Source organism: Lithobates pipiens, unplaced genomic scaffold (assembly GCF_037356315.1).
Source record: "Lithobates pipiens isolate NorthernLeopardFrog02 unplaced genomic scaffold, aLitPip1_a1.2 Scaffold_1, whole genome shotgun sequence".
In the NCBI taxonomy this organism is placed as follows: domain Eukaryota; kingdom Metazoa; phylum Chordata; class Amphibia; order Anura; family Ranidae; genus Lithobates; species Lithobates pipiens.
In genome coordinates, this window is record NW_027507685.1 from 194,138,212 (window position 1) to 194,282,390 (window position 144,179).

The window sequence follows — 144,179 nt, forward strand, 5'->3', positions numbered from 1 at the left end:
ATAAGAATAGAGGAGGAAACTTTCTAGTGAGGACACTAGTTTTAGGATTCCCTCAATTCCTGTTGTGACTATGGGACAGGAAGTGAAGGCAAATCTCCCTGCATGGTAAATAAAATAAAAAAATTAAAGGGATTATAAACCTCCCCCACTCTTAAAAAAAAAAAAAAAAAATGCCCCTTTATCATGAGTTGGCCTGCAGTTTCCTGCTCGTGTATTCTTACCTCCTTGCTGCAGTGTCTCTCTGCCCAGATTCCTTTCACATGTGTGGTCTATCTGTACTCACCTATGGGCGTCGGCTGCCATTCTGTGGACTTTTATTTCCTTCCCTTCCATCACTTCCTGCCCTGCCTCCTAGTTTGCTTGTCTATATAAGACATGCTCAGCATAAGCCACATGGCCTGACCAATAGCATAGTTGGCTGAGTTTGGAGAAGGTGTGGGTGAATGACTTGTGTACTGATCCTAGCGGTGGGATTCCCACCTGTGCTTGTTTGCAGCCTGCCCTGATCTTGGTGTCTTGGCCGTGTGCACATGCAAGTGGTTGCCTATTGTCAGCTGGGTGTACCTGGAAACTTGCTGCAAATCCATCCCCACCATGGCCATACACTTATAGATTATCTACAGATTTTCTATGGTCAGATGGAAAAAGTGGAACAGATTCCTCCATCTATGCTGCACTGTGTGGGTGGACGAATCTCCCACCGGCCCAAGCTTCCATATCTTGCTAGTTGGCCCTTCTGGCTCTCAAAATACCTGAACATTCTGATTGGGTGCAGGTATTGTTTAGGTTGCAAGCCAACGGGGCCGACTGGCAAGATACTGAAGCTTGGCGCAGTGGGAGATTCCTCCATCCACAAAGTTTAGCCTACGTGAAGAAATCTATTGCACTTTTTCCATCTAACTACAGAAAATCTGCAGGTAATCTATAGGTGTATGGCCAGCTTTAGACTGTGCACTAGGGCTGCCACTTCATCCCTTTAAACCCCGAATGCATATAAATTACACAGGTTCTGAGGCTAATTTATTGCAGATAAGGCACCAAGTGAGTTTAAAGTGGTTGTAAACCCTTACAAACCACTTTGACCTACAGGTAAGCCTAGATTAAGGCTTACCCGTAGGTCCAAGAAATCTCTCGTAAACCTACACGGTTTAGGAGATATTTACAAAAAGACAGGCACCGCTGTCTACGGCGCATGCACCATAGACAGTGGCGCGCAGGCACACTATCACGTTAGCTGGCTCCTGTGTCACATAATGGGCTACTATGGGATGCACAGTAGCCCATTATGCTTTACATTTGCAGGGAGACAAAGAAGTAAACCCATCAGGGTTTACTTCCTCTTTAATTACCACCTTAATCAGCCACAGAACCTGTGTAAATGGTATGTGTCTAGTTTTAAAGGGATAAGGTGGCAATTCTACTCTGCACCCTGGAGAACTACAAGGGCTCACTACTACAGACTTCTGATATCCTTGCTAAGGATATAAAAAAAAAAAAAAAAAAAAGTTTCCATTGCAGGATTTGAATAAAGTAAGGGTGGATAATAACCCTGGTCTGTTTTTTATTTTGCCATTGGGGAGAATTCCTTTCACTTCCTTTTCACTTTTCACTTGAGATTAAGAGGGGCCACACTGAGCGTAGGAGGGACCACTGAGTGTAAAAGTGGCCACACTAAGTGTAGGAGGGACCACTGAGTTTAGAAGGGGCCACTGAGAGTAAGAGGGGCCACACTGAGCGTAGGAGGGACCACTGAGTGTAAAAGTGGCCACACTAAGTGTAGGAGGGACCACTGAGTTTAGAAGGGGCCACTGAGAGTAAGAGGGGCCACGCTGAGCGTAGGAGGGACCACTGAGTGTAGGAGGGACCACACTGAGCGTAGGAGAGGCCAAGTGTAGGAGGGGCCACTGAGAGTAAGAGGGGCTACACTGAGCGTAGGAGGGACCACTGAGTGTAGGAAGGGCCACACAGCATAGGAGGGGCCACTGAGTGTTGGAGGGGCAACTGAGAGCAAGAGGGGCCACACTGAGCGTAGGAGGGACCACTGAGTGTAGGAGGGCCCGCTGAGTGTAAGAGGGGCCACATTGAGCGTAGGAGGGACCACTGAGTGTAGGAGGGGCTGAGTGTAGGAGGGGCCACTGAGAGTAAGAGGGGCTACACTGAGCGTAGGAGGGACCACTGAGTGTAGGAAGGGCCACACTGAGCGTAGGAGGGGCCACTGAGAGTAAGAGGGGCCATACTGAGCGTAGTAGGGCCCGCTGAGTGTAAGATGGGCCACACCGAGCATAGGAGGGGGCACTGAGTGTAGGAGGGCCACTGAGAGTAAGAAGCGCCACACTGAGCGTAGGAGGGACCACTGAGTGTAGGAGGGACCACACTGAGCGTAGGAGGGACCAGATTGTAGGAGGGGCCACACTGAGCATAGGAGAGACCAGAGGGTAGGAGTAGCCACACTGAGCGTAGGAGGGACCACAACTCCCTGCATTGCAGCAGGAAATCACGCTGAGCATTATTTAATAGACTGAGGACATCTAGTGGTAGAAAGGGCACTGCTGGTGGCATCCCCAGTGAAGAGCTCAGAATTGCAGCCTAAATTTTTTAATTTACACAGACTGAGAACACTAAAAATAAAAAAGTTTCCCCCTATATGTACTAAACCGCCTGACTACAGGAAATCAGCAGAAGACAGGACTGAATCTGATTTCATGATATGAGCAGTAATGCTGGTGAGCAGAAAACTGCATATGCGCATTAAAACCTTCGATCAGTGGGAAAGCGGTGTGAGCGTTGTACGTGGTTTCCATAGATATGCGGACGCTCAAGCCCTGACGTATTACTGGCGCGCCAGGAGCGGAAGCAGGTTACCTCGTCGCGGAGCGGTGACGCCTTGAGCTCAGACTCCACGTCACAACAATCCACAGAGGAACCGGAGACATGGCGGAGAGCGAAGAAAACCGGGAGGAGAGCGGGACGCGGCTGGTGAGAGTTCTGTGCACTGTGTACACCTTGTAGGTCATGTGATCCTCGACTGTGCTGCATGACAGCTGTGCATGCGCCATTAAAGGGACCCTGTCACGTGTACAGGGACAGATGACAGGCTCTCTTTAGAGGGACACTGCCGCCTGGACTATGCAGCTTTTAAGATATCATGTGGGAAGGGGTCCAGGTCCTGGCAGGTCAGAGTGTGGTCACATGACCATGGGTGACATCACCATCACTCCTTTCGGGTCACCTTTATGACTGGGGGACCCTGCTTGAACAGACAACAAAATCTCTTTTGACTCCCCTCCCCCAACCCAACCATACTCCCATCCCGTCCCCAACCCAATCCTACTCTACTCTCGTCCCCTCCCCAACCCAACCATACTCCCATCCCGTCCCCAACCCAATCCTACTCTACTCTCGCCCCCTCCCCAAACCCAACCTAACCCAACCCTAATCCCGTCCCAAACCCAACCCAACCCAACCCTACTCCAGTCCCAAACCCAACCCAACCCTACTCTCGTCCCCTCCCCAAACCCAACCCAACCCTACTCCCAACCCAACCCTACTCTCGTCCCCTCCCCAAACCCAACCCAACCCTACTCCCAACCCAACCCAACCCTACTCCAGTCCCAAACCCAACCCAACCCAACCCTACCCAACCCTACTCCAGTCCCAAACCCAACCCAACCCAACCCTACTCCAGTCCCAAACCCAACCCAACCCTACTCCAGTCCCAAACCCAACCCAACCCAACCCTACTCCAGTCCCAAACCCAACCCAACCCAACCCTACTCCCGTCCCAAACCCAACCCAACCCTACTCCCGTCCCAAACCCAACCCAACCCAACCCAACCCTACTCCCGTCCCAAACCCAACCGTACTCCCATCCCCATCCATACTCCACAACCCAACCATACTCCCCTCCCCTAACGCAGCTAAACCCAACCATACTCCCCTCCCCCAAACGCTACCATACTCCTCTCCCCAATCATCCTCCACAACCCAACCATACTCCCCTCCCCAAATCCAACCCAATCATTCTCCCCTATCCGCCATACTCCCATTCTTCCAAACCAACCATACTCCCCTCCCCAAACCAACCATACTCCCCTCCCCAAACCAACCATACTCCCCTCAACCATACTCCCCTCCCCAAACCAACCATACTCTACTCCCCAAACTCAACCCAACCATACCCCCCAACCCATCCATTCTCCCCTCCCCCAAACCCAGCCATACTCCCCTCCCTACCATATTACCCAACCCAAATCCAACCCCACCATACTCCCCTCCCTGAAAGTACTCTAACTCAATCATACGCCCAGGGGTCAAGTCCCGGGGGAAAAAAGTGTGGGAACTCCCAACCAAGATCCACTCCCCCACAGTCCCCTAAACCATACCAACGCAACCATACTCCCCTCACCAACCCAACCATACTCCCCTCCCAAACGCAACGCAACGCAACACAACCCAACCCAACCCAACCAGACTCCCAAACGCAACACAACCCAACCATACTCCTCACCTCAAACCCAATCCAAATATTCCCCAAACCCAATCCGACCCAACCATACCCACCTCCCCAAACCCAATCCGACCCAACCATACCCACCTCCCCAAACCCAATCCGACCCAACCATACCCACCTCCCCAAATCCAATCCGACCCAACCATACCCACCTCCTCAAACCCAATCCGACCCAACCATACCCACCTCCCCAAACCCAATCCGACCCAACCATACCCACCTCCCCAAACCCAATCCGACCCAACCATACTCCCCGCCTCAAACCCAATCCAAATATTCTCCCAACCCAACCATACTCCACCCCCCACACCAACCCAACCATACTCCACCCCCCACACCAACCCAACCATACTCCACCCCCCACACCAATCCAACCATACTCCACCCCCCACACCAATCCAACCATACTCCCCTCTCCAAACGCAACTCAACCCAACCATACTCCCCTCCCCCAGTCATAACCATACTTCCGTCCCCGAACGCAACCCAGCCATACTTCCGTCCCCGAACGCAACCCAGCCATACTTCCGTCCCCGAACGCAACCCAGCCATACTTCCGTCCCCGAACGCAACCCAGCCATACTTCCGTCCCCGAACGCAACCCAGCCATACTTCCGTCCCCGAACGCAACCCAGCCATACTTCCGTCCCCGAACGCAACCCAGCCATACTTCCGTCCCCGAACGCAACCCAGCCATACTTCCGTCCCCGAACGCAACCCAGCCATACTTCCGTCCCCGAACGCAACCCAGCCATACTTCCGTCCCCGAACGCAACCCAGCCATACTTCCGTCCCCGAACGCAACCCAGCCATACTTCCGTCCCCGAACGCAACCCAGCCATACTGCCCTCCCCGAACGCAACCCAGCCATACTGCCCTCCCCGAACGCAACCCAGCCATACTGCCCTCCCCGAACGCAACCCAGCCATACTGCCCTCCCCGAACGCAACCCAGCCATACTGCCCTCCCCGAACGCAACCCAGCCATACTGCCCTCCCCGAACGCAACCCAGCCATACTGCCCTCCCCGAACGCAACCCAGCCATACTGCCCTCCCCGAACGCAACCCAGCCATACTGCCCTCCCCGAACGCAACCCAGCCATACTGCCCTCCCCGAACGCAACCCAGCCATACTGCCCTCCCCGAAACCAACCCAGCCATACTCCTCTCCCCATAAGCACCCCAGCCCAACCATACTCCCCTCCCCAAACCCAACCATACTCCCCTCCTCAAACCCAATCCCAACCCAACCATACTCGCCTTCTCAAACCCAATCCAAATATTCCCCCTCTCCAAATTAAACCCAATGATACTAATTTCCCCAAACCCAATCCAACCCAACCATACCCCCCTCCCCAAACCCAATCCAAATATTCTCCCCTCCCCAAACTCAACCATACCCCCTGCCCCAAACCCAACAGACTCCCCCATCCCCCCCCCCCCAGTCTTCACGAGACTACCATAACCATACTCCCCTCCCTACCATACAACTCAACCATACTCCCCTCCCCAAACCCACCATACTCCCCTACCCAACCTTACTCCCCTCCCCAAAAGCACCCAAACCCAACACAACCATACTCCCCTCCCTACCATGCTGCCCAACCCAATCATACTCCCCTCTCCAAACCCAACCCAACCATACTCCACTCCCCAACCCAAAAGCAACCCAACAATCCTCCCCTGCCCAACATACTCCACAACCCAACCATACTCCCCTCCCCAAACTCAACCCCACCATACTCTCAAACCCAACAATCCTACCCCAAACTCAACCCTACCATACTCCCCTCCACATCATACTCTCTTCCCCAATCCCCACCATACTCCCCAACCATACTGCCTTCCCCCAACCCAACCATACTACCCTCCCCAAAAGCAACAGAACAATCCTCCCCTCCCCAATCCTAAACAACTATATTCCCCTCCCCAAAAGCAACCATACACCCCTCCCCAAAAGCGACCCAACAGTCCTCCCCCCCCCCCCAATCCCAACCAACTATACTCACCTCCCCAAAAGCAACACAACCCAACCATACACCCCTCCACATAATTCTACCCAACCCATCCATACTCCCTTACCCAAACCCCATTTTACGCCCTAATTCAACCATACTCCCCTTCCCAAACCCGACCCACTCATACTCCCCTCCCAGTCATACTCCACTCCCCAAACCCAACCCAATCCAACCATACTCCCCTTCCCAAACCCAACCCACCCATACTCCCCTCTCAGTCATATTCCACTCCCCAAACCCAACCTAGCCCAACCCAATCGTACTCCCCAAACCCAACTCAACATTACTCCCACCCCAACTATACTCCCCCCCCCCCCCTCTTCCTAACCCCTCTATACCCCCAAACCAACTTTACCATACTCCGCTCCCCAAACCTTACCCATCCATACTCCCCAATCCCAACCCAACACTACTCCCACTCCAACCCAATTATACTCCCCTCCCCAAACTCAACCCCACCATACTCCCCAACCCAACAATCCTACCCCAACCCTACCATACTCCCCTCCACATCATACTCCCCTCCCCAAAATCAACCATACTTCCCTCCCAACCATACACCCCTCCCCAAAAGCAACCCAACCCAACCCAACCCAACAATCCTCCCCTCCCCAATCCCAACCAACTATACTCCCTTCCCCAAAAGCAACAATATTTCCCTCCCAACCATACTCCCCTCCCCAAAAGCAACCCAACCATAATTCCCTCCCCACCACACTCCCCAACCCATCCATACTCCCCTTCCCAAACCCGACCCAGTCATAGTCCACTCCCCAAACCCAACCCATCCATACTCCCCTCCCCAAACCCAACCGACCCAACCCACCCATACTCCCCTCTGTCATATTCCACTCCCCAAACCCAACCTAGCCCAACCCAGTCGTACTCCCCAAACTCAACACTACTCCCACCCCAACTATACTCCCCTCCGCCTAACCCCTCTATACCCCCAAACCAACTTTACCATACTCCGCACCCCAAACCTTACCCATCCATGCTCCCCCGACACTACTCCCACTCCAACCCTATTATACTCTCCTTCTCCCTTCTTAGCCCATCCATACCCCCCAACCCAACTTCACCATACTCCCCTACCTAAACCCAATCCAAATCAGCCATACTCGCCATACGTAACAACCCCTCCCAACTATACTCAACTGAACCATACCAGTTAAGGTAACGTAGTGCTGAATAGCAAAAAATGGCCTGGTCATGAAGGATATAAAACCCTCCGGAGCTGAAGTGGTTAAGATAAAAAAAATGTGCTGCCAGAATATACAATTTTAATTTAAGTTTCATGAGCTAGGATTAATGACTGTGTGTTCTCCTTCAGTTTGCAGGACTGTCTGATGTCTCTATATCCGGAGATATTCCCGTGGAGGGAGAGATCACAGTGCCGATTGCCTCTCAATCACAGGATGATGATTTCTCCACATTGGACGAGCCCGTCAAAGACACCATTGTACGTGAGACAACCGAAGCTGAAAAAAAAATCTGACAACTAAAAATAGGAACTCTATACCCAAACCTAAATGAATTTATATGTTTAACTCTTTCATTGCTGGACCCACTTTATTTAGCTTAATTTTTTTTTTTTTTTTTTTTACGTAAAAAAATAAAATAATTTTTATTTAAAATCCCAAAACGTCCATTTTCTGAAAGCAGAGGATCTATAGAATAAAACAATGGTAGCTGCCATTATTCGCCCTTGCACAGCTTTTCCAAATTCCTGATCACTTTCGTATAAAAGGGCAGAGCCAGTCACTCGTCAGTTCTGCTTTAAGCCCCTGTACGCATGGTCGGAAATTCCGACGGAAAAGGTCCGATTGGATTATATTGTTGGAAAATCTGATCGTGTGTGGGCTCTATCGGAAAAATTTGAGAGTGGGACCTCAAATTTTCCAACAACAAAATCCGATTGGACTTTTTCCGATCGTTTTTAGAGATTTCCGATCGGACAAAGTGCCACACATGCTCAGATCAAAGACCAAAGCTATTGGCTACTAGCCACAACGTAGTCCCATCGCAACGAACGAACGTCATCACGTTCCGAACGATCGGATTTTCCGCCAACTTTGTCCGACCGTGTGTATGCAGCACCAGTTTCGGACAAAATCCGTTGAAAAAAAATCAGACGGATTTTGTTGAAGGAATGTCTGACCGTGTGTACAGGGGCTAAGACTGTTACATATCATACCCATACTTAGGATGTAACGAGGTGCCAAGTAGACCCCCAACCCCCAAAATGCCCCCTTTCTCTAACAATGTGCAGGCGTTCTCCTTCCACCAGAGTTGCTGTCAGATTTTAAATTGTCAGGGCTCGGCCTGTACCGCCACATCATTCATTCACCAGGAAGAAGTAAAGTACAAGTCCCATCTGCCACTGAGGCAGACAGACTTGTAGTTTTCAGTAATAGTTCATTGACAGTTCCTGTAATTCACCAACTGAAAACCTAAACCTTGGTATGGAGCTAGACTAGTCTAGAGGAAGAGTCTGCAGGAGCATGGCATTGCACCCACCATTTCACATATTACAGTTGCACTTCTTTGCAAGCTCATTTACGTGTGTGTGTGTGTGTGTGTGTGTGTGTGTGTGTGTATATATATATATATATATATATATATATATATATATATATATATATATATATATATATATATATATATATATATATATATATATATATTATAGTTATTTGACCGCCTCAAAGGAGCAGCGGTTTTTACGAAGCTTGATTTGAGAGAGCATAAAATCTCATGAGGATTCAGGTGGGTGACAGGGGAAAACTTTTAATACCAGAACAGGCCATTATGAGTACCTCCTAATGTCTGGAGAGCCACCACACAGATGTTTGCTTCAGAAACTATGAGAGAACAATCTGTATTGTAAATTGGAGAAGTGTGAATTCCATCGTGAACAGGTTAATTTCCTGGGACATGTAATTTCCACTGCTGTTTTTTTTTTTTTTTTTTTGATGGACCCAGAGAAACTTTCAGCAGTCCTACAGTGGCGCTGGTAAGTCTGGAGTCACGGCAGTATGGAGACTCTCTGGGACAAAGAAGTGTTCACAAGGTTTCTCAGGCGGAGCATGGATCTAGGGCTGAAACAACTAATCGATTATGAAATTAATCGATTACTATTTTCATAATCGATTAATCGGCCAGTAACACAATGGGGTTAAAAAACTAAAATGAGCCCTTGATAGTACAAAAAGAGCAAATGATCACTACTGTAAATATTACTTTCACAGTTCTACAGTAAAAACAAAATTAACCCCATAAAGTAGTGATTATCTGCTTTTTTTTTTTTTTTATACTATAAATAAAGAACTAGTTTTAGTCTTTTTAATCCCATTATGTATTTACATGGTTTCCTATGGGACACGTTCATATCTGTGCTTTTTTTCAGCCCCTGCGTATTTGGAAAGGGTCAGGGACTTTTAAACGCAAAACGGTGCTTCTTTGGTTCAATATACTTCAATGGAGAAGCTGCAGAAAAGCATGTAATGCATTTTTGAAGCAATTTGTGTTTTCTCAAATCGCCTTTCAGGACAACCCCGGAGAGAGTAGCTCCACCTTGCAATCAGGAAACACATGCCCACTTTAAAAACACCTCCTCTTCCTCCATGGCTTCAGTTATTGTGTTTCCTCCTTGGAGGAAGCATGTGCCTGAACCAGGGAGAGCTACACTCTCTGCAGGGGAGTAAGGCTTACCTTTTGTTGCAGGTTGTTTCTCTTTGACCCCCAGCAGCATCTCCACGGGGAGAGGACTCCTGGAGCTCCTGGTCCCGCCATCTCACGGGAGTAAGGACCCTCGGAGTGCCGGCGTCGGGTGCCCGGTGTCCGCTTGTTAGCGCAGGGAGGGCCCTGTTGCTGGCGGAGGCCGCTGCAGGTCAGCGGCATGGCTCCGTTTTCGGCGCCGGGTCCCGGGCGGCGACGGCGTCGTTCACGGTGACGCGCGGGCGCTCTGAGGGGGCGTGGCGCCGTGGTTCAGCGCCTGGAACGCAGGGGTCATGGGGCGGGTCAGGTGACCGTGTGCTTCCGCTTCCGGCCGGCCTTGATGACGCGGCGGCCGGGAAAATTTAAAATGAGAGCTGTTTGTAAAATAGCTGCCTCACTCAAACGATGGAAGAGTGCAAGCCAGCTATGGCGGAGACAGGCGCCCCCAGCACCGGTCCAGCCCAGGTACGTAAGGTGCACTGGCACCCTCTGCTTTACTGTGGGTATGTCTTTGTTTGTTCCCCCCTCTTGGGGGCCTGTCGCTGCAGGTCAGAGGTGGACTTCGCTCTGACCTTTTGCAGCCTAGTTCTGGGGTCTCACTAGTAGGTCTGTTTGGTGGTGGGTCTCTGCACTGGCTTGGTGTTAAGCAACTGGTTGTTGAGAGCTTTTAGTGAATTAAACCTGTATGTCGTTTCAGGAAAAATCACTAGGAAAAGCTAGACCAGGTCAGAGAAAATGTCCTTCCTGCAAAACCCCCCTCAGAGATTCATGGCAGAAGGCAATGTGCAGAAATTGTATCAGAGAATTGGTGGAAGAGGAAACATCCCAGCAATATAAGGATTTGTTTTCTTCGGTTAAAGAGCTGACAAACTCTTTGAGTTCAGTCAAGTCCATCCTGATACAAAACCCTCCCGCACAGACCGAGCCTCAGAACTTACCGCCCAGCCCTAGGGCGTCGTCATCCAGACAGGTGGAAACTGAAGAGTCTGGAGACGAAGGGGGTAGTACTCTCATCTCCTTCAGGGATTCTGAGGAGGAGGAAGAGGAAGAAGATAGCAGGGGCTCCAAATTCAAGCTATCACTAGAGGAAGTAGATGATATTTTAAAAGCAATCTACACTACTCTAGAAATTCAGGAAGAAAGAGTACAACTGTCAGTTCATGACAAAATGTACCAGGGGTTGGACGAAACAAAACGGCGAGTTTTTCCTGTCCACAGGGTCCTCTCAGACTCAGTGAGAAAGGAGTGGAAGGACCCAGAAAAAGCCCCTTTCTTCTCTAAAGCTCTCAAAAGAAGGTTTCCCTTCGAAGATAAGGACTCAGAGGTTTGGAACAAGAAACCCAGAGTCGATGCAGCTTTCTCGCAGGTATCCAGACGAACGGATCTAGCCTTTGAAGATATGGGGATCCTTAAAGACCCAATGGACAAAAAAGCTGACTCCATCCTTAAAAAAGCTTGGGATGCTGCGTCAGTCAGTCTAAAACCAGCAATGGCAGCTACGGTGGTGGCCAGGAATCTGGAATGTTGGGTAGAGAAGCTGAAGAGCCATATTGAGGCGGGGACACCCCGCAAGGATCTCTTAGAGTCCTTTCCACTGATCCTGAATGCAGTCAAATACATGGCGGATGCATCAGCAGAATCAGTTAAACTGGCCGCTAGGTCTTCGGCTCTTGTAAATTCAGCCAGGAGAGCAGTTTGGCTGAAAACATGGTCTGGGGACACTGCCTCTAAGGTCAAGCTGTGTGGTCTTCCCTTCTCGGGTGACTTGCTCTTTGGTCCTGATTTAGAGTCTGTGCTGGATAGAACAGCCGATAAAAAGAAGGCTTTTCCAGTTAAGAAAAAGCAGATTGCTAAAAAGAATTTTCGTGCTTTTCAGCAGTCCCATAAAAAAGACCAGGAGCACAAGAGCAGATGGGGTTCACAGAAGGGCAAAGGCAGGGGTGGAGTCCTCTTTAGATCTCCCCCAGAGCAGTCCCCTAAGAACAAGTGACAATATCTCCCCAGTGGGGGGGAGACTGTCAGCTTTTCGCGAACAATGGGACAGGCTGTCTCCAAATCTGTTCGTGAAGAGCGTTGTCGATCAGGGGTACAGGTTGGAGTTTTCAGAACTACCCCCGAGCAGGTTTTATGTGACAACATTGCCAAGGGATCAGGAGAAGGCCTCTGCAATGAAGCTGTTGTTACAGGAGCTGATACAGCAAGAGGTTCTGATTCAAGTCCCAGTAAGCCAGCAGGGCGGGGGTTTTTATTCACATATTTTTCTGGTGAAAAAACCCTCAGGGAAGTACCGTCTAATCCTGAATCTGAAATTCCTGAACAGGTTCATTCGGTACAAACATTTCAGGATGGATACAATTTTCTCCATCACAAAGCTGTTGACCCCAGAATGCTTCATGGCATCCCTGGACCTAAGGGATGCCTACCTTCATATACCAATTCATCAGGCATCGCAGCAGTTCCTGCGCCTGGCATTGAAGGTAGGGAGTTCGGTATGGCACCTCCAATTCAGGGCTCTGCCGTTCGGACTCTCGTCCTCTCCCAGGGTCTTTACGAAGATTATGGCAGAGGCTTTGGAACCCCTGAAATTGAAGGGGATTCCAGTTGTTCCTTATCTGGACGACCTTTTGTTTTTTGCAGACTCCAGGGAGCAGGTCCTAGTCAATCTCCAGAGGGCCCAGTCTCACCTCGAGGGCCTGGGATGGCTTCTAAACCTAGAGAAGTCAATCCTGACCCCCTCACAGGAAATGAAATTTCTGGGGTATACATTAAATTCGATTCTCCAGAAAGTTTTCCTGCCGTTGGAAAAACAGGAAAAGTTACAGCTAGCTGTACAGCGGATACAGAGCAACCAGACAGTCTCAGTCAGGATGGCTATGGCAGTTCTGGGCCTGCTTACGGCAGCAATCCCGGCTGTTCAGTGGGCCAGGTTCCATTCCAGACCCCTTCAGAGGGAGGTTCTGTCAAGCTGGTCCCATCAGGATCCTTTGGAAAAACAGCTAAAAATTTCGTCAAAGACGAAAAGGGCTCTTTGGTGGTGGAGAGACCAGGCAAACCTCTCAAGGGGCCTGGTGTGGACCTTTCCTGTGGACAAGCGCCTTACTACAGACGCAAGTGCCTGGGGCTGGGGAGCCCATCTGGATGGTCAGACATCTCAGGGGGTCTGGTCCAAACAGGAAGCTCAAAGATCATCCAACTGGAGGGAGTTGAAGGCGATCTTTCTGGGTTTAGTGGCATTTCAGCAGAGTTTGAGAGGCCACCATGTTCAGGTGTTGTCAGACAACACAACAGCGGTTACCTACATTATGAAGCAAGGGGGAACCAGAAGCAGGAGCTTGATGGAGCTGGCCAATCTGTTGTTAGCCTGGGCAGAACAGAACACAGCCTCACTATCGGCAGTGCATCTGAAGGGCTCTCAGAATTTGTTTGCGGACCTCCTAAGCAGGCGCAAATTGCTAGAGGCAGAATGGAGTCTGAATCAGGAAGTGTTCCTGATGATCTCCGAGGCCTGGGGGGTTCCTCAGGTAGACCTTTTTGCCAGCCAGCAGAACTCAAAGGTGGACAGATTCTTTTCTCTTCACCGAGGAGATGCAGCAATAGGGTTGGATGCATTCGCTCACCCCTGGCATTACCAGCTGTGCTATGCCTTTCCCCCCTTTCCTCTAATTCCACTAGTACTGAGGAAATTCAGGGAAGAAAGGACAGACTTAATACTAGTCACTCCTTTTTGGCCAAAAAGACCCTGGTTCGTGGGTCTTCGAAACCTAGCCTCGAAGCCCCCATGGAGGTTACCACTCAGAAAAGATCTGTTATCCCAGGGGACAGTAAGTCATCCAGAAGTGGAACTCCTGCAGCTAACCGCCTGGTTTCTGAGGAGGACCTGTTAAAGGCTAAAGGTCTCTCAGATAAAGTAGTAAAGACCCTGCTGTCTAGTAGGAAGGCAGTTACACAGGCAATTTACATGAAGGTCTGGAAAAAGTTCAACTCCTGGTGCAGTTCTAGAGAACTCAAGGTCAAGAGCACGGTGTCAGTCTTGGAGTTTCTCCATGAAGGAATGGAGAAGGGTCTCGCAGCCAGTACCCTGAAGACTCAGGTGGCTGCCTTATCAGTTTTCTTTGAAAAGACTTTATCTAAAGAAACTTTAATTTCTAGATTTTTTAGGGCTCTTGCTCGAAATAGACCAGTAGCCCTTAAAGACTTTCCCAGTTGGGATTTGTCTACAGTTTTACAGGGTCTCTCGGGAGCACCGTTTGAACCCTTACAGGAAGCTTCTTTGCAGAAGGTGGTTTTAAAAACAATCTTTTTGGTGGCCATCACCTCGGCCAGGAGAGTCAGCGAGCTCCAAGCTCTAGCTATTACAGAACCCTTCCTTAGAATTTATCAGGACAGGGTGGTACTGAGGACGGATCCAGCATTCCTACCGAAAGTATCCTCAACTTTCCATCGATCACAGGAAATAGTGTTACCTACATTCTCTGCAACCCCAGCGAATGCAGGAGAGGAGGTTTTTCACACATTGGATGTGAGAAGATGTCTTTTACAGTTTCTGAAAGTTACTAAAGAATTTAGAAAATCAAACGCCCTCTTTGTGATATTTTCTGGATCACGCAAGGGGGAGAAAGCTTCTAAAAGTACGCTGGGTAGGTGGCTTAAGTTGGCTATAACAGAAGCCTATAAAGCAAAAGGAGAAATACCTCCCTCAGGTATTGCTGCCCACTCTACTAGATCCACGGCAGTTTCCTGGGCTGAAAGGGCCGGTGCCACGCCTGAACAAATCTGCAAGGCTGCCACTTGGTCCAGTTATTCGACATTTCTCCGGCATTACCGGTTAGATCTACTGTCTGCAGCAGATCAGGCCTTCGGCAGGAAGGTACTGCAGGCAGTAGTCCCGCCCTAGGGTAAGTTTCTCGGTTATCCTCTCCGGGGTTGTCCTGAAAGGCGATTTGAGAAAGACTCAGTTAGACTTACCGGTGACGGTATTTCTAAGAGCCTTTCAGGACAACCGTTACTTCCCTCCCTAGGTTATGCTTAGTAAATGTATTAAGTTCTACCATGGTGTTGTGCTTTCTGTGCTTTGTTTTCCAGCGTCGGAAGGCCACAATAACTGAAGCCATGGAGGAAGAGGAGGTGTTTTTAAAGTGGGCATGTGTTTCCTGATTGCAAGGTGGAGCTACTCTCTCCGGGGTTGTCCTGAAAGGCTCTTAGAAATACCGTCACCGGTAAGTCTAACTGAGTCTTTTTAATCTACCCAAAAAAAATGCAAATTTCAGTAAAATCACGTGCGCAGAAATCAAAAAACGTACAGCAAAAAGCACTGCGGAAACAGATCAAACAAAAACGGCATAGGTGTGTACCGAGCCTTATGCTGGCCACACGGATCAATTTTCAGATGAGAATATTTAGCCAAAAAATCTTTCTACATTCGCTGAATGAAAGAATTTTGTTTGAAATTTTCACTTGTTTTTAACATTCTGTTTTTAAAATTTAATGTAATTTCTGAATGAAAACCACATACACTGTCTGAAATTCCTTTGACCAAGCAGTTTTCAATTTTTTTTTAGGTTATTAACCGATTAATCGAAACAATAATCGGCCAACTAATCGATTATGAAAAAAAGGATTTTTGTACTCACCGTAAAATCCTTTTCTCTGTAATTCACCGACTGACACAGCTCCTCTCTGTAACAAAATGGGTTGTTAGCCCTATCACCGGAGATTACTAGGCAAAGTTGTAATACAACATTTTAGAGCTTTTAGTTCTGCCCAGGGGGCGGTCCCTAGGCTGCAATCCCCACAGTCTGCCCTAGCAGCCTCAGTACATCAACAAGCAGTATAACGTAAAGAGAAAAAAAGGAGAGGCGGGTGCTGTGTCGGTCGGTCAATTACAGAGAAAGGGCTTTTATGGTGAGTACAAAAATCCAGTGGTCCCAACTCCCAGGGCAACACAGTTATCCTTATGGTGGTTGACAGGTTCTCAAAAAATGTCCCATTGTATTCCACTTAAGAAGTTGCCCACTTCTAAGGAACTGGCTTCCATTTTATGCTCAGGAGATCTTTCGCTTACATGAGCTACTCAGGTGATTGTCGAGGACAGGGGTAGTCAGTTTGCGTTCCGGTTCTGGCGAGCCTTTTGTGCACAGTTGGGAATTCAGCTTACTTTCTCCTCTGCGTATCACCCACAGTCTAATGTGGCCGCAGAACGAGCCAATCAGTCCTTGGAGCAATTCCTACTATATTTCTGACCAGCATAACAACTGGTCAGACCTTATCGTGGGTGGAGTTTGCTCACAATAGTGCCTGGAATTCTGATTCCCGATTGTCTCCGTTTATGGCGAACTATGGTTTCCAACCTTCCATGTTGCCTGACTCATTTGTTCCACAGAGTATTCCTGCATTAGAGGAGCATCTCTGTGGTCTTCGTTCCACTTGGGCACAAGTGCAGGAGGCTTTGTGACATGCAAATGATAGATACAGACTCCATGCTGACAGCAGACACCTGCCTGCTCCTTCCTACAAGGTTAGGGACAGGGTCTGGCTGTCATCTTGCAACCTTCGACTTCGTGTTCCCTCACTGAAGTTCGCACCTCGGTTTATTGGGCCTTTCCATGTTTTTCTCAGGATTAACCCAGTGGCTTACGCATTAGACCTTCCTTCTAATATGTGCATTTTGAATGTATTTCATGTCTCCTTATTAAAACCTTTTTGTTCTGCAACTGCTTTACCACCTCTGTGGCTCGTCCTCACCCTGTACAGGTTGAGAACCATGAGGAGTATGAAGTACAGTCCATTGTTGACTCCTGTAGGTTCTGTGGGCGCATACAGTACCTGGTGCATTGGAAAGGGTACGGTCCAGAGGAACGCTCTTTGGTCTCATCCTCGGACATACATGCCCCTGTCCATGATTTCCATAGATGTTTTCCCCTCAAGCCGGATGGTCCTCCGAGGGGGAGGGGTCATCGAGGAGGGAGTACTGTCAGGGCTGGGCTCAGCCCTTGCTTCTCAATGCTGGCCGCTCGGCTAATTGCCAGCTCCTATCTCTCCTCAGTGACTCACCTGTTGATATCCTGCCTACTTAAGCCGTCCAGTCTAGATGATCTCTGCCTTTGCCTTGGTCACATCTCTAGAGACGCTCTCCTGTGTCCCTGTTAAATGCTTGGATGACATTCCCTCTGGCTCCAGATCCTTCTTGCTGTTCTACTACGCTCATCTCTGGCTCCCTGATGTTTTGACTTTCTGTTCCGGTTCCTGAACTCTGGCTATGTTTTGACTATGTTTACTCTGTTTACCTTTTTGTTGTTATTATTATTAAACAAGTGTGATTTAACTGTACTTCTGTCTCAGTCTGGTTCATGGTTTCTGACAATATTCCATGGTCAACTGTTATTGGTTTAATGACAAAGTGGAAGCAAATGGGATAAACAGCAACTCGTACACGAAGTGGTAGGCCACATAAAATGACAGAGCGGGGTCAGCTCCATGCTGAAGCTCACAGTGCGCAAAAGTCGCCAACTGTCTGAGGAGTCAAGAGCTACAGACCTCCAAACTTCATGTGGCCTTCAAATTAGCACAACAGTGCGTAGAGAGCTATATGGAATGGGTTTTCATGACTGAGCAGCTGATTCCAAACCTTACATCACCAAGTGCAATGCAAAGCTTCGGATTCAGTGGTGTAATGTACTCTGCCACTGGACTCTAGAGCCACGGAGACGTGTTCCCTGGAGTGAATCACGCTTCTCCGTCTGCCAATCCAATGGACGTGTCTGGGTTTGGTGGTTGTCAGGAGAACGGTACTTGCCTGACTGCATTGTGCTAAGTGTGATGTTTGTTGGACGGGGCGTTATGGTGTGAGGTTGTTTTTCAGTATTTGGGCTTTGCCCCTTGGTTCCAGTGAAGGGAACTCCTAAAGGAGTTGTAAAGGCAGAAGGTTTTTTTATTTTAATGCATTCTATGCATTAAAATAAAAAACCTTCTGTGTGTAGCAGCCTCTCCAGCATCCATCAATTACCTACCTGAGCTTCTTCTCTCTCCAACGACGTCTACGATCCCCTCAGCCATCCAGTACGCTTCTCCTGATTGGCTGAGACAGATCAGCAGCGCTATTGGGTCCCGTGGCTGTCAGTCAGTCAGCCATTCGGGGGATAGAGGGGTCGGAGCTCCCTGTTTGGATACACGGAGCTCTGACTTGGTTTGGTTGACCCCTGTAGCAAGCTGCTGGCTGAGGGCAACTCAAAGGAGGGAGCAAAGAGGGACCCGGGAAGAGGAGGATCCAGGCTGCTCTGTGTAAAACCAACTACACAGAGTAGGTAAGTATAACATGTTTATCATTTAAAAAAAAAAAAAAATTACCTTTTACAATCATTTTAAGGCTTCTGCATATCAAGACTTTTTGGACAATTTCATGCTCCCAGCTTTGTGGGTGATGGCCAACGACTGTGCACAAAGCAAGATCCATAAATACATGGATGAGAGAGTTTGGGTCTGGCCAGCACAGAGTCCTGACCTCAACCCGATAGAACACCTTTGGGATGAATTAGAGCGGAGACTGTGAGCCAGGCCTTCTCGTCCAACATCCATGCCTGACCTCAGAAATGCGCTTCTGCGAGAGTGGTCAAACATTCCCATAGACACGCTGCTAAACCTTGTGGACAGCCTTCCCAGAGAAGTTGAAGCTGTTATAGATGCAAAGGGTGGGCCAACAACAATATTGAACCCTACGGACTGAGACTGGGATGCCATTAAAGTTTGTGTGTGTAAAGGCAGGCGTCACAATACTTTTGGAAATATAGTGTGTGTGTGTGTGTGTATAATGTATAATATATTTATGTATATATTCCAAAAGAGAGCGGCACTCACACAAATCTTGAAAGGTGAATGCACAACGCATAATAAAGGTTTTGTTTCGACGAGGCACTAACTTGTCTTCCTCAGGACGATGTCCCGAGGAAGAGGAGCTTGTGCCTCGTCGAAATGTCAAAATAAAACCTTTGTGTGCTCACCTTTCACGACCCTTGAGTGCCGCTGTCTCTTTTGGATTATTATGCAGCATATGTCTTTGCTGAGCACCCAGGCCTATTTTCTATTTCTGATATGAGTGCAGTCGCAACCATTGGATTTTTTATATATATATAATATATTACATATTACACACACACACCTGTTCTGCAAATGTATATGCTTTCTTTTGCAAAAAAAAAAAAAAAAGATGAACTTCAGGCTGTCCTGGATCTACGTGTAAACTGCTTATACAGCCCTCTTAGTAATATACAGATCAAAAATTTTCTGTTCATCGGCACCTTCCTTATCTTTTTTTTTTTTTTTTTTTTTCAGATGCGGGACCTGAAAGCTGTGGGGAAGAAGTTTTTCCATGTTATGTACCCTAAAAAAAGCACAGCCCTTCTCAGAGACTGTGAGTATACTGGAACAGTGGGGGAGATTTACTAAAACTGGTGCACTCAGAATCTGGTCTAGCTGTGCATAGTAGCCAATCGGCTTCTAACTTCAGCTTGTTAAATTAAGCTATGACAATGAATCCTGGAGGCTGATTGGTTTCTATACAGAGCTGCACCAGATTTTTCACTTTGCAGTTTTAGTAAACTTCCCCCAGTATGTGGAATCAAAAGGGGGGTTTAGCTGGTACACTATGGATAGTAATGGCTGCAAAGTGGATAATGGATTTACCTGACCTGTGACATGTTTGTGTATACTGTACAGGTAAACCCCACTCGTAAGTACACAATGGAGTTTATTTACTGAAGCTGGAAAGTGCAAAATCAGGCTCACTTCTGCATAGAAACCAATGAGCTTCTAACCTCGGCTTGTTCAAATAAGCTTTGGTAATAAAACCTGGAAGCTCATTGGTTTCTATGCAGAAGTGAGCCCGATTTTGCTATTTCTAACTTTAGTAAATAAACCCCATTGTGTACTTAAAAGTGGGGTATGCCTGTATACAGTACGGGTGCCTTAAATCTTATGAAAGTTGTTAATCTGGAACACTGAGGACATCTAGTGGCGAAAATGAAATACTACAGGGACAGCATCAAAATGCACCAGGCCAGAACTATAATTTTGTTTGTTTTTTTAAACACCTGCTATGAGGCTATTTAAAAAAAAAATTGCCTTGAGTTCAAGTTTTACTTTAATGTTTAAAACATTTTAAAAGGTTAACTTGTTTTTTTTATAAAATTTACCCTAGATTGGGTGTTTGTGAGTGTAGATTTGTGTTGGAAGACATGTCCATGTTTAATGCAGTGTACTTTGTTCTCTTTCAGGGGATTTATGGGGCCCTCTTGTGCTCTGTGTCTCACTTGCATTGTGAGTATTTTATTTTCCCCCAAATGTATGCTGTGTGTGTGTGCGTGCTTTTACCATTTTATTGTTTGTTTTTAAGGATTTTTTTTTTTTGACTAATGAGGACTTCACTAATACAGTTTTTCTGGCTAATTCTTTATTCTACTGAAAGTAAGCCAATATTTGTATGTTTTCTGCAAAAATGAAAGCCTGACTTTGGGCACAAGAAAAGAATACCTTTGCAGTGGTGCCCATCCTATTCTGCAATAGGTTAAATGGTCATTAAGTCTAGAGGTAGAGTAATAAGGAGTAATACTTACCTTTTAATTACTTGCTTCAGCAGACAGGCATCTGTTTGGTGGGTCCCCTGCAGCCTCCGCTCCAAGGCACTTCTAGCCTGCAGTCACACTTTTACCTCCTCACATACAATGCAGGACTAATAGTCTTACATTGTACGTGATGATGCCAAGGGACCACCCAGAGTCTGCAGAAAACATCATTTCCTCTACCCCTTGAAGTGATTCTAAAGGTTTTAATAAAAAAAACAAAAAAAAAACATGTTATACTTACCTACTCTGTGTAGTGATTTTGAACAGGGCAACCTAGATCCTCTTCTTGGGTCCACTACCATCAGCCCTGGCTCCTCTCCCCTGCCAAGTGCCGCCAATAGCAAGCCTCTTGCTGACGGTCACTTGAGCAGGCTCGCTTTCAAGCCGTGATGTTTGTCCATTCACACACAGAGCGTGGCTTGGCTCTGCCCCCCCCCCCCCCCACCCTCTACTCATTGGCTCACTGCCTGTGATTGACAGCATCAGGAGCCGATGTCACCCACCACTGTGTGTGCCAATGAGGAGAGCGAGACCCAAGAGAGCTGCTGATCTCATGCAAAATGCTGGATGGAGCTCAGATAAGAGGTCTGCACCCAGAAGAGATGCATAGAATGCATCAAAGTGATTGTAAAGGTACTTTTTTTTTTTTTTTTTTTTTTATCACAAACATACTTGCCTCCACTGTGCAGCTCGTTTTGCACAGAGTGGCCCCGAACCTCGTCTTCTTGGGTCCGCTGGCGGCTCTTTCAGCTCCTCCCCACATTAGATAACCCCATCGGAGAAGCGCTTCCCCGAGTCCAGCATTCGCCATCCATAGAGGCTGTGTGCAGGACTCACCCGCCCCCCCCCCCCCCGGCACCCATGTCATTGAATTTGATTGACAACAGCGGGAGCCAATGGCTGCCAGTATCTGTAAAAGTGAAGAATATAGCTTTTGCTGTCCCCCATGGACACTCCACTCTAACCTCTCGCTGCTGCTCCTCTTCTGGGTTGCATGACACCGACCATCATAGAGTCCACTTCATGCAATCCTGGGCTGTCATGGATCCACCTCCTGGGCTCAGCATCATCATTACTTAGGCTAGGCCTACAGGAGAATGCTGCATAGACCGGCACTCTTGTTGCAGTGTGAGCACAGTTTTTTATGCAGCATTGAGGACACCAGAGAAGAGGATGAAAGATCATGTTGATCATGTGACCAGTTGGAAGAAATGTCAAGGTAAGGTAAGTATGCTTGAAATTTTTTTTGTGCTTGTTTTTGTTGGGTAAAAATTGGGGGTAGAGGGGGTGATTGGTTCACATGTGCCAAACTAAAGCTGGACACACACTATACAACTTTTGTTGTTCGGTTTCCTTTAGATTTACCTTCAAATATGTAGTCCAAGGTATGAAAATGGGAAATTGGGAGGAAGGTCTCAATGAGAGATCCTCCTTTAGTAGACCATATAAGTCTGGTAATTCATCCTAATCAATGATATACAAAATTTGGACCCTAACAAAGTAAATATAAGGACTATAATGGTACCCAATTTTTGTAAAACGGATCAAAAAATCTTTATCGTATAATAAAAATTGCACCTGTATACATATCAAAAAACATACAAAACACACAAAAACTGCACATAAAACATAAAACAAAACCATCTAGTACTCCTTAAATACAGGTTCTCCACCATAGGGGAGCCACCAAGAACCTGTATTCAAGGTGTACTAGATGTTTTTTTTTTTTTTTTAATGTTTTATGTGCATTTTTTTTGTGTGTTTTGTATGTTTTTTGATATGTATACAGGTGCAATTTTTATTATACGATATTTTTTGATACTTTTTTCAAACATTGGGTACCGTTCTAGTCCTTAAATTTACTTTTAGTGTCCATATTTTGTATATGTAGTGCAAGGACCTGGCTAATTGAAAAAATTTAAGTGTTTAGGTCTGACCTCATAATATATGGTTTTGGTAAATCTAAAGGACAAAATCGAAATCAAATTGTATAGTGTGTATCCAGCTTAAGTAATTTATCAGACTGGTAAGCTATTAAAATTTGTTCTTTGTTTTTCTTCTTCCATAAGAATGCTACAAGGTGGTCATGCCAACAGCAAAGAAGACGGAGGACCCCAGTTTGCGGAAGTTTTTGTAATCATCTGGTTTGGAGCTGTGGTCATCACACTGAACTCCAAGCTTCTCGGGGGAACCATGTAAGACCTTCCTGCCTATTGGTCATGAAACGCATATTGCTATTACACCATGTACGCTCGCCAGCTACTTTATTAGGTACACCTGTTCAATTGCTTGGTAAAACAAATTGCTAGTCAGCCAATCGCATAGCTGCAACTCAATGCATTTAGGAATCTAGATGTGGTGAAGATAACTTGCTGAAGTTCAAACCGAGCATCTAAATGGGGAAGAAAAGGGATTCAAGTGACTTTGAACATGGCGTGGTTGTTGGTGCCAGATGGTCTGGTCTGAGTATTTCAAAAACTGCTGATCTGCTGGAATTTTCACACACAACCATCTCTCGGGTTTACAGTGAGGGCCGGTTCACACTTGTGCGATGGCAGACATCGCATGTAATTCGCCGGAGCACTGCTGTTGACATTACATGCGATGTCTGTGCGGGTGTGCTGTCAGCCATACAGATAGTATGGCGTATATTGCACCGCATTCGGTCCAAACACGCACAGGACCCTTTTTTATGTTCAGACCAGAATCGGATCGCATGTGTGTTCACACATATGCGATCCGATTCATGTCCGAACTGTCATTTTGCAGCGCGATACGTAAGTTGAAGTGGGGGTGTCTTTAACATATAATGACACTCCCCAGCAGTTTGCATATGGCAGTGTGAACTGCTGTGCGTGTCTGGTGCCATGCGGGAACCCGCAGTGGATTCGCAGGGTTCTCACATTGCACAAGTGTGAACCGGCCCATAATGGTCTAAAAAAGAGAAAATAAATATCCAGTGAGTGGCAGTTGTGTGGAGGAAAATGCCTTGTTGATGTCAGAGGAGTATGGGCAGACTGGTTCAAGATGATAGAAAGGCAACAGTAACTCAAATAACCTCTGGTTACACCGAAGGTATGCAGAATACCATCTCTGAATGCAAAACGCATCAAACCTCGAAGCAGATGAGCTACAGCAGCAGAAGATCACTCTGGGCGTTATTCCTGTCAGCTAAGAACAGGAAACTGAAGCTACAATTCGCACAGGCTTATCAAAATTGGACAATTAGAAGATTGGAAAAACAAAAATTGTCTGGTGTGATGAGTCTTGATTTCAGCTGCAACGTTCAGATGATAACCGCTTGCTGACAAGCTGCCATCATTCTACTGTGGCAGGTCGGCTTGATCCCGCAAATCGCTGTAGCTGTACGTCCGTCCCTTTAACAGCTATAGCAGGTGTGCATGGCGGGGGAGCTGATGCAATTGGCTGGTGGCCGCAATGTCCACTGGCATTCTGCAATCGCTCCACAGAGAACCAGAACGGGGATCTGTCAGTGTAAGCAAAGCAGATCCCTGTTCTGTCAGGGGCGTACTGAGTGATCGCCTGTCTGTTAGTGATTAGGGACACCGATCTCTCTGCTCCCAGTCAGTCCCCTCCCCCCACAGTTAGAAATACCTCCCTAGGAAACACATTTAACCCCTTGATCACCACTGTGTTAACCCCTTTATAGCGCAAAAAATAAAAACCGCAGAGGCGATCAAATACTACCAAAAGAAAGCTCTATTTGTGGGGAAAAAAAGGACGTTAATTTTGTTTGGGTACAACATCGCATGATCGCACATTTGTCAGTTAAAGCCACGCAGTGCCGTATTGTAAAAAATGGCCTGGTCATTAAGGGGGTAAATCTTCTGGGCCTGAAGTGGTTAATTTCTCGTTTCTATTGGACCATTTCTGATGTTATTTCCCATATAGACCAGTTGTGTGTTTTTTTTTTTTTGTCTCTTTGCAGCTCCTTCTTCCAGAGTCTGTGTGTGTTGGGGTATTGTATTCTGCCCCTCACCGTGGCAATGCTGGTCTGCAGATTATTGCTTCTAGCAAGTGTAAGCGTAGTGACGTTCGTCTTGCGGCTGGTCGTGGTCGTTATTATGTTCGCTTGGTCTACATTTGGTAAGTACTGCAGTTTCATTTTATATAACTCCAAACACTGAATTTTTGATAAAAAGCTTTGAACAGCATCAAGGGTTTTAGGGTGTTCACCTTTTTTCATTTTATTTCCTGAAAAGGCAAACTTAAATTTCTCTTATATTCACCGACCGACACAGCTCCTCTTAGACCATTGGGTTGTATACCTTTCCCTTTAGGACACTAGGCAAAGTTGTAACACAACATTCAGAACTTTCAGTTCCACCCAGGGGGCAGTCCCCTAGGTATCAACCCTCCACCCTGCCTTGCAGTAATTGGTTTTATTTTGCCTAGTGAAGGAGACAGACCTAAGAACCCTGCAGGCCCATAGGTCCATGTTTTTATTTTTTTGTTTTTTTTTTATGCAGAAGCTTTGCTTTTTGCGCAAGATGAGTGATCCTGTGATCTTCTATCAACAGCCAGCTGGGTGACAGCCTGGTTCACTTATCCTTGTAGTCTCCCCAGTCCAGCCATCGAGCGTGTGCAGGTCGCAGCTACGGCTCGGCAGGCCACGACATACCTCAGCTCCAGAGGTGGTTGGTGAGCTGCTTTTATGCTCCGGGGCATACATATGACTGGGCTACTGATGTCGGCGTCACAGTATGCCGAGGCCAGTAGCTACCCTGTACCGATCAGGAGTAGATCTACAATGGAATGTCTCCCAGCTCTTCAGGACTGGTACGTACAGCTCTCCCTGTTCTGATGGGGCTGAGCAGCTGAGTATTCCCTGGGAGGTCGATCCGGGGGCCCCCTCCTCTCCCTATCTTTTCTCTCTCCCCCTTCGGGGGGGAATGCTGCATGTGGCTGCTGAGCAGTGTGTGTGTGTGCCTATATAGGGGCTCTCTGTGGGCTCTCACCTGACATGGGGGGGGCTGGCTGAATGGCGGTGGTCCTGGGACCTGTATGGTGTGCCCCTGGAAGGTGCCTGTGAGGGTCTTCTGGGAATGGTGCAGCGCTGTGGCTTTGCAGGTTTTTTTTTTATATCTATCTCATGGCGATGTTTGGTGGCCATTTTAGGTGTGGGCAGAGCAGGCTGACTGTCTGGGCTTCAGCGGCAATTTTCTATGTGATTCCTATTCAAGGCATTGGCGGCCATTTTCTGGAAGCCTGAACATATTTCAGTGCTCCCTGACAGCAGCATGGCTCATGTGCTCTCACAGCCTTTTTTCCCTGTGTTTCCTGTCTGTGTACTGGATGCTGAGCAGCCAATTTATGGAAGCCTGTTCATTTTTCTGATCGTTTTAGAGATCATTCCAGCAGTTATCACCAACTCAGTTTTTGGTTTCCTCTGCACCTGGGCGCACTAAGGGACTACAGGCATCACTTGTGGACAGCGCAGAACTCCCCAGGGTGGTGAGTCCAGTGGGAATGAGCCCCTCAGTTAGCGGCAGCAGAGAGGGTGGGACTGTAACTGTCCTAAGTCCCCTTCAGGTGGCAGACAGGATGGGGTCAGCATGGCTCGGAACTAGTATTTCTTCCCCCATAGTCCAGGCAATGGCAACTGGGTCACCTGCAGACTCTGCAGTGCCCATGAACACCCTGATGGCGATCCTCAACTCATCCATTGCTAGATGGAGGCGGTGCGTGGGAATATGGGTGCAATAATCTTCTGGCCCCCCGTCTCAATCGCCAAGATTCGTGTCCAGGATAAGAGATCCGTGGACAGGCGCGTCAGGCGCACTGGTGTTTCCGTGGGATCAGTACCAGCTGATCTATACATTTCCTCCACTGAAGCTGTTACCACATCTGATTCACAGAGGGGAAGCCGAGGGGATCCCAGTAATACTGGTGGTCTCAGATTGGACTCAGCGTCCCTGGTACGCAGACCTGGTGTGTCTGGTGGTAGATGCTCTTTGGCGACTTCTCAAGGTACAATTCTCCATCCTGCTTTACCATCGTCGGCTTTAACGGCACGGCTATTGAGAGCCAGGTGTTGAGGAACCGGGGTCTGTCAAGTATGTTGAGAGCACGGAAGCTTTTCTTCTCGGAAGATATTTCATCGTTCCTGGGCGGCCTACATCTCCATGTGTGCGGAGAAAGGTTGGCATCCGCGCTTTTTTTTTTTTCCATATCCAGGATTCTGCTGTTTTCAGCAAGGAGTAGACCAGAAAATGGCATTAAGCTCTATTAAGGGGCAAAAATTTCAGCTTTGGCTGTCGTTTTTTCAGCGACCCCTGGTGTCTCACTCATAGTGAGTACCTTTTGTTCAGGGGGTTCATCATGTAGTCCCTTCGGTGCGTCCACCGTTACCCCCATGGGATTTGAACCTGGTGTTATTGCCGCTTCAAGACCCGCTGCTTGAAAATATCAGGGAGTTTCCCCTGTTGACTCTTTCCCAGAAAGTGGTCTTTCTAGTGGCCATCACCTCGGCCAGGAGGGTTTCGGAACTGGCGGCCTTGTCTTGCAAGTCGCCTTATCTGGTTATCCATAAGGATAAGGTGGTGTTGCGTTCGCAACCGTCCTTTCTACCGAAGGTGGTCTCGGCTTTTCACATTAATGAGGACCTTGTGTTATCATCTCACTGTCCTAGGCCGAAACACCCTAAGGAGGTGGACCTTCACGCTCTGAACGTGGTTCAGGCTCTGAAAGTGTATTTGTCTACCACTGCTCCCTTTCGGAAGTCAGACTCGATGTTTGTCTCGGTTGCTGGTCCCAAGAAAAGCATGGTGGTCTCATCAGCCACCATTTCCAGGTGGATCAGACAGATTGTAGTACAAGCCTACGCCTTAAAGGGGCATGTGCCCCTCTTTCCGGTTACGGCCCATTCCACAAGGGCAATCTGAGTGTCTTGGGTCTTCTGACACCAAGCGCCTGACGCTCAGGTGTGTAAGACAGCGACCTGGTCGTCTGTCCACACGTTTACCAAGTTCTACAAGGTAGACGTCAGTGCATCAGCTGATGCCTGTTTGGCCATAAAGTTTTTGCAGGCGGCTGTATAGTTGCAATTGAATATGCAATATTTTTTTCGTTTTTTCGATTAAAAACACAGTACCTTTTTTAAGAATGCACTGTTGCATTACTTCCGCAGGTGTTTTTTTTTGTTTTTGTTTGTGCGGTTGTGGGTAGTCACTCCTGTTAAGGGGTACCCTGATTCTGTGGTGGAGGTTTCCACACACTTGTTTTGTGGGTACAGTTTTACTAGTTCCCAATTGCCATGGTGGATGAGGTTTTTATGCTGTTTTTTTTCCCACCCCTCGTTTGGCACTGCTTGGGGACGTCCCAATGGTCTAAGAGAGGAGATGTGTCGGTCGGTGAATATAAGAGAAATAGGATTTTTTTTTTTTTTTGTACTCACCGTAAAATTCTTTTCTCTGTAATTCATGACCAACACCCGCCCCTCCTTTTATCTTTATGTTATACTGCTTGTTGACGTGCTGATTACTTCAAGGCAGGGGCGGAACTGAAAGTTCTGAGTGTTGTGTTACAAGTTTGCCTAGTGTCTCCTAAAGGGAAAGGTATACAACCCAATGGGCTAATGGAGCTGTGTCGGTCGGGGAATTACAGAGAAAAGGATTTTACGGTGAGTACAAAAAAATCCTGTTTTTAACCACTTGCTGACCGGCCCATATTAAAAATACATTGTGATTTTTGACATTAAATAGCAGTGCTATGGCAGAAGCTAGCTATCATAACCCCGGTATCGTTTCTTACTATGGGTGATTCTGCATCAGATAAAAGTGGTCCTGTGGGCGCATTCACCATGGGATTTTAGAGGCAGCGGGAGAGGTGCTACCCCCTCTGAGCCATCGGTAAAGCCCAGGAGCGATCTGATGCGGCCGTTTGCTGGACAGGAATTCGAGTGAGGGCAAGATGGCCCCCTTTTTGCCCTTGGAAGACCGGAGTGATCTCTTACATCACTTCCGGTTCTTGGGCCAAAACAAATGCAAAAAACATTTTAATTTTTTTTTATTTTTGCTTTCAAAGGTAAATGAGAGATATGAGGTCTCATTGACCCCAGATCTCTCAATAAAGAGGACCTGTCATCCTTATTTCTATTACAAGAGATGTTTACATTCCTTGTAATTGGACCGCCCCATTCAACCCTATGGAGCGGGGCAGATGTGTCCGCTGACACCCACTGCTATCCAATCTGATCCTGTCTGCCAAATCCAGATGGATGGTGGTCCTATTTTCCATCCTTCTAGGTGGATCGGATGAAAAGAGACAGGCAAAGTGAGCGGAGATGGACCTGTCATCCTGCCTGCTCAGATCCACCCCATGTGAAAGGGATCTTAAGCATAAAGCCAAAATGTAGACGGCTTAGTAAGAGGCATGGCGAGTTTTTTAAAGTTGGAAAACAAAGTAATGTAAAAATGTGGTGTGTGTGTGTGTGTGTGTTTTTTTTTTTTTTTTTTTTGTACGTGTTGTCACCAGTGCAGTACAGCGTCATAATGTAGCAGTTATGTAGACTGGTGACAGTATGTTAACCACTTGCCAACCAGCCGCCGCAGTTATAATTGGACGGTGTTACTTCGCTTCGCCCTGTGGCCACTAGGGGCACCCGCTGCTTGCCCCCGGACCCAATGCGAGTTCCCGACGATCACCGCTGGGCTCCTGGGATCTCTGTGTGTGTAAACACAGTTTCCGGTTCTCTGAGGGGAGATGACAGATCGCTATTCATACTCTGTACAGAGTATGAAAAGCGATCTGTCATCTCCCCTGCACAGTTCCCTCCTCCCTTCAGTTAGAACACACACTAGGGAACACAACCTCTTGATTGCCCCCTAGTGTTGACCCCTTCCCTGCCATTGAAATTTTTACAGTAATCAATGCATTTTTATAGCACTGATCAGTGTATAAATGCCAATGGACCCAAAAATGTGTCAAAATTGTCTGATGTAAACAAAAAAGTGCTAATGCGCTCCACCCAACCAGTAATCCTACTGACTATCTATTAATATGGAAGCTGCCAACATAAATGGTGATCTCTGCACCAATAAACATAGAATAAAAATAAGAAAATATGTATACATTTCTTATTTTTAAAATTGTCTGATGTGTCGGCCATAATGTCGTAGTCCCAATTAAAAATCACAGATCGCCGCCATTACTAGTAAAAAATAAATAAATAATAATAAAAATGACATAAATACTAATAATAAAAGCTATCCCTTATTTTGTAGACGCTATAATTTTTGCGCAAACCAATCAATATACACTTATTGTGATTTATCTATTTATTTTTTACCAAAAATATGTAGAAGAATATATATTGGCCCAAACTAAGGAAAAAAAAATATTTTTTTAACGTATTTTTAGGGGGTATTTATTATAGCAAAAAATAATGCGTTTTTTTTTTTTCAAAATTGACAAATGTTTTTTTGTTTATAGAGCAACAAAAACGCAGAGCTGGTTAAATACCACCAAAAAGCTCGATTTGTGGGGAAAAGGGACATTAATTTTTTTTTGGGTGCAATGTCGCACAGCCACGCAATTGACAGTTAAAGCGATGCAATGCCGTATCACAAAACGCGCTCTGGTCATGAAGGGGGTAAAATCTTCCGGGGCTGAAGCTGTTAAAATAGCACAAAAAAAAATCAGAAGTACAGCAATGTCCCCTCTGCACCCCCAGCCTGCTGACTGGACAGTGAAAAAACAGCAGCATACTGATTAGGTCATCTCTCTGCTTTCCCCTCCTATCCGTGCGCTCCCGGTCAGCACATGCATGCAACACACCTGATTGGGTCCCAGTCTTGCCACGACCTCTCCTAGTTCTGAGCTCTGCTGTACAGTCTATATATAAACTACTTATCTTTCCTTTTTTTTATATGAAGCCTTTATGTGTATTTTGTTTTCATAAAAAGTGTAAAAACTGCGTTTTAAGTCGCTTATCCCTAAAAAATAAATGAACAATAATCAGAAGTTCTTTTGTGTAACAGTCACAAGCAATAAAGCAAATAAGCAGTCGCGTTGCATAATAAATGTAAAGTCCAAAAGTGGATTCGTATGGATTATATTCATCTGTGTGAAGTTAACCACAAATAATGTGATAATGAATCAGTAGCAGTGTCCATCGTCCATCGTCCATCACCAAAAAAATGCAGTGAATCCTCCACCAGCTGTAGAAACTGCCTACCAGCTCCTGTGGCCCCCTTATTATAGGAGTTTGAGGTACACCTGTGGCCTAAAACCCAGCCGGGGCCTTTCTCTTCATCTCAGGGCTTCTCTGCACTTCCGATGTCACTTGGTAAGTTGGTTAATAGTTGGACACCAAAAAGAGATTAAAGGCTCCACATAGTGTAAAATCCTTGGTGGGTTTATTGAATATAAAAATAACACTCACGGTAATGAGTAAAATTAAGCACCTTAAGTTTGGTGTGTCAGCCGGCACACAGCCAAATATACTTGTCCGACACAACACCAAAGAGATGGTGACATCAGCACGTTGCTCCATCCGCGTTTTCGTCACAAATGAAGTTGTCTTGGGGTATGGGTGGCGCACTGCTTTACCATCTTAAATACATTATGGAATTGTCAGAAACCATTAAATCAGACTGAGACAGAAGTACAGTTAGATAGTAGGTGAGGTTGAAAAAAGACACAAGTCCATCAAGTCCAATCTATGCGTGTGATTATATATCAGTATTGCATTGTATATCTCTGTATGTTGCGGTCGTTTGGGTGCTTATCTAATAGTTTCTTGAAACTATTGATGCTCCCCGATGAGACCACCGCCTGTGGAAGGGAAATCCGTGTCCTCACCGCTCTTACAGTGAAGAACCCTCTACGTAGTTTAAGGTTAAACCTCTTTTTCTTCTAATTTTAATGAGTGGCAATAAGTCTTGTTAAACTCCCTTCTGCAAAAGTTTTATCCCTATTGTGGGGTCACCAGTACGGTATTTGTATATTGAAATCTTATCCCCTCTCAGGGGTCTCTTCTCCAGAGAGAATAAGTTCAGTGCTCACAACCTTTCCTCATAACTAATATCCTCCAGACCCTTTATTAGCTTTGTTGTCCTTCTTTGTACTTGCTCCATTTCCAGTACATCCTTCCTGGGGACTGGTGCCCAGAACTGGACAGCATATTCCTTGTGCAGCCGGACCAGAGTCTTGTAGAGCAGGATAATTGTTTTATCTCTGGAGTTGATCCCCTTTTTAATGCCAATATTCTGTTTGCTTTGTTAGCAGCAGCTTGCATGTCATTGCTGAGCCCATCTACTAGGACCCCCAGGTCCTTTTCCATACTAGATTCCCCCCGGTTCTCCCCCAGTGTATAGATTGCATTCATATTTTTGCCACCCAAATGCATTATTTTACATTTTTCTACATAAAACCTAATTTTCCATGTAGTTACCCACCCCATTAATTTGTTCAGATCTTCTTGCAAGGTTTCCACATCCTGCGGAGAAGTTATTGCCCTGATTAGCTTAGTATCGTCCGCAAATACAGAGATTGAACTGTGTACCCCATCCTCTAGGTTGTTTATGAACAATTTAAATAGGACTGGTCCCAGCACAGAACCCTGGGGGACCCCACTACCAACCTCTAATCATTCCATGTACTCCCCATTTATCACCACCCTCTGATCTCACCCTTGTAGCCAGTTTTCAATCCATGTATTCACCCTATGGTCCATGCCAACGGACCTTATTTTGTACAGTAAACGTTTATAGGGAACTGGGTCAAATGCTTTTGCAAAATCCAGATATGCCACGTCTACAGCCCTTCCTTTATCTAGATGGCAACCCGCCTCCTCATCTAGTGGAGAAAGAGAATATATAGCGTTTCCACCTGTCAAAGGAGTAGTCAACAGGGGGAACCTTTAGTATAAATAAGCTACTAAAACTGGTTAAATCTCCAACTTCTCTTCAAATTCTTTATTTAGAAAAGGCATAGGGTTGTACAGAGATCACAACATTGTTTGTTTATACTGTAGTTCACCTCGATGGGTCAGACCACATGTACAGACGTCATGATACAACAGGTAATATAAACATATGCATGTAAACTAGGTAGCAGACTTCGGGGTCGAATCTCCAACTTCTCAACAATTTGCAAACAGAGCACAAAAACACCAATATAAAAAGAGGATTAAACTAAAGAGATCCCAAAAAATATTTACACAGCAAGGAAAAGCTGATGTTTTATGAAGGTTGTCATTGTATTTTATTTTGTTTTTGTTTTTCAGCCTCAACTGCCTTTTTAGCGGACAGTCAGCCACCAAACCGCAGAGCCCTGGCCGTCTACCCCATCTTCCTCTTCTACTTTGTGATCAGCTGGATGATTCTGACCTTCAACTCTTCTAAGTAGTTTCGGGGATTGGGGGGGGATTCTATTTTCTAATTGGATGGACTCGAATAAGCTTGGAGGACGAGCTGTGAAGGACCACCTATGAACAGGTGTCTAACTGACCAAAGTCACCAGTGCTGAATGGAGCTGCCCAGACACCGGGCCTGTGCTTGCTATGTGGCGTTTAGTACTTTGTATATAACCCCCGCATATAGTTACTGATTCCTATTTTCTGCAGCTACAGATGCTGTAGGTGGGTGTAAACTCTTCATTCAAGAACTGCCGGGGCCAGGGATTTGTCCCGAATCCAGGTTAGGCAACCTGGGGCCCTCCAGCTGTTGCAGAACTACAAGTCCCATCATGCCTCTGGGAGTAATTATAACTGCCAGCCTTGCAATGCCTCATGGGAAATGAGTTCCACAACAGCTGGAGGGCCCCATGTTGCATACCCCTGCCATAATTAGTCTACTATATGTTTACATCAACTCATGCAATGTAAGCGTAATTCACTACTGATAGCACTTGGCATCCTTTTTACATTTAAGCATTTTTTCCCCCCTGTTTGAAAAGGATTTGAAAAAAGATGCCGTTTGAAAAGGATTCCATCATGTCCTAGTATAGCGGAAGGGGTACGTTTGTAGATACCCAATGTAGCTCTAATTAAACCTTGCACAAAAAATGTCACTAATTACACTTAACTCCCGCTGTCCCTTTACAAATGGCTACTTGATACTTGTTAAGTCTTGTTCACATCTACTTTGATCTCTTAAAGTGGTTGTAAACCCTTACAAGCCACTTTGACCTACAGGTAAGCCTAGATTAAGGCTTACCTGTAGGTCCAAGAAATATCTCCTAAACCTATACGGTTTAGAAGATATTTGCCCGAAGACAGGCACCGCTGTCTACGGCGCATGCGCCGTAGACAGCGGCGCGCAGGCGCACTGAGCACGGCATTTCCAACAATGGAGCTGCCGCGCGTGTCGGCTCCAGTGCGCATGCGCGGGAGTGACGTCATCGCGACTTCGCCCGAATGACAGCGGCGGAGCTGCGAGACCCCACCGAGAAGATGGATGCGCTGGACTACAGGGGACAACGGTGACTTCGCTGGCTCCTGTGTCAGGTAAGTGACACATAATGGGCTACTATGCGATGCGTAGTAGTCCATTATGCTTTGCCATTGCAGGGAATGAAAGAGGAAGTAAACTCATCAGGGTTTTTTTTAGAAAATCTAAATAATTGATGACACAATCGTATGAGCTATTTTAGTTTTTCAATCAACATAACTTTAGTTTTGCTACTCATCTTTAGCCTACTAAAGTTGCATGACTTTGGAATGCAACTTTGATGCAACTTTGGCCAAGGATAATGGATAACTATTGCACAACTGTCACATGTATAACATTTCAGGTGAAACTTTCGTGTGACTTTTGAGGTTTTTACGAAAGACATCTGGCAACTCCATAATCCTCAAGTATTTATTAAGCCATAAGAGTGAGTATGCAGATGGTTGCAGACGCGTTTCAGCGATAAGCTTTGTTCACAGCACAACAGAGGTTTTACATTGCAGTACATGGCACTTAAGTCACATGAAATTCAGCTCAAAGTAGTACAGAAATATTTTTTTTAAGTTGCGTATATTTGAATTGTCGCTGAAAAACACAGGGTGACACTTGTCAAAGTCGCATTACAAGTTACAGAAGCGTAAATAGAGTCCTAAGGGCAGATCCAGTTTGCCCAGCAGGGGATCTGTCTGTTGATCCCCTAGTGAGCAGTGCAAAGCGGGTGGGTGACAGGTCTGTTTCCGCTCAGTTTATGCAGAGCTGACACAGACCAAGCTAGGGGCGGCCAGGAGTAAACGGACCAGATGTCCAGATACACCGACTGCCCTCCGATCTGCCGAAATAGAGGGAGATGGTTCCCCTTTTGTTTGTTTTTAGCAGATCAAATTGGAGATCTGGCACTTAAACCTGCCGGTCCATAGAGAGGAATGGACCATCTGATCAGGTCCACCTGAAAAACTGACAGGCGTACCTGATAGGAATGGCTGTGTGAAAGGGGCAGTGGTTGGGGAGACGGAGCAATAAAAACGCAGCTCATCTGTGGATTTTTACAGCCCCCTCAACCACTAATGTGAATGATCCTGAAAATAAAAAAATATGTTTTGTTATGCCACATTTCTGGATTGGAGAAGGCGACATCACTATCGTTACGGCAAGATCCTGGGATGGTTAATCCAAATCTCGCCAGCTGCAACACATTGCAAGAATGTCTTTTCTCAAGATTTGGGAACCTTGGCGTCCCAAGATCGCACTAGAAAGATTGTAATGTCACTTTCTCCTGGTGTATATTTTCACACATTTTTATTTATATATATATATATATATATATATATATATATATATATATATATATATATAAAATATTTTTTATTTAAAGAAGAAACTTGTAAAATTATAAATATATACATTAACAAAAAAATTGAGGGGAAAAAAAAATTATATATTACAGATTTCAAGTAGCAAATTCTAAAGGGATAGGGGGACCTGATGTAATAAGTGAACCCTTCCCTGTAAGTGGAAGATGTACTTTAAAAGGCATTCCAGTGCACATTTTATACATCGATGGCTTGCTCTGCCCACATAGCTGTATTGACACATTCTAAGACTTAAAGTGGAACTCCATGCTAAAACTAAAATCCCAGCATCTATAGACACCACCGATCTAACACCTCTCTATCCCTGTAAAGAATAAGTGAGTATACATACCTTTTTGGAAGACGATCTGACCCGATCTCCAGCGGGTGGAAGCTGTGCAGAGGACACGCCCGACGATGGCTGTGAAATGAATGGGAAGTAACGTCACCCATAGAATTACTATGGGGATTTCGTTGTCCTCCGTCTCCTCTGCACCCACCTCTACAGTGAAGCCACGGCTGACATCAGCACGGGATCCAGTTGGAGCGGATCAGATTGGCTTCCAAAAAGGTATATATACTACTCCATTTTTTTTCTTTACAGGGATAGAGAGGTTAGTGTTAGATCTCTGGTGTCTATAGATGCCAGGATTTTAGTTTTTGCCTGGAGTTCCACTTTAACAGTTAAAGTGCTGCCAACAAATGGAGAATAATACTGGGTAATTGGGGTGTTTAAAGTGTAAATCCAGGCAAAAGTATTGGATAATGTGGGGAAAGAATTCAAACCCCTGTCAGATTTTAGCTACTATATAGGGGTCCTCTTGAAGGATCTCTCCTCCCTGACCGTCCCGGTGACAACAGTTTGACAAGACAGGGAAAAAATGTAACCGGGATGCAGTCAGCAAAAAAAAATTAATAAATAAAGGATAAAGATCTGGACAGAAATATAAATCCAGTTACCAACAGATTAGCACACAACAATATTGTTATTTTTGCAAATATGCACAGATATATAAAAAGCAATTGCACACGCTATAAAAAAGGTTTTGGACTCCTGAACTATTTAAAGTTTAACAACACATCATATGTTGCCCGCAATCTTCTAAGCTGTTTGTATTGCCTGTTCTAAACCAGTGATGGTGAACCTTGGCACTCCAGGTGTTTTGGAACTACATGCCCTATGATGCTCATGTACTCTGAAGTGTAGTTGAGCATCATGGGAAATGTAGTTCCAAAACATCTGGGGTGCCAAGGTTCACCATCACTGCCCTAAACGTATGGTATCAATCTCCAGAAACCAAATAGGGCTCATTGGCACCAGTGGAGCACACATTATGATGTGCACGCAAAGATGCATTGAGGTTGATTTATTAATACTGGAGAGTGCAAAATCTGGTGCAGCTCTGCATAGAAACCAATTTACTTCTAGCTTTTTTTTTTTTTTTTTTTGTCAAAGCTTAATTGAACAAGCTGAAGTTAGAAACTGGCTACCATGCAGAGCTGCATCGGACTTTGCACTCCAGTTTTAGTAAATCAATCCCATTGTGTCCTGGCATCTCTGTGCAACCAACAGCTGCTGTCAGATTTCTTCTCTGTACATATCAATAGCAAGCGCTTCTGCTGTTTGCATATTCAGCTGCAAGCAAATAGAGCCTCTGACCAACCCTGGACACAGCCAGTGTGCATCCAGGGTCACTGTTTCTGTAGAGTTTTGGCTGCAAGTAATCAGCTAGTTTGTTTGCGGCCATAGCACAGAGTGTTGCCGCCATCTAGAGGTGGTGTTGGGCAGTATTCATGCATCTATAGCAATATACCAGATAGAGTTGCCACCTCATCCCTTTAAAACCGAACACATATTAATTACACAGGTTCTGTGGCTGATTAAGGTTGTAATTAAACTGACGTTTTGCTTTATCTGTATTTAATTAGCCTGTGAACCTTTATAATTCATGTGTGTTCAGGTTTAAAGGGATGAGGTGGCAACCCTAATACCAGAGGTCTGCTGGTCGGTGGCCTGTTGTGGGCCTGGCTGCACCGCTTGCTGGCTAATGGGCAAGTAAGCAAAGCTTGATTTGTATTTATGGCCACTACTGTTGCCACCTGGGTTCCCGCCAGCTCCCAACGATATATTGCCCACTAAACAGGCCGTGTCCCTATCCTACCAGGAAGAGGGTGTCAGTTGGCTCTTGCCATCTGCTCTGCCTCTGCCAGGAATTGTAGTCTGAGAACCTGAAGAAAGACTGAGACCAGCCCTGCGCCGGACTACAGATCCCAAAATCCCCCTGTGCCAGGCCAGATCAGTTGATCTAAATCAACCAATAAGCTTGACGTTCTTGAGATTAGAAACCAGTGGGGTATGGTTAGGTTAGTGATGTGGAAGATGGAAGGAAGGTTGGGACAGCTTCACACATTTCTGGGGCGGCTGTAGAGCAAATTGCACAAGGGTCTTGTGCGTGTCTGGCTTCGTTTTAGGTCCTTATTCAGGCAAATATTTGGGCCTGATTCATCCCTGAAACGGAGAACAGGGACTCGCCGGATCCCTGCTGTGAGCAGAACCCAAATTCATTGTGAACCCAGCATTAGAACCAGATCTTCTCAGCCCTGATGAAGGGATTTTGTTTGCTCCTGAAAGCCTTTGGGTTTCTTATGTTGACTGCTACACCTAATAATGACCATTCTGGACATTTACTAGTAGGTCGGCTCTTCTGTCATTTCTCATCTTTGGAGCAGTAGAAATCTGACAGGTGTTCTAGCGTTTTGTGACAATAGATGCTTAAGAAGTACAATGGTGTCAGTAGCTATATAGAACATAGCGCACCTCCTGTGTGCGCTGGGGGAAGGTTGTCAGTTTTTTCAGCTACTGCTTGTCTATATTACTAGCCAGCTATGTAACTGTTGTGCATTTCTGGAAAAATTTCAGAAACTTGAGATAAACGCAATGGGGATCGAGGGTCTTGTAGAAACTCATTTTTAAGTGTGGAATGTGACAAAATGACTGCCAACTGGCCCTGCAGCAAATTTGTAAATCTAGCAGGCCATGTTGAGGTGGAGAATCAGAAGTTCTTCCCACAAGTGGCTTTCACATGCGCAAGGTCAAATTAAGGGAAATCTTGCTGTTCAGGCCATGGAAGAAGGAATTGGTGGTGGGGTGGGGGGAGGGGGGGCATGCCATTGTTAAATCTGAACTGCAGGCAAAATGGTTAAATGAGGGAGCTGTTTGGCCTGCTGATACATTTGTATTTCTGTCTATCCAGTCCTGAAGTTTACGTAGCTCTGCCAGGAGGACACCACCTACAGTTAGGCCCCATTCACACTTGTGCAAAGTGGAAACGCCACACAGTACGGTCAGGAAGATGACCACTGAACTGCAGGAAAATGGCTAAATGACGGAGGTGTCTGACCTGCCGATACATTTTGTATTTCTGTCTATCCAGTCCTGAGGTTTACTTAGATCTGCCAAGAGGACACCACCTACAGTTAGGCCCTGTTCACACTTGGGCATGGAAGATGACCACTTGCTTGGTTACAGCTAAGAAATACAGTGGTTTCATCTCCTAGCATGTGATTGGACAGAGAAAGAGTAGCAAAAGACTGTCAAGGTCACTATTCTCATGCGTCTCTCTTCTCCAGTTGGCATGTTCATTGTCAGCACATTTGTATTCAGCATACCTAATAGGCTCCCAGTCATATTCCTCTTCCCTCAGTCTGAGTGCTGCTGTAAAAGGGATTTTAAGAGGCTAATATGACAAGTTCAGGTGCCTACGCCATTTGAATAAAAAAAATATATACCGGTATATATACATTTTAATGATGTATTCATGAGTAGAGAACGACATAAAAAATAATAATAATAATGTATCTGCCTGGAGTTCAGATTTAAGGTAAAAAATTGGTATATATAAAAGGTGGTTGTGCTTCTACCAGGCTGGCGCTTGGCATACGCTGTTCAAGTGCTACAGATGGGGCTGTGTATTGCTTTTCCCCATGTAGGTGTAATGTCAAATGACTACTGTGCAGCTTTCTTTGATGAGGTGATAGAACATTGGGAAGGGGCATATGAGAATTTCTTTAGGTCTTTGATTGTTTAAAAATGAAAAACTAATATGCAATCTATATTTTTTAATTTATTAAAGTTTGTTTTTATTTAAAATGACTGTCTCCTTTATTGTGACATTGATATTATGTTATCGTACATCCAAAAACTTTTGTTAAGCTAGGTTTTTATTCATGGTGGTTGGGTACAGAGGGGTAGTGTAGTGGGTGCCTGTGAAACAAGTTTGCATGGCAGGAAAAGTGATTGATGGGCTATACACTATATTACCAAAGGTATTGGAACACTTGCCTTTACATGCACATGAAATTTAATGGCATCCCAGTCTTAAACCCCAAACACACTATACAACTTTTGTTGTCTGATTTACCAAAACCATGTAGTGCAAGAGGCCTGCCTGATTGCATACACATTTCAACTCGTAAAGTTTGACCTCATATTATATGTTTTTGGTAAATCTGAGTATTGTGTAGCCAGATTTAGTCTGTAGGGTTCAATATTGAGTTGGCCCACCTTTTGCAGCTGTAACAGCTTCAACTCTTCTGGGAAGGCTGTCCACAAGGTTTAGGATTGAGTCTATGGGAGTGTTTTACCATTCTTCCAGAAGCGCATTTGTGAGGCCAGGCACTGATGTTGGACGAGAAGGCATGGCTCGCAGTCTCCACTCTAATTCATCCCAAAGGTGTTCTATCGGGTTGAGGTCAGGACTCTGTGCAGGCCAGTCAAGCTCATCCACCCCAAACTCAATCATCCATGTCTTTTATGGACCTTGCTTTGTGCACTGGTGCGCAGTCATGTTGGAACAGGTAGGGACCATCCCCAAACTGTTCCCACAAAGTCAGGAGCATGATTGTCCAAAAATGTCTTGGTATGCCGACACCTTAAGAGTTCCCTTCACTGGAACTAAGGGGCCAAGCCCAACCACTGAAAAACAACCCAACACCATAATCCTTCCTCCACCAAATGATTTGGATCGGTGCACAAAGCAAGGTCCATAAAGACATGGATGAGCGAGTTTGGGGTGAAGGAACTTTACTGGCCTACACAGAGTCCTGACCTCAACCCGATAGAACACCTTTTGGATGAATTAGTGTGGAGACTGCGAGCCAGGCCTTCTCATCCTCATCCACATCAATGCCTGACCTCACAAAGAATGGGAAGGCCTTCAGCCTTCCCAGAAGAGTTGAAGCTGTTATAGCTGCAAAGGGTGGGCCAACTCAATATTGAACCCTACGGATTAAGACTGACCATTAAAGTTCATGTGCATGTAAAAGCAGGTGTCCCAGTACTTTTGGTAATGCAGTGTATGTTCCTCCACGGATTCTTATATTTGCAATATAAGGTAAAGCCAGCAAAGATTTCATAGTAAAGAAAGATAGTTCTTTACCCTGTATTAGTAAAGTTCGTTCCGGGTCTGGTTTTACTGGGAGTCTGATCGTGCTCTTGGTGGGACAGACTCCTAATTCCGTGGACCGGAGTTTGATGTCTTCTCCCTAGGTCTTGATTAAGGCAGCTTGTCCTAGCTCTCACAGAGTGTGGTTGTGTCTCCATGTGAGGAGATGACCAGGACCATGGCTGTTTGTAACTGAACTTGGATGCTTTATAAAGGACACTTGCCTTTAACCAAGGACTTTGTCGGACTGCGGACACAGTAAGGCACAGTAGAGAACAAGTTTAATTTACTTTCTTATGATTTATGGAAAAAGGCTTTTTCCTTCTGTTTGTGAATATCTTTTGGATTAAATATGACATTTTTGTTTAGGAAACTGTGTGTTGGTCCCTACCTTAAGTCTGATCCCCTACAGTAGGTTAATGGTGGTGGGTGGTTGGAGAACAGAGGGATATGTTTATAGGTGGGTAGTTGGAGACCTGTCATTAAAAAACAAACATGTAATACTTTCCTCCTCTATGCAGTGGTTTTACACAGAGCAGCAAAGATCCTCCTCTTCTTGGGTCCATTTTTGGTGCTCGTGGCCCCTTCCTCCTGTTGAGTACCCCCAGAGCAAGTAGCTTGCTATAGGTGCACCTGAGCTAAGCTACAGCTCTGTGTGTCCATTCAGCCACGGAGCTTACGTTCGGCCCTCTCTCTCTCTCCTGATTGGCTAACTGACTTTAACAGCTGCGGGAGCCAATGGCGCCGCTGCTGTGTCTCAGCCAATTGGAAGGGAGAGTCCCGGACTTGTGGACAGAAATGGCACTCAGGTAAGTAATTAAGGGGTGCTGGGGAAGCTGCAAACACAGAAGGCTTTTTATCTTAATGCATAGAATATATTAAGATAAAAAACTTCTGCTTTTACAACTCCTTTTACAAAACACTCTATTAATCCAAAAGGGAAATTGGGAAATTATTACTAAAGAATGATTTTAGGGACTTGGGAGCTAAATTTAGGAAAAGGATCTCCAAGGTAGTATTCTCAGGAATACTACCGGTACATCAAGCCACACTAGAAAGGAAGAGGGAGATTAGGGAAGTAAACAAGTGGCTCAAGAGCTGGTGTAGTAAGGAGGGGTTTGGGTTCCTGGAGGACTGGGATGACTTCTCAGTCGATAACCGGTACTATAGAAGGGATGGACTGCACCTAAATGAGGGGGGTGCAGATCAGCTGGGATTAAGGATGGCCAAAAAGTTAGAGGGGTTTTTAAACTAGGCAATGGGGGGGTGGGGGGGGAGGGAGGGAGGGTCCAGAGATAGTCAGCGTGCAGCATATTCCAGAGGGTAATATTAGGTGCATTAGTGGTAGGGTAACCAAAGCACATAAACCCAAGGTAAATTTAGTAGCAAGTCCTAGTTGTAATCTTGGAACACCCAAGAGGATAGTATGTGACTGGTCAAAATATATTAATGCATTAAAATGTTTGTTTGCCAATGCCAGAATTCTGCCAAGCAAAATAGGTGAGTTGGAAGCTCTGGTGCATCAGGAGAGCTATGATGTAATCGGTATTGCTGAAACTTTGCTTCATTCCTCACACGACTGGGCTATTAATATTCCTGGCTATGCACTCTTTCGGAAAGACAGAGTAAAAAGGAAAGGTGGAGGGGTCTGTCTGTATGTGAGAAGTGATCTCAAAGCGAGTGAGAAAGAGGACCTGGTGGATGGAGAGTGTGATGAGTCTGAAGCATTATGGGTGGAACTGCATACTGATGTGCATGGTTCAAAGTTAATAATTGGAGTTTGTTATAGACCACCCAATGTTAATGAGGAGGTGGAGACTCAGCTCCTTGCGCAGATAGAAAGGGCTGGGCCAGTGATAATAATGGGGGATTTTAACTACCCAGAAATTTACTGGGGTAATGCCACTGCTAGGACAGTTAAAGGGCAAAAATTTATAAACCTATTACAGGACAATTTTATGGTCCAGTTGATTGTGGCCCCAACTAGGACTGATGCTCTGTTGGACCTGGTAATCTCAAACCATGCAGAACGTATTACTAATGTTCAGATAAAGGAACACCTGGGTAGCAGTGACCATAACATGAATTCATTTGATGTTAGCTGTAAGCAAAAATCACATACGGGAAAGATAAAAACACTTAATTTCAAGAGAGCAAATTTTCCAAGGATGAGGGCTGCTCTCCAGGACCTAGACTGGGAGAGAATATTGGCATCAATGGACACACAGAACAGAAATGGGAATTCTTCAAAAAGACTGTTTGTGATCTCACGGCAAAGTATATTCCCATGGGCAATAAGTTTAAAAGGCTAAAAATAAAACCGATGTGGCTCACAGCCAAAGTTAAAAAAAAGCTATAAACTATAAAAAAATATATATATATATAAATGAAGGAACGCTAGTGTCATTTAAATGTTACAAAGAATATAACAGAATATGTAAAAAGGAAATCAAGGATGCAAAAATTCAAAATGAAGGACACATTGCAAAAGATAGTAGAACAAACCCCCAAAAAATCTTCAAATATATTAATAGTAAAAAGGTCAAGTCTGAACATGTAGGCCCTTTACAAAATAATCTGGAGTGGGTAACTGGGGACAAAGAGAAGGATAACTTATTAAATACTTTCTTTAGCTCTGTGTATACAAAGCATGGGGGAGCTCATATCCATAATGGGGGTGGTAGTGACGCAGGACCAAATCCACAATGGCTCAAAAGTGATATGGTCCATAAATATTTGGACAGAATAAAGGTGGCTAAAGCACCTGGACCTGATGGCATCCACCCATGGATCCTAAAAGAATTGAGCCCTGTAATTTCAAAGCCATTGTATCTAATTTTTAGGGACTCATTAATGACAGGAATAGTACCACTGTCTTGGTGCAGGGCTAATGTGGTTCCTATATTTAAAAAGGGAACAAAGTCTTTACCAAGTAACTATAGACCTGTTAGTTTAACTTCTATAGTTGGGAAGATACTGGAGGGATTATTAAAAGATTACATAGACAAGTTCTTGCAGGAAAAAAATGTTTTAAGCAACAGACAGCATGGATTCATGAAAGACAGAAGTTGTCAGACAAACCTGATTTCTTTTTATGAGGTGGTAAGTAAAACCTTGGACAGAGGGGTGGCGGTGGACGTGGTATACTTGGATTTTGCGAAAGCGTTCGATACAGTTCCGCACACACAGATCATGTGTAAGGTAAAGTCTACAGGTTTGGAAATATCAGTTTGTAAATGGATAGAAAACTGGCTAAAAGACAGAATTCAGAGAGTAGTGGTTAATGATTCTTACTCTGAATAGTCTAAGGTTATCAGTGGTGTACCCCAAGGTTCAGTGCTGGGACCCTTACTTTTTAATATCTTTATAAATGATATTGGGTCGGGATCAAAAGTAACATTTCTGTCTTTGCAGATGACACCAAGCTATGCAGTGGAATAACGTCCTTACAGGATGTCTTCAATTTACAAGCCAACCTCAATGCTCTTTGTAATTGGGCGACTATGTGGCAGATGAGGTTTAATGTTGAGAAATGTAAAGTTATGCACTTGGGGGCTAAGAATATGCATGCATCATACATGGTAGGGGGAGTACAACCAGGGGAATACATAGTGGAGAAGGATCTGGGGGTTTGGGAGATCATAAGCTCAATAATAGCATGCAATGCCAAGCTGCGGTTTCCAAAGTGAGCAAAGTCCTTTCCTGTATTGAGAGGTATGGACTCCAGAGAGAGAGATATCATTTTGCCCCTGTTCAAATCATTAGTAAGAACTCATCTGGAATATGCAGTTCAGTTTTGGGCACCAGTTCTCGAAAAGGATATCGGGGAACTGGAGAAAGTGCAGAGAAGGGCAACCAAACTGATAAGAGGCATGGAGGAACTCGGCTATGAGGAAAGATTAGAGGAACTGAATTTATTCACTCTTGATAAGAGGAGATTAAAGGCCCATACACACGATCAGACTTTTTGCCAACAAACATGCAAATTAGCTGTTTTGGAGCAACATCCGACAAACTTTTTTGGTTTTCATCGGACTTTTGTTGGCTGTGCGAACGGACAAACTTTCTGGCAGCAAAAGTCAGATGGAGCAAAGTCTGATCGTGTGTACAGAAAACCATAGGACTTTTGTACAAAGTACAAACAGGCATGCTCAGAACCAATGCAAAAGATCAGACAACAATACAGAAGTTGACCAAAGGTGGCGGTAAAGAGCAGAAAAACCACGTGATTTGGTGAAAGTTGGTTGAAAAAGTCCTGCTGTGTGTATGCAATACAAGTTTTCGGTCGATGCCCTTTGCACAAAAATCCAAGGGAAAGTTTGTACAAAGTCCTATAGTGTGTATGAGGCTTTAGGGGGGATATGATCAGCATGTACAAATATATAAGGGGTCCATATAGTGAACTTGGTGTTGAGTTATTCACTTTACAGTCAACAAAGAGGACAAGGGGGCACTCTTTACGTCTAGAGGAAAAGAGATTTCATCTCCAAATACGGAAAGGTTTCTTCACAGTAAGAGCTGTGAAAATGTGGAATAGACTCCCTGCAGAGGTGATTCTGGCCAGCTCAGTGGATTGCTTTAAGAAGGGCCTGGATTATTTCCTAAGTGTACAGAATATAACGGGATACTAACATTTATAGGTAAAGTTGATCCGGGGAAAATCCGATTGCCTCTCGGGGAATCAGGATGGAATTTTTTCCCCCTGCTTTAGCAAATTGGATCATGCTCTGCTGTTTTTTTTTTGCCTTCCTCTGGATCAACTGTGGGTATAGAATTGGGTATATGGGATTGTATGATATTATTATTATTTTTTTTTTTTGGTGGTTGAACTTGATGGACATGTGTCTTTTTTCAACCTGACTAACTATGTAACTATGTAACCTTAGAAGGCCAGCTTATGATGTTCTTAATCTTCTTGACCATTTGAGACCATGGGATAGAGCTAGGACTTGCCTCCACATAAGTCCTAATACTGTCACCCTTTGTGTGGGCAACTCTACAGTATTCTCTTGAACGTCTAAAATGTCATTATTATAATGAGATTAATTGGCCTTCCCTCTAAATCAGGGTTTGCCGGGACCTGGAGGATGTTGAGCCATCTGCATCTGTTGTCCACATAAGGAACCTGAAGCCCTTGCTTCTGCAAGACGGCCACTACTGGAAGCAATGTTCTGGAAAATGTGGAAAGATCAATGGTTGCTGAATGAGCCCGCAGTGAAATTCTCAGAAGCCTGGGTGTAGCAGAGTGCACATGTACCCATGAGCTAGATCTAGAAAAACTGCAGCTGTTTTATATGATAGTTTGAGTGATTGTTCTCAATGACTCCATATGACGTTTTGGATCTTGATCCTTTGTTACACATCTTGCCTGAATCTGCTTTCTGACTGACCACAATGGACCGATTGTTCCCGTTGGACAAAATTTGGTAACATTTGCTTAAAGCCTTGATTGCTCTAAAGAACCATAGTGGGAATTAGAGGAATTGAAAGACTGGGAAGAAATTCCATTGACTTCATTACTGCACAAAGTGCAACTTGCCAGCACACCTGGAATCTTCTGTTGTCCCAAGATTTTGTTGCAGACAGTTCACAACATAAAGACATGTGCTGCACAGGTTCCACTGATCCCGAGTCTCCTGCCCAAATTTGCGTTAAATTTCTGCAATATAACACCTACTGGGCACATTTGAGTGAAAAATAACTTTACTGCTAATTGAGAGGAGCAGACTTGAGCTTAGGCGATTAAAGACGATCATGGATCTTCCAATGTTTTCTCTAGCTCTTCTCAGGCCCTGTAACCAACTCTTTGTTCTGGGCCTAGGTGACTAGCCTAAGGGATTAGTCTCCGATTCCATCTTAAACCATATTCCAATCGACTTAGAAGAGGTATATGCCATCAGTGGGATACAACATAGGGCAGTGATGGCGAACCTTGGCACCCCAGATGTTTTGGAACTACATTTCCCAAGATGCTCAGCTACACTGCAGAGTGCATGAGCATTATGGGAAATGTAGTTCCAAAACATCTGGGGTGCCAAGGTTCGCCATCACTGACATAGGGCTTTACTAACCCCACAGATTAGTAGGATGAACAACCTGCTGCCTCCATAGTGGTTACACTGCCTCACTGGTCACTCATGGACCAAACACAACAGAGGCGTATTACTGGCAAGTTTTCCCTCGATTTGTCTGCTGAAAACCAAATAGCATTGGCTACTGAAGTGCACTCCAACATAGGCCATACCATAATCCTTAATGGTAGTATAAATCTTCTTTCCCATTACTGTTTCCATGTTTTTGCGAAGGCTATCGCATCATCTGCTGGCAGACTGGCACTTCTGGCTGGTCTGATGAAGATTACTTGGCTTGGCCAACTGCCTCTGCAGTAAGAGTTGGGCATTACAGAGGGGATCTTGCCTCCTCTGCTAGCATAAAGACACATCTAGCCAATTTGTTGAACTCTCTTTGGTCTGCTGCTTTTTTGAGGCAGGAGGTACCCTTAAAACAGACTCAGCTGTTTGATTAGCTTAGTACCTGAGCCTTAGCGACTAGACCAGGGCCATCTTTAATATTGATTGGACCCAGGGCAAACATTTTCTTGGAGTGCCCCCTCCCCCCCATGCAATTTCGCTCTCCACCTTCTCTGAGACATACGAAAAATAGCAACTAGACTTAAAATCAGTTTACTGTATCAGATAACGATTGCGATTGGTTGCCAGAGGTTACGGCACATGATTTATGTTTGTTGATTGGCTGCTAGAGATTACTGTACAGTAATACTGCTCACTGGTTGCTATAGGTTACAGCACATCTTCTCACTGCAGGGGGGGCATGATATACGTATGAATGACACCTTTATTTACATATCAATGTCGCTGGCCTTAGCTATTTACATATGCATGTCGCTGCTATTTACATATGAATGATGTGCTGTACACAACAATAGGGCAGAGCTGGGCAGCATTAGTAGCAGCACTTCACACTGAGATATCAGGACACAGCAAGGGACTAAAACTTCAACGGAAGAGGGAATTTAAACTGGGATAGTTGGCAAGTATGAGGCAGCTGCTTTGGGCTCCACAACAATGACAGGGCTCAGGGCAGCTGCCCCTTTTGCCCTGCCTTAAAGACGGCCCTGGACTAGACATCCACCCAGTCAGTTTTCACCTGTCGTTGTGTTTTACTGCCGCCTGATATGCAACTTGGCATAGGATCTTGGCGGGCACATCAGCTAACCACACTCCCTATTCTGCCCAGGATGGTCCTTATGATTTATTTTAGCCTGCCCCTTCTGGCAGCACTTTGAATGTATAACAGTTTTAGAGCCAAACAGGACCTGTCACTGTTGGAAGAACACTTTTCCTTTGGGAAGTGGTGCTGGTATTTAAGGGCTGGAGAGTTATACAATCCATACTGCCCATGCACTCTTTTTTTGTATATGAAAGCACACCTACCTGACCCTCACCTTATTGATCGCGGCTGTTCTCTAGGTAAGGTTATGGCTCAAGATATGAGCTGCAGGTTTGTGGTCATAATAAAATACCTGGAAGTATACCTGGGAGCAAACACTCAACTCCCTGAACAAGGCATTACTACAATCGTCAGACTCAGTAGCCCCAAAACGCAGGACTCTCATCAGGAAAAAAAAAACTCGGGGTGGTTTAATGGCTCCCTCTCTCTACTAAAGCAAGAACGCAGAAGAGCTGAAAGAACTTGGAGAAGAAATCCCACCGAGGAAAACCACTCAAACTACAAAGGACTCACGGAGAATTATCACAAAGCAATCTTCAAAGCTAAAAAGGATAATTTCTCATATACAATTTACTGCAACAAACTGTCTGACTTTTTTATAGATAAAATCGAAACCATCAGGAAAACTATTTTTCAGAAGATAACAGCCAACCTCAGTCATCAAAAACAAAAAGATGATATCTAAACCAACATCCCACAACCACTAAAGTTTTCGCTGACCCCAATTACCGCGGACACCACTAAAGAAATCATCAATAAACTCTGTGACAGTACATCACCAATTGACATCATCCCCACAAAACTACTGAAAGAACGTTCCGACATTGTTTCTCCCACTATAACGCACCTCATAAACCAATCATTCCAAGAAGGGATTGTTCCTGGTGCCTTCAAACAAGGCATCGTCAAACCCCTGCTAAAGAAACCTAACCACAACCCTCAGGACCCAAACAACAGTAGGCCAATTACAAGCCTTAACACTATTTCCAAGATCATGGAGAAGGCTGTAGTACAACAGTTACAACTCCACCTGGATACAGACAAACTCCCGGACCCGCTGCAATCAGGCTTCCGCCCAGGCCATGGAACAGAAACAGCTCTCCTCAAGATATGGGACGACGCCCTCGAAGCAGCGGATAACGGAGAGTCATGTCTCCTCGTACTGTTAGACCTCAGCGCAGCGTTTGATACAGTAGACCACAATACTCTACTCGTCCGCCTCACAGAAGTGGCAGGAGTCAAAGGCTCAGATCTCCAATGGCTCACGTCCTTCCTAGGAAATCGTTCACAGATAGTGAAACTAGGAGAATTCTTCTCTGAAACCCGGGCACTTGCTTGCGGAGTCCCTCAAGGATTGCCCTTGTCAACAGTCCTCTTCAACATTTACATCTGCCCACTCCTCCAAATCATCAGATGTTCAGACCTCTGCTTCCACTCGTACGCTGACGACACACAACTTTATTTCCGTATCACCGGACAAAGAGATCACCACCAACAACTAGAAAATTGCCTCAATTTAAATAGAAGACTGGATGACCACCAACTCCCTAAAACTCAACGAATCAAAGACAGAGCTTCTTATCCTACACCCAAACCATAATTCCGTAACCAAAACCTCCTGGACACCACCCGCCATCTTTGGGCAGACTATCTCCCCAAAGACCAAGGTCAAGAGTCTCTGGGTCATTTTGGACTCACAAATGTCAATGGATGCACAAATAGGAGCAGTAGTCAGTGGTTCTCACCATCTGCTATGCCTGCTACACAGACTCATCCCTTTTATCCCAAAGAAAGACAAAGCAGTGGTAGTTGGAACAGTCATTAATTCACGACTAGACTACGCAAACTCACTTTACATAGGATTACCGCAATATCAATTTGCGCGATTACAACTTATCCAAAACACGACGGCAAGGCTGATAACAGGAAAAAAAACCTGGGAATCAATCTCCCCTTCCCTGAGGAACCTACATTGGCTAACCATAAAGAATCGGATCACATTCAAGACCCTCTGCCTCACCCACAAATGTGTGCATAGAGACACTCCTCAATACCCAATTGAGAAAATAAATCATTACACACCAAACCGCAGTCTTCGATCAGCTAACAAAAACCTCCTCCTCATGCCCAAATCCCGGTACAAATCAAAGGGGATCGGAGATTTTCTGTTCAAGGACCTCGGTTATGGAACTCTCTACCAACCAACATCCGCCTGGAAGAAAACCACCTGGCCTTTAGGAAAAAACTCAAGACCTTCCTCTTCTAGATGATGGACAACTAAGCTCTTCCCAGCGCCTTGAGGCGATTCAGTTTGCGTTGTGCGCTATACAAATATTTCATTCATTCCTTTATTACTGGCTAGGACATAGCCTTAATATAATATCAGTGGCCATCCACACACCCACTTGCAGACATTGAAGCAGCAAATGGATCTATATGCTGTGAGCAAGGGTTAAACCCTTTGACAGAAGCAATTACAGATAGTAGTGTACTAAACCAACTACTTAAAGCACTGTAACCTAAGCAGAACACTGAATTATTATTATTTTTTTTAACGCTTAGACATAACAAATAGGTTAATGCATAGCAATCATTAAACACATTGCACCTAAATGCAGACCTTACAATGCATAGCAGCAACACAATCAGGGCCGTCTTTAGCGCAGGGCAAACGGGGCACCTGCCCTGGGCCCAATGTTTGTAGGGGGGCCCGCACTGCTACCCGCGAATTGGGGCCCTAATGAAGGTTTTGCAGAGTGCGCAGAGGACATGGGACGGGAGGCTGTATTCCCGTGCTAGCCAGCTGAGAGGGGGCGGGGCCGGGAGCTCCACTGACGCTCTGACCCCGCCCCCGTGCAGCCTGTATGCTCGGAACAGAGCGGCTGTAGTGAGAGCCAGTGATCGGAGTGGGAGCGTCAGTTGAGCTCCCGCCCCCGGACCTCTGTATTCCCCAGCCAGTATAGAGGGGGCGGGGCCGGGAGCTCCACTGACGCTCCCACTCCGATCACTGGCTCTCACTACAGCCGCTCTGTTCCGAGCATACAGGCTGCACGGGGGCAGGATCAGAGTGTCAGAGGAGCTCCTGGCCCTGCCCCCTCTCAGCTGGCTAGCGCGGGAATACAGCCTCCCGTGCCCTCTGTGCACTCTGCAAAACCTTCATTGGGGCCCCAATTCACGGGTAATGGGGCCCCCCTACAAAGCATGAGTGGAGCTCCCGGCTGTTGTAGTGAGATCAGAGAATGGAAGCCCCGCCCACATACCTCTAAATGTATGTAGTTAGTTTGGCTGCCCAGGTACAGTGGTGTGAAAAAGTGTTTGCCCCCTTCCTCATTTCCTGTTCCTTTGCATGTTTGTCACACTTAAGTGTTTCGGAACATCAAACCAATTTAAACAATAGTCAAGGACAACACAAGTAAACACAAAATGCAATTTGTAAATTAAGGTGTTTATTATTAAAGGTGAAAAAAAATCCAAACCATCATGGCCCTGTGTGAAAAAGTGATTGCCCCCCTTGTTTAAACATACTATAACTGTGGTTGTCCACACCTGAGTTCAATTTCTATAGCCACACCCAGGCCTGATTATTGCCACACCTGTTCACAATCAAGGCATCACTTAAATAGGAGCTGCTTGACACAGTAAGGTCCACCAGAAGATCCTTCAAAGCTACACATAATGCCGAGACCCAAAGAAATTCAGGAACAATTGAGAAAGAAAGTAATTGAGATCTATCAGTCTGGAAAGGGTTATAAAGCCATTTCCAAAGCTTTGGGAATCCAGCGAACCACAGTGAGAGCCATTATCCACAAATGGCGAAGACATGGAACAGTGGTGAACCTTCCCAGGAGTGGCCGGCCGCCCAAAATTACCCCAAGAGCGCAGCGACGACTCATCCAAGAGGTCACAAAAGACCCCACAACAACGTCCAAGGAACTGCAGGCCTCACTTGCCTCAGTTAAGGTCAGTGTTCATGCCTCCACCATCAGGAAAAGACTGCACAAAAATGGCCTGCATGGCAGAGTTCCAAGGAGAAAACCACTGCTGAGCAAAAAGAACATCAAAGCTCGTCTCAATTTCTCCACAACACATCTTGATGATCCCCAAGACTTTTGGGACAACATTCTGTGGACCGATGAGACAAAAGTGGAACTCTTTGGAAGGTGTGTGTCCAAGTATATCTGGCGTAGAAGGAACACTGCTTTTCATAAAAAGAACATTATACCAACAGTAAAATATGGTGGTGGTAGTGTGATGGTCTGGGGCTGTTTTGCTGTTTCAGGACCTGGAAGACTTGCCGTGATAAAAGGAACTATGAATTCTGCTGTCTACCAAGAGATCCTGAAGGAGAATGTCCGACCATCTGTTCGTGTACTTAAGCTGAAACGAACTTGGGTTCTGCAGCAGGACAATGATCCTAAACACACCAGCAAGTCCACCACCGAATGGCTGAAGAAAAACAAAATGAAGACTTTGGAGTGGCCTAGCCAAAGTCCTGACCTGAATCCTATTGAGATGTTGTGGTATGACCTTAAAAAGGCCGTTCATGCTCGAAAACCCTCTAATGTAACTGAATTAGGACAATTCTGCAAAAATGAGTGGGCCAAAATTCCTCCCAGATGCTGTAAAAGCCTCATTGCACGTTATCACAAACGCTTGGTTGCAGTTGTTGCTGCTAAGGGTGGCCTAACCAGTTATTAGGTTTAGGGGGCAATCACTTTTTCACACAGGGTCATGATGGTTTGGATTTTTTTTCACCTTTAATAATAAACACCTTCATTTACAAATTGCATTTTGTGTTTACTTGTGTTGTCCTTGACTATTGTTTAAATTGGTTTGATGTTCCGAAACACTTAAGTGTGACAAACATGCAAAGGAACAGGAAATGAGGAAGGGGGCAAACACTTTTTCACACCACTGTATGTCCTTGCACCCATAAAATGCCTGACTGCTTAAACCCTGAGCTGTGTTATTCAACTGTCAAGCTGTGCATTGCTGAAAGTTCTCTGACCATCACCTGCAGTATGTCTGCAGTCTTTGATTGTCTCCTGCAGTATGTCCGCAGTCTCTGATTGTCTCCTGCAGTATGTCCACAGTCTCTGATTGTCTCCTGCAGTATGTCCGCAGTCTCTGTCTCCTGCAGTATGTCCGCAGTCTCTGTCTCCTGCAGTATGTCCGCAGTCTCTTATTGTCTCCTGCAGTATGTCCACAGTTTCTTATTATCTCCTGCAGTATGTCCGCAGTCTTTGATTGTCTCCTGCAGTATGCCCGCAGTCTCTGATTGTCTCCTGCAATATGTCCGCAGTCTCTTATTGTCTCCTGCAGTATTGTCGCAGTCTCTGATTGTCTCCTGCAGTATTGTCGCAGTCTCTGATTGTCTCCTGCAGTATGTCCGCAGTCTCTTATTGTCTCCTGCAGTATGTCCGCAGTCTTTGATTGTCTCCTGCAGTATGTCCGCAGTCTCTGATTGTCTCCTGCAGTATGTTCCCAGTCTCTGATCGTCTCCTGCAGTATGTCCGCAGTCTCTTATTGTCTCCTGCAGTATGTCCGCAGTCTCTGATTGTCTCCTGCAGTATGTCCGCAGTCTCTGATTGTCTCCTGCAGTATGTCCGCAGTCTCTGATTGTCTCCTGCAGTATGTCCGCAGTCTCTGTCTCCTGCAGTATGTCCGCAGTCTCTGTCTCCTGCAGTATGTCCGCAGTCTCTTATTGTCTCCTGCAGTATGTCCACAGTTTCTTATTATCTCCTGCAGTATGTCCGCAGTCTTTGATTGTCTCCTGCAGTATGTCTGCAGTCTTTGATTGTCTCCTGCAGTATGTCCGCAGTCTCTGATTGTCTCCTGCAGTATGTCCGCAGTCTCTGATTGTCTCCTGCAGTATGTCCGCAGTCTCTTATTGTCTCCTGCAGTATGTCCGCAGTCTCTGATTGTCTCCTGCAGTATGCCCGCAGTCTCTGATTGTCTCCTGCAGTATGTCCGCAGTCTCTTATTGTCTCCTGCAGTATTGTCGCAGTCTCTGATTGTCTCCTGCAGTATTGTCGCAGTCTCTGATTGTCTCCTGCAGTATGTCCGCAGTCTCTTATTGTCTCCTGCAGTATGTCCGCAGTCTTTGATTGTCTCCTGCAGTATGTCCGCAGTCTCTGATTGTCTCCTGCAGTATGCCCGCAGTCTCTGATTGTCTCCTGCAGTATGTCCGCAGTCTCTTATTGTCTCCTGCAGTATTGTCGCAGTCTCTGATTGTCTCCTGCAGTATTGTCGCAGTCTCTGATTGTCTCCTGCAGTATGTCCGCAGTCTCTTATTGTCTCCTGCAGTATGTCTGCAGTCTCTTATTGTCTCCTGCAGTATGTCCGCAGTCTCTGATCGTCTCCTGCAGTATGTCCACAGTCTCTGATCGTCTCCTGCAGTATGTCCGCAGTCTCTTATTGTCTCCTGCAGTATATCCGCAGTCTTTGATTGTCTCCTGCAGTATGTCCGCAGTCTTTGATTGTCTCCTGCAGTATGTCCGCAGTCTCTGATCGTCTCCTGCAGTATGTCCGCAGTCTCTTATTGTCTCCTGCAGTATGTCCGCAGTCTCTGATTGTCTCCTGCAGTATGTCCGCAGTCTCTGATTGTCTCCTGCAGTATGTCCGCAGTCTCTGATCGTCTCCTGCAGTATGTCCGCAGTCTCTGATCGTCTCCTGCAGTATGTCCGCAGTCTCTGATCGTCTCCTGCAGTATGTCCGCAGTCTCTGATTGTCTCCTGCAGTATGTCCGCAGTCTCTTATTGTCTCCTGCAGTATGTCCGCAGTCTCTGATTGTCTCCTGCAGTATTGTCATAGTCTCTGATTGTCTCCTGCAGTATGTCCGCAGTCTCTTATTGTCTCCTGCAGTATGTCCGCAGTCTTTGATTGTCTCCTGCAGTATGTCCGCAGTCTCTGTCTCCTGCAGTATTGTCGCAGTCTCTGTCTCCTGCAGTATGTCCGCAGTCTTTGATTGTCTCCTGCAGTATGTCCCCAGTCTCTTATTGTCTCCTGCAGTATGTCCACAGTCTTTGATTGTATCCTGCAGTATGTCCGCAGTCTCTGATTGTCTCCTGCAGTATGCCCGCAGTCTCTGATTGTCTCCTGCAGTATGTCCGCAGTCTCTTATTGTCTCCTGCAGTATTGTCGCAGTCTCTGATTGTCTCCTGCAGTATTGTCGCAGTCTCTGATTGTCTCCTGCAGTATGTCCGCAGTCTCTTATTGTCTCCTGCAGTATGTCCGCAGTCTTTGATTGTCTCCTGCAGTATGTCCGCAGTCTCTGATTGTCTCCTGCAGTATGCCCGCAGTCTCTGATTGTCTCCTGCAGTATGTCCGCAGTCTCTTATTGTCTCCTGCAGTATTGTCGCAGTCTCTGATTGTCTCCTGCAGTATTGTCGCAGTCTCTGATTGTCTCCTGCAGTATGTCCGCAGTCTCTTATTGTCTCCTGCAGTATGTCTGCAGTCTCTTATTGTCTCCTGCAGTATGTCCGCAGTCTCTGATCGTCTCCTGCAGTATGTCCACAGTCTCTGATCGTCTCCTGCAGTATGTCCGCAGTCTCTTATTGTCTCCTGCAGTATATCCGCAGTCTTTGATTGTCTCCTGCAGTATGTCCGCAGTCTTTGATTGTCTCCTGCAGTATGTCCGCAGTCTCTGATTGTCTCCTGCAGTATGTTCCCAGTCTCTGATCGTCTCCTGCAGTATGTCCGCAGTCTCTTATTGTCTCCTGCAGTATGTCCGCAGTCTCTGATTGTCTCCTGCAGTATGTCCGCAGTCTCTGATTGTCTCCTGCAGTATGTCCGCAGTCTCTGATCGTCTCCTGCAGTATGTCCGCAGTCTCTGATCGTCTCCTGCAGTATGTCCGCAGTCTCTGATCGTCTCCTGCAGTATGTCCGCAGTCTCTGATCGTCTCCTGCAGTATGTCCGCAGTCTCTTATTGTCTCCTGCAATATGTCCGCAGTCTCTGATTGTCTCCTGCAGTATTGTCATAGTCTCTGATTGTCTCCTGCAGTATGTCCGCAGTCTCTTATTGTCTCCTGCAGTATGTCCGCAGTCTTTGATTGTCTCCTGCAGTATGTCCGCAGTCTCTGTCTCCTGCAGTATTGTCGCAGTCTCTGTCTCCTGCAGTATGTCCGCAGTCTTTGATTGTCTCCTGCAGTATGTCCCCAGTCTCTTATTGTCTCCTGCAGTATGTCCACAGTCTTTGATTGTATCCTGCAGTATGTCCGCAGTCTCTGAACCTCTCCTGTAGTATGTCTGCACTCTCTGACACTCTCCTGTTGTATGTGTATTAATGTGCCCCTTTACTTGCTCAATTATTTAGGATTGCTCCACTGCTCAGTGAAAGGTAATGGTGTGCATTAACCTGTAGCAACCAATCAGCGAACAGTAGTGATCTGCTTTAATCTCTAGCAGCCAATCAGTAAGTGGTAATGATGTGCATTAACCTTTAGCAACCAATCGGCAAGCAGAAATTATGTGTTGTAACCTCTAGCAACCAGCCAGCGAGCAGTAAGGATAGGCTGTAATCTCTGGCAAACAATTACAATCACTGCGTGATCTGCTGCAGTAAACTGATTTTGAGTCTACCTGCTATTTTTTGTATGTCTCAGAATGGAGGGGGGCCCCCAAGAAAATGTTTGCCCAGGGCCCAATGAAAATGAAAGATGGCCCTGAACACAATGCATAGCAGTGGCATCCATACTGAAGCATCATTTTGTCTTCATAAGCAGTGCAATGAAGGGTTAATATATCTGGCAAAATCACCTACACTATGCAACTGCCCTTTAACCACTTGAGATCCGCGCTATAGTCAATTGATGGCTACAGCGCGGATCTCCTTTTCCGGGACTACGTCTATTGACGTAGTCCCGTGCACGAGCGGCCTGCGCGCCCCTGAGGGGCGCGCGCGGCGCGCTCTGTGATCGGCGAGTCTACGGGACTCGCCTGATCACCGATCCGTGCAAGGGGTCGATCCCGACCCCTTATCACGTGATCAGCTGTCAGCCAATGACAGCTGATCATGTGATATAACGGAGCCGGTAATCGGCTATTTTTCCTCCTCGCGCTGTCAGCGCGAGGAGAAAAAAAAAGCCGATCACCGGCGGCCGTGATCGGGACATCAGTCCCGATCATGGCCAGCACTGCTAGTGCCCACCTGCAACCCTGTCAGTGCCCACCTGCCCCCTGCCAGTGCAACAATAAAAAAAGTAAGTGCCCCCGTCAGTGCCACCCAGCAGTGCCCACAGTGCCACCCAGCAGTGCCACCCAGCAGTGCCACCCAGCAGTGCCCACGATCTGCCTTAACAAAGGTGCTGCACCCGTGCCACATATCCGTGCCCATCAGTGTCATCTACCAGTGCCCAGCAGTGCCACCTATCAGAGCCACCTATCAGTGCCACCTATCAGTGCCCATCAGTCCCATCTATCAGTGGTACCTATAAGTGCCCATCCATGCCACCCATCTGTGCCACCCATCCGTGCCATCTTATGTGCCCATCTTTGCCCATCAGTGCCGCCTTATCTGTGCCCATCGGTGCTGCCTTATCTGTGCCTATTTGTGCCGCCTTAACTATGCCTATCAGTGCCCACCAGTGCAGCCTATCAGTGCCCACCAATGCAGCCCATCAGTGCCCACCAATGCAGCCCATCAGTGCCCACCAGTGCAGCCTATCAGTGCCGCCTTATCAGCGCACTTCAATGAAGGAGAAAAATGACCCGTTTGCAAAATTTTATAACAAACTTTTAAACATGATTTTTTTTTTTTTTTGCATCTTTTTTTGTTTGTTTAGCAAAAAATAAAACTCCGAGCTGTAATTAAATACCACCAAAAGAAAGCTCTATTTGTGGGAAAAAAATGATAAAAATTTCATTTGGGTACAGTGTTGTATGCCCGCGCAATTATCATTCAAAGTGCATCAGCGCTGAAAGCTGAAAATTGCTCTGGGACTGAGGGGGGTTTAAGTGCCCAGTAAGCAAGTGGTTAAAGGTTAAAAACAGCAAATCTAAGCATTAGAGCATTGATCCAGTGATCCAAAACCTGCAAAGCCAGGCATTGCTGAGTTAATAGAAAGACTCAAATTTGCAGCAACACATTAGTAGTCCTACAGACAAACAAAACCTGTGAAGCAAATGTAACAGACAGAACTATACACAGCAGTTTAACCTACTTTGGCAGCTTGTATATTAACCACTTAAGGACCGCCGTATTGCCATTGTACGTCATCACAATGGCACAGGCAGGCACAAGCACGTACATGTACGTGCCTGCCTTCCAGCAGGTGGGGGGTCCGAACGGACCCCCTCCCGCTGGATACGGCGGTCCGGTTCACTGCAGGAGCGATCCGTGATGAGGGGATGGCCGTTGGTTTCTGGCCATCTCCTCTCGATCGCTCCTGGCCAATGACAAGCTTCCTCCCCTGTGAAAATGTAAACACAGGAAGGAGGAAGTGATGTCACACTCCTCGTGGCGGTCTTTTTGACCGGACAGCGCGGAGTGAAGACATACAAGTAAGTGCACCAACAGTCCACTGACACATAGGTACACATAGGCACACATTTCACCCCAGTCACCCCCCGATCGGCCCCCGCCCCCCCCCCCCCCAGTCACAGTGTCACTAATTGCAGTGTTCATTTATTTACTGATCACTGCATTTAGTGTCAGTTGTGACTGTAAAAAGTGTCAGGGCAGCTAGTGTTAGGCCCCTTTAGGTCCAGGGTAGCCCCCTACCCCCCCTAATAAAGGTTTAACCCCTTGATTGCCCTCCCAGTTAACCCTTTCACCCCCTTTTACCATTGTCACTAAGCGATCGTTTTTCTGATCGCTGCATTAGTGTCACTGGTCCCGCTAGGAAGCTAGTTTTTTTTTTTAGGTTCAACGCCAGGTTTTTATAGCGTTAGGTACCCCAATATATAACCTAATAAAGGTTTTAACCCCTTGATTGCCGCTAGAGTTAACCCTTTCACCAGTGATCGCTGTATAAGTGTCACTGGTGACGCTGGTTAGCCAGTTCGTTATTTAGGTTCCCCGTCAGGTTTTTATAAAGCTTCAGGTACCCCCATATAAATACCCAATAAAGGTTTTAACCCCCTGATTGCCCTTAGTTAACCCTTTCACCAGTGATCACCGTATAAGTGTTACGGGTGACGCTGGTTAGGTAGTTCGCTTTTTATAGCATCAGGGCACCCGCCATTTATTACCTAATAAAGGTTTAACCCCCTGATCACCCGGCGGGTGATATAAATTTGGTTTTAGGGTCAGAAAGGGTCTGCGTCGCCCCAGGCAGTGCTAGGTTAGTGCCAGTACCGCTAACACCCACACGCAAAGCATAAACCTCCCTTAGTGGTATAGTATCCGAACAGATCAATATCTAATCTGATCAGATCTATACTAGCGTGCCCAGCAGTTTAGGGTTCTAAAAAAACGCATTGTTAGCAGGATCAATCCAGATACCTGCTAGCACCTGCGTTTTGCCCCTCCGCCCAGCCCACCTAAGTGCAGTATCGATCGATCACTGTCACTTACAAAACACAACACACATAACTGCAGCGTTCGCAGAGTCAGGCCTGATCCCTGCGATCGCTAACAGTTTTTTTTGTAGCGTTTTATACAGTCGCTGACAGGCTAGGTGCTTTTTTACCTGTGAGTCTCACTAGTGTACCCCTAAATTTAGAGCCCAAAATGGCAAAGCGAAGGTACACTAGTGAAGAGGCCTACACGTTTCTGAGCATGACAGATAGTGAAGAGGAAGCCACTGATCTGTCAGATTCAGGCTCAGAATACGAACCTGTAGAGGACAGCGCCTCCATGTCAGATAGCTCTGACGACGAAGAAGAGGTCCCTGCTAACGTCAGGCGTACCCGACCCAGATCTTCTGATGTTGTTGAGGTGCAGGAACCGCAAGTCCCTCGTATGGAATATAGAGCCAGTACTAGCGCCGCTCATCCTTTTGGTGAACTGGCAAGCACCAGCGGCCTAGTACACCCTGGACGTACATCCAGCACTGCAGTATCACGTGGTGACGTGGCGAGTCCCATAAGTGCAGTTCAAGCTGGCGAGGTGGCAAGCACAAGTAGTGTCCCGCTGCCACCAAGAAGAAGATGAAGACAGGCCTGTCGTTCCCATAGTGCCCTTCCTGCAGAATTCGCCAATCCTGATTGGGTGCCCACCACTTCTGCAGCACCAGTACTTCCCCCATTCACTGCCCAACCCGGTATTCAGGTGGATACAGATGGTTTTACGCCACTTGATTTTTATTCTCTGTATTTCACGGAAGATCTCTATAGATCTATTGTGGACCAAACCAATTTATATGCTGTTCAACACATCGCCGCTAATCCCCAGTTGCCGTCCCTTGCCAGAGATTGGAAACCAGTTACGGTTTCCGAATTTAAGACCTTTCTGGGCCTTTCCCTCAACATGGGCACACATAAATTCATGACGTTGCGGGCTTATTGGTCCACGCATCCGACTGACCACATGCCGTGTTCTCTAACTCCATGTCCAGGAAACCACACGAGCAGATCTTGCGGTTCATGCACTTCAGTGACAATGAACTTTGTCGTCATCGTGGAGACCCTGAATACGATCGGCTCTACAAAATTCGGCCCCTCATAAACCACTTTAACCAACGTTTTGCAGACTTGTTTACTCCCCAAAAAGTTGTCTGCATTGATGAGTCCCTGATTAAGTTTACTGGTCGCTTGTCATTCAAACAGTACATTCCCAACAAGCGTACCAGATATGGGGTCAAGCTCTATAAGTGCTGTGACAGGGCCACGGGCTATGCATGGAGCTTTATGGTTTATGAGGGTAAAGATAGTTACGTAGAGAACTGCCCTGACTACATAGGAAGCGCTGGCAAGATAGTGTGGAAATTGGTGTCACCCTTATTCGGAAAGGGGTACCACTTTTACGTGGACAATTATTACACCAGCGTGCCACTGTTTAGTCACTTGTTTGATAATCAGATTGGAGCATGTGGCACCGTGCGACCTAATCGCCGGGGCTTTCCCCAGCGGCTTGTAGATTCCCGTCTTAGGCTGGGGGAGAGAGCCTGCTATCGGTGTAATAATTTGCTCGCTATGAAGTGGAGGGATAATAAGAATGTTTTCGTTCTTACCTCCCTTCATGCAGACACGACTGTCCAAATTTCTACGGCGACTGGTATTGTGGAGAAACCCCTCTGTGTCCACGTATTTAACAAAAATATGGGAGGGGTGGACCTCAATGACCAGTTGTTGGTGCCGTATCTAGCTTCCCGTAAGGCCAGACGCTGGTACAAAAAAAGTGTCTGCTTACTTATTTCAATTGGCTTTGCTGAATGCTTTTGTGCTATACAAAACTTCAGGCGGGACTTTAACCTTTCTTTTCTTCCAAAGAGAGGTTGTCACAGAGCTTCTGTATCCAGACGGTTCTGCACCTCACCATTCCCAACCAAATGCAGTAAGCCGGCTGCATGAGAGGCATTATTCTTATGCCATCCCGAGTACCCCTACCCAACAAGCCCCCCAAAAAAGATGTTGTGTCTGTACCAAGCGCGGATATAGTCGTGACACCCGTTGTTATTGTCAACGCTGTCCTGGCAATCCTGGTCTTTGCCTTGGTGAGTGTTTTGAACGCTACCACACACTAGTGAAGTATTAGCATAGGGTACAGCATTTCACAGGCTAGGCACACTAACACAGAGTCTCCCAAGATGCCATCGCATTTTGAGAGACCCGAAATGTTACAGTTGTTACAGTTTACAGTTCAAAAAAAAGTGTATAAAAAAAAAAAAGTAAAATAAAAAAACCAAAAAAATATAAAATATAAAAACCAAAAATAGTTGTCGTTTTATTGTTCTCTCTCTCTCTCTCTCTCTCTCTCTCTCACTTCTCTCAAATTTTTTATACTTTACTGTTTACTGTGTTTTATTGTTAACCATTTTTCATGTTTTCAGGTACGCCATTCAGCTGCAGCGTGGATTTATTTATCTTGACAGCAACAGCGTTTGCTCCCACAATACATAAAGCCGCGACTCCAATGCTGTAGGAGGTGATTTCACCATTACAGTTAAAAAAAAAAGAGCATATATGCCGAAGCATGGGGGCATAAGGGGTGGAGGAGCGATTTTGCTCCTAATGCCGCGTACATACGGTCAAAATTCCGACAGAGGGCTTGCCCGTGGAAAAGTTTGAACGTATGTACGCGGCATAACTTTTTTGCGGGAGGATGCCCCCATGCTTCGGCATATATATATTTTAGGCACAGGTTGTGTTAAAAAATGTTTTATTTTTTACTGTTTTTTTTTGGCATTTGCTTTGCAGGTATGGTATGGTAAGGTTTTACTGTTATACTGTGATGTTACTTTTTTTTAACATTAACCATAATTTGCTTAGCAGGTACGCCATTCAGCTGCAGCGCGGATTTATTTATCTTGACAGCAACAGCGTTTGCTCCCACGATACATAAAGCCGCGACTCCAATGCTGTAGGAGGTGATTTCACCATTACAGTTAAAAAAAAAGAGCATATATGCCGAAGCATGGGGGCATAAGGGGTGGAGGAGCGATTTTGCTCCTAATGCCGCGTACATACGGTCGAAATTCCAATGCATGCTTGCCCGTGGAAAAGTTTGACCATGTGTACGCGGCATAACTTTTTTGCGGGAGGATGCCCCCATGCTTCGGCATATATAAATGGTGCATGTATGTCCATCATTAGAAGTGGGTGGATGAAGGGAGGTATTCTAATGGTGGGCATACCCACCGATCAACCTCTTTTTTTTCGTTCAGACAACATGACTCTCAGCAAATAGCTTGGGGTGTCTACTTTCCAAAATGGGGTAATTTGGGGGGGTTTTGTGCTATTTTGGCATTTTATGGCCTTCAAAACTGTAATAGGTAGTGAGGAGTGAAATCTAAAATTTGCGCCCTTAGAAATCCAGAAGGTGGCGATTGGTTTTTGGGGTCCCGTACGCAGCTAGGCTCCCAAAAAGTCCCACACATGTGGTATCCCCGTGCTCAGGAGAAGCAGCAAAATGTATTTTGAGGTGTAATTCCACATATAACCATGGCATGTGTGAGCAATATTTAATTTAGTGACAACTTTTTGTAAAAAAAAAAAAATATTTTTATTTTTTGTCATTATTCAATCCCTTGGAACCAAAAAAAAAAATATTCAATGGTCTCAACATGCCCCTCAGCAAATAGCTTGGGGTGTCTACTTTCCAAAATGGGGTCATTTGGGGGGGTTTTGTGCCATCTTGGCATTTTATGGCCTTCAAAACTGTGATAGGTAGTGAGGAGTGAAATAAAAAATTAATGCCCTTAGAAATCCTTAAGGCGGTGCTTAGATTTCGGGGTCCCGTACGCGGCTAGGCTCCCAAAAAGTCCCACACATGTGGTATCCCTGTACTCAGGAGAAGCAGCAGAATGTATTTTGGGGTGTCATTTCACATATGCCCATAGCATGTGTGAGCAATATATCATTTAGTGACAACTTTGAGCAAAAAAAAAAAAGTTTGTACTATTCCCGCAACTTGTGGCAAAATATAAAATATTCCATGGACTCAACATGCCTCTCAGTAAATAGCTTGGGGTGTCTACTTTCCAAAATGGGGTCATTTGTAGGGGTTTTGTGCTATTTTGGCATTTTATGGCCTTCGAAACTGTGATAGGTAGTGAGGAGTGAAATCAAAAATTTGCACCCTTAGAAATCCTGAAGGCGGTGATTGGTTTTCGGGGCCCCGTGTGCAGCTAGGCTCCCAAAAAGTCCCACACATGTGGTATCCCCGTACTCAGGAGAAGCAGCAAAATGTATTTCGGGGTGCAATTCCACATATAACCATGGCATGTGTGAGCAATATATAATTTAGTGACAACTTTTTGTAAAAAAAAATTTTATTTTTATTTTTTGTCATTATTCAATCCCTTGGGACAAAAAAAAAATATTCAATAGTCTCAACATGGCCCTCAGCAAATAGCTTGGGGTGTCTACTTTCCAAAATGGGGTCATTTGGGGGGGGGGGGGTTTGTGCCATCTTGGCATTTTATGGCCTTCAAAACTGTGATAGGTAGTGATAGGTTGTGAGGAGTAAAATAAAAAATTTATGCCCTTAGAAATCCTGAAGGCGGTGCTTGGATTTCGGGGTCCCGTACGCGACTAGGCTCCCAAAAAGTCCCACACATGTGGTATCCCTGTACTCAGGAGAAGCAGCAGAATGTATTTTGGGGTGTCATTTCACATATGCCCATAGCATGTGTGAGCAATATATGATTTAGTGACAACTGTGTGCAAAAAAAAAAAAGTTTGTAATATTCCCGCAACTTGTGGCAAAATATAAAATATTCCATGGACTCAAAATGCCTCTCAGTAAATAGCTTGGGGTGTCTACTTTCCAAAAATGGGGTCATTTTTGGGGGGTTGGTGCTATTTTGGCATTTTATGGCCTTCGAAACTGTGATAGGTAGTGAGGAGTGAAATCAAAAATTTGCACCCTTAGAAATCCTGAAGGTGGTGATTGGTTTTCGGGGTGCCGTGCACGAATAGACTCCCAAAAAGTCCCACACATGTGGTATCCCCATACTCGGGAGAAGTAGCGGAATATATTTTGGGGTGCAATTCCACATATAACCATGGCATGTGTGAGCAATATATCATTTAGTGACAACTTTTTGTAAATTTTTTTTTTTTTTGTCATTATTCAATCCCTTAGGACAAAAAAAATAAATATTCAATAGGCTCAACATACCCATCAGCAATTTCCTTGGGGCGTATACTTTCTAAAATAGGGTCATTTGGGGGGTTTGTACTGCCCTGCCATTTTAGCACCTCAAGAAATGAGATAGGCAGTCATAAATTAAAAGCTGTGTAAATTCCAGAAAATGTACTCTAGTTTGTAGACGCTATAACTTTTGCGCAAACCAAAAAATATACGCTTATTGACATTTTTTTTACTAAAGACATGTGGCTGAATAAATTTTGCCTTCAATGTATGACTAAAATTTAGTTTATTTGATTTTTCTTATAACAAAAAGAAGAAAATATCATTTTTTTTTCAAAATTTTCGCTCTTTTTCCATTTATATCGCAAAAAATAAAAATCACAGAGGCAATCAAATACCATCAAAAGAAAACTCTATTTGTGGGAAGAAAAGGACGCAAATTTCTTTTGGGTGCAATATTGCATGACCGCGCAATTACCAGTTAAAGCAGCGCAGTGCGAAATTGTAAAAAGACCTCTGGTCCTTAAGGTGTTTATTGGTCCGGGGCTGTAGTGGTTAACAGCATAATGATTTAGACACACCATGACAGCCCATGGAAAGATTACCTGTTCTGTGCAACACCCTTCCCTGACTGGCCATAAGGGGGAATGGGAGAGGCTCCATACCTCTGCCTGGAGCTTCCGGCTACTGCTATATTGGGCCAGAAGTTACCCCAATATCATCTCACTGCTCCCTGCTGACTGAAAGCTGCATCCAGCCACAGGAAACAGACAAGGAGCCATCTTGGAAGGGGCAGCCCTGACCACAAAAAAAAAAAAACTTCCAGCATCTTTGTAAGGGAAACCAACATATCCAAAGCCAAGCTAACAACTAAATGTGTGCGTGGGGCCACAACTCACCAGGGAGGAGACTGGATCCGTCTCAACTAACCACAAGGCAGAACTGATTTACTTGCATCCAGAGACCAGTATCCCAGCCCCCCAGTATCTGGACCTGGGTGGTGGGTCTCCCTCATATGGAAGATTTACAACCGAACATAGGGGCTTCGTTACAGGAACGAGGCTGAATCAATGCGGCTGGCCAGATGAATCCGGCAGGTGAGAGCAAAAAATAAAAATCTTCATTAATTCACAGTTATAACCAGTTGAGCGTTTGAGGGGAAAAAAAAGAATATCGCCTAGGGGAGGCGACTTATTTAAATATAGTATAACCAGTCCTGATTGGGCGAGAGGCGGAGCCTATCCCATTCATGTATGCTGTCATGCTTTGTGTCAGGAAACAGAATTTATGATCTGAGAGAACCTAAAATAAGACACTTAAATAAGACACCTTAAACCTTCTTGTGAGGGTTTATTAGTTTAAAAGACAATGAACTTAAGTTAACTGCTTTAGAAAAAAAAATATAGAAGCAAGATAGGTTCGAAGTTGTTCATAGAATATATATATGAAAAATATATGATATGTAGAGGCCTTAGGAATTAATTCTTTTTAACCCCAATAGTTCTGACGGTGTCATTGTATTGGTCTAATCTTCATTTCAGATATCTTGTAAGAATAATTGTGACCTTTTCCAGTGTACCAGGTGATACCGTCGGCGAAGGACTCGTGAGGTCCTAGCAGGTAAAGCCCATTGAGGTTTGCTTGGTGGCAGCTATTGTACCACCATCCTCCTTTAAATCGAATGGGACATGTAGTTGCAGTAAAGTCCTTGTCCTTTGTGGAGAACGGCATGTTCTCATGAACATTCATGGAGTCACCTTAAAAAAAACAACACTACATTAACATAAATTAAAGGTGTGGTACTGTTAAAAATATGCAGCCAGCTATAGTGGATGTGTACCATTTTCCTTGCAATCAGATGTTGGTTTTTATGGGCAGTTACTGGCAAACATCTGGGTGCTGCCTAAGTTTCTCCCCCAGGAGAACTGCCAGAACTTTGAACAGGCTGCATTAGGCTTAATTCACTAAATTGCAAGGACCAGTATTTACAACACTGATTCATCAATGAAAAAGTAAAAACAAATAGTGATTGCATATATACAGTATAAGCAACATACATGCAGCTTAAATAGAGAAAAAAAGTAACAACATTTTTAAAATATAAATATAAATAATGAATATACTTAAAGCGGGAGTCCGCGTTTTTTTTTTCTTAAAAGCCAGCAGCTACAAATACTGCAGCTGCTGACTTTTAAAATAGTGACACTTACCTGTCCAGCGCGCCCGCGATGTCGGCACCCGAAGCCGATCTCTCGATCGTCTCTCGGGTGCTGCCGCCGCCATCTTGGGTATGGGAATCAGGAAGTGGAGCCTTTCGGCTTCATTTCCTGGTTCCCTACTGCGCATGCGCGAGTCGCGCTGCGCAATAAGGATGGACCCGCTGCCTCTGGGATCTGTGTGTTTCCCAGCATGCAGCGGGGGACTTTCGGAAAGGGGCGTAATCTACGCCCCTTTCCGCAGAGAGCTATCCCGGAAGTGGGTGCAGATACCTGTACTGTACAGGTACCTGCACCCCTCTCCCCCCTGAAAGGTGCCAATTGTGGCGCCGGAGGGGGGGAGGAATCCAATGAGCGGAAGGTCCACTTTAGGGTGGACCTCCGCTTTAAGCACTGCAGGCAATGAAAGAGACTATCACCAGCCTAAAAAAAATGCAGGTAAAAAGCATTAAAAAAGCAAGTATTTCAAATGCTCATTCCTTGTTAGCACATGAGCATGGCAGAAAAACTGATTGGCTCCTTGTGCTGCTTCTTTTTCTCCAAGTCTAAGCCCTGCTGTTCAGGAAATTGCAAGAGGCTTATACCAAGTAAAAATGCAGGTACCTGCAGTGCTTGTCTGAAAGCAGAACTAAACGCTCCCAATCACCATTAAATATTTTAAACCTTATGCTTGCTAGTATTTGTAAATACATTATATTACCAAAAGTATCGGGACGCCTTTACACTCATATGAACTTTAATGGCATCCCAGTCTTGGTCCGTAGGGTTCAATATCGAGTTAGCCCATCCTTTGCAGCTATAATAACAGCTTCAACTCTTCTGGGAAGGCTGTCCACAAGGTTTAGGAGTGTGTCTATTTCACCACTATTCCAAAAGCATTTGTAAGGTCAGGCACTGATATTGGATGAGAAAGCCTGGCTCAAAGACTCTGCTCGAATTCACCCCAAAGGTGTTCTATTGGGTTGAGGTCAGGACCAGTCAGTGCAGGCCAGTCAAGTTCCTCCACCCCAAATTCGCTCATCCATGTCTTTATGGACCTTGCTTTGTGCACTGGTCCAAATCATTTGGTGGAGGGGGGATTATGGTGTGGGGGTTGTTTTTCAGGGGTTGGGCTTGTCCCCTTAGTTCCAGTGAAGGGAACTCTTAAGGCGTCAGCATACCAAGACATTTTTTACAATTTCATGCTCCCAACTTTGTGGGAACAGTTTGGGGATGGCTCCTTACTGTTCCAACATGACTGTGCACCAATACACAAAGCAAGGTCCATAAAGACATGGATGAGTGAGTTTGGGGTGGAGGAACTTGACTGGCCTGCACAGAGTCTTGGCCTCAACCCGATAGAACACTTTTGGGATGAATTAGAGTGGAGACTTTAAGTCAGGCCTTCTCGTGCAACATCACAAATGCGCTTCTGGAAGAATGGTCAAACATTCCCATAGACTCACTCCTAAACCTCTAACAGCCTTCACAGAAGAGTTGAAGCTGTTATAGCTGTAAAGGGGGGGCCAACTCAATATTGAACTCTACGGACTGGAATGCTATTAATTTTCATGTGCGTGTAAAGGCAGGTGTCACAATACTTTTGGTAATATATTGTAGATAGGAAGGTATAATATATTTACTTGTTTTAAAGTTTTTTTTTACATTTCTTCAGTTGATTACTAGGTTTTGGTGTAGCACCCTCATAGCAGGGGATGCTAGACAAATTTAGTTTTTGGATCCTTCCAGGGAGCAGTGATTGTTTGCTCTGGTCTGTTAAGAATTTCACAGGCAGGTTTGATTGTTCCCCCTGCCTCTAGAAGAAGTTTCTAAAGCTTAGAGAGGGAGAATTCAAATAACCAGCCTGAATATTGATCAGGGCCTAGCCAACCCCTGTGGAGGTGTGCTTAGATGGTTGCTGAGACTGATTAATAGACACGTTCATTCGTTTTCGTCCGAATGCATTATCGTCTGAATTTTCAGGGATTTTCGTGTTTGTTTTAACAAACAATAATGAACACGCAGAATCCGAAAGATCCGAAATAAAAAAATGCTTTATTTTTGTTCAATATAGATAGAAAATTCAACATGATGGTGACAACAGTGATCTGTGTTTGCTGTTGAATGTGTCTAACCTAACTCTATTAGCCCAAGATTATTCGACATAGAGAGAAAAGATTTGCCATTATAGAGACCTGAAGATTCAATGAAGCAGCCTAAAAACATACGATCGCTGCCAACGGACATTTACGGTAAAATGCTTCACCCATAGGCTATAGAAGAATTCTAATGTTGTTTGACTAGTAATAATAATTATTTATTATAATATTACTAGTCAAACAACAGCCTTTTGGCTAAGATCAAGTGTAGTATCTGTTCTTATCAGTTGCCAAAGGAGGCGCTGACGTCACTCCCAAATGTGGGGAGGTCAGATGCAAATCCAATGGTGTCATTGCACCTGGATGGGCGGTTTAGGTAGGGGTAAGCATCTGGGCATCCATGCTGGTGTCAGCGGGGCCTGAGTCTGAGCCGTCCGGAAGGGTGCCTCTGGTGAGGATGGGTGCTGCATGCGGTCTGACCCCAGAAGGTCGGGCCTCTGGCCTTCTGGCCTAGATTGGGGTAGCTCTAGCTCTGGACAGTCTTTCAAGAGAGAACACCAGGTCCTCTTTTGCATGCAGGGGCTTAGTATCTCTGGATGTAATTAGGTAGGAGTGAAGGGAGTGGGGGTTGAGCTTATGGATGGGCAGGCTCTCCCCAGGCTTCCTGAACTTCATGTCTTCCTGACTGGAGTAGGGGCTGCTGTGGTCTGGGCTGTTGGTCAGGGCGGTCTTGAAAGCCTACGGAGTATGTGCCCCTGAAGTGGCAGTCCAGGGGTGCCATAAAATCACTGTGAGTGAGGGTCACTTTGATTTTGGGCACCAAGGTCACTGCAACATAACACAAATTTTTTATTCCTGGCCGGAGGGCCTTGTCATTGTTTTACACAATGGCCACCTTTTTCACTCTCCTCTCCACTTATTCCTCCCCCACTTTATTTAATGTATTCCTTTGTTTGTGTGTGTCACATTTTTTATGTTGTGCACTGCCTTCGGGCCTGTCCTGAAATTTTGGGGAGGGGGTGGACATGGCCTTCTGGCTTAGTTCGCCCTCTCTCTTCTGGAGTCTCCCTTCGGGGGAGCCCTACCTAGTGCTTGGATGGGTCTGTTTCGGCAGACCTTCCAAAGAAAGGGGTCTGTCTGGTTTTGGCCAGACAGACCACATTTTACGTACCCTTATCCCTGTCAAGAGCCCAACGCCCCGGAGGATTCAACATTGGAATTCTACTATAGCTTGTGGCCAGAGAATTCGACTGGAAAAGTAGGATAACTGCGCCCTACAGTTTACTTTAGTTACTTTGTCTAATCTTCTTATGCCCCGTACACACGAGAGGACTTATGTCCGACAGACTTCCAAAGGAGTTCCGCCGGAGTTCCGCCGGAGTTCTGACAGACTTTTCGGCCGAACGGACTTGGCCACACACGATCACACTAAACTCCGACGGATTCGAACGTGATGACGTACGACCCGACTCGAATAAGGAAGTTCATAGCCAGTAGCCAATAGCTGCCCTAGCGTCGGTTTTAGTCCGTCGGAGTAGCATACACACGAGCGGAGTTTTCGAAGGGGACCGGGTCCGGCGGAGTTCCGTCGGGAAAATTTGAAGCATGCTTCATTTCTAAAGTCCGTCAGACTTTTGCGAAGCTAAAGTCCGTTGCAGCCCACACACGATCGGATAGTCTGACGGACTCGGTCTGACGGACTTTGGATGTTGAAAAGTCCGCTCGTGTGTACGGGGCATTAGAATATCCGACTGACACCATAAGCCTTCAGTTGACAGATTTGACCTTAATTAATTAGAATTTTCGGATAAATGCATTTTTTAACTAAATTAAATAAATAAAAGTGATTTTCCAAAGTAACTAAATAAATGTATTTTTCATATCAAACCGAAATTCCGAAACAAAATATTTCAGTGTACACAAGACTACTGATTAATAGTCTGGAGCCCTGGAGCCCTCAAAATAAATATTTCCCCAGTAAGTTGAGTTCCAAGCCCTAAGGGGTTATTGCCCCTGAGGCAGCCTATGGACTGTGTAGCTGTTCTGTTAGGTCTCAGCATTGAAGTTATCTGGAACTGGCTGCAGGACTTTGCCACAATGTAACTGGTCTAAAGAGGTGCCATCTCACTTACCAGGCTGTGTCCAGAGGAAGCTGGAAGGTAGCATCTGTCCTGGGGACTTGTGAGTAAAGACCACATACTGATTCCTGTGACTATATAGTATCCTGGAGACAGCACTGGGCAGGGGTATTTGTACATAGGCACAAGCTAACCAGATGCCATAGACTTCCTTAATGGTCTTCAGCTACAAAACCTTAGACTGCTCAGAGATTTGCTTCATGGTCCCCAGCTGTGAAGCAATAGACTATCAGTTACATTTACACAGGAAGAGAATTGTCCTCCCACGGCTGGATACTAAATGTTTGAGTATCCCTTGCCCTAATCCCTCTCCTTGTACCAGTTTTACAAACAATAAATCGCAATAGGACAACCCCTAGACTGTTTATTGGAGCTGGAGGGATTAGACTGTTTGGGTGGATGGGCAGTCTCTGCACTTTTGGGGAAGAGCTAGTGAAAACCAGCAGGTCTTATGGGAGTAGTGCTACACTGGCCTACACCAAAATGATGTCATACATTCCAGTAGTCTTCATTGTCTTTCATCTTGAGAAGGGGAGGATGGGGCTTTCTCAGCTAAGCACACCCTCCTGGCTGCATGTCTGGGCTAAGGGCAGATTGATTCCAGGAAGTAAATGCTACATGAATTATCTGCCCTTACTCAAGATGGCCGCGGCTAGAAATGCAAGCAGAGTGTTTGTGAAATATCAACAAAATAAAACATGGAGACATGGGTGAGTTTGCTTTGATTACCACTTGATTATGTAGTGCTCAGCCACAGTTAAGTTCTGCTTTAAATAATATTTTTTTATTATGTATTATTGAATACAGAGCCACATGAATATAGTATGACTGATGTACCTCCGCTACGGTGCCACCCACCCAACTCCATACCTTGCCCCTTCCCATTAAATGAGACCACACCTTCCTTTTGGAGTATTTTGTGGCCGTAGCAGTCTCTTTTATTAATCAAAATAATAGTTTTAACATGTAACAAAAATATAAACCAAATATCAACAAAATATCAACAAACATCATTTAAACGTCAAAAACCTGAGCGCGTTAGTCATCTGCAGGAAATTCCCCCTCCCCACCCCATTAGCATATTGATCCAAACCAAGCACTGCGGTAATATTCCTTTAACTAGGCCTCAAGCTGACATGCTAGCTCAAAGACAGCCAACTCTTTTACCGCAGTGCACCCATTCACCATCTGCCATATCAACCCTCACTATATGGTATATCATCAACGAGCCCATATCTCCAATGGGTCCCGCATCAACTTCTCTGTGGGGAGGGGTTATCTTCCTGTACCTGCATCGACCAACACCCGCCAACCGCTACGACATCCAACACCGGAAACCTGAAAAAGAAAATGAGTTAGCCCGTCGATCCCCCCCCCCCCCCCGGAGTCCCCATCGTAACCACTCCGTCCGATGTAAGGGAGGGAGGGCGGGAACTTCCTCAACCAACTGGACGCTGGGGCGTAGCGCGCGCACGCATCCTCGCGCTGGCTCCGCCCCCCCAGCTGTCTCAGCCAATGGTTGCCAGTCCACTTCATTCATGCCAGCCCTGCCCCTATGCTCCGCTCGTGTACGGGCTGTGCTTGAATATAGTATGACTGATGTACCTCCGCTACGGTGCCACCCACCCAACTCCATACCTTGCCCCTTCCCATTAAATGAGACCACACCTTCCTTTTGGAGTATTTTGTGGCCGTAGCAGCCTCTTTTATTAATCAAAATAATAGTTTTAACATGTAACAAAAATATAAACCAAATATCAACAAAATATCAACAAACATCATTTAAACGTCAAAAACCTGAGCGCGTTAGTCATCTGCAGGAAATTCCCCCTCCCCACCCCATTAGCATATTGATCCAAACCAAGCACTGCGGTAATATTCCTTTAACTAGGCCTCAAGCTGACATGCTAGCTCAAAGACAGCCAACTCTTTTACCGCAGTGCACCCATTCACCATCTGCCATATCAACCCTCACTATATGGTATATCATCAACGAGCCCATATCTCCAATGGGTCCCGCATCAACTTCTCTGTGGGGAGGGGTTATCTTCCTGTACCTGCATCGACCAACACCCGCCACCGCAAGCAAGGATAACACCTTATCCTTGTGAGCACCGCCACACCTGCAAGGCACGCTCCACCCCATCTTGTATGCCCAAAGCCCACAAATCAGTGCCCACATCATTGAGGTGCACACCATCCTCCCTCAGGCACCGCCACGTCTCCACCTCCAACTCCGAATGCCGGACCGCCAACCCCCCATTGCGAACCACGAAGCGACTGACCTCCTGATTAATCTTCCTGCGGGCCTTGTTAATTTTGTCCACAGACCTGGCAAAACGCCACTTGGTCCTGGCCACAATGTCCGACCACACTATAATCATGTGGGGGAAGGCTGCCCTGAGTCGCAAGAAATCATACTTGATGTCCCGCGTGATGTCCAACTTGGTGCGGAGGCCCAAATCATTGCCCCCAACATGTAACACTAAGACATCCGGGGCCCTGTCAAACCCTGCAAAACGGCACACTTCGTGCACCATTCTGCTCCATAGCATACCGGGAAAACCAAACCATTTAACACAGGCCTCAAGCCTGGATATCCCCAACTGCCTGCCCTCTGGCCTAACATCACCCCTCCTGGCTCCCCAGCAGACATATGAATGGCCCAAAATCCAGACCAGTCCTGGCGCTGCACCTGAAAGAAAAACAAAAAACACCTACCCAAATCACAGTAACCGCACATGTTGAAAAACACAAACCCATGCCAACACGTACCCCAGCTCACCCAGCTAAACACCCACCAACTCCGGCCGGACATAAGATTTAAACCTGCGAGATTCCCAGCGGCCAATCCTCTTAACCGCCTCCTCATCTAGACCCCACCGAACAGCCTCCGTCGCAGCCCCAATCCGGAAAGAGTGCGAGGAAAACTTTTCCCCCTCCAAACCCAACGCCTTCAGGCATTTCCGAAAGACCCCTACGAACTGGTATCTCGATAAAAACTCCCCATTCCCATGTATCAACAATGGGCCCGGACAAGCCGGCCGAGCGGACAAAAATTCCCTCAAAACCAAGACCGGGCACAGTTCGCATGCAGGAATCGCGAACACCACGACTTCCTTCCCCTTGCCCTCTTGATCCGTCTTAGACCTCCGTATCCGCATGCGCACCCGGTCCTCCCCGCAGTACACCTCATCAAAAAACAAACCCCCCGGCCCCTTCCTAGAAGGGCTGACCAGTTCCCCTACACGAAAAGCACCAAAAAACGCCAACACAAACGCGGCCCTGAACAGCACCCTCTCATAACCCGACAAACACACAACCCCCAACCGACTACAAAGTCTGCCCAACAACTCGAAGGACACCGGTCTCCTGTCATCCTTCACCTGCTTCCCTTTCCGATAGCCCTTCAGAGCCTGCCTCACCCAAAAATCCTTGGTGAAGTCCTGCTCCCCCCGCAGTTTGAACCAAAAGGCCAAACCGGCCAATTTCTGCCCCATTCGGGAAACCGAAACCCGCCGTTCCATGTTCCGGGACACAAAGTAGATCACCATCAGTCGCCTGTCCCGTTCGTCCGCTCCCACCTGTAACCCCAATGCCTCCCATTCCGCCCATGTCTTCTCGTACGCCGACCAAGTGCCCCCACTCACCGACCGTCTGATCCAGTCCGAGGTTCGTCCAACGCAATCATCCACAATTCCTCCGGGCAGGGAGCCCCATGAACGTCCGCGGACGGCGCCAGCTCCCGGAATCTGTCCCACTGAAACCGAGACAGTGCGTCAGCCACAACATTCTCCACCCCTGGTAAGTGTACAGCATGTATAAAGATGTTCAATTGCATGCATCGCAGTACCAAATGTCTCAGCATCCTAACCACCGGCGGCGACGCCGCGGACACCCGGTTAAGGACTTGCACCACACCCAAATTGTCCACATGGAAGCGAACCTTCCGATCCCGGAAGGATGCCCCCCAAAGTTCCACTGCCAGCACCACTGGAAAAAGCTCCAACAGTACCATATTCCGCAGCAACCCTCCACCTTTCCATGCAGCCGGCCATGGGCCAGCACACCATTTGCCTTGGAAATAGGCCCCGAAACCCGTGGACCCCGCCGCATCCGTGTAAAGTTCCAGATCAAAGTTGCTCACCGGCCCGGCCATCCAGAGTGCCCGTCCATTGAAACATTCCAAGAATACATGCCAAATCCGTAGATCCTCCCGATGCTCTTTCGACAGCCTCACGAAGTGCCTCGGAGAATCCACCCCCCCTGTACTGGCCGCTAGCCTCCTACTGAAGACCCTCCCCATAGGTATGATTCTGCACGCAAAATTCAATTTACCCAGCACAGACTGGAGAGTCCTGAGCTGTACCTTCCGCAAACCCACCAACCCTCTAATCTCCGCCTTCAGCGCCTCCAACTTGTCAGCCGGCAAGCGACACTCCATCACCTCCGAGTCCAACACAATGCCTAAAAAACTGATCACCGTCGTCGGCCGTTCGGTCTTCTCCGGGGCCAGAGGGATACCAAAACTCTGCGCCACGCGCTCCAGCGTCGTCAACAGAACTGCGCAAAGCGCCGACGAGGCCGGACCCACACACAGGAAATCATCGAGATAGTGGATGACCGAATTCACTCCCGCGACGTCTCTGACCACCCATTCCACGAAGGAACTGAATTTTTCAAACAGCGCACACGAGATGGAGCACCCCATGGGCAAGCACCGATCCACATAGTACTCCTCCTGCCACCTGCAGCCCAAAAGCCGAAAACTCTCGGGGTGCACCGGAAGCAAGCGAAAAGCTGCCTCAATATCAGTTTTTGCCATCAACGCCCCCCGGCCATAACGCCGCACCCAAAACACCGCCGCATCAAAAGACGTGTAGGAAACCGCGCTAAGCCGGGGGTCGATGGCATCATTCACCGAACCCCCCTTCGGGTAGGAGAGATGGTGGATTAAGCGATACTTACCCGGTTCCTTCTTAGGAACCACCCCCAAGGGTGATACCACCAGGTCCGGCATGGGTACCTCCGAGAACGGGCCCGCGATCCTCCCCAAGGACACCTCCTTCCGCAGTTTCTCCGAAACCACTTCGGGATGTAACATGGCAGACCGCAAATTCTTGGCCACCGGGGGGGTCGTCCCCAGGACTGCCGGAATACGAAAACCCACCGCAAACCCCAAACCCAGAATCGCCGCCGCCTCCCTATCCGGATATCGATCGAGAAAAGGACGCATCCTTTCCAGCCTCACCGGCGTCGTCCCTCTTGTGTGCAGGCTCCCCGGCCCTGCCTTTGCCCTGCTTGAAGCAGCGAGACACCGGGTGGGCGCCTCCACAACCCGAGCACTCGTGCTTGTACTTGCAGCTGCCTGCGAACCTACAACCACCTTCATTATACTGCCAGCAGACTCCCTTCCTTCTAGCGGCCGATTGACCGGAAGCCCCTGGTCCACCGGCCCCCCCCTGAAAAAACTGACTCGTAGTCCTCGCCGATGACATAAGGCGCATCCACAGACTGATATCCTTATGATCCCAGCGAAGAGCAGGTCGAATCGCCCTCCGCTGCCGAAACTGCTCATCATAACGCAGCCAAGCCAATCCCCCGTAGACTCTGTGCGCTTCCCCTATCGCATCCAAGTAGCAAAAAAGAGCAGAACAATGCTCCGGATTCTTTTCCCCTATCACACTCGCGAGAATCGCGAACGCCTGCAGCCAATTCGGGAAGGTCCGAGGAATCAAGCGGTATCGTCTCTTCTCTTCGTCCTCCTTCTTGTTGTCCTCCGGCTTGACCCTATCCATGTTGAACTTTTCCAGGGGCAGCAGAGAAAATATCTCCACATATTCCCCCTTCCAAATTTTTTCCCTGACCTCCTGTTTCAAATGCGCCCCCAGCGGCCCCTCAAAACACACATACACCTCGCAGCGCGCCGCATCCGCTAACCTGACCAGGTCCTGTTTCTTGCCCGCATCCCCTGCCGCTTCCCCCGCAGGGCCAGCTGGCGCAGCCGGCGCGGCTGCCACCACCTGATCCCCCGTGCCCGGAGCCGCGACCGCAGCCGGCGGGGTCGCCCCCGCTACCACACCCCCAGCCACTGGCGTATCCGCGCACGCAGCCCCCGACCCGCCCACAGGCCCCGCCGCACCCCTGGCACGGTCCCCCGGAGCGGTCCACGCCGACCCCGGACCCGCCCCCCCAGTTTCCAGTCTGCCGACCAGATCCTTGAGGCCCGCCAGGAGGCCCGCTAGCCCCCCATCCGCCGGGACGCGGTCACTCACCCGCCTTGCCAGATGCGGGGCAAACGAGGCAGCCTCCCCTCCGCCGCGGACAACCCCCCCTGCACCCTCCTCCCCCTCACTGCCCGACCCCCCCCAACCAACCCCCCCCAAGGACCCCGGAACAAAATCAGACTTACCGGGCCGCCTGGAAGAAACGCCTCCAGCCGCCGAACCTTCACCGACCACTGACGGAACGCCACTCGGTCCCTCCTCCGCTGATGACGACAGCTCGCCTTCCGACCGGCCCGGGGTAGCCGATCCGTCCCTGGGCGACAGCCGTCCACCGGGCACCGCCTGGGCTGCTGGCAAGGTGCGCTTGGGCCGTCCTCTGCTCCGCCCCGCCGCCGACTTCTTCACCGCCTTCTTCCGGCTGCTCGGCCCTGCTTCCGCTGACGCTGGGAGACAGTGGTGCGGCGGCCGCCGCCCCACTGGAGACATGTCCTCCACCACCGGTGTGTTGTCCGCAGCCGCTGTGTAAGGCCTCCGATGGCGTGGCCCCACCCCCGCAGCAGCTGAGCTACGAGAGGGGCCCGGATCATCCTCACGGCGGAACGCCATGCTGGTGGAGGCCGGCGCCGGACCGGCCACCGGCCTCATGGAGCTGCGCCCCCCCGCCCCAGCATGCCCAGAGACCACCTCAGCCCTCCGGGCTGGCCGTTTTGCGGGCGGCTCGTGGGGGGCAGGGCCAGCGGTCCCCGCATGGCGACTGGGTGGAGCCCTGGGGGAATCAGGGGAGAAGCGGGCCGGCGGGCGGGAACGCCGCGCCCGAGCCGATCCATCCCCCTCCATCCTCGTATGGTCCCGCACCTCGCCGAGGGCCGCCGCCACCTGTTCGTGGAGCCACCGCTCTCCGTTCGCCGCCGCCGCGGCCCGCAGCTGCTGCACAAGATCACCCAGGGAAGACGCCATGCCGCTCGGTGAACTTCCTCAACCAACTGGACGCTGGGGCGTAGCGCGCGCACGCATCCTCGCGCTGGCTCCGCCCCCCCAGCTGTCTCAGCCAATGGTTGCCAGTCCACTTCATTCATGCCAGCCCTGCCCCTATGCTCCGCTCGTGTACGGGCTGTGCTTTAATTTTTGTCTTTTGTATCTACTGGGAATTTGCACAAAGTGTGCTGGGCAGCCGTTGCTGGGCAAGGAATTGATTGACTGTTACTTTATTCTGTATCTGGACTCATGCTAACATTTTAGAGGTCAGATGACCAAAAAGACTGCTCCTGGACATCCACTAGAACAATAACAGCCAGCTAGCAATCTCTTACCTGCATTTCCATCAGTGAAAGCTCCAAGTAACAATTTATACTTTTCAGCCTCTCCCAGAATTTTGAAGGATGCATACTTGGCGAAATACTTTTTGTTATCAGAGGCAGATAGATCAATACGCAATTCCCAGGTGCCTGTGAAAAGATCCGTCAATACGATGTATTTTGTGAAATCATAAAACTGGTCATACAGGGTTAGATTTTCAAATGAACATTCAAAGAAGATTCATTCATAACAACATTCTGTCTTTCCATCATTGAGTCAACAAATTCAGTTTGAAAGCCCTTAAAATGTCCTTCAGACCTGCCACTTGAATGGAATCCCGGGTTTTATTACAATATGTACAGTTTTTGACTAACAGAATCCCCATTCAAAGAAATTATTTTGTTCAAGAACATTCTTCCATTCTTTCTAAAGCCGCGTACACACGGGCGGACTGTCTGGCCTACTTAGTCCGCCGAAACACATTTCAGCGGACAGTCCGCTCGTGTGTGGGCTTCAACTGACTTTTTCAGCGTGCAGTCTGGCGGACTAAGTATTTCGGAATTTCCGTAATACTGTCCGTCGGACTCGCATTTCGGCGGACAATCCGCCCGTGTGTGTGCCAGTCCGCCGTACTTTTGAAATGAGCGGACTTTAACCGCCCGGAAAAAAGTCTGCTCATTTCGAGCGGGTATCCAGGTAGGCGGGGCCCGCGAAGGAGACGTCGCTGGCCCCGCCGCCTGGTATGGACTTAAAGGGGAACCCCAACGCCGAAAAAAATCGGCGTGGGGTCCCCCCCAAGTCCACAACAGACCCTTGTCTGAGCACGCTACCCGGCCGGCAAGGAAAGAGGGACGAGCGAGCGCCCCCCCCCCCTCCTGAGCCGTACCAGGCCGCGTGCCCTCAACATGGGGGGGTGCCTTGGGGAAGGGGGGGCCGCGCGCCCCCCCCACCCCAAAGCACCTTGTCCCCATGTTGATGAGGACAAGGGCCTCTTCCCGACAACCCTGGCCGTTGGTTGTCGGGGTCTGCGGGCGGGGGGCTTATCGGAATCCGGGAGCCCCCTTTAATAAGGGGGCCCCCGGATACCGGCCCCCCACCCTATGTGAATGAGTATGGGGTACAATGTACCCCTACCCATTCACCTGTAAAATAAAAGTACAAAAAAAAACACAACACACGAGATAAAATACTTTATTGCACAGCTCCGGGGGTCTTCCGTCTTCGGGGGTCTTCTCGCCGGACTCCTCCGCTATCTTCTTGTAGCTCTTTTGCTAGCGGAGGAGTCCGGCTTTCTTCCTCGCCGCCGGCCTCTTCTCCCGACTTCGGGGGGTCTTGTCCCCCTCTTCGGTTCTTCTGCCGGGCCACCGCGCCTTCTTATAGCTCTTTTACAGGCGGTGGCCCGGTCTTCTGTCGCCGCCGCAGACCCCGACAACCAACGGCCAGGGTTGTTGGGAAGAGGCCCTTGTCCTCATCAACATGGGGACAAGGTGCTTTGGGGTGGGGGGGCCGCGCGGCGTGCTCGGACAAGGGTCTGTTGTGGACTTGGGGGGGACCCCCACGCCGATTTTTTTCGGCGTTGGGGTTCCCCTTTAAGTCCATACCAGGCGGCGGGGCCAGCGACGTCTCCTTCGCGGGCCCCGCCTACCTGGAGACGCGCTCGAAATGAGCGGACTTTCCTCCGCGTGTGTGGGCGAGTCCGTTCATTTCAAAAGTAGGGCGGATAGTATGGCGGACTTAGTACGCCGTATTAGTCCGCTCAAAAAGTGGTGTGTGTGGTCAAGTCCGTTCATTTCGAAAGTATGACGGACTGTCTGTCGGATTGTCTGACGGACTAAGTTGGCCAGACAGTCCGCCCCGTGTGTACGCGGCTTAAGTCACTTTCTCATCACTACGATTAAAAATGAACATCAATTGGGCCTTAATGACCAATAGAAATGTCCCCAAAATTTAAAGAAAAAAATGAACAAAATTCTGCTGGTGTATTGGCCAGCTTAAAGAACAATTCCAGGTATTGGTGTTTTTTTTGTTCAGTAACATTGATCCAGCACGGACCAATGTAACTATGTATATATCATATCTGACCAATATCCCTGAGAGTGGGAAATTACTGAAGTAGACACCGCTACCCTCAGAAGAGATGTGTTGGAAGTGGAGAGAGCCCAAGGGCAACAAAACTAATATGGGGACTGGAGGACCTAAATTACGAGGAAAGACTGCAAACACTGAATGTATTCTTGCTGGAAAAAAGACGCTTGAGAGGAGATACAAATCCCTCAATGGCGATCTCAGCATAGGAAAAAACTATTCAGTCTCAAGGAGTGTATGAGGACACAGGGCCACACATTGAGATTGGAAGAGAAGCGGTTTAACCTTATACTGCAAAGGCGGTTTTTCATTATCAGGGCAATAAGAATACCGGGCTATAGTCAAATGACGCCCACAGATAGGATCTCCTGGGTGGGCATCATATGATGTCCTCGGTATCTCGCCGCTCCTGAGGGCCCTCGGGGGCCTGCAGAGCAGTGATCATGGATGAGCCCGATCCGTGTGATCTGCCTCCCCAATCCATGTGATCCGCCTCCCCGCTCCACCCCGATACACGTGACCGGCTGTGTCCAATCACAGCCAGTCACATGTACTGTCTACGTGAACTCCGCTCATACACGCCCCTAGGGTGCATGCAGAGCGGCGATCGGGGATGAGGCTTGTTACCCTGACACAGCCCAGCCCCGATCACAGTAAAGAGCCAATAAAATTGGCTCTTTACCATGTGACCGGCTGTGCCCAATCACAGCCGGTCACAGAATGTCAACAAATCGCAGTAATGAGAGGTTACCGGGTTCTCCTCCTCACACACCAATCGTTTGTGAGAAGGAGGTTGCGGTAACATCTCGTTACCACTTAGTGTACACCAACACACGCTGATTACCCCCCCAATAAAGAGGACCTGTCACCAGCCATCAAAGTACCTGTCACCAGCCATCACAGCCCATCTGAGCAGCCGAGTACATGTCCCAGCCCATCTGAGTACCAAAGTACCTGTCCCAGCCCATCTGAGTACCCAAATACCTGTCCCAGCCCATGTCATAGTCCATCTGAGTACCAGAATGTGTTTTGGGGTATAATTTTTGCTATATACATGCTATGTGTTAGAAATCTCTTATAAATGGACAACTTTGTGTAAAAAAAAAAAAAAAAAAAGATTTTAATTTTCTTTCCACATTTTTCGAAGACTTGTGGAAAAAAAATGAACTGTTAAAAAGACTCATAATGCTTCATAGAATAGACGTTGAGGTGTCTGCTTTCTAAAATGGTGCTCCAGGGCCTTCACAAATGTAATAGGTCGTTATGAAATTAGAGGTGTCATTTATGCTCCTAGAACCCCTGACGGTGCTCCCTGCATGTTGGACCTCTCTGTGTGGCCAGGTTGTGTAAAAGTCCCACACAAATGGTTTTGTCATACTTGGGAGGAGTAGCAGAATGTATTTTGGGGTGTAATTGGAAGTATACATATGCTGTGTGTGAGAAATAACTTGTTATTATGACAATTTTGTGAAAAAAATAATTCTTAATTTTCCCAAGAATTGTAGGAAAAAATTACAACTTTAAAAAACTCACCATGCCTCTTACTAAATAATTTAGCCTGTCTACTTTTCAAAAAGGGGTCATTTTTGGGGTATTTGTACTTTCCTGACATTTCAGAGCCTCAAGAAATGAGATCAGCTGTGATCAGATGTGATCAATTTTCAATGATTTGCACCATAGCTTGTAGACTCTATAAGACTAAATAATACCCACTAATTTGGGTTATTTTTACCAAAGAGATGTAGCAGTATAAATTTTGGCACAAATTTATGAACAAAAATGACTTATTTGCAAACTTTTATCATAGATATTTAAAAAAAAGTGTTTTGTTTTTTTTTTCAAAATTTTCGCTCTTTTTTCACTTATGTCACAAAAAATAAAAAACCCAGTGATGATTAAATCCCACCAAAAGAAAGCTCTATTTGTATGAAAAAATGATAAAAATGTTGTTTGGGTACAGTGTTGCATGACTGAGTAATTAGCATTCAAAGTGTAAGAGCGATAAAACCAAGAAATGGTCTGGGAAGGAAGGGTGTATAAATGCCCTGTATTGAAGTGGTTAAGCAGCGCTAGACATACCTGGCCAAGAGCTCACAAAGGAAATAATGACCATTCTTGTTAGAACTATGGTCCTTAAAGATGTCTGTCTCTCTACCCCTCTCCATAGCATAAGTATGCAAATGCTGACTAGCTAAACATTCAAATTGATGTACAAGCTCACATATGACAAAACTTGAGGGAACATTGTACTTGATACTATAGTATTTATGGGTGTACTGTATCCAAATATGTGCTGTGATGGAAAATGAAGGTGCTCAAAAGCTAATGTGGCAGTCTTGTTACCTGATGATGTCAGCATATGAAGATTGTCATTGCCCAGCCAGAACTCATTCAGACGACTCCCGAAACCACTCTTGTACGAATTCCAATCACGGAAAAAATCAACAGACCCGTCATAACGTCTCTGGAAAACCTACACACAGAAATGTATTACTGCGACCTGGTGCTTGGGCTTATGTCTCGTACTTGGGGGATACCTATGCACTCACTGTATACTGATGTTTCTTTTTAGCAGACTTTATCATTTACTATAGGGCCTAATTTACACTGCTGCTGAAAAGGAAAGCTCCCCCCCCCCAAACGATAGATCTAATGATGTTGCTTTAGTGGAATGGCTCACTACACATTTGCCACACAGTATATTAGCAAGCGGGGATTAAATGTTTGATGTAAATTTCACCCATGGTTTCTTAACTGCCCAAGGAACAGCCAGCTAAACTATTTGAGTGATAATCCTGCAGTCCATGACTTAGGTCTATGCAGTTAGACCAGAGGACCTACTATATTTTAGCATAATGGCCGGTTAATCCAAAACTGATGGCCTATCCCTAATCATGTCTTTTAAGTTACACATACTTAAATATATATTATTATGAATATAAATAATATGATGTCCTAGTCTTCCTACAAGCACTTATTTATCATTTATCGATGGGTTGTTTTGTAGTATGTTATGATGTGTGGTCTTCTTGAAAGCAAACTTGTTTTTCTAACAAAATTCCATGAATCTTTACTGTGCACATATTGTATAGTGAACACTCCTCAGTTCTGGCAGAGCACCCCAAGAGCTCTAAATACTGGAGAGCTCTGACACGCAACTAGTGTCTTGATCAATAACTCTACCTGCCCATTCTCGAGACAAACTTTAGGACGTTTGTGGATAATCTGACATTGGCAAGTGGCCGTTCTTTGCTTGCCCGAGTGCTCCAGGTTTTAGGGCTTTCTCTTCGCAACTTTAAAAAAAAATGATGAAACTATAAGTACAGACAGCCTTTGTGGCTGTCGACTTGTAGTCCTCAAACTACCAGAGCGCTGCTGAGCTCTCTAGGTCGTTCATTGAGCTTCCTGCCATTGTGTAACTGCCTGCCTGTATCGGAGGTACGGCCAGACAGATACACAGACAGCCTGCAGGACTGTGGCATTACAACCATTATCTGCTGATCGTGGGTGCAATGCTTTACAGGCTCCTAACAAAAAAAAGGAAATGCATATTTTTTACCTGCAAAAAAAGTGCATTTATAATTTTTTTTCATAAAGGTGAACATCTCCTTTAACATTTAAGAATGACATTTTGAGTTCGTTTTTTCCACTACATTGAAGTTTTATCTTCTGATCACTTACGATCCATCCTCCTCCATCAGTATGCATATCACACAATACTTTCATGGTCTTCTGGCCCTTTGGGTTTATGGTGTACCAATCACTTAGTATTTCACCCTGGTGCAGGAGTTCCTTGCAATTTTTTGCATCTGAGGTTAGAAAAAGTATATATATTTATTCCGAGATGTACTGATCACCCATTCCATATAAGTGAATAAGACAATATCCTTAAACAGATCTAGAAATTTCCCTTACAGGTCATTGAAGTTCCAACAGGGCCAAACTAAAGCTCACCAGAGATGGATCAGATATGGATCAAAATTCTGCCAAATTTCGAACCATCTGTGGCTATTCCTGTTTGAGAGAAGTCGACCTACTGATCAATTTGTTTTGAACTGGACTTTTGGAAAACTTGTGTTCGATCAGTGCTTGCAGCCAATCATCTGCATCATTTATCAGTGTATTCTGGCAGTAGGAATGTCCTGCTGTCAGAATACAGTAGTGCAAGGGGAGGATTCCCCCATCCATACATTCCAGCACAATGATCATCTGAATCATGAACGGTGCAAATTACGATGACCCAATCAATGCAGGGAAGGTCAGAGGTGATTTCATCTAACACGAACCAACCTAAAATGGAGGCACACGCACCAATCCACAACACCGGGATTACTCAACTAAGCATCTCTTCTTTTTAGGGACACCCAAGTGGGTGCAGCACACTTAAGGGGGGCCCAGGAAGCCTTCAAGAGGCCAGCAAAGCTTATATCAAGAGCCTAGTTAAGGGGTTTCCAAAGTTTCTAAAGAAAGGGCCAGTTTACTGTCCTTCAGACTTCAGAGGGGCCGGACTGTGGACAGTGGGAGTAAACAATGCTCAATCTATGGTATCAGAGGGAGAAATAGTGCCCTTTTTTATTGTCAGTGGTAGGAATTCTGCTGCTCTGTTGGTGTCAGTGGCAGGAATTCTGCCCCATTGTTGGTGTCAGTGACAGGAATAATGCTTCAAGGGCCAGATAAAGGCAAGCAAAGAGCCACAGTTTGAAGACCACTGGCTTAGATCAACAGCATTGGAAGGTTCCTCCAACCATTTCACCCATATATTACAAAGCTTTTTCGTTTTGCCAATACTTTCATATGTATCCCAGTAAAGAGGGAAGCACAAACTGATTTTTGTTTAAGGTTTCCTGGTCTCAAAAACCCATGTAGTCCCTAAATCAGTGGTGGTCAACATTCTCAATACATGCCAACGCATCGTGTGCCTGTAGTCCCATAGTCAGCTTTGCAGCCAAACCCAGTTTGCATTACAGGGAATGTATTTCTCTTTCTGCTGACCTCACTCTACTTCCACCCTTAGGCAACACAGAAATGCCCACTCACTTAGGAATAGGGATGGGTATAAACACCATGTGGTCATGTGACCACTGGATTAAAGGAATTCTATGGTCACAGCAAACACTTTCAATTTAAAACACCCGCATTGTAATACTAATATAAACAATAGTTATTATTGGCAATCCAATAGAAGCTTATTTGAAAAATTCTCCTCCTTCCATGATGTGAGTGCTGCCTGTCATCTCATTCCACAAATTCCTGCATGCTTTGCAGCTTCTCCTCTGCTGTTTACACTCAATTTCAAAGGACTACATATCCCATGGTACCTTGCTGCCAGTTTTCTGTACAATTCTCCAACCCATCAAAAGCTCCAACCACGTAATTTCCGGTTTCATTAAACATCAATAATTGCAGATTTTGACAAATTGCTGTTTGGACAAAACACTGGCAACTGAATACAGTCTGGTACAGGAAGATTTAGCTGGTTTGACAGCCCAGCGGCTAAGGAGGACAAAGTTGTTGCTGCCTTGGTGGTGGCCATTTTGTTTGCTAGTATTGGAGCAGAGTAACACTCTCCACTCATAATATCGTGCACTGGACTCTATTCAGTTGCTGGTGTTGTGTCCAAACAGCAATTTGTCAAAATCTCCAATTACTGATGGTTTAAAGAAACAGGAAATTACGTGGTTGGAGAATTTGACAGAACACTGGCAAGCAGTGTTTCTTGCACTGACTCCACCTCCCAAAACTCCTCCTCTCAGCACCTCTGTAGTTCAGAAGGCAGGCTCAGTGAAATGCTGGATTACTTTTACGGGTGGCAGAAGGTGGGTCCTATTTTGTTCCTCCCACTGTGTGATGTCAGAAACCAGAAGTAACCAAATCTTTATCAGCCATGGAAGCAGCCGATCCGACCGATCTGTGTCTGATTGGCTGCATTGGAGGCCAGAGTAGAGGTCCAGGGTCTAAAAGAACCCAGATCTTTCCATAAAGAGGACCTATCGTGGCCCATGTTGTCACAAGGGATGTTGTTCATCCTTTGTGATAGCAATAAATTAAAGGCACAGTGCATATTTAAAAATAAAATGTAAAGGGCCCCGCCCACCTGTGCTAGGTCCAGACCTCCTGCGTAACTCTAAACTGGTAACCTGTAATGGCTTTTAAAGTGTCGCCTATGGGGGTTTTTAAGTACCGTAGTTTGGTACTTTTCCACAGGCGGATGCAATTTTAAAGCTTGACATGTTTGGTTTCTATTTACTCAATGTAACATCATCTTTTATATTTTACCCAAACAAAAGCGGGTATTATATTGTGTTTTTGTGTATTAAAATTCATTAAAGTGTATTTTTCCCCAAAAATCTGTGTTTGAAAAACCACTGCGCAAGTACTATGTGACATAAAAATATACAACACCCATCAATTTATTCTCTAGGGCCTCTGCTTAAAAAAAAAAAAAAAAGAAAAACATAATGTTTGAGAGTTCTAAGTGATGTTTTATACATGTAGGAGAGGAATGTCACAATTGACCCGGACTGGAAGTGGTTAAAAAATAAATTAAAAAAAAGGTAGCAAAAATGTATTTTAAACATTATATTATATATATTTGCCCATTACGAGGATTTTTTGAAATATTATACCTTCCTTTTACTAACTTCACAGCTACATTAAATGAATGACAGGTAATAAAGAGTAAGGCCGCGTACACACGCGGGGACTGTTCGCTCAACTTTGTCCCCTGAACAGTGTTTCGGCGGACAGTCCGCTCGTGTGTGGGCTTTCAGCGGACAGTTTCAGCGGACAGTCTGCTGAACAAAGTTTTTCGGAAATTCCGAAAAACTGTCCGCTGAAACTCTGTTTCAGCGAACAGTCCCCTCGTGTGTAGGCTTGTTCGTCAAACTAAGTTCCGCGCATGCTCAGAAAGGATTTACACGCCGAAGTTTGCATTGCAGTGTATAGGACGTCGTATTTTTCGTCCCGTCGTACGTGCCGTTCACGTCATCGCGCACGGTTTCAGCGGACTGTTCGTTCGTCGTGTGTGGGCAAGTCCGTCCATGCTAATTTTGAGCGGACTGTCCGCTGAAACTGTTTGACGGACAAAGTTGAGCGAACAGTCCCCGCGTGTGTAAGCGGCCTAATAGATTCTCCTTGGAAACATCAAACTTACCATGCAAAGCAGTAGGTAATGCAGGGTCCCCTTTGTCTCCTGTGATGAAATACAGAATTTTGACTGTTAGTTGTATATAAGAGAGCTGATCTATATTGGATTCATTGGGACATACTGGATATTCTGTATATTTATTACTTTCTTAGTCACCTGGAACATGTATGCAAATAAGGAAAGTCAGAGTAAGGCCAGAAATCCTGATCCGCATACTTGCTCCAGGCTATTAACTTAAATGAAATGAAGTTAAAGGTTAACAGCCAGACAACTAGTTTTGTTTTTCAGAATTATTGTTCCGTGATGACTGCCTCTGTGGTTTTTCATTATACTTTACCTTTAAAGAATTCCAGGTATGGATATTATACACATTGGTCAAGCTTGGACGAATGTAACTATGCATACACCATATCGGTGGGATTCCTCTAGTACCTGGAAATCACTGTAGTAGACACCACTACTCCAGTGAACTCCACTAGCGTTTAGGTCCCATGCTCCCAGGTTGGCTGCTCAACATGGGCACCAATCGGAAAATGCTTTTCATTTTTTGAATGAATACAAAGCATTCTCTGACTGAATAAGGTGAGGAGTGTGACACAACGTCCCACCTTTCCATTGCATTCAATCATAGAACACTTTACATTGTTCAAATACAACACAATCGGTGAATGGCGCCTTTGTTGAGCTGCTCTGTTCAAAATGCAGCAGGGCAGTCACTTAGAACTAGTCAGTGGAGATCACTGGAGTAGTGTTGCCTACTACAATGATTTCTAGCCTCCAGGGGGATCCCCAGGGCCATCTTTAATATTGATTGGACCCCAGGTAAAAATGTTCTTGCTATAGGTTACAGCACATCATCTCCCTGCCGGGGGGCGTGATATACATATGAATGCAGCCATTATTTACATATCAATTTGTCCGGCCTCAGCTATTTACATATGAATGCTGCAGTTATTTACATATGAATGCTGGTAATGTACATGTAAACACAAGGTCTGCAGGTAAGTCATCTGTACACAACAATAGGGCAGAGCTGGGCAGCATTAATAGCAGGACTTCACACTGAGATATCAGGATACAGCACAGGACTAAAACTTCAAGAGAAGTTCAAGGGAATTTAAACTGGGATAGTTGGCAAGTATGAGGCAGCGGTTTTGGGCCCCACAACAATGACAGGGCCCAGGGCAGCTGTCCCTTTTGCCCTGCCTTAAAGACGGCCCTTTGGATCCCACATGTATGGTAGTAATCAATGTAACTATGTAAAAAAATGCCATAAACTGCACCGTTATAGTATCACCAGAAATCAGCTGTAGAAGGGGCTACTGGTGTATTCATGAAGGTCATTAAACATGTAGGTACCTGGGGGTGTTGACTTTTGATTTTTGGGTCTAGTTAAAGTGACCCTGTAGGGCTGAAATAAAGCCCAGAAGAAATGTTTTTTCAATAGAAAAACTTTTATTTTCACCTCTCTGGTGGCCATTGTATCCCACCACATCGCAGTGCTGCAGCCTTTGTAAGACTCCCCATCAATGAAAACTTTTGGGAGTGTCTGATGTCTTAATTAAACCTCACGACATCTGACACATTAAATGCTTTAGATATTGAAAACATAATGACAAATGCACAATAAATGGGGTGGGGGGGGAAAGGCAGTTTGACATTTTCGCCCGGGACTCTAGGTGACCTTGTCCTGGAGCTCTTCAGAGAGATGTTATTTCCTTTAGTACAGCCTTTATCCACCTTTCTACCCTAGAGGAATGCTTGAAATAATTTTCAGTTCTTAGGGAACCCCTGGTATGGTATGATTACTCAACTTGGGGCCTTCGGGATAATGCCCCTTAGATTGGGGGTGGTAAGTGGGAAGAATGCCTCCCCCCTTACAGGAGTGACCATAATGACACCCTTGTAGTCATAAAGCTGGCCACGTAGCATTGGACCTGAAACTATGCAGCCACCATCAGATAGGAAGTCAGTTAGCCACAGCTTAGCCCCTTCGCACCTAAGGGTAAAACAAATGTAAATGCCTAAACACAAATTTTGCTACATTGACATGTGTTAGTAAAACCATACATATCATGACAACTACTTTGTGCATTCAGGTGGATTATACCTTGTTTTTTTTCAGGACAAATTCAGCTTTCATTTGGTAGTAAATGGTAATGCATATCTCCTGATTTTTTTTTTATTCTCAAAGGAAAACTGGCCCAAAATAGTAAAAAAAAAAATTTGTTTTAAATTTAGCTGTATATTTCTTGGTGCTACCATAACCTTGCACCGAAGAACAACCCAAATTAAGTTCTCCTACTCCTGACGATCGCAGCAATACCACATATGTGTATATTAGTTGTTGTATGTACCCGTAGTATAGACCAAAAACAATAGTGCTCATTTTTCAGTTTTTTTTTTTTATCCTGCCTGACACTGATACCAATTAAAAAAAAAACCCTGTACAAAAACAATACTGACCCTGACCCAAACACTAACCTAGATCAAAATCTTGATCTAGGAATTTCTTTTTTTATTATTTCTTTTTTCTTACACACACTGTTTTTCTCTCTGCAAGGAAACAGAGAGAGATACGATGCATCTTTCGCCTCCATTCACAGAGAAAGAAAACACGGGGCGGACTTCACAGTGACTGATAAATGTGATAGCCAATCAGAGACTATCACAGCAATCAGGTGACCCAGAATCGGGAGTTTCAGGTCCTTATCATTAGTACAGGGTCCCGGTCTCTGTGCTGGAAGGGCACCATGCGGCCCCACAGATATAAGCTGTCTAGTGTGGCCGTATATTTGTGTTAAGTTGGCATGAAGGGGTTAGAAACCCCTAGCCACCCCCTGGTTGAAAATGGCTGCTTTAGCATAATGTCTTTTAACAGGAATGAGATAAATTAGACCTTGTACACATGAGCAATGGATGCAGAGAATTAGATGCACCCTTGTCCCTGCAGTTGGGGCAGCATTCTACAAAACAGGCAAGAGAAACAATGAACCAAAAGGTTGCACATAGAGTTTAAATTGCTGTCCACGCTGCAATGTAACCATCCAGTTGTACTGAGTCATTCAGGTCAATATACTATACAGCATTCCTCCTACCATTTAATGGTCTCTTGGCAGGGGTCAGAAGTAGCTTCCATACATCCTATTCTGATCCCAATCTTAACATGTTCTGAAATTTGTACAGGCCTATTTTTGCTAACACACAGTTTTACAAGTTGAGGGATATGCTTGTGTTAGACATCACAGTTTAAGATGTTCCCAAGTACATATTAAAATATAAACCTAAAATATGGAAGTCATTACCATTGGAAGTCTTACCTTTTACTCCTTTCTCTCCTCTAGAGCCAGTATCACCTAAAATACACATGAAAACACTCTCAATATTGCAGTGCAAACTACAGAGGATGTAAATGGAACTGAATTTTATTTGAATTTGAAAATTTTAATTTTACAAACCTTTTTCACCTGGAGGACCAGATTTCCCCACAATCCCCTGACTTCCTCTTTCTCCTACAAAATAAAGAACACTGACGTGTTATTCATAAACGTTGTTGTTAATTAATGAATGTCTATCCACAATATTAAAATGAAGAAACTCAAGTTGTTTGAGAAAACCTGGAGCCCCTGGATTTAGTACTTGACAGGAGATACCTGGGCCCATTTTGATTAGCTCATGGTTTGGATTGGGGGAATTGGCACACCCTCTTTTCTTTTAGTTCTTCTGTCTGTCTTTTTTCTGGGGGGGTGAGAGACCTTCCTATACCGAAAGGTGTGGGAGGTCAACTCCTATTTTTTGAGTTTCAAAGTAATTTCCCTCCACGGTGTAGAGGTCTGGAAATCAGGCTTTATGTCTCTGCACAAGATGGTGGAGGGTGTATTTGACCAATGATATAAATGTCTTCTGTTGAGACTTAGTTTGAGCAGACCACATTGTGCATAGGTGGCTTACTATTAGATAAAGTATTTATCTTGATCATAGGTTTAATTTGCAATGCACCATTTTAGTTATCCTTGTGCATGCGGTTAGGCTTACCTCTACCATGGACAGTCCAGATTCTTTTTTTTAATGTGTGATTTCATATTTCACTATCTTTATAAGTTTGTGGAGATGTATGGCTTGGCATTACCCCAATGGTATTATATATTGTGATTTATACTTGGTCCGTTACCTTTCTAAATAAAGACACAAAAATGCATGACATTGGTTTAAATGGGCACAGCAGACCTTTTATTAACAAATAACATCAATTAAAACAATTCAATCATGCAACCAGGAAGGGGACTTTTTTAAAGCACACTTTATAACTGTAATCGCCCATGTCCTGCACCCTGATCAGCTGGAAGACGTTATGACCTTCTTACATTTTACCCCAGGGAACCTAGCTCCTGGGATAACCACTAATAACCAACCAATCAGGTGGGAGTGCCATACCCTAGATGGGCCCCTAATTTTGTGACAGTATAGTTATTGACCCCCCAAAGACCCCCTGACCTGCTAAACTGCTGTGGCAATGATTCCCTCCTCCTTTTTTTTTTTAAATAAGTACTTGCCTATAAATTCATAACCTAAAATAGCAACCCACAAACCCCAATACCCCAGAATACAGGAAGGGAGGGAACTTTCCTCTTTGTCTAAACTTTACAGTATGAACACCCAGCATCCCTTGTAAAACCACCCTTGTGGCTCTTCCCTGCCCATCTGACCTTCAGCCTCCAATAAGGTAAGGATTACGCCCTTTCACTACTAAATGATCAAGATTTAAGTCCTACTGAAACCTGTAATTGCATAATCCACACACATAGTGCCTTACTCTCTATATTCCTCTGAGGAAAGAGTATCAATTTCATCCCAAAACTGGTCACCAGCTAAAGGAACAAAAAAAAATAAAAAATAAATAAAAAGCGTCAAAGCTTGTAATACTTGCCTGTCCTACTGTCCATACCTTGGCTCTTTAGTCCTCATGCACATAGGACTTTTTTTCCCCTTGGACACATTTGCCTAAAGCCATGTTTTGCTAATAAGTTGCGCTCAGGTGTGTCGAGCATTAGGGTGTTCATTCATTCCATTGGTCAAGATATTAATTGATGCAAGCCATTGGAATGAACACTCACTTCATTTCGTTTCATTGAGCTGTTTTTCTGCCAAAATACTCCTCTCCTGAACATGCAAGTGATGGGTTATTTATCTGTGTCTAAATGCTGCCTCTAAACACCTGTACAAGCCTATGTATAGAGAAAACAACAACAACAGTCTCCTGCTTTCAAGGGTGATGTAATGATAGTGAATGTAACAAAGGACCTTGATAATTGCAATGGAAGCACAGGCTTTGCTTCCCTCTAATGGCGTGTACACACGATCAAACAATCTGGCAGAAAAGTCCACCGGACAATCTGCCCGACAATCCGCCCCTGTGTGGGCTCCGGCGGACTTTTTTTTACCCAAAAGTCCAGCGGACTTAGAAAGTAGTTTTGACTCAAAATTTGTCCGCCGGACTCACAGTCCAGCGGACAATACGGCCGTGTGTGTGCTAGTCTGCTGTACTTTTGAAATGAACGGACTTGCCCACACATGGAGGAAAGTCTGTTCATTTTGAACGTGGCTCCAGGTAGCCGAGACTAGCGAAGGAAGTCAATGTCGCCGCCTTCGGCGGCGAGATTGACACGTCGCTGGCCCCCCCAGGTCCATATCAGATCCGTATCTGAGCACTCAACCCAGCCGGTCAGGAAAGGGGGTGGGGACGAGTGAGCGCCTCCCCTCCTGAGCTGTACCAGGCCGCATGCCCTCAACAAAGCACCTTGTCCCCATTTTGATCAGGACAAGGGCCTCTTCCCAACAACCCTGGTCGTTGGTTGTCAGTGTCTGCGGGCGGGGGGCTTATCGAAATCCGGGAGCCCCCTTTAATAAGGGGGCCCCTGGATACCGGCCCTCCAACCTATGTGAATGAGTATGCAGTACAACATACCCCTACCCATTCACCTGTGAAAAAAATGTAAATAAAACACAACACACAAGGGTTAAAAATAATCTATTGCATAGCTCCAGGGGTCTTCTTCCGTCTTGGGGGGTCTTCTCGCTGGACTCCTCCACTATCTTCTGCTCTTTTGCTAGCTCTTTTCCTAGCTGAGGAGCCTGGCTTTCTTCGTTGCCGCCGCCGTCCGGGGGTCTTCTTCCGGGGGTCTTGTCCCCCTCTTTGGTTCTTCTTGCTGGGCCTCCGCTTCTTCTTCCAGCTGTTTTACTGGTGATGGCCCGGTCTTCTGTCACTGCTGTCTTCACTGCCTTCTCTTCTTCTGATGTTGACTCGTCGCTGTCTCTGGCCGTAATGACAGGGACGTGTTGCGCGGCGACTTATATAGGGACAATGGGCGGGGTCACTGAGTGATGTCCCCGCCATTATGATGTCACAGTCCCAGCATCCTCTGGGACTGTGACATCATAATGGGCGGGGACATCACACGATATATATATATAAGTCGCCGCTTCCCTGTCATTGCGGCCGAAGGAGACAGCCGTGTGTGGGCAGGTCCACTCGTTCGGACAGTCCGGCGGACTTTACGGCGGTTTGTCCGGTGGAAGTCCGCCAGACTAAGTCCGCCGGATAGTCTGATCGTGTGCACGAGGCATAAGAGTCTCAGAAACCATGAAATCAGACTGAGACAGAAGTAAAGTTACATCACACTTGTTTAATAAAAGTAAAAAAGAACAAACATAGTCAAAACCTAGCCAAAGTTCAGTAACCGGAACGGATAGTCAGTCAAGCCAGAAGTCAGGGATCAACATAGTGAAACAGCAAGCAGGATCTGGAGCCAGAAGGGATGTTAGTGTCACGTACCTTTAAGCAGAGCCCGGAGTGCAGGGAGTGGCCTCTCGTAGACCTCTGACTCGAGAGACCCTGGTAGTGGTGACAGGGGCTCAGGAGCACAGAGGGGCACAAGTGCCTGACTGGATAGCAGGTGGTAGTGGCAGAAGACTGTTGAAGGAGGAGGTGTATTGTAGTCCAGTGTCTGAATGCAGGCAAAGGTGAGATAAGTTCCAGCAGACAGCAGAAGGGTTCCGGTAGTCCAGCAACGGCATACAAGTGATTACAGGAGGTGACAAACAACGGAGGGGTATTGTAGTCCAACAACGGATGCAGGTGTAATGGATAAGCGGAAGCGGAAGAGTCCAGTAGTCTGCGGCCAGAGGTAGAAGGCTACAAACGCAGAAGGAGTACAGCCAGATATTGCGGAGGACTGGGAGGTGTCCTGTAGTACAACAGCAAGCAACTTACAGTTGACGGATGGTGTAACAGTCCAGGTCAGGCACAGGCGGGCAGATCAGGTACAGAAACGGAATCCAGAAGAGTAGTCGGGTACAAGCCAAAGTCGGGGGGCAGGCAGCAAACAGCAGAGTCGGGAACAAGCCGGGTTCGATACGGATCAGGGTACAGGTACAGATACAGGTACAGGTTCAGGTTCAGATTCAAATACGGATCACCAGGACGCACAGGAACGCTGTTGATCAGGCAGCAAGGCAGTGAGGCATGGATCCAGTTTAAATAGCGCTATTGGCGCCAATTTGCGTCAAACGGCCGCGCGCGCACCCGCGTGCGCGCTCCCGCGCGCGCGCGCACCGCCGATCGCGGTAACGCTCCTGGAACTGGGCAAGAGATCTTCTGCGACTTTCGCCGCTCGGACGTCCGTGAGGAGGATCTTCCTGACATTGCCCCCCCCCAATGGGCAGCCTCCGGATGCCCAACTGGGACATCTTACCTGGGTGAGCTCTTTTAAATGCCAGAACCAACCTCTTGGCGTGGATGCCAGTCTCTGGTTCCCAGGAGTTCTCTTCTGGACCATACCCCTTCCACTTCACCAGATACTGTACCTGGTTGCGTCTCTTTCTGCAATCCAAAATTGCTTCTACTTCAAACTCCTCTTCACCATTAATAAGCACAGGTTCAGGAGGACCCACGTTCCGATCGGTGAAGGGATCCTGGATTGAAGGTCTTAAGAGGGACACATGAAACACCGGGTGAATACGCATCGATTCTGGTAATTTCAGCTCATAAGCCACATTGTTAATTTTCCTGGAAATTGGGAAAGGACCCACAAATTTTGGGCCCAGTTTTCTAGATGGGCATGTTAATTTTAGATTCAGAGTAGATAACCAAACCAAATCTCCGGGTTTTAGGTCGAGCTCCCCTCTCCTCTTTCTGTCAAAAACTGCTTTGTTGCGTTCTTGAGTTCTTGCCATCGTTTCTTGAAGCAATTTGTTATTGGTGCAGAAAAAGTCCAAAGTTTCTTGAACTGCTGGAACCGTGCATTCTGGGATATTGGCTGATAGGAACTGAGGGTGAAAACCATAGTTCGCAAAGAAGGGAGATTGATTAGTTGCAGAATGAACAGAGTTATTGTAGGAAAACTCGGCAAGTGGTAAAAGGGATACCCAATCGTTTTGCGAAAAAGAAGAATAACACCGCAAATATTGCTCAAGGGTCTGGTTCGTTCGTTCGGTCTGGCCGTTGGTCTGGGGATGATAGGCAGACGAGAATGAAAGACCAATTTTCAAGGACTTACATAAAGCTCTCCAAAATTTTGATGTAAATTGTACCCCTCGGTCGGAAACAATGTTCGCAGGTATACCGTGGAGTCTTACAATTTCCTTAATGAAGATCCTTGCGGTCTCAGGGGCAGAGGGTGTACCCTTCATGGGCAGAAAGTGAGCCATTTTGGACAATCTGTCGACCACCACAAGGATAGTGGTGAAGCCTTCTGACGGTGGTAATTCTACAATAAAGTCTATGGAAATCATTTTCCAAGGCCTTTCCGGGATGGGGAGTGGTTTCAGCAATCCCCAGGCTTTGGTCTTGCTACTCTTGTTCTGGGTACAGGTAATGCAAGATTCAACATAAAGTTTACAGTCTCTTAGCAGCTGAGGCCACCAGAAGGTGCGTTGGAGAAGTTCGACGGTCTTGTGTACCCCAAAATGACCGGCCAATTTGTGGTCGTGGCAAGACTTGAGAACAGCAACCCGTAGTTGTTGGGGCACGTAGATCTTGTTTTCATGCCATAACAAGTTATTGCTAGAGAGTAAAGTGGTGTTTGAGGGATGTGGAGCTGAAGATGAAGCCTGCTTAAGTTGGGATAGAAGATCTTCCTGGAGCATAAGGAAATTTCCGGGCGCAAGGATGGTGTCTGTGGGTTGAGGAACTTCGGGTTCGCTGAACATCCGGGATAGCGCGTCGGGTTTGGTGTTCTTTGATCCGGGCCTATAGGTTATGTGGAAGGAAAATCTTGTAAAGAACAGTGCCCATCTGGCCTGACGTGGCTTCAGCCTCTTAGCAGTCTTTAAATACTCTAAGGCCGCGTACACACGCACGGACTGTTTGCCCAACCTTGTTCGTCAAACAGTTTCGGCAAACAGTCCGCTCAAAATTTGCATGAGCGGACTTGCCCACACACGAGCGGACTGTTTGACGAACAAGGTTGGGCAAACAGTTCGCTCAACTTTTGAAATGAACGGACTCGCCCACGTAAGGAGGAGGCAAATCCGCCCATTTCGAGCGCATGTACAGGTAGGCGGGGCCCGCGAAGGAGACGTCGCGGGCTCCGCCGCCTGGAATGGGCTTAAAGGGGAACCCCAACGCCGAAAAAAATCGGCGTGGGGGTTCCCCCAAAGTCCACACCAGACCCTTGTCCGAGCACGCTACCCGGCCGGCCAGGAAAGGGGGGCGAGCGAGCGCGCCCCCCCTCCTGAGCCGTACCAGGCCGCGTGCCCTCAACATGGGGGGGTGCCTTGGGGAAGGGGGGGCCGCGCGGCCCCCCCACCCCAAAGCACCTTGTCCCCATGTTGATGAGGACAAGGGCCTCTTCCCGACAACCCTGGCCGTTGGTTGTCGGGGTCTGCGGGCGGGGGGCTTATCGGAATCCGGGAGCCCCCTTTAAGAAGGGGGCCCCCGGATACCGGCCCCCCACCCTATGTGAATGAGTATGGGGTACAATGTACCCCTACCCATTCACCTGTGAAATAAAGTACAAAAAAAAACACAACACAGGGAAAAAATATTTTATTGCACAGCTCCGGGGGGTCTTCCGTCTTCGGGGGTCTTCTCGCCGGACTCCTCCGCTATCTGTGTGTAGCTCTTTTACTAGCGGAGGAGTCCGGCTTTCTTCCTCCCCGCCGCCGGCCTCTTCTCCCGACTTCGGGGGTCTTGTCCCCCTCTTCGGTTCTTCTGCCGGGCCACCGCGCCTTCTTGTAGCTCTTTTACAGGCGGTGGCCCGGTCTTCTGTCGCCGCTGCCTTCCGTTCTTCTGTCGCCGCCTTCGGTTCTTCTGCCGGGCCACCGCGCCTTCTTGTAGCTCTTTTACAGGCGGTGGCCCGGTCTTCTGTCGCCGCTGTCGTCGCCGCCGCCGCCGCCGCCTTCCGTTCTTGTTCTTCTTCTTGTTCTTCTTCTTCTTCTCCTGGAGATGTTGACTCGACGAGCTCTCCGGCCGGAATGCCAGGGACACGCTCCGCTGCCACTTATATAGTGACAATGGGGCGGTGTCACATGGTATATGTCACATGGGTTGGTCACATGGTGACCCCGCCCCCTTACGATGTCATAGTCCCCATGTGACATCAACCCATGTGACCAACCCATGTGACATATACCATGTGACACCGCCCCATTGTCACTATATAAGTGACCGCACAGCGCGGCTCTGGCATTCCGGCCGGAGAGCTCGTCGAGTCAACATCTCCAGGAGAAGAAGAAGAAGAACAAGAAGAAGAACAAGAACGGAAGGCGGCGGCGGCGACGACAGCGGCGACAGAAGACCGGGCCACCGCCTGTAAAAGAGCTACAAGAAGGCGCGGTGGCCCGGCAGAAGAACCGAAGGCGGCGACAGAAGAACGGAAGGCAGCGGCGACAGAAGACCGGGCCACCGCCTGTAAAAGAGCTACAAGAAGGCGCGGTGGCCCGGCAGAAGAACCGAAGAGGGGGACAAGACCCCCGAAGTCGGGAGAAGAGGCCGGCGGCAGGGAGGAAGAAAGCCGGACTCCTCCGCTAGTAAAAGAGCTACACACAGATAGCGGAGGAGTCCGGCGAGAAGACCCCCGAAGACGGAAGACCCCCCGGAGCTGTGCAATAAAATATTTTTTCCCTGTGTTGTGTTTTTTTTTGTACTTTATTTCACAGGTGAATGGGTAGGGGTACATTGTACCCCATACTCATTCACATAGGGTGGGGGGCCGGTATCCGGGGGCCCCCTTCTTAAAGGGGGCTCCCGGATTCCGATAAGCCCCCCGCCCGCAGACCCCGACAACCAACGGCCAGGGTTGTCGGGAAGAGGCCCTTGTCCTCATCAACATGGGGACAAGGTGCTTTGGGGTGGGGGGGCCGCGCGGCCCCCCCTTCCCCAAGGCACCCCCCCATGTTGAGGGCACGCGGCCTGGTACGGCTCAGGAGGGGGGGCGCGCTCGCTCGCCCCCCTTTCCTGGCCGGCCGGGTAGCGTGCTCGGACAAGGGTCTGGTGTGGACTTTGGGGGAACCCCCACGCCGATTTTTTTCGGCGTTGGGGTTCCCCTTTAAGCCCATTCCAGGCGGCGGAGCCCGCGACGTCTCCTTCGCGGGCCCCGCCTACCTGTACACGCGCTCGAAATGGGCGGACTTTCCGAGCGGGAACAGTCCGCTCATTTCGAAAGTACAGCGGACAGGCCCACACACGGGCGGACTGTTCGCTCAAACACAGTTTCAGCGGACAGTTTTTCGGAATTTCCGAAAGACTTTGTCCGTCCAACTGTCCGCTGAAACTGTCCGCTGAAAGCCCACACACGAGCGGACTGTCCGCCCAAACACTGTTCAGCGGACAAGGTTGGGCGAACAGTCCGCCCGTGTGTACGCGGCCTAAGTTCTTGTGGTCGGTGTATACCAGAATGGGATGGGCTGCTCCCTCCAGGAGATAGCGCCATTCCTCAAGTGCGGCTTTGATAGCGAGTAACTCCCTGTCCCCGACATCATAATTCTTTTCCGCTTCAGACAATTTACGTGAGAAAAACGCCACTGGGTGCAATAAAGCCTTTGGGCCCTGTCTCTGAGAAAGGACTGCTCCCACTGCAACTTCGGATGCATCCACCTCAAGGATGTAGGGTAGCGCAGAATTAGGATGCTTCAGGACAGATGCTGACACAAACTGTTCTTTAAGGGAAGAAAATGCGGCCTGTGCCTCCTGAGTCCACTGGAACTTGATACCTTGTCTCGTTAATCTGGTGATTGGAGCGATGATTGTAGAAAATCCCTTGATGAATTTTCGATAAAAATTCGCAAACCCCACAAAGCGTTGAATTCCTCTTTTATCAGTAGGGGCTGGCCAGTCCAGGATGGCCGAAACTTTTTGCGGATCCATCTTGATTCCATCCACCGAAATAATCAGCCCCAAAAACTGAATGCTGCGACGTTCAAACTCGCACTTCTCAGGTTTTGCGTACAAGCCGTGTTGGCGAAGCCGAGTGAGAACCTTCTTAACGTGCTCCCTGTGAGCTGGTAGAGAGGGGGAGAAAATTAAGATGTCGTCCAGATATACTAAAACAAACAGGTCGAGAAAATCTCTAAAGATATCATTCACAAAATGCTGGAAAGTCGCAGGAGCGTTACATAGCCCAAAGGGCATTACGAGATATTCAAAATGTCCGAAGCGGGTGCGGAAGGCAGTCTTCCATTCGTCCCCGCTTCGGATACGGACCAAATTATAGGCTCCGCGAAGATCCAATTTTGTGAAGATACTAGCTGATCCAAGGCGCTGGAATAATTCGGGTACCAAAGGCAGTGGGTACCGGTTCTTGACTGTAACTTTATTTAAGTCCCGGTAGTCAACACAAGGGCGGAGAGAATGGTCCTTCTTTTCTACAAAAAAGATTCCTGCCCCAGCTGGGGACGTAGAAGGACGTATGAACCCCTTTTTCAGATTGTCATCAATGTAAGTCCTGAGAGTCTCCAATTCCACTTCTGTTAAGGGAAATATTCTCCCGAAAGGGATTTCGGCTCCGGGAAGGATCTCAATTGGGCAATCGTAGGGTCTATGAGGGGGAAGTGTTTCTGCCCCTTTCTTGCTGAACACGTCCAGGAAGTCATGGTAGGTCTCAGGAACGTGCTGGCGAGTCTCAACATCGGTCTCCATACACATTAAATGGGGTGAAACCTTAGTTGATTCTTGAAAGCAGTGTTGACGACAATAGGGGGAGAAAAAGAAAATGTTTCCGGTGGACCAGTCTATTTGCGGGTTGTGTGCCCGAAGCCAGGGCATACCCAGTATGATAGGGAAAAGGGGAGATTCAATAATGTCCAGGCAGAGTTGTTCCTGATGGTTACCGGAAATAGTAGCAGTCAAAGGACATGTCTCTTGTGTCACTGGTCCTGATTTGATAGCTGACCCATCAGCAAGGTGTACAGACAACCCTTTCGCCCTGGGCCGTAAGGGCACTTGGAACTTTTGGGCAAACGATAAGTCCATAAATCCACTGCACGCTCCAGAATCAACTATTGCGGGGACTTGAATGTTCCCTCCGGGTAGCTGAAGAGAGACGGGAACAGCCAGGTGAGTAGCATTACTAGGCACAGCAGGTAAAACAGGAGAAGATACAGAAGAATGCTTACGGAATTTGGCAGGACAGGATCTCACGTAATGTCCGGGTTCTCCACAGTAAAGACACAGATTGTTGAGCTGCCGGCGTTGTCGTTCCTCGGTGGTGAGCGTTGGTCTAAGTAAGCCCAGTTGCATGGGTTCAGGCGTGTCAGCAGCAGGATGTGCAGGGGGATTAGGTACACGGGGTAACATCCAGACTGGTCGGGACGGCCCGGCAGTGCGTTCTGTTCTCCGTTCTCTCAAGCGTCTGTCTATCTGGATGGAGAGGTTGATAAGGGCTTCAAGAGTTGCTGGAACACCCACCCGGGCCAATTCATCCTTTAGAGGTTCAGAGAGTCCCATGCGAAACTGGTATCGCAGAGCGGCATCGTTCCAGGTAGTATCGGAACTCCAGCGCCGAAATTCAGACGCATAGTCCTCTGCCGCTCTGCGGCCTTGCTGAAGAAAATATAAAGCTGCTTCCGCTGTGGCCGCCTGTTGAGGATCCTCATAGAGCAAACCCATGGCTTGAAAAAATGTATTCAGATTATTAAGGCAGGCTTCCTTTTGCTCCAAAAGGCGGTGGGCCCAAGCCTGGGGCTCACCCAGTAGAAGGGAGATAACAAAACCCACCTTAGTGGATTCTAGAGAGAAAGTTCTGGGTTGAAGTGCAAAAAACAATTCACAGGCATTGCGAAAAGCTCTATACTTGCTGCGATTTCCCGAAAACCTCTCCGGAGTTGGGACCTTGGGTTCAGGGGGTAACATAACCACTGATGGCGCAGAAGAAGTTCCCGACACGGTAGGGCCTGTGGTAGATAAGACCTGGACACGCTCTTCCAATCGAGAATAGCCTTCTTGTAGAGATTTAACAGCCTGGGTAAGTCCAGCAAGATGACGGCATAAATCATCCATGGCCGAATCTCCCTGCGTGGGCTCAGACATGGCTGCCTGATACTGTCACGTACCTTTAAGCAGAGCCCGGAGTGCAGGGAGTGGCCTCTCGTAGAACTCTGACTCGAGAGACCCTGGTAGTGGTGACAGGGGCTCAGGAGCACAGAGGGGCACAAGTGCCTGACTGGATAGCAGGTGGTAGTGGCAGAAGACTGTTGAAGGAGGAGGTGTATTGTAGTCCAGTGTCTGAATGCAGGCAAAGGTGAGATAAGTTCCAGCAGACAGCAGAAGGGTTCCGGTAGTCCAGCAACGGCATACAAGTGATTACAGGAGGTGACAAACAACGGAGGGGTATTGTAGTCCAACAACGGATGCAGGTGTAATGGATAAGCGGAAGCGGAAGAGTCCAGTAGTCTGCGGCCAGAGGTAGAAGGCTACAAACGCAGAAGGAGTACAGCCAGATATTGCGGAGGACTGGGAGGTGTCCTGTAGTACAACAGCAAGCAACTTACAGTTGACGGATGGTGTAACAGTCCAGGTCAGGCACAGGCGGGCAGATCAGGTACAGAAACGGAATCCAGAAGAGTAGTCGGGTACAAGCCAAAGTCGGGGGGCAGGCAGCAAACAGCAGAGTCGGGAACAAGCCGGGTTCGATACGGATCAGGGTACAGGTACAGATACAGGTACAGGTTCAGGTTCAGATTCAAATACGGATCACCAGGACGCACAGGAACGCTGTTGATCAGGCAGCAAGGCAGTGAGGCATGGATCCAGTTTAAATAGCGCTATTGGCGCCAATTTGCGTCAAACGGCCGCGCGCACCCGCGTGCGCGCTCCCACGCGCACGCGCACGTGCACGCGCGCACGTGCACGCGCACGCGCGCACCGCCGATCGCGGTAACGCTCCTGGAACTGGGCAAGAGATCTTCTGCGACTTTCGCCGCTCGGACGTCCGTGAGGAGGATCTTCCTGACAGTTAGCCAAGCAAGTCTTTAAATAGGAACGCAGGAGATTGTCTCTGATGTTGACCAAGGCGAAGGCAGAGATCTTCTGCACTGGACGGCTTAAGTAGGCAGGACTGACGAGCAGGATATCATCAACAACTGAGTAACTGGAGAGACATGGGAGCTGGCAATAAGCTGACAGCTGAGCGGCCAGCTCAGAGAAGGAAGGGCTGAGCTCAACCCTAACAAAGAGTCGGGGGAAAAACCCAATGGAAACACTAAGCAAAAGAAGAGAGAAAGCACAAGCCTTGCGCATTGCCCAAGTGTTTTTTTTTATATAAAGTAAAAGAAAATATACTCACAAACAATTCAATGATAAAAGCATATCAGGGTCCATAGTGGGCACAAAGCAACCAGGTCACTGAGCCCTGGGCTCTAAGAAAGAGGGGATCTCCCGTTGCACAACGTCAGCCATCTGAAAGGTCCTCCGGCTTGCTGGGAACAGTTTGGTTGACCTTGTATCCACTATGGACCATCATACGCTTTTATCATTAATTTGTTTGTGAGTATATTTCTTTTTACTTTATATTAAAAAAACACCACTTGGGTAATGCGCAAGGCTGGTGCGCCCTCTCTTCTTTTTCTTAAAATGCCTGTGTGCATGGACACACATTGGTAATATTAAGACAATAACAGTTTTTTGATATGGCCTTTTTAGGCATGTATTAGAGTAGCCCCTTTCCTGAAGTCTAGCCCTAAGGGTATCTGTCTCTTTTTTGAAAACGGCATTGCCTGAACAATTTCTGCGGACCCTCAGGTACTGGCTGAAAGATATAGACATAAGCAGAGGTTTTGGATGGAAACTAGTTGCATGAAGCTGTGGGTTTGCGATATACAGTATTTGACTCGATAGACTCCCATCCAGTTGTTTTTGGACGGTTACATCTAAAAAGGTTATCTCGGTAGCACTGTATACAATGGTGAAGCTGAGATTGAACTCATTTTTATTAATTAAAACCATAAATTCATGTAGGAGCTCAATGGAGCCGTCCCATATCATGAATATATCATCTATGTATCGTCTCCATGTCAATACATGATGCATATGGGTAGATAGTCTTTCATTAGTAAGCAGTGGGTGTTCCCACTCCCCCAGATACAGGTTTGCGTACGATGGGGCACAACATGTCCCCATCGCAACACCCTGTATCTAGAGGTAGTGGGAACTGTCAAAGCAGAAAGCATTGTGATAAAGTATGAATTCAAGATAATTTATGATGAATTCTGTGTACGCAGATTCGCAGAAATTGTTTGGACGATGCCGTTTTCAAAAAAGAGGCAGATACCCTTAGGGCTAGACTTCAGGAAAGGGGCTACTCCAATACATGCCTAAAAAGGGCATATCAAAAAAAATCAAGTTATCACGCTGGAACTTACTTGAAGCCCAAAAAAAACTTCCTGCCAATGACACCACTAGGATCATTACAACATACTCAGCTCAACATAAACAGCTTAAGCGTATCCTAAACATGTACTGGCATTTATTGACAATGGACTCATCACTATCTCAATTTGTTTCCAACAAACCAGCGGTCACCTTTAGAAGGGCACCCTCTGTAGGTGACAAGATAGTCACAAGCGAATATCAACCCCGCAGGGGTGATGCCTGTAAAACCCTAGGCACCTTTTCATGTGGGAGTTTTCAATATTGCCAATACATGGACAGATGCCGAATCATTACTTAACCTAATGGATGGCGCTTCCGTCCAAAACATTTTGTTAATTATCAAATTCCTGGCGTGGTATACATGCTCACATGTGACTGTGGCTGTTACTATGTCGGGAAGACAATTAACGAATTTTGGAAAAGGATTTACCAACATATTCTGTCCATCTGTAAACGTGATCCGGACACACCAATTGGCAGACACATGGCCATGGTGCATCGGATTCACTCCCAAGGGTCCTCTTTTTGGCGTTGGACCGAGTGCACTTTCACCCTAGGGGAGGCGATTTTAACAAACGCCTCCTCCAATGCAAACTAAGATGGATTTTTAATTTACAGGCAACCCAATCACCTGGATTGAACTAAGCTTTTAATTTTAGACCCTTTCTTCCAGGATTCACATAAGGGGTTTGTGAGCTAAATATGTAGTTATACCTACCCACCGATGACAATATATGGATGCCATCTGCGATATATATTTATTTTATCTTTAATTTCACTTCAATTAATACATTTTTGCATCTATTTCCTGCATTTATTTTTTATTTTTTTGTTTTTTATTATTTTTCTCTTTGCATGTTCTATTATTCCTGTGTAAGTGTATTTATTATTTTTTTCATGCAACTGTATGTGTGTATGCTCTGTTATACCATGCAGATATGTCAGCTGCTAACTTTATACATTTCTATGTTAAACATGCTGGTTTCTAATCTCCCCATCCGCTGGGTGGTTTGTACCGTGTCTTTGCGCAAACACCCGACGGGTAAGCTCCACCACTGCTGGAACAAACGATGGAGTTTCTCCATCTAAGCCCCGGCCATTTGCTTTTGGTGGAGCTGATTGGTTGCTTCTTTCCCCTCACCGCAATTTACGATGCGAGTGGGAGACTCCTCCCCGCCGATGGCGCGGGGATGCGTGACGGCGCCACACCCCTATGGACGTGTCTATGCCACGCACCTCCGCATCAGAAAGATGCCATAGCTATTATGAGTGGCTGTTCTTTACAGCCTATCAGCAATAAGCACAATCAGCTGTATGTTCACTGCTAATCTGTGCTATTAGTCACACTCCTTACTATCGTTCAGTTGATTGGCTGATGCCAGGGACAGCCAGGTATATATTCACTGGCTCCAGCCTTGAACTGTCAGTTCATCAGCTGCTGACCAGGCATCAACAACACTTATTTGTAAAGGTAATAATATTAACCTTTTCTTTTTTTTTTTCTAGTTTTCTGTGTATATTCTATACACTAGATTACTGCATACCTCGCTATTTGTTATGTTGATAGCTTGGCTTACTATTTTTGACTGATTGCGATATATTTATGCTTTAAGAGAAACTTATTTTTATTCCTCTTATGACTATTTTCACAGTGTAAACCCCATTCCTGTGGGACTTCTAGGGCGCCTTTTGTGGATGCGCTTTCGATATTCGAGCTTTGGAGACACGTCCTATCATCTACATCTTGCGGATGTGAGAATTTAAGCCGCCAGCGTGTACTGTTGCTCTGACTTTTTATTAATTTTCCTATTCAATGAATCTAATATGTAAGTACTTTTGGTTTGTAAAATTATCAACATTAAATAGCGTTCTTCCTATGTTGCTTTACATATTGAAATGCTATTAACTATCTATACTTATATTACAGATATGAAAATAACAACCCAATCCTGCTCTATAATAAACCACCCCAAGGAAGGAAATGCACAATAATAGAACAATTTCCGAAACATGTCGGGTATATGGTTGAACATCTGTTGACCTCCTTCTGATTGAGTGGCATTTTAGAACTTATAAGCCTTGGGTTATTCTATATGTCAATTTATTGATGTATTGTTACAATTCATTGTTGATGAATATGTTTCTATACCATATATTTTTTTTTCTACCTTTATAAATTAATAAAGTTGGCACCATTGTGCCTTTTTACTTAATCTTGATTTATTTTTTATACGCACTATTCTGCCATTCTAAAAGTCCAAAGGGGCGCTTTATGCATGTTTTCCATTATACCATTTAGGATGTTGGCAGCATAATTCAATACACTATTCAATTCTCAACCATTTAATTTTTCTCACAACATATTGCTCTTTAAGTAAGTAAATCCTATGGATATCTAAAGGATATCAGGGTTGCCCTTTATGGCCGAATGCTATATGCATTATGGTGCTGTTGTACCCTGTAATTCTTTTTCATGTAATTCCATACAGTAGCTATCTGTCCTCTTAAATTAACCCTCTTTATTGTTAGCCTGGTCGTTTTGTGTCCTCTATGGTCTCATTAAGCCTTCTCTCTTCAGTGGTGCTGTTTCTAGTGGTGACCATTTGGGGGCTTGCCAGGGGTAAGCTTTGGAATGGGTGGACAATGGCAAATGATGTACATATATTTTGTGTATTTATATTCTTATGTATATATTTGCATTTTTTTTTTCATATTGTATTTTATATTTTCCTGTACAGTTTCACGTGTTTTCTGATGGTTCTTAAATCCCCAGATGAAGCCAACACTGGCGAAACATGTTGGGATAACATATGAACCTATAGCCACCATATAACCGTAATTTCACATGTTCAACCACCAAAATGGAGATGTACAATGAGTGATTTTATTTGATCATATTTTAATTATGTCTACAATAAATGTAATGTTTTAATTACTTTTTGTTTCTATTATTATAATATATTGGGACCATTATAATCCCACCCAAACCCTCTTCCAATATATTTGAGTCTTTGAGATGAAGTGCCGGATGCTATGTGGTTACCCGGGTCATAAAAAATACATAAATCTGAGAACCCTGGGACAGTGTAGGTGCTTGTCACCTTGGAACAAACACCATCATATTCCCTTTTCCACCTGGAACAGGACCCCCCCCCCCCCCATCCTTGGAACTACAATCTTGTATCACCGATTAGACACATTTACTGATACTGCAGATCTAAGGTAATGGTGGATGATACTGTATGACTCATTCAGTCTCAATCTATGAATTCTGGCCTATTTGGCCTCTGCAGTAATAGGCTGGTACAATTTTTTGGAATGTATTTCTTGTTTATAATCACAATGCAACCAGGAGCTTAATATTCTGTGTCCTACCCAACCTGCATTTTCAAATGTTTTATTGTCTGATATGTTGCACTTCGCTTGGCAATATATTTCTATGCTTGAAACCAATAAAAAAAAATGTATACAAAAAGGCTTTAGCAACCTCAGTGGCATTCAACTAGGGTTTATATCTACTTAAGGGATAATGCACAAGGGCTTTAATGTTCTGCTAATGATATTGATTTAGCATGTGTAAATGGATGTCAAACGTAATGTTTTTCATATGCATAAAACACTGCTTTCATGACCTTTTGTTGGAGAAATACGAGAGATCCTTTTAAATTGATTCTGTGTAGCTTCTGACATCAGTGCCAAGAGTCCAGGACAAAGTAATCCAGTGCTTAGGGCATAGATACCAAACCGTTTGCCCCCCCCCCCCCACCATCTTGGGCAGGTTTAAAGTGCCACTAAACTTACATCATAAAAAAAAGCTATGAATAAATGGTGTAATACATGCTTTTCATACTCACTCATTCATTAGGAGATTAGTTTTGTGCAAAAAACCTGGTTGATCCTGCTGCTCTCTATCTCCACCTTCTGTCCATGTCCCCAATTCAGCTAGGGATTTTACACTTCGAATTAGAATTGCGCGGCCATGCTACACTGTACACAAACTACATTTTTATCGCTTTTTTTTCACACAAATAGAGCTTTCTTTTGGTGGCATTTAATCACCAATGGGTTTGCTAATTAAACAAATAAATACCAAAAATGTTGGAAAAACAAAAAACCTTCATAGTTTGTTATAAAATTTTGGCAACAGGTAATTTTTCTCCTTCACTGATGTGCGCCGATGAGGCTGCACTGATGGGCACTGATAGGCTGCACTGATAAGCACTGATAGGTGACACTAATGAGGAGGCACTGATGAGCACTGGTGGGCACAGATAGGCAGCAGTGGTGGGCACAGATTGGCAGAAGTGATAATCAGGACACTGATAATCAGTGCCCTGATTATCAGTTTATATGTCCCTTTTGAAGAAGCCAGTCATTGGCTCTCTTCTCCTCTATCTCATGCTGACAGCGTGAGGAGAAGAGAGCCGATGACCGGTTTCTGTTTACATTCATGATCAGCTCAGATTGGACACAGCTGATCACGTGTTAAAGAGCTGTTGATTGGCTCTTTACTTGAATCTGGGATTGGCAGTGTCCTCCAGACACTGCAATCACAGAGCGTGCTGCCTGCGCCCCACCAACGGGAGGGCGGCGGAGCGCGATCATGGCACACCATCATATGTATATGCATCCCAGAACTAGCCGAAAATGCTGTAGCCGTCAATCGGCTATTGCGCGGTCGGCAAGTGGTTAACTACATGCAGGGAAGGACACAAAATCTGAACTGTTCCTTCAGGGTGAAGGTAAACTGGTACTAGACAGGGACTGCTCAGCAGGAATATAGTACTGAACGTACAAAAAAAAGCTTTCCCAAAACAGTCCAAAGAAAATCTCTAGGTCCAGAAGGTTGGTACTCACTGTTTGCTGATAACTGCGTATCTGCCTGCAGTATCAGTCAGTTTCTGTGCTGTCTGTGTCCTGGATCCTTAGAACAGTTCTCTGCAATCTTCAGGAGGCTAGGCCACAGGCTCCCCAGACAAGCTGGGGCCCCAGAAAAGATTCTTTGAGTTGCAGGGGAAGTCCCAGGGATGCCACAGCTGGGTCTAACTCACCCAGGAACAGGGGAACTCTGTTTTGGTTTCCAGCCTATTTATAGCCCTCTCAGCCCCCATGCTGGTCACTCAACATAGAGGACCAGGTATTGGCTGAAAGGGAATTAATCTGCAGGCCAGGGTCTGTATTCTTCTACTCACTACTGTATGTCCCAATAGTCTCTGGGAAAACAGGGAAATGTAATAGAGCTTGCACCAATAGAACCCAGAACAAACAATTAAAGTGTTAATAGACCCAGGAGCCTGCATTCACTATATCTGGTCTCCCACAGTACACAGAACATGGAAATGCAATTATTTTAGTAAATATAAACTGCAAAATATCTTTTCTCATCAGCAGTATATAGCAGTCTTGTGACTTCTAGCAGTGACCATTCTCCCCTGATTGTCATATAAGGCTGCATGACCCCTGACCCTCTATCTTGACAGTCCTGATTGGCCCTGTGCTGATCACATGCACCCACCCAAGAAAAAAGAAACTCTAGCAATACACACCAAACTGAGCATATGCAGTTTGCCTCCAAAGGCTCTGTACTATCAGGAGCTAAATTGGAGATTGTGGAAGAAGGGAAGGATCAGAGAAGACAGGATAAAACAGCCTTTTTACACAATGTGGAGGATTAACCCCATAGGTTCCACAGTGAGTGTAACAAGCATGCTTTACTGCATATACAGACTGATTTTACTGTTGTGGGTTTAGTAGCACTTTAATGCTCGCCTTGGCGACAGAGAGGCCAAAAACGAAATGTAAACACTAGTATCCTACGGGAGCGCTACATATACATTATATTGCCAAATGTATTGCGACACCCCTCCAAATCATTGAATTGGATGCGTTCCAATCACCTACATGGCCACGGGTGCATAAAATCACCTAGACATGCAGACTGCTTTTACAAACATTTGTGAAAGAATGTCTCACTCTCAGGAGCTCAGTGAATTCAAGCATGGTACTCAATATTGAACCCTATGGACTAAGACTGGGATGCCATTAAAGTTCATGTGCGTGTTTTTTTATTTTTTGAGCACAGACATTTCTCCCCACCTCTCTAAGCCCTAATGTGATATATACTGTATATCTTTTTTTTTTGTATGTCATAGATAAACCATATTACTTGCCTTTCACATTTGCGGCTCCAGCTTCTCCTTTTTGACCAGGAGATCCAGGAAGACCAGGACATCCTCTGAGAATGGTGAGTTTATCTGTGTCTCCAACTCCTATGACCTTTACATCTGCAAGTAGAGGTTGGAACAGGACCCAACATTAAGGGGGTTTCCTCATTTAGCAATATAGTGAAAATCCACTTTTCAGGAGGGAAGAAACACCGGTGGAAGGGGAAAGGTGGAAATGTCCCTGACCCACAACAGATATGTTATTCCTAGATCTTCCTAGAGCCATGAGGCTGCAAGTGGTCTCGTTGAAGCTTCTTTACCTCTGAGAGTCTCTGGCAGCTTTGGAGTTAGTCTATTGGAATAACTTATTGGCTGGAGGACACAAGAATAAGATTCTTCTACAAATACTATTTCCTTTTGCCACATTCAATGCATAGTTGTGTGAATCTGCATTTTTTACCCAAAACTTTCACATCTGAACTGACTCACCTACTACCTTCTAGTGAGAAGTGCTTATTAAAGATCTCCCGTCTATGTGTTCCCACCATGGAGTCTCACATCTAATATCAACAGTACCCATTAATTTTTTCCCCATAATCCTATACATATTAAAAAGAGAAGCCCCTATCCAGTTTACTGCCTGTGAACAGGAGAATTTTGCAATACAACAGAACAACAAATGGCTAATCAGTCAGTATTTTATCCCTGTGCTGACAGGATCACTTTAACGTCCCTCCATATCATGCTTTTGTGTCCTACTTTGTGTACCCGCCATATTGGGTTTGCGGTCGCTGTGTGTTTGTACCATTGTCTCACTATGTTGTGCCTTTCATTGCATGTTAACTGGTGCAAACAGTTGTGGAACTGAAATATTTTAGGGTGGACTAATCCTTTAAAGCTTACAATTTTGGACATAACTAAAGGGTAACTCCTCAAAGAATATATATAGCCATTTTTTTATTCTGGGTAGAGATGGGAAGGGCTAAAACCCTTCCAGTTTATTTATTTGCTGTCTGTGTGTACCATTGTGGAAATAGTTTGTGGAAATCTCTGAAAATGAGAGGAATTCCTCTCTTAGCTGACCCCATTGGAAGATTCCCCTTTACCACTTTGGATTTATAATCACTTTCTTTCTCGGTGACAATGGTCATAAGTACAAATAGAGGTGTGATTCTCCCCAATGGGGCACAGACAGCAATAAAAAACAGATAGAAAGTCTGACCCCTCCCCACTCCTTCAAAAATATAAAAAAAGTTTGCCTAGAGCAGAGTTTATCTATCTTTTTTTAGTCAGGTCACCCTTTAAAAGTATGCAAAATCTCAAGACACCCCATTCTAAAATGTTAAAAGCAGAACTTATCAACGGGGAAACCTGAGAATGGGACAATACACACAAGCACCTTGATTAAATTAACTTTGTGTCAGAAGCTACCCTTCACATCAAAGGTCCCCACATCAGATCAGAAGTCCCCTTCACATCAGATGCCCCCATGGCATTGAAGGTTCCCCTGTATGTCAGAGTCCCCCCATGACATTAATATCCACCTATACATCAGAGATCCCCATCATCCCAGTCAGAAGCCCTCCATCACATCAGAATCCCCCTTATGCACGAGAGGCCCATAACAGAGTTTCTCCATCACCACAGAGTGCCCATAGATCACAGAGTCCTCTAATCCATCTCTAATCCAGGGCAAACTGGGTCTTTTGCTTGTGGCACCCCAAGGGCAACCCAAAATCATAACCCAGGGTGCCACCTTGGTTGAAAAGTACTGTCCTGGAGATACATTTTAATTCAATGGTAAGTGACTTAGGTTTTAGATGAGATTTATTCTACTGGTGTAATGAGACATGTGTTTATAGTTAGTGCTGAAAATGTTAATTCTGAGATTTCTGATGTAGGGACTCCCGCACCAAACACAAGCAAAGCCAATCCAATCCAAATTTGAATGTACGGTGTGTGCCAGCCTGGCCATTAGCATGTCTCCAAGGAAGGTCGTTAGGTTTAAGCAATACCTTATAATTAGTATGTAGTTGGTTATAAGAAGAGGCATTATAAAGATGAGGAGATCACCTCAACATTGTATATAGAGGACTTACCTGGACAGGTATCACCAGCATGACAGACAAAGGCCACTGCCCAAAGCACTATGAGTGATGGTACCAACATGATTACCCTGATTCCTTCTTCCTCTCTGGACTCTGAACTGCTCTGAGAGGAAACTGAGCAACTACAGGGAACTTAACTCCATTGCAACTCCTCCTATTCACATTTCTCAACCCCTTGTAACAGAGAGGGACTGATTGGTGATAAGGCAGGGAAACAAAATGAGCACAAAGTTGTTTTTCCTTATAGCAACCAATCAGAAGTATTTTGTTTTATTTCTCCATAACATTAAAATGGTTCTAAAGTCTTTTTTTTTTTTTGCATTCTCTGCATTAGGAGACAAAAATGCTCCACTACTTTCCCTACCCCCGAGCAGCTGGTGAGAGCTTCAGCCCACTATATGGCATCTCAGGACTTTATAGACTCTATGGGGTTGATTTTGAGTGCAAAATCTGGTGCGGATCTGCATAGAAACCAATAAGCTTTACATTTTTTTTGTCAAAGCTTGATTGAACCAGCTGAAACTTATTGGCTACCATGCAGAGCTGCACCAGATTTTGCACTTGCAAGCTTTAGTAAATCAACCCCTATGGGTCCCTTGGCAGACTCAGATTCTTTCTATTTAGTACAAATAGGATAAAGTTGAAGATTAAAGAGGACAGTTGACAGTTGCGTCTTGGCATCTGGGTTATCTCTTCAGGATATGATGTCTTTGGTGATTTTTGGACAATATTTTGGGCCATGCCCCCCCCCCCCCTTTTTCTTTCAATGGGTGTTTACAGGATTCATGAGACACTACCCACATATACTTATTTTCCTGTCGGTCTGATGCATTATATCAGTGATGGCGAACCTTGGCACCCCAGAGGTTTTGAAATTACATTTCCCATGATGCTCAACTACACTGTAGAGTGCATGAGCATCATGGGAAATGTAGTTACAAAACATCTGGGGTGCCAAGGTTCGCCATCACTGCATTATATGATGGGGAGATCTCCAGCTGGCTGAACCTTTTGTGTTTAACCTCCCTGGCGGTATGATTATGTCAGATTTTTGTATCTCAAAGCGGTACAATTGCTTTGCATAGAAATTTGGCGTTTTAAATTGTAGGCCTGTAATTCTTAGCAATTGCAATATCAGCTTCATGGTTTTATCTCAATGTTTTTTTGTAAAAAAAGTTCATATAATAAAATACATATGCCGCAAGGTCCCGTGCCTCCTTCAGTCTAATGAGAACCTCCAGAGCCAAGAGCTGCTGACATTCTTCTGCATAGAGTGGGTTGCATATCATAGTGGGTGTAATGCAAGCTGGATTCATGGGTGCCAGACACTTCTTGAATGCAAAGAGATTTTATTTCTCTTGAACAGAACTGTGGGAGAGAGGGTTTAGGGCCAGGACACCCTTAGGTGATTGAAATGTTAATTGGCAGACTCCATGACTTCTATAGGCAGACAGCCATGCAGGGAAAGGCATCCAGCAAGACACCACATCTGCATGTGTAGGAGTGCTGTTTCCTATGGCAACAGTCTTTAACAGATTCTAACACAAAGTGTAACAGATCTTCACTTCCACTACAATCATGTCTTGTAGTTCTTTAGCCCACTGAGCTCCCAGCCTTTCTCACAAGACTAGATGATTCACTACCACTGAATCCCTTGAGCTCATCCAATCTTCACTGTAGTATCTTCCTCAAGCATCACCCCTCGCTTCTCTGCTGGGTCCCTAGCTTGGTACTCAAGATACCTCTCAAGCTTCACCCCACTGGTCTGCTTGGTCCCTGGCTTGACACACAAGGCTGCTCTGCAAGCCTCACCTCCCCTGGCTGGGTCCCTGGCTTGATACCCGACTGAAGTTTCCAGATTCTTCACTGTCCCCGGTTGGTGAGAATTCTGCTCCAGTACTTGCTTCAGTTACTCACTGTGATCTCTGGTAATAAGGTGATTAGCCCCTTGGTGGCAACAGCTTCCCCTCTACCTCCGAACACGTCAGGTTCTCCGGCCGTCAGAACTGTCAATTCTAGTTGGACTGCAAGCCGCATTCCCAACCCTATGCTGCTCTCTTGCTTCTGGATAGGCCCTCAGACAGCCTAGCAGCCAGATGTGCCCCGTGATATGCCAAAACGCCAGCCTAGCAGCCCGAGCAATACAACAAACGTCCACCCAGACAGCCGTCCGCGTGGCCCAGAACACAGATCACCTGACTCCACATAAATATATAGATTCTCCCAGCAGGCCAAGAGATTTAAGAAAACCCCTGCCCATTGGCTGTGATACCTCATATACTCATAATCTTGCATTGTCCTTGTCTTATCCAATGCCACCAAGTACTCAGCCACCTAGTGGCAAAAGAGAGAAGTGCAGCAATTACAGACTTAGAGTGAAATCAATTGGTCCCTAACAATGGGCCAAGGTAGCTATACCTGGCAGGTAAATTTAGAAGCATCCTTGCCTAAACACCTGGGTGCTACACGTAATATATTATAGATGGTAAGTGTATGCTGCTTCATTATTGTTTGTGCCTATAAAGTCCTTCCAACAAGAATTTTTTTTGGTTAAGGAACAATAGCAATGAATATTTCCCTATAAATAGGTATCATTCCGTATAATATCGTTGCACAAAGCAGGTAAGTATAACCTCTTTTTTATTTTAAGAGAAAAACAGACTTCACGGAGAAATGCTCACTTACCAATCATATATGACCATAAAAGGCCTAACGAGCCTAACAGACAGAGTCAAAATGATGGGGTGGATGCACCTTCACAAGCAGCTCTCAGAAGAGAGGGTTACTTGTAGAGGGGCCTCTCAGGCACCCTTAAAATTTGAGTGGAATTCATTCTTTGTTAGATGGTTCCCCAGTTTAAATAAAGGTTACTGCACTATGATGATATTATCTCTTTGGGTTTCTGGTCTGTGTCATTGTTAAGAGATGAAATCCATTGAAGCTTATGAGGCATTGGAGTCATCCCATCCATTTGACTTTGTCTGCTAGACTCATTAGGCCTTTTATGGCCTTTTATGGTTGGTGAGTGAAAACACTTCTACCACACATGGTGAGACCACTTTGGTTGGATTAAAGAAGGGATACTTGTCACCATTATTTAAAGGCACAGTAGTCGGGAAAATCAAAATTCATTCATGGACTGTTTTGATGGTTGATTTATAATCAATGAAAATGAATTTGTGCTGTTGTTAATTGATATTATTGTATATTGGTTTAGCATTTAAGTTAATTTAAAGGAGAAGCGCCTTCCTTTACATTGAAGGCAGGGACTGATGTGTAAATTGTCAGCGCTATATATAATAGTGCTGTATCTTGGCCTAGGCCAACTAGGCCAGCACTTTGCGGCCCCTGCACGAGAAAAGCCCTCCAGCCTCGCTGCCAGCAGCTTGCTGTAGCGTGGCACTTATAGGCAATATGGAACGTATTGGATGGGTAGGGGGGAGGGACTGGCGGCCCCATAGAGCAGCCAGTGACTGGCCCTGTCCTCCTGTGCACTTCTCCTGGGCCCCGTTCTCCAAAGCACATTTGTCCACTCAGTTATTTGTCCTGTCAGCGCATGATGAATGAATGGCGGCCAGGAGTGATAGTGGCTGTGACTGAAGGGTGGCCAGGGGTGTCAGTGCAGTGACAGCATTGCTGAGTGCCAGAGAGCGGCATCATCAACCATGGATGAGCATAGCGCCGAGCATCCCGATCCCTCAGAGGAGGACTGGCTGGAGATGATGATGTAGAGGAGCTTCACTGACCTGGAGGAGAAGCCTGAGGACAGGTACAGGCACTGATAGCGCTGCACTGGTGGCGACTGATGAGGCCCTCTTAAGGCACTCTTAAGCTGCACTCATGAGGCCACACTGGTGGTGACTGATGGGGCCACATTGATGTCCACTGATGAGGCTGCACTGATGGGACTGTACTGATGGGCACTAGTGGTACTTTACTGATGGGTACTGATAGGCAGCACTGATGGGCACTGATAAGCGTCACTAAGGACACTGATAGGTGGCACTGAGAGGTGGCATTGATGGGAGGCACTGAATGGCACTGATAGGTGGCACTAATGGGCACTGATGATCACTGATATGTGGCACTGATGGGCACTAGTAAGTGACACTGATAGGCAGCACTGATTGGTGGTACTGATTGAGACACTGATGGGCGATGATTGGCAGCACTGGTGGGCATTGCTGGGTGGCACTGGTGGGCACTAGTAGGTGGCACTGTGGGCACTGGTAGGTGGCACTGGTGGATACTGATAGGTGACACTGGTAGGTGGCACGGTGGGCACTGGCAGTTGGCATGGGTGGGCACAGAAAATGCAGCCACGGCACTCTGTGTGAGGGACTGATGTAATTTCCCCTCCTGATGTCATGTGACTCGTTAGTGTTACAAGAACTCAGGTGTGAATGGGGAGCAAGTGTGTTAAATTTGGTGTCATAGCTCTCACTCTCTCCTACTGGTCAACATGCCACCTCATGGCAAATAACTCTCTGAGCATCTGAAAAAAAGATTTGTTGCTCTACATAAAGATGGTCTAGGCTATAAGAAGATTGCCAAGACCCTGAAACTGAGCTTCAGCATGGTGGCCAAGACCATACAGAAGTTTAAAAGGACATGTTCTACTCAGAACAGGCCTCACCATGGTCAACCAAAGAAGTTGAGTGCATCTGCTCAGTGCCATATCCAGAGGTGGTCTTTGGGAAATATGACATATGAGTGCTGCCAGCATTGCTGCAGAGGTTGAAGGGGTGAGGGGTCAGCCTGTCAGTGCTCAGACCATACGCTGCACACTGCATCAAATTGGTCTGCATGGCTGTTGTCCTAGAAGGAAGATTCTTCTAAAGATAATGTACAAGAAAGCCCGCAAACAGTTTGCTGAAGACAAGCAGACTAAGGACATGGATTACTGGAACCATTTCTGCGGTCTGATGAGACCAAGATAAACATATTTGGTTCAGATGGTGTCAAGCGTGTGTGGTGGCAACCAGGTGAGGGTTACAAAGACAAGTGTGTCTTGCCTACTGTCAAGCATGGTGGTGGGAGTGCCATGGTCTGGGGCTGCATGAGTGCTTCACCTCACTGGGGAGCTACAGTTCATTGAGGGAACCATTAATACGAAAATGTACTGTGACATACTGTAGCAGAGCATGACCCTTTCCCTTTGGAGACTGTGCCGCAGGGCAGTATTCCAACATGATAATGACCCCAAACACACCTTCAAGACAATAGAGTTATTATGAGGGGGACAGAAAATTTACACTGTTATACAAGCTGTACACTCACTACATTGTAGCAAAGTGTAATTTCTTCAGTGTTGTCACATGAAAAGATATAATAAAATATTTACAAAAATGTGAGTGGTATACTCACTTTTGTGAGATACTGCAGCAAAATAAGAAAAAAAATAAGAAAAATACACATTAGGAGGTATATGGACATTTATTTAACCACTTGCCTACCAGGCACAAACACCCCCTTCCTGCCCAAGCCATTTGTAGCCAAATAAATTATTATTATATTTTTATCATTTTTTTCCCCCACAAATAGAGCTTTATTTTGGTGGTATTTGATCACCTCTGCGGTTTTTATTTCTTGCGCTATAAACAAAAGAAGAGGGACAAGTTTGAAAAAAACACAATATTTTTTACTTTTTGCTTAATAATTATCCATTTTTTTCCTCAGTTTAGGTCAATACATATTCTTCTACACATTTTTGGTAAAAAAAAAACAATAATGCAGGCCATACACGGTCGAATTTCGAACGAATTTTCTTTTCAAAATCAGAAAATTCGTTTTTTTTGGGATCCGATGATGCCACCATTGATTTTCGAAATTCGGCCGACCAAGCCTTCAATTTCACCTCATGTTGCTACAGAAAAGAATTTTCTTGGCTGGGAATCTTCTTTTCTCTCCGTACATTTTCTTTTATCTCCGTACATTTTCTTTTATCTCCGTACATTTTCTTACGTTTCTCGCACGATTCTCCCATCATTGATTAGAAAATCGTTCGTTTTTCTAAAAATTTCCAACATGTCCGATTCCTCAAATTTTATTTCTGCACGAAAATCGGCTGTTGCTGCAGCCCACTAATGGTGCGAAATTCATACGAAAATTCTTAGATACGATTTTCGAAAGAAAATTCTTTCGAAATTCGAACCGTGTATGGCCGGCATAAGTGTATATTGATTGGTTTGTGCAAACGTTATAGTGTCTACAAAATAGGGGATAGATTTATAGCATTTTTATTTATTTATTTATTATTACTAATGGTGGCGATCTGCAATTTTTATCGTGACTGCGATATTGCGGTGGACATATCGGACACTTTTGACACATTTTTGGGACCATTCACATTTATACAGCGATCCGTGCTATAAAAATGCATTGATTACTGTATAAATGTGACTGTCAGGGAAGGGGTTAAGACTAGGGGGTGATCGAGGGGTTAATATGTTCCCTATGGGAGTGATTCTAACTGTGGGAGAAGGGGACTGACTGGGAGAGGTGACCGATCAGTGTCCCTTAGGGATGAGCTTCGTGTTCGAGTCGAACATACGTTCGACTCGAACATTGGCTGTTCGTCCGTTCGGCGAAGTCCGAACATTTTGGTCCGTTCGCGCCAAATTCGTGTGGCGCTCACGGCCCACAATTCACTGTGATGGCGCAGTGCATTGCTGGCTCATGATTGGCCAAGCATGCACTGTGACCCCGCATGCTTGGCCAATCGCAGCGCCAGCAGCGAGGAGAGCCATGATTGGCCACAGGCAGAATGCCTGTGGCCAATCATAGCTCAGGCTGTGTAGTGCACGCCCCACACTATATAAGGCCGCCAGCGCGGCGGCCTTGTGTAGTGTGTTGGCGTCTGAAGCAGTGGGTGTTCTGTGTACCTTCAACACAGTACACACCGATCGTTTTTGGCCGATTTTCGATCTTGCTGTTGTGTAGTGGTTATTGTCTGCGTGCCCTGACCGCAGTATACACCACTATATTCACCTCACCTATATAGCTAGTGATCTATCTTTTATAATAGAGCTTGCAGTCAGTAGTGTTAGGAGATAGTGCGTGCTGTCTGCGTGCTCTGTACCCAGTACATACCGCTATATCCACCTACATAGCTCTTCTCTATTTGAGACCACTTGCCATCTGCAGGAGTTATTGGAAGTTGTGTGTGCCTCCAGCACAGCACAGTATACATCTGTATATACCCCTTTATCTCTGGTGTTCTATAATAAAGGCATCTGCAGGAGTTAGTGGGTGTTGTGTGACTCTAGCACAATATACACTACCCAACTGCTTTTTTACCCAACTCCCTTCAGGCCATTACCATGTCTGGAAGGCCAGCAAGGAGAGGCAGACAGGCGCGAGCCGATAAAAGAGGGCAAGCAGGCTCTGTGTCTAGAGACAACAGTGCTGGTCGTGGACGCAGTGCATTGTCATCAGCACGTGGCCATGGGACACGCTTGTCCTTCTTTTCGGCAGCTGGACATGTTGAACCGCAACATGCCAACGACTTGGTAGAGTGGATGACCAAGCCCTCTTCATCCTCCTCATCCTCTCTCACCCAGTCTCAGGGTACTAGCAAAGCAGCTGCCAACACATCGTCTCAATGTCATCATCAGTGACTCCTTCCTTAAACCCACCTCGTCCTCCTGAGGAGTCTCCTGGACTCTTTGAGCACAGTGTTGGGTACATGCTCCAGGAGGATGCCCAGTGTTTTGTGGGCTCTGATGATGACACTCAGCTAGAGGAAGGCAGTAGCGTGAGCGCAGAGAGAGGGGATGCTCAAGAAGGACAGTAATCTGGCAGTCATGTTCCACAAGCTGCAGCATACTGCCAGGTTTGCTACAGCGATGAAGAGGGAGGGGATGATGAGGGCACTGACTCCACGTGGGTGCCTGGAAGGAGAGAGGAGGAGGAGGAGGAGGAGGCACATGTCCAACGAGGCAGGATGCCCTCCGGGGGCCAGCTTAGGGGCAGCACACCGACTGAATCACACCGCAGAGCTCCGCCTGTGCAGGGCGCTGCCTCTGCGCGTTATTCTAAAAGTTCTTTGGTGTGGGCCTTTTTTGAGACTAGTGCATCAGATCGCACCGCTGCTATTTGCAACATATGTCTCAAGCGTATCTCACGTGGCCAAAACATCAGCCGCTTGGGCACCACATGCTTGACCAGACATATGTTGACCTGCCATGCAGCTCGTTGGCAAGCGTACCTCAAAGACCCACACCAAAGAACAAAGCGGACCTCTCCTTGCTCCTCATCAGCTGGCATCTCCAACCCCACTAGACCTTCAGTCCTCTCTGAAACCTGCTCTGAGAGGAATGAAGGTATACAATTAGGTGTGTCACAGCCAAGTGCTTCCGGGAACTCTGCTAGCGGTACACCCACGTCCGATTATAGCAGGCAAATGTCCCTGCCCCAGCTGCTGGACCGGCGAAAGAAGTTCACTCCCAGCCATCCACATGCCCAGCGGTTAAATGCTAGCTTGGCTAAATTGCTAGCACTTCAACTGCTGCCTTTTCAGTTGGTAGACTCGGCCCCCTTCCGTGAGTTTGTACAATGTGCGGTTCCTCAGTGGCAGGTCCCCAAACGCCACTTTTTCTCACGGAAGGCGATTCCGGCTCTCTACCGGCATGTGGAAGGCAATGTCCTTGCCTCGCTGGACAGGGCGGTCAGCGGTAAGGTGCATATTACCGCTGACTCATGGTCCAGCAGGCATGGACAGGGACGTTACCTGTCTTTCACGGCCCATTGGGTCACTCTTCTGGCAGCTGGGAAGGATGCAGGACAAGGTGCAGTAGTGTTGGAGGTTGTTCCGCCACCACGCCTCCAAAATGCTACTATTGGTTGTGACACACCTCTCTCCTCCACCCCCTCCTCTTCTTCTTCCTCCATGGCCTCTTCCAGTGCTCTGTCCTCAAAACCAGCGGTGCTCCGTAGGCGTTCTAGGGGCTACGCAAGTACGCAGGCAAAACGATGCCATGCCGTGCTTGCGCTGGTTTGTTAGGGGGACAGGAGCCACACTGGGGCGGATGTTTTGTCAGCTCTGCAGGGGCAGGCCGAGAGGTGGTTGACGCCACGCCAGCTTAAGCCAGGAATGGTGGTTTGCGACAATGGCACCAACCTCCTCTCCGCCCTCCGACAGGGACAACTGACCCATGTGCCCTGTGTAGCTCACGTCCTTAACCTGGAGGTGCAGCGGTTCTTGGGCAGGTACCCCGGCTTACAGGATGTCCTGAAGCAGGCCAGGAAAGTCTGTGTGCATTTCCGCCGATCATTTAATGCCTGTGCTCGGCTGGCTGAGCTCCAAAAGGAGTTGAACCTGCCCAAGAACCGCCTTATATGTGACATGCCCACCAGATGGAACTCAACATTGGCCATGCTGCAGCGGCTGCACATGCAGCAGAGGGCCATCAATGAGTACCTGTGCGACTACGGCACCAGGACAGGGTCAGGGGAGCTTGGTTTTTTCTCACCACACCAGTGGGGCATGATCAGGGATGCATGCACTGTCCTGTCACCGTTTGAGGAGGCCACAAGGATGGTGAGCAGTGACAGTGCATGCATCAGTGACACTGTACCTCTTGTCCACCTCTTGGAGCATACGCTGCGTGGAATAATGGACAGGGCACTTGAGGCAGAACAGAGGCAGGAAGAGGAGGACTTCCTTGCCTCTCAAGGCCCCCTTTATCCAGACAGTGTTCCTGCTGTGCCACCCATCACACAGGAAGAGGATGAGGAGGAGGAAGAGGAGGAGGAGGATGATTGTGTCAGCATGGAGGTGGAGGCTGGCACTCAGCATCAGCAGCAGCAGCAGTCTTGTAGGGATGATTTACAGTCCCAAGAAACACGTGGACTTGTACGTGGCTGGGAGGAGGTAGCTGCGGATCATGTTGTCCTTAGTGACCCAGAGGACTCCGGACCGAATGCCTCAGCTAACCTACGCTGCATGGCCTCCCTGATCCTGCAAAGCCTGCGGAAGGATCCTCGTATTCTTCGGATCAAGGAGAGGGACCATTACTGGCTGGCCACTCTCCTTGATCCACGGTACAAGGGTAAGGTTGCCGACCTTATCTTGCCATCGCAGAGGGAGCAGAGGATGAGACATCTCCGGGAGGCCTTGCAGAAAGGTCTGTGCAACGCGTTCCCAGAGACTGGGGGGTTACAAACTCCTGGTCCTGGACAACGTGTTGCTGAGACATCGGTCAGAAGGAGCGGTGGAGAAGGTGGCCGTCTGACTGATTCTTTCAGACAATTTTTTAGTCCGCAGCCCCAAGGTATGATCGGTTGAAGCACCCATCGCCAGCGTCTGATTTACATGGTGCAGGAATACCTAGGGGCAAGGTCAGACTTGGACACCTTTCCCACCGAAAATCCTCTGGCTTACTGGGTCTTGAGGATGGATCACTGGCCAGAGCTTGCACAGTATGCAATTGAGCTACTGGCCTGTCCTGCATCCAGCGTTCTTTCGGAACGCACCTTCAGTGCTGCTGGTGGCTTTGTTACCGATCACAGGGTGCGCCTGTCCACCGAATCAGTTGATCGACTGACCTTCATCAAGATGAATCAGTCTTGGATCACCCACAGCTACCAAGCACCTGAAGCTGATGTAACAGAATAATTTTTTTTGAAATATCACATCCCTTCAAGACTGCCTATGCTGATGCTGAGTGACTGTCCTGTTATGTTGATTGTCTATCCTCTTCCTCCTCCGCTGATATGTTGGAAGAACATTTCTGGTTCTGGTTGATGCCATCAGCCCAATTTTTCTGCCCCTGTTTAACAGGGGCGTTTAAGTACAATTTTTGATGCAATGCTTTGCAGCAGGGCTAATTCCTGCAATCAAACAAGAGTATATGGGAGAGGTTGCAGTGTGGTGGCACCAGCACCAGTGCCTAAGGCCCAATTTTTCTGCCCCTGTTTAACAGGGGCGTTTAATTACAATTTTTGATGCAATGCTTTGCAGCAGGGCTAATTCCTGCAATCAAACAAGAGTATATGGGAGAGGTTGCAGTGTGGTGGCACCAGCACCAGTGCCTAAGGCCCAATTTTTCTGCCCCTGTTTAACAGGGGCGTTTAATTACAATTTTTGATGCAATGCTTTGCAGCAGGGCTAATTCCTGCAATAAAACTAGAGTATATGGCAGAGGTTGCAGTGTGGTGGCACCAGCACCAGTGCCTAAGGCCCAATTTTTCTGCCCCTGTTCAACAGGGGCGTTTAATTAAAATTTTTGATGCAATGCTTTGCAGCAGGGCTAATTCCTGCAATAAAACTAGAGTATATGGCAGAGGTTGCAGTGTGGTGGCACCAGCACCAGTGCCTAAGGCCCAATTTTTCTGCCCCTGTTTAACAGGGGCGTTTAATTACAATTTTTGATGCAATGCTTTGCAGCAGGGCTAATTCCTGCAATAAAACTAGAGTATATGGCAGAGGTTGCAGTGTGGTGGCACCAGCACCAGTGCCTAAGGCCCAATTTTTCTGCCCCTGTTTAACAGGGGCGTTTAATTACAATTTTTGATGCAATGCTTTGCAGCAGGGCTAATTCCTGCCATAAAACTAGAGTATATGGCAGAGGTTGCAGTGTGGTGGCACCAGCACCAGTGCCTAAGGCCAAATTTTTCTGCCCCTGTTTAACAGGGGCGTTTAAGTACAATTTTTGATGCAATGCTTTGCAGCAGGGCTAATTCCTGCAATAAAACTAGAGTATATGGAAGAGGTTGCAGTGTGGTGGCACCAGCACCAGTGCATATGGCCACATTTTTCTGCCCCTGTTTAACAGGGGCGTTTAAGTACAATTTTTGATGCAATGCTTTGCAGCAGGGCTAATTCCTGCAATAAAACTAGAGTATATGGAAGAGGTTGCAGTGTGGTGGCACCAGCAGCAGTGCCTAAGGCCAAATTTTTCTGCCCCTGTTTAACAGGGACATGTAATTACAATTCTTGATATAATATTTCACAGGAGGGCCCCTTCCTGTGCCCACCCAGAGTAACGGTGAGGACTTATAGTGTTGTGGCACCAGCACCACAACCACCAAAGGTCAATTTTTCTACCACTGTTCAACAATGGCATGTAATTACAATTCTTGATATAATCGTTCACAGCAGGGCGCTCCAGCGCCCACCAAGAGTCACTTTGAGGGCTTACAATGTTGTGGCAAAACCAACACCTTGTTCCGCCATTTCTGCAGAGCATATAGGGCAGGCCCCTACTTTCAAACATCCAATTTACAAACATCTCCTACTTGCAAACGGAAGGAGACAACAGCAAGTGAGATGAAAAAAGATGGACGACAAAACAAATTATACAGGGGTGACAACCCTTCCCTATGTTTTCCAAAAAGCTTAAAAATAGTTGTTTTGACTGGAGCTACACTTTAAAAATGTACCAGTTGAAAATTACAAACAGATTCAACTTAACACAACAAACCTACACAGTCCCTGTCTTGTTTGCACCGCCTGTATACTGCTGTTCTGAGTATATAGGGCCTGGGGGCCACACGCATTTCCTTTTTTTAATATGGGTACAGGGTTCCCCTTAATATGCCTACAAGACCCAAATAGGCTGGTAATGGGCAGGGAGGGCTACCCATGCCATTTTTCTCAATGATTTTCAACCATATTGCAGGAACCAGATATAACATTAAAACCGCAAGCAGTTTTAAATGGTGTTATTTCCGTTTAATGTCATTTTGTGCAGGGAGTGTTCAAAACATGGGAAACACGTGGCACTTCACAGGCATACTACAGACACCCCCCAGGCACCATATTTAAAGGAATATTTCACTTTTTTTTTCACTTTAATCGTCATTAAATTCAGTGCTCCTGCCAAAACAGCCATTTTTAAAAATATTTTAGGCATTGACCCATGTCCCCTGGGGCAGGAGCCAGGTCCCCAAACCCTTTTTAGGACAGTATCTTGCATATTAGCCATTAAAATTAGCACTTTTCATTTCGAACGTTCGAGTCCCATAGAAAAAGTTCTGGTGCGAACCGAACCGGGGGGTGTTCGGCTCATCCCTAGTGTCCCTATGTACAAGGGACACACCATCGGTCTCCTCTCCTCTCACAGCACGTGGATCTGTGTGTTTACACACACAGATCCACGGTCCTGTTCAGTTACTAGGCAATCGCAGGTGCCCGGTGGACATCGCAGCGGCCAGGCATGCACATCTAGTCCCTAGTGACATGGCTGGCCCGCAAAGGAAATCACGTCATATGACTGCGGCCCAGAACAACAGCTGCTTTTTCCCGCCGTCATATGACAGCGGGCGGGCGGGAAGTAATTAAAGTGGTTGTAAACCTAGTTACACCACTTGTACCTACCGGTAAGCATATAATAAGGCTTACCTGTAGGTACTGTAAATATCTCCTAAACCTGCACGGTTTAGGAGATATTTACCATACACACTTGCGCCAAAGTCATCGGCGCATGTGCTGTGAAGAAACGGCCCTCCGTGCTGTTTCCTCACTAGCAAGTGCAGTGACTGACAGCTCATGCGCACATGCATGGGAGTGACGTCATGCGACTCCAGCCAGTCACAGAGTCGGAGTTCGCGACCCTGGAAGGAAGAGGGGCGAAGATGGATGCAGCCACCAGCGGGGAAAATGCGGGCTTTGTTTGCAGAAAAGTGGCACATAATGGTCTAGTGTGCAATGCATACTAGCCCATTATGCTTTTACTTTGCAGGGGAAAGCAGGGGAAAAAAGAGGAAGAAAAACGCATCAAGTATTACTTCCTCTTTAATGCATGGATAGGCACTATATTGATGTTTGTGGAGATATAAATTTAGACGTTTATTGATAAATTTTTATTATGAATTGATTTATGTTATTGTGGTTGTGCTGCACCTATTCACAAAGCTTGATTGGCCTTACAATACTATTTGAAGCAGTGCATCATGTTAGCCAACAAGGAACAGCTTTTGGCAACTAAACCGCTTACTTTTTAAAAACATATAAAGAAAAGTGTACTTACGGCCAGAGGAATTTGTTTGTACCAATACTTACAGTACTCTCATGAGATTCCTGAATCAGAACATTTTCAATATTTGAAATCCGTCACTTTTTAGAGTCCCTTACGAAACATCATGTACCCCCTTATTGTCCACTGCTTTCGAGACCAGATGTCGTACCAACCCTACGACTCAGGGTTTGATCTCTTTAATATATTCCTCCATATTGAATACTACTGATCCGCAATCCTCTTTGTACTGTGACAATCAGGCAAAAGATCTTGGTTCTGCTGTACAGCCAGGAGACTGGTGTAAAATGTGGGAGGCCCTGTTTAAATCCTCTCGCAATGTTCTGGCTCTGGAAAATTCCTTCAAAGTTATGTTCCGTTGGTATTTTTCCCCAGCCAGGATCACAAATGTCTACCATCATACCCGTTCAACTGCTTTTGAGGTTGCCCAGATTTGGGCGATATGAAACAAATATGGCAGACCTATCCTAAGGTCCAGAGGCTATGGATTAGGGTATATACATTGGCTGATACAGTTCTTCATGTGAATTTATGTAGCGGATGACATTTTGGACAAAATGTCATACGCATGTAAATTTAGTTTTTCCTTCAGAACAGTAGGGGTTCTGAGGGTTAATTACGTAGGTTGGCCTTGACATCAGTCTGGCCGGGCTGTGTTGGAAGTTCTGCCTGTTCATGTGAGCAGTGAGGTGCACATGACAGGCCGGAACCAGGCCTGGTTGGACGTTTTGAGTATCAACCTTCTCGGAATCAATCAGTGGGAGTGTCGGGCCCCGCTGGGGAGTCCGGGAAGGGGTACTTAAGATGTGTGGGTCAGGTGTTTGAGGGAGAGGAGTTCGTGAGGCCCGTGTGGTCTGTTCTGGTTCCAGGACCGGGGTGGCCCCGTGAGGGGTCCCGGTCATGGAGTGTTCGACATCCCGCAACATGTTCCTGTTAGAGGCCCCTTATAGACCTGCCTGGTCTGGGGTAGGGATCTGTCTGTTCCCAAGTCTCAGAAACCTGCTGGTCCGAGGCGCAGTAACTGAGGGAGGATTCAAGGTGTCCGGGTGTGCTCTCGGCTTGGAGAGGCGTCACAGCTCGTGGAAATGACCGGGGGAGGACTCTACAGAGGAGGGCTGAGAAGTGGCATCCTGGGAAGTGCCTGGTTACTGAGTTGGGAAGGACATTGACGAATTCACGTTTTTCCAGTACCATTGAGGAGACAGAGAACGTTCCAGGTACTGAGAAAAAAGGTTCCTGTTCACCCTTATGCCGCGTACACACGATCAAACAATCCGGTGGAAAAGTCCAGCAAACTCAAGTCCGCCAAACAATCCCCCCTTGTGTAGCCTCTGGCATACATTTTTGACCCGAAAGTACGGCGGACTTAGAATGCCGTGTTGCACTCCAATCTTCCCGCCGGACTCGCATTTCGGCGGACAATCCAGCCGTGTGTATGCCAGTCCGCCGTACTTTTGAAATGAGCGGACTTTTCCCACCCGGAGAAAAGTCCGCTCATTTTGAGCGGGTCTCCAGGTAGGCGGGGCCCGCGAAGGAGACGTCGCTGGCCCCGCTGCCTGGTATGGACTTAAAGGGGAACCCCAACGCCGAAAAAAATCGGCGTGGTGGTCCCCCCAAGTCCACAAAAGACCCTTGTCCGAGCACGCTACCCGGCCGACCAGGAAAGGGGGGGCGAGCGAGCGCCCCCCCTCCTGAGCCGTACCAGGCCGCGTGCCCTCAACATGGGGGGTGCCTTTGGGAGGGGGGGGGGCCGCGCGGCCCCCCACCCCAAAGCACCTTGTCCCCATGTTGATGAGGACAAGGGCCTCTTCCCGACAACCCTGGCCGTTGGTTGTCGGGGTCTGCGGGCGGGGGGCTTATCGGAATCCGGGAGCCCCCTTTAATAAGGGGGCCCCCGGATACTGGCCCCCACCCTATGTGAATGAGTATGGGGTACAATGTACCCCTACCCATTCACCTGTAAAATAAAAGTACAAAAAAAACACAACACACAAGCTAAAATACTTTATTGCACAGCTCCGGGGGTCTTCCGTCTTCGGAGGTCTTCTCGCCGGACTCCTCCACTATCTTCTTGTAGCTCTTTTGCTAGCGGAGGAGTCCGGCTTTCTTCCTCGCCGCCGGCCTCTTCTTCCGACTTCGGGGGTCTTGTCCCCCTCTTCGGTTCTTCCGCCGGGCCACTGCGCCTTCTTATAGCTTTTACAGGCGGTGGCCCGGTCTTCTGTCACCGCCGCCGTCGCCCCCCCTTCCCCAAGGCACCCCCCATGTTGAGGGCACGCGGCCTGGTACGGCTTGGGGGGGGGGGGGCGCTCGCTCGCCCCCCCTTTCCTGGCCGGCCGGGTAGCGTGCTCGGACAAGGGTCTGTTGTGGACTTGGGGGGACCCCACGCCGATTTTTTTCGGCGTTGGGGGTTCCCCTTTAAGTCCATACCAGGCGGCGGGGCCAGCGACGTCTCCCTCGCGGGCCCCGCCTACCTGCAGACGCACTCGAAATGAGCGGACTTTCCTCTGCGTGTGTGGGCGAGTCCGTTCATTTCAAAAGTAGGGCGGATAGTACGGCGGACTTAGTACGCCGTATTAGTCCGCTCAAAAAGTGCCGTGTGTGGGCAAGTAGCCCGTTCGGAAAGTCCGACGGACAGTCTGGCGGGAAGTCCGCCAGACTAAGTACGTCGGACATACCGCTACGTGTGTACGCGGCTTCAGTTACAACTTGTACACGTTCATAGGATTGTTTCAAGTATTTGATTCGACGTGCTGACTGCCATGATTTCTGGCTAGAAATCAGTTCAGCCTTGAGGTACCCAGCTGCGAGTGGCTACTCTCTGGGTGGAATTAGAGACTTTGCTAGACCTACAGTTCAAGGTGCCAGAGTTCTTCACCCGTGCCCTCTGTTCCAACGAGAGACTGTGTTATTGGATGTTATTATTGCAAAATAAAACCTTTCAAAGGACTTTATTTGTGTCAGCATTCAAGTTGTTGGGTATCAACCCTGGGAACTTCTAGACGGGGAAGAGCAGGCCAAGAGGAGGTAACTGGCAAGCCCAATAAGTCAAGGCCACCCTGCAAGGGTTATGGCTGCTACATTATGGAAAGATCCATGGGAAGCACTTTTACATAAACCTATCACAGATATCACCTGTTGGGAACGCATTCTTATTACTCACATTTTTATGGCGATAAAGCAAACTATAGCTCTATAAAACAAGAGGTTACAAATCAGATTTGTGGCACGCTCATTAATGAAAGATTGATACAATAAATTCCAACGGACTTGCCAACCCTGGATAGACCACTTCCCACCTTCTCAAACTACCTCCCGCTTCCTAGATCTGTGAAGGTTCCACGTGCTGCAGCTCAAAACTCTTGGGGTCCCCGATTTCCTTCCCTTTTTTAATCACCCTTCCCCCTTTTCTCCCTTCTCCCTGAAGTGTGCTTGGCAGAATATTTCCATGTGGATTTTGTCCAAGAGGCATTAGGAGCCTTCCAGCGTGGCCAGGGAGTGGTGAGATTGCATTGACCTGCACTGTGTGTACTGTCTACAGGACACCCACTCACCCATATGCAGCCGGCTTCTTAATGTCAAACTGCACGCACACCACTCCCACTGGTACCTGCTCGAAACCACAGCTATATTATGGATATGTACCACTGATGGACTCTGTTTTAGCAGGTTCAGCCATCCATCCACCCCAAGTACACTCTCTATCATGTCTGCATACCTCCCAACTTTTTGAGATGGGAATGAGGGACACCTATCAGCAAAAGTATGCAGACATAGGACACACCCCTTTCCACGCCCTCTTAAAGGAGAATTGTACAAAAAAAACAAGATTGGTTAAACCCACAAGTGCTTTTTTTACCACTAATATTCCTTTATATTGGCTTTTGGAATTTACAAATGCAGCAATTTAGGAATAAGATGAAAGGTTTAGGGCTGGAAAACACTTTTTAATAGATAAGTGCATTTATTATACATCTATATAGATCAGATCAAAATAAGGGACAAATGAGGAGGAATGAGGGACAGAGGGACATTGCTCCAAATCAGGAACAATCCCTCGAAAACAGGGACAGTTGGGAGCTATACGTCTGGCCACACACTGCCTTTGGAACCGAAAAAGGAACTCTCCTTGCCAGCTTTATATTCACATTTCAATTCCCTCAGCAGCCCCTCGCACTAGTAGCACTGTGACTATACTGTTGGGTTAGTGTGTGATGAATGTGTGGAGTGTGTATGTGTCTGCAGCTGCTTTCTTGTCTGGTATGACATTTTGTTTTCATGGTATGTCAGATGGCTTTTTCATCTTCTATTTAACCAATTTATAATTTCAAATAAGCTGTTTATTACTGATCCTCCTCAAAGATTTCCTTGTGGACCTTTGGTCCTCTTTAAATATACAAATTTTTTTTTTCAAACAATACATTATTTAGATCCACAGTTTTTACATATCCCACCAGTATTAATTCTGTTGAGAATGTTTATTGATTTTGTCCTCTCTGGCATATGATACTCTCCAAAGTATTTGGGGTTAGAAAGACTCTCTGTGTTCTCGTTCTTTTAACAAGGTGAAAATGGGACAGGGTGGAAGTGCTAACAGCATATTTCTCTTCAGCCCCTTGGGATTTCTATGGACACAGTCTAGGTCTTGGTCTAGGTCCAAATGTTGCATTCAATTTCACATAAGCTGAACTCTAAGCAGATATAATAGGCACTGCAACACTATAATCATTACTAAAACATAAAATATATTTTGTTAAATGCAAGCAGTGTAAGTACCTGGATATAGCCTGATATTGGCCTCTTGCAGTTCCTGTACAGCATGGCTGGAGTGTGAATGAAAGAATCAGCAGAAGCAGGGTAACACTATTCTGCTTCTGCTTTCACTGTCCAGTCACAAGCCGGGACCAGTCCAGGCAGTGGCGGCTGGTGCTCACAATTTTTGGGGGGTGCGCAAACAAATTCTGAAAAAAAAACCCCCATCAATTGCAGCCTCACTGTATCATCAATCGCAGCCACTGTGCCCATCAATTGCAGCCACTGTGTCTTCAATCGCCGCCACTGTACCATCAATTGCCGCCACTGTGCTACCAAAAGCAGCCACTGTGCCATCAAACACAGCCATTGTGCTATCAAATGCAGCCACTGTGGCCCATAAAATGCAACCAATGTGCCATCAATTGCCGTCACTGTGCCATCAAACGCAACCACTGTGCCCATCAATTGCCACCACTGTGCCATCAAACGCAGCCACTGTGTCCATCAATAGCCACCACTGTTCTAAACGCAGCCATCGTGCCCATCAAATGCAGCCACTGTGCCCATCAAACACAGCCACTGTGCCCCATAAAATGCAGCCACCGTGCCCCATAAAATGCAGCCACTATGGCCCATAAAATTCACCCACTGTGCCCATCAATTGCCGCCACTGTGCCATCAAACGCAGCCACTGTGCCATCAAACGCAGCCACTGTGCCCATCAAATGCAGCCACTGTGCCCATCACTTGCCACCACTGTGCCTTCAAACGCAACCACTGTGCCCATCAATTGCCACCACTGTGCCATCAAACGCAGCCACTGTGTCCATCAATAGCCACCACTGTTCTAAACGCAGCCATCGTGCCCATCAAATGCAGCCACTGTGCCCATCAAACACAGCCACTGTGCCCCATAAAATGCAGCCACCGTGCCCCATAAAATGCAGCCACTATGGCCCATAAAATTCACCCACTGTGCCCATCAATTGCCGCCACTGTGCCATCAAACGCAGCCACTGTGCCATCAAACGCAGCCACTGTGCCCATCAAATGCAGCCACTGTGCCCATCACTTGCCACCACTGTGCCTTCAAACGCAACCACTGTGCCCATCAATTGCCACCACTGTGCCATCAAACGCAGCCATTGTGCCCATCAAATGCAGCTACTGTGCCCATCAAACGCAGGCACTGTGCCATCAAACACAGCCACTGTGCCCATCAAAAGCAGCCACTGTTCCATCAAATGCCGCCACTGTGCCATCAAATGCCATCAAATGCAGCCACTGTGCCCCATAAAATGCAGCCACTGTGCCCATCAATTGCCGCCACTATGCCATCAAATGCAGCCACTGTGCCATCAAATGCAGCCACTGTGCCCATCAATTGCCACCACTGTGCCATCAAACGCAGCCACTGTGCCCATCAATTGCCGCCACTGTGCCATCAAATGCAGCTACTGTGCCCATCAAATGCAGCCACTGTGCCCATCAAACGCAGCCACTGTGCCCATCAAACGCAGCCACTGTGCCCCATAAAATGCAGCCACTGTGCTCATCAATTGCCACCACTGTGCCCATCAATTGCCGCCACTGTGCCATATCAAATGCTTCTAGTGTGCCCCCTGCCGGCCTGCCGTCTGCACTTACCTGTCTCGGTGGGACAGCTCCTTGATGTCTTCTTCTGTCCTCTCCACCTGTCCTCTGCTATGATTGGATGCCTGGCATCCACAGAAGCTGTCGTTTTAGCCAATCAAGTATGGGTAACAGATCCAAGCACCTGATTGGCGGAGAGGTGGTTTAGTATTAGGAAAGTGAATATTCATTCTCTTTTCTAACACAGCTGAGTGACCTGCGAGTGCCCAGCATAGCACTCGCAGGTCATGTTTTTGACGCCTATTAGAGTCTATGACTCTAATCAGGTGATTCAAAACCACCCCCTGCCGCTGTAGTTCAGGCGTCCTGCATCAAAAAGGGGCTCGGCGCCTGAATAGGGGGTGGCAGTGGCGGCCATATATAGATCCATGCAATGCATGAATCTATCTATTGGTGCTAGAAGGGGGTGCGGCCTTAATGCATGGGCCGCCACTGAGTCCAGGACAGTTTTGGCTCAGAAGAAGTTTGTTAAATGAATTATGCTGGCCTTCAGACTGAGAACATCTCCTGGTTTAAAGAAGTACTATGGGGGAGAGTGTGGCAGACCCAACCAGGATAGGGGCTTTTTAGAGGGGAATATGGGCTAGCTTTCTACCCACTGATTATGGCCCATGGAGGAGATGGGGGATTTTGTCTGCTTCTCCTGGGCAGAGCATGGAGGAGAGCCAGGTCCTGAAAGCCTTTGACTGGCCGGGAGTATCTATCGGAATTATGCGGCCAGGAAGTACCCAGAACAGTGGTGCAGCTGCAGTAACATTGAGTCAGACAGATCATGCAGATGCACATTCATCAGCCATGGATAAGGAACTCTTCTTGGGCATATTTCTTATCTGGCCCTGTAGAAGTCTTTGATTACGAAACGTGTCTGACTCGCTATGCTTGCTCCCCACATTGCTTTTTTATCTTTTTTATAAAGATTTTGTGATCACTAGTACCTGTACTCATTGATTTGATACACTGTTCTTTTTATAATAAATGCCTTCCCATTTTTTTTAACCTACACCATATGGAGTCCCTCCATTTGCTTTGTTTTTATCCCGGTCCGATTGAGTCCTTTGTGTGTGCAACAACTACCTTTAGACGGCCCCCCTGTGGATGGAAGTTCTTTACCACATTGGAGAACCATAAAGAACTAGGATTGTCTGGCCTGACCAGCACGGATGAGGAGTGGCATTATTCCTCATAAAGTGGCTGTGGCACTTGGTCCACATAAGCCTGACTGACCCACTACCAAACGGTAAGTGGGTCCACCTTATGCGGTAAGAGTACACACCTTATTCTTTCCACAGAGGATTTCTTCACAATTGCACAGTTATTTAAATATTGTTTGTGTGCGTATTGTGTCCAATTGAAGATTTACTATCAAGCATGGGATGGACATATCTTTGAATTACTATTTTCCAGTCCACTTCAGTGAACTTTGGACTTTTTTTTTTATTTATCATTTTTTTCACAGGACATCACAGTTCGTGTTTCCTTGTTTATAGCACTACACGGTATATTTTTATTTTTAAGTAAGTCTAATCTTATCTATGCTAATATCCCCAGAGGAAAATGTCTTCCTGGGGGTAAAAAGTATGTGTCTGGTTTTCAATAAACAGTTATTCCTTTGGTTTTACCTCAACATCTTGTCTGTGTTTACGATGCTTGGGGTAAAGGGTTGGTATTAGCTACTGGTCTGCTGGAAAGGTTTGGATGGCAGGAGGCACCGTTTGACGGAGGCACCTAGTCGGTCTGTCACAGAGAGACCTGGACCTAAAGTTTTTATCATCTTGTTTTAGAGTTTTAAAGTTTTGACCAGTTTGCAAAAGTTCCAAAAGGATCTGTTCACTTTAGAGTTGATATCCAATAGGTTCACCCCACCAATATCCAATCCATTGTTTTCTTAAATCATTCAAGAATTCTTTTGGTGTGATTTCTGCACCTATGTTTCAAATTCTTCATAGTTCCTCATAGATGATGAATTTATGTAAATCAATAAGGCAAATTAGGCTCCTTCAATTGTTGAAAGACTGGTGAAACTCCGTGATATATAGTGATAGATTTGGGAACATGAACAGGGGGATCTAATTTTTGAAGTCTGTGAAGAAGCTAGAGGGGGATTCAACCTGTTGTCATCCACCTATACTTGAAATAAAAGTTTTAGATGGCCAAATTAATGCTAATTAGAATAATGTAAACCAGTGGTCTCCAAACTGCAACCCAGGGGCTAGATGTGGCCCTTTGCATGTCTTTATCTGGCCCTTAGGGCACTATTCCACCCACTGACAACGTAACAACGGGGCATCATTTTTTCCACTGGCACCAACAATGGAGCAAAAGTCCTGCAACTGACACACTGGCACTATTTCTCCCTCAAACACAGATGGGACACTATTTCTCCCACTAACACCAATGATGGGGCACTAATCCTCCCACTGACACCAATATTGAGGTACTATTCCTCTCGCGGGGTATCAATGATGGGCATTGATACCGACGCCAGGAAATTTTCTACTCCCACTGGCCATGAAGAACAGTAAACTGGCCCTTTGTTTAGAAAGTTTGGAAACCCCTGATTTAGACTATAGATAAATTTAATGTTTTAAAAAATCACCCGTCCTGGAGAAGAAGATTCTTTCATAGGCCTGAACGTTGGATGGTGTCCCATCTGCACTACTTATACTCCAACAACTAGGTGGGACAAGATGTAGCAAAGTACATGCTACTTAAGCGAGCATATGTCATCGAAAGCAGCATGTGAAGGGTCTCAGTCAGGGTGTGATTTTTTTCACCTGGCCACCTAGGCCCTGCCTTAGGATGCTGCACCACCAGGAGCACCACTCATGGGCAGGGTTGTTTTATTTATTTACTGTTAGGCCTACTGCCCATCTGGGTTTGCCCTGGGCCCAACATATGCCTTCAAATTTCTTTGTTGTTTTATATTCTTTTCAATCCCCTAGTTTTGTCTCCGGCATGCAATTATGTTGTCTGCTGCTTTATCCATGCTGCTGTGGAATGGGAAGGGTTGTACACTCTGGATCTACACTGCCTAAAAGACCAGCTTTAAAAAAAAAAGGATAATAGTTGTCTACAATAAAGTGTAAGGGTGGCTGAAAGGTATATCTAGATGCTCCAAAGTGCAGACAGCTTTTATTGGCCCACGTGAGATGTAGGATGGAACTAAAGAACATCAGTAAGCTTATGAACTGGGATGCTTCTTTGACTTTTGGAGGTCCACTGGTGGACACCTTTGTTCAGGAGGTCAGCTTGCTCTGGATGCTTGTATTGTGAAGTGAAAAAGATTGGTATCTGAACTACACTTGAACTGAAGTCCATTGTGAAACACAAGAGGTATTTTCTTTTACCTCTTTCAAGGCAGTCACCCTGCACCTCAGGTAATTATAGTATGTGGGTCATCTTAAATTTTCTGTGCAATGCCTACTTCATTCACCTGCACATAAGTTCTTATATAGCACCACTGGAGACAAAGAATCATTTCATTACCCTTTGCTTAAAAACAGTGGCTTGAAAAAGTGTATTGTAAAAAAATACCATCTTAGTCTGATATTTAGGAACATGCTTTACCTCTCTTTGCTGTTCACAGAGAATAGGTCATACGTTTAAATGCCTTTTTTACTTACCTAAAGTAATGGTCACGTGACTTTTTCGTCCCCAGGCTTCTCCTCTGTCTACATCCATTAGGCTCTTTTTTGGGTGTTCATGGTTACTGCTTATGTATCGTGGACACTTTGCCATTGTTAGTGGCATCAACACTTCCAGCTATGGGGTCCTCTCACATCAGCTTTGACAGGATGGAGTGTTGAGGATACCGGACCCCAAAACTATGGTGAGCTGGTAAAATGCCAGGTCCTCAGGGTAGAAAATCAACTTTGCTGAAAGTGAAAATGGTGAGTATGAGACATTAAAATGTGTTGCGAACACCACTGATGAAAAAGGTAATTGTTGCGCAATGCAGTTGTAGAGCTCACTCCCCCAAAAGGGCCTACTGAGTGGTCCCAGTGTTCTTTGCCAAGCTAGTGTATTCTCAGCCAGGCAGTGGACTACACAGGGACACCATAAGGAATGTCCACCTCTCAACACAGGCTGGCACTGATGTATGAGGAATAGCAGCAGCATAAAGTCATTGGGAACTCACACACCAGTCTGTACTTACAAATGTCCCTGGATATTTAGATGCCTCCTTCCAATATAAGCCAGACATGTCTCCTGTGGGCTCTTTAGATCAGATCCCCAGATAAATCCAGCAAAATTCAGTAGATCAGACCCCCTACCAGTTAATTCAGCTGGGATCTCCATGAGAAAATGAAGAAGCACAGCCGGACTGCCCAGAAGGGCAGCAGCCCTTCAGGCTGGGAACTTCTCCTCTTGAAAAAGAACCCCTCTCTTCCATTCCTCAGGCTATTTATGATCCCTCGCAGCCACCTACTGGGCTTGAACAACATATATACACTGGATATAAAAATCTACACACCCCTGTTAAAACGTTAGGTTTCTGTGATATAAGAAAATTAGACAAAGCTAAATCGTTTCAGAACTTTTTCCACCTTTAATGTGACCTATAAACTGTACAACTCAATTGAAAAACACACTGAAATCTTTTAGGGAGGGGAAGTAAAAATAATAAAATAATGTGGTTGCATAAGTGTGCACACCCTCTTATAACTGGGGTTGTAGCTGTGTTCAGAATGAAGCAATCACATTCAAATGCATGTTAAATAGGAGTCAGTACACACCTGCCATCATTTAGAGTGCCTCTGATTAACCCCAAATAAAGTTCAGCTGTTCTAGTAGGTCTTTCCTGGCCTTTACTTTGTTGCATCCTACAGCAAAAGCCACGGTCTGCAGAGAGCTTCCAAAGCATCAGAGGGATCTTATTAAGGTATCAGTCATGATAAGGGTACAAAAGAATTTCCAAGGCATTAGATATACCATGGAACACAGTGAAGACCGTCATCATCGAGTGGAGAAAATATGGCATAACAGCGACATTACCAAGACCTTAATGGTTGAAAAGACAAGAATAAAGCTGGTCAGGTAGGCTGCCAAGAGGCCTGCAGCAACATTAAAGGAGCTGCAGGAATATTTGGCAAGTACTGGCTGTGTGGTACATGTGACAACAATCTCCCATTTTCTGCATATGTCTGGGCTATGGGGTAGAGTGTCAAGACGGACGCATTTTCTTATGAAGAAAAACATCCAAGCCCGGATACATTTTTCAAAAACACATCTGAAGTCTCCTAAAAGCATGTGGGAAAATATGTTATGGTCTGATGAAACCAAGGTTGAACTTTTTTGGCTATGATTACAAAAGATATTTTTGGAGCAATGCGCATCACCAAGAGAACACCATACCCACAGTGAAGCATGGTGGTGGCAACATCATGCTTTGTAAACTGTTTTTCTTCAGCTCGAACATGGGCTTTAGTCAAGGTAGAGGGAATTATGACCAGTTCCAAATACCAGTCAATATTGGCACAAAACCTTCAACTTCACTTTACAGCATTAGAATGACCCAAAAACATACATCCAAATCAACAAAGGCATGGCTTCACCAGAAGAAGATTCAAGTTTTGGAATGGCTCAGCCAGAGCTCAGACCTGAATCCCATTGAAAATCTGTGGGGTGATCTAAAGAGGGCCCTCGCAATCTGAAAGATTTGGAATGTTTTTTGCAAATAAGAAGAGTGGGCAAATATTGCCAAGTCAAGATGTACCATGCTGATAGACTCATGCCCAAAAAGACTGAGTGCTGTAATAAAATCAAAAGGTGCTTCAACAAAGTATTAGTGTAAGGGTATGCACACTTATGCAACCATATTATTTTTATTTTTTTATGTTTACTTCCCTCCACCTAAAAGATTTTAGTTTGTTGTTCAACTGAGTTATACAGTTTATAGGTCACATTAAGGCCGGGTTCACACCACAGCGATGCGGGAACGCCGCGAATCCGCAGCGTTTTCCCGCATCGCATGACTCCCGCCGGCAGTTCACACTGCCCTATGCGAACGGCTGGGAGTGTCAATGAAATGTTAATGACACCCCCAGATCCGTCCGCATATCGCAGTGCGATCTGCAGACTCGCACAGGAATCGGATCACATGGTGTGACCAAAAAAAGGGTCCCGTGCGAGTTTGCTGCGGGAGCGATGCAAATTCAGCCATACTATCTGTATGGCTGAACTCGCATCGCTACGGAGATCGGATGTGATTTGCACTGCAGTGCGGTGCGAATCACATCCGGATCTCCCCCCGCAGCAGTGTGAACCCAGCCTTAAGGTTGGAAAAAAATCTGAAATGATTTATCTTTGTTTCATTTTTTTACATCACAGAAACCTGACATTTTAAGGGGTGTGTAGACTTTTATATCCAATGTATTCAGACTATATATTTGACCTTCCAAGCCCACTACTTTCCAGAACTATCCATAAGGCAGGGGGAAGCAGTAAAACCCACAACCTGTGAAACTCAGTGCAGCCTAAATCAATCACAAGGTGTTCCACTACTTTTAGAGGAGCTAAAGAACTTGATTTACCTAACCTAGATAGCACCTATCTAGAGGGTTCTACACTGTTAAAATGTAATGTTTGCACAGAGTTGAGCTTTAAGTGAGTTTAAATGAGTTGTCTTAAACAACCGTGAGTTCTTATAAACTCTTATTCCAAGAAAAGTATGCCAGGAAAAGACTGAACACAATGAAGTAGGCTGAGACCAAGTTTATTTTCTCCTTTGCACATAAAAAGAACAGAACTATGGGGACTTGTAAAGGGTGTCCTTGTAGGAGTATTGAGCAATGGAGATCAGTAGACCGGTACTGTCTGAACATTGCAGTCGTTGGGGAAAGCAAAACCTGGCCCAGCTAGCAGAAACATTTGATTTTCCATATCTTGTTATTATTCTAGCCAGTCAACTGAGATGGGGGGAGGCAGCAAAAACATTTGGCATGTAAGGACCAGCAGGAGACTATCGGGTGGGGTTATGGGCTTAGACAGTCCTAGAGTCAGATTAAAGAAAAATGCAGAGAACATTGTAATCAAACGTGGTGCAGACATCAAATGCCAGAGAGGGTAGTCAGACTGGAGCAGAGGTAAAAACCAAGTGTAAATCCAAAAGAACACAATGGCAATGGACAAACACAAAATGTACCAGTGGTTATCAAAATTTTACTTGCGAGAGGCAGGACCCAAAAATATCTGGGCTTTGCCAGAGCTCCTGGGGGTGGAGATGGAACTATGCATCTGGCAGACCCAGGCTGTAGCCCTCAGCAGTGGTACAACAGAGACAGACAAAGACAGACTAACAGACACACAGACTCTATACAGTCTCAAAAGAAACTACCAAGCACAAGATAACAGGACAGAAAACAAACTAGTCAGAAGGTAATGTGTAGGCAGGTGCAGTCCTATTGGATGCCTGCTGCCCCACGTAACTCTGGTGGCCATCTTGATTTAGGCAGAGCCTTTTTAAGGCCCTGGCTCCTGGGCTTGGTGTGCATTTGTGAGTGGATACCAAAGGGACAGGTATCCTGTCTGACAGTGACAGAACTGGCAGCAAGGAAAGGTTCCTGACAAGGAGAGAAAGTGTAGGGTTCGCAACTCCTTATTTTCCCACTTGGGCATGAGACAGCCAGGCCGTACGCTGCCCCCCCAAAACAGGCACTGTTGGTTCTCCTGAAACCTGTTCTCTACATGCTGCTTGGACCCGTGAGTGTTGCTGATTGGTCTGTCTTCGTACTGGGTTATTTGTAAACTGCCTTTGCATTTTTTCAATACAAGTTCTTCATGTTGAATTTGGACTGTGGGAGTTATTGCCGCTGCACCCACCCACAAATGGACTAGACAGGAGCAAGCAAAATAGCTAAGTTTGACATAATGGTTTAATAGTTCAACCCTGTATACCCTATTCTCACTGCCATTTAACCATCACAACCTTTAATTAGGTTTGTTAAGGAAAAAACGAAATAAAATGTAACTAAAATTCTCATTACTTACCTAAGTCCAGGGACATGTGACGCACTGGGTCTGAGTTTTCTCTCTTTCCCGCTGAAGAGCTGGAGGATCCTTCTTTGGATGCCTATATTGCTGTCTGAATATTGTAGACACTGTGACAGTACCAGTCTTATTTAGTCTCTGTCCTTGTTTCCCTTTATTACCTGTTCCCTGAACCAGCCAAGTCTATGGTATGTGCTTGTACAGGACTATTTCTGAGTATGTTTGCCTGATGTACCTGTGCATCTGTCACCTGGCCTCAAGGTGACCTGACACCGTAGGGATCAGGAGTGCACCGCAAGGTTGTGGACCCTACGGCTGACTGCTGCTGATGGGAGTCAAGGTGATAGGAAGGCAGGGCCGCCAGAACAACAAGACAGATCCCACCGGGGTTAGAGTGTAAGATTCGCTGGGGTGCGGAGTCTAAGAGCCAGCAGGTGTTCACCAGAGACTCTAGTGGTGAGGATGGACTGGGCTGCAACTGGCTCCAGGTCGTGACCCCCAGGGTTCCCCAGCTCGCACCCACAGTAGGCAACAGGAGGATAGGGATAGTGAGGGATAAAGCCAAGGTCGGGGCCACAAGCAGACAGGAATAGTCAGGGACACGTCAATAGGTCAGGATCACAGGCAAACAGGGATAGTCAAGGACACGCCAAAGTCGGTAACAGAACAACAGAAGAGCACACTGCAGGTAACAGGAAGCTAAACACACAAAGGTTGATCAGCAGGGTTGGCCTGCAGGGCACAGGTTAATATAGAGTTCTCTGATAGGAGCTAGGGTGGAGCCATGCCAGAGTTTGAATTTTAAAAGCAGTCAGGTGAGGGTCGGCTGGTCTCTAGAGATGAACACATGGAAACAGGTAAGCAGACAAATTCTATTGCATAACCATGACAGTACCCTGGTCATTCCCTGTGACACTGACATTGGAAACAACACTGTTTTCAGCACTTTGTTACCCTGATTTAAATGTGACTGCTGTCCCATGTCTCTAAGTTACCAGGCAGTCACTCTTCTCCCAGCCAGGCTTGTAGAACTAGTATTGGCCACCCTTTTTACCATGCCCAGCTCCTTTGTATTGTTTGTATTATGTGCATCTTGCAGGAAGACCAGGGGCAGGGCAGAGCGCTGAGGGGGGATTTCTCCAACAGCCTCCCTGCTGATAAGATGTTGTTCAAATGTTTCAATGCCTCTGTGTTCCTTATTGCTGATTGGACAGTTTACCCCACCCCGAATCTAAAGGAGGGGGCAATTGTCCCTGAGTGTATACCTGTGTTTGAATAAACAGTTTGATATTTTTCACCCTACTCTAAGTTGCGGCTAGTGAATGGGTGAGCTAAGGGGTCTTGGATAGTGCTGGTTCTGGACAAAGGAAGGATTTACGGCGGACATGATCCAGTTGAGGACGGAAGTCCATCACAGACACTTCCCATTGGATTTCTAGCGGTGGAGTTCTTTCAGGCTCTAGAAGTAGTGATGGCCGAACGGTTCGCCCGGCGGTCGTTTCGCGGCGAATTTCCGACTTTCGCCGTCCGCGGGTTCGAACGCCTTTTTCCGTCGTTCGCCCCGGCGGACTTACGTGTTTAATGTATACAAGAACTTTAACCTTTCGTGACACGTTTATCATGTGTTACAGGACAACCAATTGAGACATGACAGCTCATGGACACTTGGACATTCCCCCTAACCTATAAATACACCCGATCCGGTGGCCATTTTACATTCTTTCTTCTGTCACTGTAGGGAAAGGATCCTGTGTGGAGTAGGGACAGAGAAAACGCTAGCTATTTGGTACACAAAAGTTCTTTTCAGGACTGGTATAGGTGTTAGGTCAGCAGCCTGAGTTTCTTTTGTCAGTTTAGATAAAGGGACAGAGCGCTGTATGCTGCTATTTTAGGGACAGCTCAGCCAGATTAGTCTTTCTTCATCATCATCATCATCATCATCATTAGCTGTTACTATCAGGTCCACAAAAGAGCTGTTCCAGCTAATCGTTCCAGCCTACTCTTTTTTGCCAATTTGTATAGGGACAGGCAGGAAGCAGTGTGTCAGGCAGTGAGGATAATTTTAAAGACTTGCTGTTACTATTAGTTCCACAAAGGTTCTTTTCAGGACTGGTATCAGTGGTACGGTAATAGGCTTGTACACGTATAATATTCTTTCTTCCAAATATAGAAAGAATATTATACTTGACTGCTGCCCTTCTGCTGCAGTCTGCTAATCATTCACAACTCACTTGTTCCACAAAGCTCTTTATCAGGACTGGTAACTTGGTCTGTCTAGGGTGCTACGGTACATAGGCTTGGGTGCGGTACAGTCTGCTGTTCTGTAAGGACCGCTATCGGTCCACAATACATAGGGTTGCCGTGCACTACTGCTGACCGCTGCCCTATACTGCAGCAGTCCTTCAGCGGTATAGGGACTGACGCACAGTCTGCTAAACACTAATACACAACCTGCTTGGTCCACAA

At 46.4% G+C, this 144,179-nt stretch overlaps 2 protein-coding genes across 2 annotated transcripts; one reads left to right on the forward strand and one right to left on the reverse strand.

Moving 5' to 3' along the window:
* Nucleotides 1–2,822: 2,822 nt before the first annotated feature.
* Nucleotides 2,823–39,775, forward strand: YIPF6 (Yip1 domain family member 6). Its single transcript, XM_077479385.1, has 7 exons — nt 2,823–2,976; nt 7,862–7,990; nt 19,573–19,651; nt 20,514–20,556; nt 22,931–23,056; nt 24,811–24,968; nt 33,112–39,775. Exons 1-7 carry the CDS (start codon nt 2,932–2,934, stop codon nt 33,231–33,233), a joined length of 702 nt encoding a protein of 233 aa, XP_077335511.1. The 5' UTR covers nt 2,823–2,931; the 3' UTR covers nt 33,234–39,775.
* A 26,576-nt stretch (nt 39,776–66,351) lies between these two features.
* Nucleotides 66,352–113,478, reverse strand: LOC143981523 (ficolin-2-like). The gene is made up of 9 exons (XM_077479398.1): nt 113,332–113,478; nt 111,239–111,352; nt 91,663–91,716; nt 91,525–91,560; nt 88,211–88,249; nt 84,739–84,866; nt 83,401–83,530; nt 78,987–79,121; nt 66,352–66,774 (listed from the first exon to the last, which is right to left on the reverse strand). Exons 1-9 carry the CDS (start codon nt 113,399–113,401, stop codon nt 66,530–66,532), a joined length of 951 nt encoding a protein of 316 aa, XP_077335524.1. The 5' UTR covers nt 113,402–113,478; the 3' UTR covers nt 66,352–66,529.
* Nucleotides 113,479–144,179: the final 30,701 nt, after the last annotated feature.

What these genes read in the sequence shown, in the direction of transcription:
- YIPF6 (XM_077479385.1), top strand. Translation starts at nt 2,932, where the DNA reads ATGGCGGAGAGCGAAGAAAACCGGGAGGAGAGCGGGACGCGGCTG. An exon ending in CTCTGTGTCTCACTTGCATT is followed by an intron (nt 20,557 to 22,930) that starts GTGAGTATTTTA and finishes TTCTTCCATAAG; the next exon opens with AATGCTACAAGGTGGTCATG. An exon ending in AAGCTTCTCGGGGGAACCAT is followed by an intron (nt 23,057 to 24,810) that starts GTAAGACCTTCC and finishes GTCTCTTTGCAG; the next exon opens with CTCCTTCTTCCAGAGTCTGT.
- LOC143981523 (XM_077479398.1), bottom strand. Translation starts at nt 113,401, where the DNA reads ATGTTGGTACCATCACTCATAGTGCTTTGGGCAGTGGCCTTTGTCTGT. An exon ending in TGCTGGTGATACCTGTCCAG is followed by an intron (nt 111,353 to 113,331) that starts GTAAGTCCTCTA and finishes CTCTACTTGCAG; the next exon opens with ATGTAAAGGTCATAGGAGTT. An exon ending in AGGAGAGAAAGGAGTAAAAG is followed by an intron (nt 88,250 to 91,524) that starts GTAAGACTTCCA and finishes ATTTCATCACAG; the next exon opens with GAGACAAAGGGGACCCTGCA.